Genomic DNA, 144,179 nt, shown 5'->3' on the forward strand with positions numbered 1-144,179 from the left:
CACACAAGAAGTAAAAAAGGATTTATAAAAAATGGTATTAAGAAGGAAGAAATAAGTGACAGAAATATTTAGTGAGAAAGCATTGACTATGAAATAATTCCAAGATAGAATAGCGAAAAAAAATTGGTCAGAAGACAGGAAGGAAAAAATGATAGACATATGAATTAGTACTGGAAGAAAGGAAAAGAATAACAAATAATGAATAGGAAATTGGCACATTGTCATTTTTGATCGTTTTTGAAGATAAAAATAGCAATCTTTAATTAAATGACACTAAAAAAATCAGAATTATCTCTATTTGTTGAACCAGATAAAAAAAATGCAGTTGGGAGATACAAGAAAAGTAACTGTTTAAAAGGCAATGTAAATGTGTAAACCATTGTAATACTGAGTCAGGCAGCCATTATTTAGTTTAAACCCAATGAAATATATCAGTTTATGCATACTGAACGAGGTACCCGTCTATAAAATTTCAGAGGTGGTAGTGTGGACCAAACAAGAGAAAATGTCTAGAAATCATTTTCTCTAAAATGCATACCTTAAGAACTGTGAGCGCTTTCACCTTCGAGACCGTAAAAACCATGTTTTCTTTTCGAGAGTTTTGCTTTCCATATTGTAGGAAGAGGTAATATGGACCAAAAAAAGGAAAAAAAGTATTCAGCAAACATGGGCTCTAAAATGAATACGCTGAGAACTCATCTTTCAGAGGAAAAGCTGTATTTCACGGTAGCGAAGATGAACAAGTACTCATAGCTCATAAGGTACGCATTTTGGAGACGATGTCTACTAGACATTTGTTTCTTGTTTCAGTCCATATTATTATCTCTGAAATTTTGTCGCTGAAGTTCTGGTTCTCCCTGTACAATAAAGTCGTTTCAGCTTTCTTTTACTATGTTAACGCACTTCTAGGCTGCTGTAGACTGCTTAACAAAATATCAGATGAAATTCTTGTGTTAACTGAATCACTTTAGGCGAGTTTGCATGACGTTATCCACGCTTGCATCGAACTTAGTTAAGGAAATATAGTTGACTTCTAAGAAATGTACTCTTGAGTCAGAAGCGTTTTTTACTAACTCAAAAAATCACATCAGAGCAATAAAAATACATTTTAATAGACATAAGAGAGAACACCTAGCTGGTCACTGTGTTGATACTGTGGAGCAGCCTCGTATTTTTTCTATCCCTTTCTCATTTAGGCAGTATTAGACCATACATAAGAAACTGAAGTCGTTGAAAATAAAATAGTCGTCCGTTACGACAGTTAACTTATCAAGAAGTTTTGGAGGTCTTTTAACTACCGTAACAATCATGTCAAGTGTGTGCATAATTCTTCCATTTCTTTAAGTATCCCTTTATACATTTCCTGTTTTTCTCTTTTCTTTCTTATTCCATCTAGTGGACTTTGCGGCTAATTTGTTTCTGTAATATTTGTTAGCTAATTGTGATTTTTGAATGATAATCGTCTTTTTGTTTACTTATTGATTCATACACTATGGCAGTAGGTGTAACTGTGTTGTTCAAACTCTCTACTCAGACTAGCTAAGCTCCCTTTCTGAAATTATTGCTACAGATAACTTCACACTGTGAGTTCAGCTACTTGTGCTATTAGTGTTATTGCAAATTTTGGTGATAAGAATCTCAGTAAATTAGTTTACGATGCCTACTTTCGTTCACTGCTCTCGTATGGCATCATATTCTGAGGTAATTCATCGTTGAGTAGAAAAGTATTCATTGCTCAAAAACGTGTAATCAGAATAATTGCTGGAGCCCACCCACGGTCATCCTGAAGACATCTATTTAAGGATCTAGGGATCCTCACAGTAACCTCACAGTATATATATTCACTTATGAAATTTGTTGTTAATAATCGAACCCAGTTCAAAAGTAATAGCAGTGTGCATAGCTGTAACACCAGGAGAAAGGATGATCTTCACTATGCAGGGTTAAATCTGACTTTGGCACAGAAAGGGGTAAATTATGCTGATTGGCTGAATTTTTAGATATAAATTAAGGGGAAAAAACCAACTTAAACATTAGTGTCATGCAATATTTTGTGTAATGTAATATCTTGTACAGGCATCTTTTATTAACCTGACTCGTTCCACATCATTACGAAGTGTCGTATTCATGATCTATGGAACAAGTATTAATCTAATCTAATCTAATCTAGTGGGAAAGACTGTTCCAGTAATTTGAGAGGTACATAATAAAAATAATTTTTTCGATGCGTATCAACTATGTAATAAGTGTGCTAACTCATAGAAAACATACCTAAAGCAGGGATTAACTGAACTGGGAAGAAGAGAGACAGGGCAGAGAAAGTTCTGCTGAAGTGATAGTGAAAGAAAAAGCTATGACGATAGCAGGGAAAAAAGAAAGGAAGGAATTTGTATAATTAAAACTGTGAGATCTCTTTTTTCGATATTTTTTACTTAATGTTTCATACCAATTAAGAGTGTCATGCTTCGGCTTTGGTAATTGTTTCATAATGTGACAGTTGTACCGGTTTTAATTTAGATTTATTTGTTGCATCTGTTGCAGGCTAGTATGTATGCGCTTCTTAATTTTTGTAATTTCTTATTATGTTATTATTCCGATTTATCCCTGCAGTTCAACTACTATGTGTTGCTTAAAACACTGATCATTTCCCTTTCCCAAGTGTTCGCTACATCTGTTTGGAGGAAGTTAATTTTTACATCCTTCTAGGAGGAGACATCCTCAAGCGAATGCCTCGAACTATTTTTGAGAAGCCTCGAGGCGTTTCGAATGCCGGTACCGCCACATTCCTGACGCCCTTACTCAAAATAGCTCCCTAAGGCGATCTCCACTGTTTACCACGTCATAGAGCACCAAACACAAATGTAATGTAATGTATTATATTTTACGAACGCTCTCGGAATAAATGTTTGGGAATTCCTGCAACGCTGCGAGATGAGAATAGATCGCAATACCGGGGGGCGCGACCACATCACACCCGAATTACTCGCGCATAATCGCCCGAGACTGTTTGAGGCCTCTTTGAGAACGGCGCGGCGTGGCGCGAGGTATCGAGTGCCTTGTATATTTATTTTGCCCACCCGTCGCCGGGTTTCAGCCGGCGAGTCCGCGGCTGTTTTCAAGTCAGGGGTCGCTCGTGGCATTTGCAGCTCTGCTGGAGGGTGCCGTGTGGCCGCAGGGTGACATGATATAGCGCCGCCGTCGTCGTTTCCAAGAGGTGTCCCGACTGCCAACGAGAGCAAAAGATTATTCCGGATGGGAGAAGATTTTAAAAATTTTCCATTTTTTATTTACCTTATTCGCTTAGTTTGGGAGTGTATCAAGCCCCAAAAATACAACAGTACTGTATATACACAAACTAGCTCAGTGTTCTCTGACTCGCTTGTGCAGACTGTACGGTCTACACAGATTTTTTTAATCAAATTTTTATGTTGCTTTCAAACTGCAAAATCTCCTAAAAGTTTCACGCTAAATAAGGCTGTAGAAGAGTGGTCTTTTCGCAGTGTAGTTCTGGCCAAAAAGCGAGCCAGTGGTCTTAGTTAATCCTGCCTTTTAACTACTTGTGGCGATATTTCCGTAGAAACTTTCATCCCCTAACACAAATTTCTTTAGAAATAAAATACCAGTTTTCATAGAATTAGCTTTAAAATATTATACTAATTTTCAATAATGATTTATTAAAAAAAATTTAGCCACCATTACAGCCTCATAGGGTTTAAATTTTGAAAAATGCTGCAACACGTATTTATTTATTTCTTACCGAGACACCATACACCAATTTTCATAGTTCTAGCTTCAAAATTGCCGAAATAGCGACATATTTTCAAAGAAACCTTTGATTCCTTAGTTCACCCCCTTAGAGATGGAATTTCGAAAAATCCCTTTTTAAACGATACCATCATTGTGAGATCAACGCGCTTTCCACATTTCAAGTTTCTATCATTAACAGTTTGGGCTAGAAGATGATGAGACAGTCAGTCAGGACATGTCCTTATATATACGGAGATTTTATAGTGTCTCAAAGGACTGATAACCACCCATGCTACATATCAATAGAAAAGTAGATTACTCTAAACGCAAATATTTTATATTAGACTTTGCTGTGACTTTTATGAATATCATCCGAAACCACTATTTTACTGTTGTTAGTCCCAGTTTATTTTATTTTATATCCAATACGTGTTTCAGTGGTTAAAATCAGTCATCAGGCGGTTTTGTTGCAGTAGAGGGGTATGTGATACTGTATGTTAGACAAGCACGACAGAAAAAGGAACCTGTGACCACTGAGACAGTGCCACAAGTTAATCCAAAAGTGTACACACAACACATACATGTTTTAGTAATTCACATTAATTTACCTGATGATGGAAGTTTAAATCTCGAAACGTGTGGTGGAAATAAGTTTCACGAACATCAGATGAATCCACTACTTTACCGTTGTCAATCCCAATTTCTTTTAGTTCCATGACGCTTTTCCGAGGTTTAAACCCCTATCATCAGTTGGATTTATGACAGTAATTACGTATGTGGTGTTGTATGTGTTGCAAACAAAACAGAAAAAGCAGCCTGCATACAAGTTACTCCAAAGCTGTACATACAACACATATGTGTCTTATTAATTCACATCTATTCGCCTGATGCTGGAGGTTCAAATCTGTGAAAAGTGTAGTGGAAATTATCTAAATTAACATGTGGAAGGTGATAAAGAACTTGTAGTTTCAACTGATAGCTGACACCTAAAATGCAAACTTTTTTTAGCAAAGTATATCTTTTTTTACTGTTAATATAAATGTGCATAATGCCTTTTTGATTTAACGGTCTGTAGTGACACATTCTTGTGACTAAATCCAGCGTATCTTAGGAGTAGGGAAAAACAGAATATTCACTAAAGATATTTTCATTCATACACCAATAATTTTGGCCTGACATTGTACATAAAAAATCCGAGCCCCGCCCCCCCCTCCCCCCCCCCCCCCCACAAAAAAAAGACTGACTGCGAATATCCTGTTGGAGATCAACATGAAGAACATTCAAAAAATGCCGGAGAAAGACGATATAACTTTAAAACACGATTGATCAACTTTGATGCTATTTATAAGACTGCAGGTGCTTTCACGTTAGTGAACTTACTGAATTATTTCATTCCATATATTCTTTAATGTTAACTGACATGATTAAACTTGAATATAATGTATTTTAAGAGATAGTGGTTTAGGTTATTTGGGTGAAGTGTAACCTACGAAGAGCACTTACAACTTTCGAAACATCCCTTAAATTTGCCAACAGAACAGTTTGACACGCTGTTGTGTACTCATGCCAAATGTACTGCACAATTCCCAACTCTATGATGCGCTGTCGTACCCCTTACAGAGTTTGGGAATAACTTTAAATTCCGTGCTTGCCTCCCCTCCTCCCCCCTCTAGACAAATGATAAATTACTGCCGTGGCTTAGTTGTACAGCATTGGGAGGAGAATGTACTTGGGAGAATTACTGACTGATGTCGCGCAGTGTATAACAGCCGTGTTTATTTTATGCTGGGAATTGGTGACGGAATAGATGGGCCAAGGTGTTATAGCGATTCCTGTCAACAGCCCAAAAGTGCTGCATGTGTAAGCGACTGTAAAAAATGTTGTGGAGTATAATTCGGCAAAGATTCGCTACCACCTTCACCGCAGAACAGTGCCGAAACTGCTTCCACGTCAAGCAGACGGTATAATTTCCCGTGAACAGCCTGAAAACTAAACAATTCCACCTTTTATAGCGATTGGTGACGCCACAGTAATTCCCGTCGCGTTCCACAACGCTAAGTCTGCAGTTTAGTGGGATCACAGATATTCGTTTTCAGAAAACTGTGGGAACTCTGTAATGAATAAAAGGTCTTCTCCAGATTCCAGAAAGAGGCAAATGTCTCTCTAGCACCCCGTCCCCCTCTATGCCTTTGCGACCGTTATATTAGTCAGCTTAGTCAGCTAGGTTTTCCATGAGTTGTCTGTACTACACGTGGTATGGGTCAGATGCAAATCAGTTTATAGCTACTATATTAATTTGTTTTTAACTACGGCTGCATACTGATCAATCGAAGTTTTGCAGTGTTGGTGAATTTATCGAACGAAAAAATTTTCGCCATTGGATTTATGTATTTATTGCAAATCCCACAGCTGCTAATTCCGGTGGTTGATGCTGAAACACAGCGACTGTCAACGTGGGGGAAAGATGTAAAATAGATGTGAGCTTATGTGATTCTTGTCAATGTACAACAGATGTAAATGAATCTCTAGGAACTGGTTTCATGGTGTGTACATATGTCCGGATCGAACATCATACTGCTGTAATCGTGCAAAAGTTGACATCTGCTGTGAATTAGCATCTGAGCCGCTTGATAACGGCTTGCGGACGCACTGCACATGTGGGATTTACGACATGGCACTAAGGAAATTTAAAGACCACTATACAGAGAGCAAAAAATATTTGTTAGCGTACCAGACGTAAGTAAGTAATACTTCCTTTCTACACAAGCCACAAATATAAACCCTGCTGTGGTCGGGAAAGAGTTGCCATAACAACTTTTTCCACTTGCTTGCAATTCTAGTCTCACCTCGTGACAGGCGTTTTAGCTCGTTTAAGGTATCAAAATTCTGTTGACAGAATTGTCCATCTCTTCTTGAACTAAAGTAAGTTTTGATGTTGAATAATAAAGGCCTATTTTGTCTAGTATTCTAATTATTGATACCGTAATAGCTTCTGGATTGGAATTCGATGTTTATAGCACGTTTATAACGGAATACGTTTATTGTGATGGCGTAGATAAAGTGCTAAACATCTTATAAGGTTCTTCGCTCCATGATCATGGGTGTGCCACATTTATTAATCTTACTGGCCGCTTATACGTAATGTCAACATTCTCCCTGATACACAGGTTCTGGCAGAATATGACTGTACAGGATCTTGTTGATCGAAAATATTTAAAATAATGTATAACTTTGTGTCTCTCGAAAACTTGTAACGACACAATGCTCAAAAATGTGTGGAATGGATAGGGTAAGATGCTTCAAAATGTGGTTATTCCACTTTGCATCAAAGAATTTTAAAGGCTGTGCCTTAGTATTTAACTTTTTCTCTGTAATAAACCTATCTCTCGTATTCTTTAACTAATCTACGCATCTTTTTTCCACTACCTTTCAATAACTACCCACTAAATATTGAAAACTAACGGCTCATTAAGCTATCAAGACTGTCTCTATGCACCCAAGTGCTTTAATAGGGGAACTGTATATAACAGAGAAAAAAATAATAAAATGAAAATCATCCTAAAAATCCAGAAAAATCTTGAAAATACTTTTCACTTAGAAACTATAAGGAAAATACGGGGTACGAAGCTGCTTCCTAAGCCAGACGTAAGATAGACCAGATTAAGAAGATAAAAATTAGAATCATGTAAAGTAGATCGAGATAATATGGAAGAAAAAGCAAATGTTATTCAGTAAGCATACAATATGCTTTGTCAGAGATACAGAATAAATAGGAATTGGTTGCAACTGACAAAGAAAGACATTCAGATGATGCTCTTACGTGATCAGAAATTTGCTTAGAGATTCATTATTCAAAACCACAAACTTTCAAAACAAAATCCGGTGAAAGGACAATGGTGGTTAGCAGCTCTCTGTCACAAAAACATTTCGCAATGGTAGAAACTAGTTTGGTGAATTGAAATTAAAAGTAAATGAGACAAAATTCATTGTATATATGGCTTTTCTTACGACATCAGACGAAGCAGCAAATGGTGTTAAGGTTCACCTAAACCGTGGGAATCGTGAGTGTGGATAACTGCTTCTATTTCAAAAATATGAAAACATGCGAAACGTATTTCGATATTTTACTTTTAGGAAAGTGAAATATTATATTTACTGCAAATTTTAATTAACTAATTTTGCAATAAGACAGTGAGCTGTATGTTTAAATACACTAACGTGTATTTTTGTATTTTAAAATAATACTAGTTTCAGAACATTCACATTCGTTTTCGGTTATTATTAAAAGCTTTAAGGCACAAACAACTGAATGTAGGCATAAATTACGAGGAAATGATCTACAATGGGGAAAATTTTCTCACCGCTCTGTAAGCGCTATTCTCATCAACTACTAGAACTTATTCACGGTTGCTTTTACTGAAACGGATAATACTAAATCCCCGTATAGGAAGCACTATACATTCTTTTAGTACTTTCCTGAAAAATTCTTTTGACAGAAATAAAACTATCGTGGTGGAAGCGTCTTGTTGGTTAAACGATGATGAGTTAATAAAAGCAAATAGTTCTGTAATTGCATGCGAAATACCGTATTTGTAGTTAACCTAATAGCCATAACCTTCTTGTCATTTCCATAGAATTATGGAACAAACTCCCGTGAGGCAGGCACAAGTTGTCATTTTTAGGAAATTTAAAAAACATTGCGTTTGTTAGAGGAGAAGGGCCATTTATTGTTTCCTCACATGCGATGTCATATTGTACTTGCAGTTTCCCTTTCAGACATTTGTTTCTCACTTTCTCTCCTGTCTCAGACACCATCATACCTTTTGTTAATCATTCCGCATTAAGGTCCCTAATTGTTTTATGGTAATAGCAGTTACTACAATATTGCGTGCATTAGTTCTCGACGTAGAATTTGTCTTTAGGAAAGGACTTACCATATTATGTCTAATTAGAAAAGGCAAAGTTTATTTCTGTCGTTTCATTGAAAATAGTTTTGCATAGATATTCATGTGGTGTAATGAATTAGAGAGTACAAATTGACACAGATGCCTCATGAAAGTCAGCCTCTTCCTTATTAACCGTAATTTCATCCTTTTGGCATTTATAGTTGTTAAAGTAAGTGAAATTACTGGTTAAACTTGAGTAATATTTACATAAGTCATCTTCCTCCCGAAGAAAGCACAAGGATGAACGGATATTAGTTAATGAAAGTGGCGTTGCTGTCAGAGTAATAATAAGAGACGTTACTCGTTGTTCGGCAGTACTTTTAACACACTGTAAGTTCCTTTAATTACTAACGCATATTTATTTAAATATTTCTCCAAAATTTCCTCGCTCACCTAATAAATGGAATAGGGCTTAGTAATGGATCTGTTTTAAGGGAATTACCACTATCACTTTTGATGCAGTTTGATGAGGTTTTAGCAGCACGTAGACGTAAATACTTTTTTCATTAAATTATTACTATCGTAGTAACGTAACATTTGTAATTGTTTGTATTTTATGAAGGTCAAAAAATACATAATCGGAATTATTTTTATTACTTGTAAGACTATCTTACGCTGATGTGAAGAAGCAATGACGATTACAGATAATAACGATAGTTTGAGAAAGATTCTGGGAAACCAACTGGGGAAATAAGAAGGTAATAGTAGACGTATCCATGTAGCAGCTATCGAGGTATTATAATTTTCTGTGTTACGAGAAGCTAAAATGTCTACTGATAGTATTTTACACTGAAATATGAGATTTTGCTTTTTGTTTGAATCTTTCTTCGTAATTATAGTCAGGTTTAACTCTTTCTTCAACACTGCTGTGTATAATAATCGATTGTACAACAGTCAATGTGATTATCTTTAAATCATCACGTATATGTTAAACTGTAAATATCACTACGCCACTGTTAACATTCCCATTATATTCTTTTTGATTATTTATATAACGATGTTCAAATTCCCAATACCAAACTAAAGTTTTCTTTGTCATTTTGGAGTACGTTTATGAAATTTTTGTCAGGAAATGTGACAATCGCATAACGGGTAGGAGCAGTCTTAGACGATTTATTTCAGTAAAGCCTCTATATTTGGCTTCAGAATGAATGTTGATGCACTTTTCTATTGCTTTTACTATGAATCTGTATTCTGAGTGATTAAAAAGGAAATGTAATTGTATCTGTGTTCAGGGACACGACTAAAAAGTAACAATGCATGCAATACTGACACTCCGTTTCAGCATTTGTTACGGAAAAATCTGAAAAGAGGTACTAAAAGATTAATTCATTGGAAGTGATTATTTTTTGTATTGAGCATGGAGGAAACCAACTTTTATCTGTCGGGAATATTTACACCATCCAGTACCCAGAGTTCTGCTGTACTGGAAAACATTTATGAACTTCAAGCTGTCCTCAATAGGGAAAAAGGTAAATAATACTAACGTGTGCCAAAGAAATTAATATTAACTGGATGATAATTAAAGTATTGTTATTAGCTAACAATACAATTGCATTGCACTTCCCTTGAAATTTTCTTGATTTGCGTGATGAAATGCTTCACAATGGTAACTGCTTATTGAGAAATCATCAGAACGTAAACGATATAGTAGTCCATATATGCTATTCTATATGTCAGAAGACGCTGTTTCACAATTTGGGATTAAAGTGGGTCAGTGGAATCTGTTGATGAGGAATGCAACTGATCTGTAATTACCATACTATTGAAAAATGTGTGTCAACAAAGGGATTTACCCAGTATTGCTACCAGCTACTTTATGACTAGTATTGAAGGACCATATCATTGAGATAAATTTGCTGATTAGTTGTATATATCTACAGCAATAGTTTGCTTGAAGCAAAATGATAGTCATTCGGTGTTATGGGAGCCCATCCTAATAGTAAAATGCAGGGCATGAGGCAAATTTACCATAACAACTCCGGTAATGAAAACATCACAACAAAATAATGAAGTTTCATCATTACCTGCCGAGTAAGCTTTTTAAACGCGTATATTATCTTCAGACAATTACAACTTTGAAAATGAGCTGGTATAAAAATAATTTAGCCGTATTACATTTTGAACTTCAGATTTTCTGTCCGTATAAGATAGGAAGACGTACCCTCAGAGGAAAAGAAAATTTAGAGACACTGGAAGCGGTATGAAAATTTTATTTATTTAGTCATCAGTTTAAAAGCGAAAGACAAAACAAATGAGATGCAGAGCAAACAAGACGACAAATAACTGAATTTAGCGTCTAATGAAATGTGAGGATGAGAGACGATCATTGCAAATAGGATGGGTATGGCGAGAGACAAAAGGGCAGAAGTAGCGAACAAACTGCTAGGTAGCAATAGGATATTACACACAACGACGGCCGTTTCAAACGGAGGGCGAGCACACGAATGGTTATTCGGTGTCGTTATTATTGACGACTCTGCCGTCAATGCTTTCCAGTGTCCTCCACAAGTATTACTCGGATGTGTAGTAGTATTGTTCGGGACGCCGAGAACTGATAACCGCAAGAAAGATGGGGGTGTCACGATTTAATCTGTCATCAACTTGTGGTCATTAACGCATGGAACAACTGCAGCACTGAAAAAGAACGCGGAAGGAGCAGGCTGTGGGCTGAGGAACAACCAGTCACGTCAGGAGATTCAGGAAACTCACAGAAAGCTTAATAAAAGTTTTGACTAAAGATATTTTTTTCTCTCTTTCTTCAGATGATATCATTGGTGTTAGTGTTAGATATAGATTTCCAAGCGCTTTGGAAGTAGAGAAAGATTGTTGTCGCAATGTCTTGGTTCACGAGACCATTGACCTGAGAATTGTCCAGGAGACTGACAGTTATATCGTTTTTCAAGTTAGGTCAATGTATGGAGACAGACCGTGATTCGGAATCCACGTTAAATTGTAGGTCCCCCTGTGACTGGCTGGGTAAAATCATTTGAAACGTCAGACAAAGGCAACGGCATACCACCTCTAACAGGACCATGCCTAGTAAAGCACTGTGTTGGTCAAAACATTCTATAGATTGTTGGCTGCATTACGTACGCTAGATTTATATAAGACAGTACAAATTAGCGGATCTGTGGTGATCCATGAGTCCAGCCAAGGCGCCTTCTAAAGGGGCCTTTATAGATCGATATCATATAGAACTAAAAATAATAAATAGAGCTGAAGGAAAAGTGAGGAAAAAAATTCTTGAGCAGTTGACGTTTCTGTACCTTTCACCGCCATGGAAGAAAAATAATGCTAGAGGAATTTGGACTCTCATTCTCATTAGTACACATCCTATGTTCATGTCAGGAACGCCTTTGTCTCGCAAATGCGGCCAAGTGTGAACTATAGAGTTGTTCTAACAGAACAGTGCCTGCTTGTATAATATTGTTGACGATGGCATGGGAAGTAACAGCTGACAAGTGGGAAGAAAGAAAAGTTATTTCTTGACGTCGCCAGGATGGGGTTCAAGGAAGGGGTAAGGGCCCAGCCAAATTTTGCTAAGTGAATCATACTTACAGATGGAAAAACGTTTAAGGGAGATATGGATGAAGATACGCTACCTTACATTGTCTATTTTCAAGCTGTAACTTGAGGAAGACAGGCTTCTCCATTAGTGAGAAACACAGCTTGCCTTATACAAACACGTCGTTCTGCAAAAAAAAAAAAATGGTTCAAATGGCTCTGAGCACTATGGGACTTAACATCTGTGGTCATCAGTCCCCTAGAACTTAGTACTACTAACCTAAGGACATCACACACATCCATGCCCGAGGCAGGATTCGAACCTGGGGCCGTAGCAGTCGCGCGGTTCCGGACTGCGCGCCTAGAACCGCTAGACCACCGCGGCCGGCGTCGTTTTGCCAAAAAACAGATGCAAGCTAACATGTTGGTTCTGACTTTCAAGATTTCGGAAAGGCGTTGGACACTGTGCCCTATCGTCGACTACTAACCAATATTCTGTCATATGGAGTAGCTTCCAAAATATGTGACTTGCATGAGTAATATTTATTGAAAGTGACTTTGGATGTTCCCAGCGGATGCAGAATAGAGTCTCTAAGGTTCTGAGTGAACATAAACGATTTGTCAGGTAGGATCAACAGCACTGGAAGACCGTTCGCTGGTGAAGCTGTTTTCTACGGGAAAGTATCGTGGTTGGATTATTGTAATGCATTACATAAAGATTTGGATCAATTCTGCATTCGGTTTAATGAATTACAGCGCTATTTTAATGTGGGTAATGAAGAGAAAGAACCTCATTGTATCTGACTGCAAGATTAATGGTGAACTTCTTCAGCGTGTTACGTTGTTGGCTAACAGGATTTAGAGACAGTACTAAGAAGCGTTATGAAATGGGACCTTCTCATCAAATCACTGTTAGGAAAAGAGAATGAAAGAATTATATTTTTTGGAACGGATACAGAAAAATGTGATGCATATGTAAAGGAAACTGCGTACAAGACGCTAGTGGTACCAGCTACAGGGTATGGTTCCAATGTTTAAAATCCTTACTACGTATGCACGACGATAGAAAATCAATCATCTACACGTGCTGATAGGATGGTAACAGGCTGGTATGGCCCATACGAAAGTGTGACAGAAATACTCGGGGAATATAAAAGTGAACCACTGGAAGAAATGTAACGTACTTCTGGCAAAAACCCGTTGGGTTAGTAAGCTTCTAGACAGTAACACAAAATGACCGTTCGACTAAATACCTATCCAGTACTATTACAAATTACTTAAATTCGAACTATCACATAGAAATTATGGGGAAAGCTACCCAAATACTGCATTTCATTACAAAATGCAACAAATGTACTGAAGATACCATATGCTCTAAGCTTGTCCGCTCTCTTATGTGTTACTGCTGGACCGTATGGCATCCTTGCCAGATGGGATTGATGGATCACATCGAATAAGCTCAAAGAAGCGCAGCCCGTTTTGTATTATCGCGAAATAGGGTTATCGGTAGGCGAAAGGGGTATCAATCATCAAAACAAAATTTATATTGTCCTGAGATATTTTAACGAAATTTCAGTCAACAACTTTCTTCTCCGAATACGAAGGTATTTTGGTGACTCTCACCTACTTAGGAATAAATAACCATCGTGATAAGTAAAATGAGAGCTCGCATGAAACGATTTAGCTGATCATATATCCGACGTGCTATTCGAGAGTGGTACGGTCGGAAAAAAAGTCTGAAAGTGGTTGTACAAACTCTCTACCAAGTACTTAAATGTGAGAAGAAGGGTACTCTGTACATGGAGTGGACAAAAATATGGAATCATCAGAAACACAGCATAATACCATGCCTAATATGGTTTAGAAAATCCGTTGGCATTCAATACAGCGCCCAATTGTCTCTGAACGGATAAATACCGGTCCTGTATGGTCTCCAAAGGTGTCTTACACTCTTCTTTCTGTACAATAGAGGCAAGTTCAGATAACGATGACGGACGTCGACAGCTATCGCAGATCTTTCCTCCAAAGCAGACCACAAATTCTCAATATTACTAAGATCTGGAGACTGTGGTGGCCTGGACAGATGCGACAGTTGATCCTCGTGCTCCTGGAAGACGCTAGCTCCGTGAACAGCGCTCCTCTCATCTTGGAGCACAGCATCATAATTGGCGGGCAAACATTCTGTCGTGGGATAAACCTGATCAGCCAAACTGGTCGCATAATCATGGCTAGTAATGCGAGCTTGCAGAATAATCAAGGGGCTCATGGCTGCCCAAAGCGTCACCGAACCCTCCCTTGCCATGTTTTACTCCTGGGACGCAAACACGTCCAGACGTTGGAAACAATGTGAAACAAGACTCATCCGAACAAACAGCTTTCTTCCATTGTTCCAGAGTCTAGGTTACTTGGCCTCGGCCCCACGTTTCCTTTGCGGCAATCTGAATTACAGTCGAGTGATTTCAGAATTCTAGCTCGCCCTCAGTTCACTGTTTATGGAGCTCCCTTCCTCTTCTTTTGGTGCCGACAGGCTTCGCGAGTGAGACGTTCAGTTCTGTAGTGATTTTTGCAGCTTTCGTCCCCTGTTCTTCGTCCAGACGTTGGAAACAATGTGAAACAAGACTCATCCGAACAAACAGCTTTCTTCCATTGTTCCAGAGTCTAGGTTACTTGGCCTCGGCCCCACGTTTCCTTTGCGGCAATCTGAATTACAGTCGAGTGGTTTCAGAATTCTAGCTCACCCTCAGTTCACTGTTAATGGAGCTCCCTTCCTCTACTTTTGGTGCCGACAGGCTTCGCGAGTGAGACATTCAGTTCTGTAGTGATTTTTGCAGCTTTCGTCCCCTGTTCTTCGTCATAATTCTCTTCAAAGACCACTGTCACAATCACTCAACACACTTTCGTGCGCGTTGTAATTTAGCGAATTATGTTTTTATGCTTTCCCCGTTTGCAGCAAAAATTTCGTTACGGTGCCTCTCGCACCACCAAACATTTCGCTTGCCTTGGTTACGGAAGCAACCGCCATACGAACAAAGAAACACCGTCCGACCGCTGTGTCATCCTCAGTCCTTAAGCGTCACCGGCTGCGGATACGGAGGGGCACGTGGTCAGCACGCCGCTTTTCCAGCCGGCGGTTTCCGAGAGCGGTACCCTCCCTATGAGCACCAAGAATTTGCTCACGTCAGAAGTCACATAGCTCCGACACGATGCATTCATAACTATATAGAACACCGTTCTGACGACAAGCGACACTTGTTGTGTATTGAGGACATTGAACACGTGCCGTTGATGGTCAAATACAACAGCGCAACCTGGAGGCTCAGCTAGCGTCTGCAATTAAGTTCAAGTATGCGTTTCTCGCGGTGTTTCCGTACTTTAGTCCAATCCGTCTCTATGTAAATTTTTCCCTCGCCTAATACGCGAATGGTATATTAAATAAATTCGATATATATTTGGACGAAGTACCCTCAGGCAAGCACTGTACAGATACTTGCGGTGTATGTATGTAGATTTAAAAGGATAACAACCTCCAATACCTAAATGACAACAGTGCACGTTCAGTATATATGTCACGCACTTTGGTCACAGCATCTCGCACCAGATCTACTGGTTGTTTGGAATGTCCTGAAGAGGGTTCCTGTGGAGATTTCCAGCTGCACGCTAGAGCCATCGCCGTACGGTTGCGAACGTCGCGCTCCCACGCGTGGGGACGCAGGCGCGTGTCCGCCTGTCGGGCCACGCAGTTGGTGCGTGCGTGCGCGCTTGGCTGTCGGACAGGGCAGGGCAGAGGCACCCTCGACGTGGGGGCTGCACGCATTAGCGGCCCTAATGGGCGCTCGCCGTCCCCGGCGGCCTATCCGTCAGCCAGCGCCGCCGCCCGCCTCAGGTGAGGACTTCGTTCGCCCCCCGCGCGCGACAGCAGATTGCGGCCAGCCGAGGGATTCCCAGGGATCCACGGGGCGTGCTGATCGGCGCACAGCCGTCGCTGGGTCTACATCTGCATCGATACTCCGCTCGACACATTACAGTGTGGGCCGCAGGATACTTCTGTTACCTCTAACGTGCTTCCCCCCTTCCCTCCCACCCACCCCCCCACTCCACCGCTTCATTCACCCCACCCCCACCCTCCTGATTCCATTCGAAAAAACGTCGTGCATGGCCAATGCAAGAACATTTTTCAACACAAGTGAAATAACATTTGAAGCTACCATCCCCCTACAGTCCTTCAGCATTAGTTTCCTTCCTCTGGGCTCTTGTTTTTTCCCTCGTAGTAAGTTTCCTTAAGGAAACGTAAAGGCACCATTACCAATTGGTAATGGAAGGAAGACTGAAGAAGAATCACCAATAGAATTTCTCCATCTAGAAAAAGCAAGATATTCGAAATTCTGAGAAAAGTGGGAGTAAGCTACAAGGGAAGAGGAGTGACACACAACATGGACAAGAACGAATAGGGAGTAATAAGACCGTGAGACAACGAAGTGCTCGGATTAAAAAGAGTGTGATACAGGGATGCATTGTTTCGCCTCTACTGTTCAATGTATACGTCTATTAAGCAAACACAGAAATAAAGGTGGGTTCAAGACTGTGATTAAGCTTCAGGATGAAAGGAGATAAATGATAAGATTCGCTAATAACATTGCTATCTGAAGGTATTTGTGTGGAGTTTAGCTATGTATGGAAGTGAAACATGGACGATAAATAGTTTTTACAAGAAGAGAATAGAAGCTTTCGAAATGTGGTGCTACAGAAGAATGCTGAAGATTAGATCGGTACATCACATAACTAATGAGGAGGTGTTGAATAGAATTGGGGAGAAGAGGAGTTTGTGGCACAACTTGACAAGAAGAAGGGATCTGTTGGTAGGATATGTTCTGAGGCATCAAGTGATCACCAACTTAGCATTGGAGGGCAGCGTGGAGGGTAAAAATCGTATAGGGAGACCAAGAGATGAATACACTAAGCAGTTTCAGAAGGATGTGGGTTGCAGTAAGTACTGGGAGATGAAGAAGCTTGCACAGGATAGAGTAGCATGGAGAGCTGCATCAAACCAGTCTCAGGACTGAAGACCACAACAACAACAACATCGTCAGGGATATCGAAGAAGAATTACGGGATGTGGTGAATGGAACGAGCAGTCTAATGAGTACAAGATATGGACTGAGAGTAAGCCGCAAGAAAACAAACGTAATGAGAAATAGCAGAAGTGAGAGCAGTGAGAAACTCGACATCAAAATTGATTGTCACGAAATAGACGAAGTTAACGAATTATGTTACCTGGATGAAAACTAACCCATGACCGGCGGAGAAGGAGGACATCAGTAGCAGGAAAAGGGAGCATTCCTGGCCAAGACAAGTCTCCTGGTATCAAACAAAGGTCTTAACTTCAGGAAGAAAATTTTTAGAATGTACGTTTTGAGCACAGAATTTTATGGTAGCGAATCATAGACAGTAGTAACACCAGAACAGAAGGGAATCGAAACGATTCAAATGTGGTGGTATAGAAGAATTTTAAAAACCAAGTGGACTGATTATACAGGGAAAGAAGATGTACTCCACGTAATCGGCGAAGAAAGAAAAATATGGAAAACACAAGAAGAAGGGCATGATGATAGGACTTGTCTTAATGCATCATGGAGTAGACTCTGTAGTGCTAGGAAGAACTGCAGAGAGTAAACACTGTAGGACTTTTGGGGAAGACAGATATCGTAACACATCAAGCCAACAGTTGATGACATGTAGGGTGCAAGTGCTACTCTGAAATGAAGAGCTTGGCGCAGTAGAGGAACTAGTGAAAAGAGATGCCCCTTGGTACACATTTCAGGCTTGCGCCTCTACCCAGCCATCTAATACAAGTTTAATATATTTTCTTATTCCATTTCGAAATAATAGCATACTCTTTATGCGTGTTGTTTCTTTTTTTCTGAAATTACAGAAAATTACTATGGGGAATTAAGGTCTTTCCAAACGTGAAAACTTGTTCCTATGTACGACATTGTCACGTAGCTATGAACAAGTACTCTACTGAAATTTAAAACCAGTTGCAATCTAGTAAACCTTGTCAATATTGTAATTAATCGTGTATCATTGCCATTTTTACTCTATTATAATTCATTGAAGCCACTGCTGATCTCACAGAAGAATGATCCAGCTGTACTTTGCACTAGTATGACCGGTACGTTTATATGGTTATGAAACATGGGCGTTATCAGCAACAACTGAAGAAGCAACCTGTGGCTTCAAGAGAATCTACTTCGAAAAACCTGTGGGCCAGTCTACTGTATTACGGAAGGGAAATGAGAACGAAGAGCTAAAAGGACCTGTACCAGCGGTTTGGAAAGCCACACATTAGCCTAATATTAAGGCATAAGAGGCTACAATGGTTTGGCTACATCTTTCCAGCTGATAGTTCCCTCCCATATCGAGTCCTCGGACATGCATGCAGATAAATACGATTTTGAAGTGCCTGTCTTATTTCGAATTAAGATGCAAAGTTCCTTCGGACATATATGCCAACACCACGCAAACGTCTTACAAGTAAAAGGTTTTCCCTGTACAGGAATATACATAACGGATGTACGAGTACGGGATAAAGGTACTTGGCTGATGACATATGGAAGAGTGGGTCCAGCCGTGAGTCGAGCAGAGTAGCCAAATGGCTGCTCGCGCCATAGGATTAGCTGTCCTCTGTCATAAAGAACTGAGTTAATGGATAAACAATGACCTTCAACAGGCGTCATGGGAAGTCCACCCCGAACAGAAAAAAATGGTCGCTCGCGATAAGCGGGAGAACCGAGTTCGAGTCCCGGTGCGGCACAAATTTTCACTGTCGTCATTTCATTATATAACTGAAGGTATTCCATATTTGCAATTTCCAATACATTTCATGTCTTTCATAACGGTCGTACTCGTCGCAGTTGCTGTTCGTTTGGACATGCATGCGCGTCCGAATGAACTTTGCACCGTATTCGGAATAACACAAGTACTGCAGTATCATATCTATAGTAGACATCTCCTCTGTCGCTACTGACTGATTTACTTGTACTGTACATTTTGCTTTTGTGATGTGTTCCGTTATAATTTTCTAAAGTGTGTAGTTTTTCTTCCTTTTCTTTACTGCTGTAGGACTTAAAGGGCCGTTAATGCAATAAATGATGACGATGATGATGACCACAATCCAATAACCTGTAAGTCAAATCAAATTAAGCAAGCCAACCGGGGTTGCCTAGCGGTTCAGTCTCGAACCGTGCGACCACTACGGTCGCAGGTTCGAATCCAGCGTCGGGCATGGATGTCTGTGATGTCCTTAGGTTGGTTAGGTTTAAGTAGTTCTAAGTTCTAGGGGACTGATGACCTTAGAAGTTAAGTCGCATAGTGCTCAGAGCCATTTGAACCATTTGAAATTAAGCAGAAACATTATCAAAACCCAGGTACGAGTTAAATACGATTTTGAAATAAAAGCCATTGTAAACTACAACAAGTTTCCATTATCAAGACAGGTAAAATACGACATTAAAGAAACTCAGTTAATTTGTAATTGTCGTATGTTCCATGGTAAAAGACCTTCTTCTCTTTAAGGATACAAGATGTTGGAAGACCTACGAAGAATGGCTTAACTGTCTGCATGTTATATAAGTAGTTCTAAAACATACAGCATTTTTCCCACCATAAAATACCGTACCTGAAGAAATAACAATATATTCCAAATTTCTTTCATTTATTATACATATTTGCAAATACTCCGCAAAGCACAACTTCAAATATAACAACAACAAAAACTCTAGAAAATGGCGGAAATTACCTATGGCGGTCTCTGGAACTCTTTACTTCATGTCATTCTAAAATCAGTCAGCAGACCGAGTAGCAACACAAAATAAATCGCGTGTTCCCAGGTATGCAGTCCTCTATTTACAACACTCTCTGCTACTACACCAACGTTCCCTAGTGTCAAAAATAAATTTCTGAATATTATTCCAGTGCTAAATATTAAAAGATGGGAAACTGCTTATTTCTGTTTCACGTAATTCCTGATTTCTTTAAAAGCCTTGGCGAAAGAAACAAAATCTATCTGGACATATTGTATTGTTGTAAGATCAGCAAAAAGTGCTGTTTTCTTTAAAATAAGCGGAAAGCATGAAAATATTAACTTTTTAATATTTAGTTGGGTTAAGTAATGAAACTTTTAATTCTTTAATTTTAAAATTATTTCATTTTCTGTTGGAGAAAGTGGATAAGAAAGTCATCTAATTTTAAACTGATGTCTTTGACATAAGGCACTGTTTAATTGCATAAGTTACATCTGAAGAAGACTGAGCAGTAACTAGTCGAATGTTATAAATTTTGCCGTGAAGTTGTTGAAAATTTGCAAACATTGTGAAAATTTTCATTTAAACAACTGAAAGGGGTATCACTTATTTGTTTATGAAACGAAAGAGAGATATTCCATTAATAAAGTCTTATCAAATTCCTACAGTTGTTCAGTATATGTACTGGCCAGTATTTTCTTGCAAAAGAACCTTGCATTGAATTTTTCTAGCTAAATCTTTCAAAATACAGTCCGAAAGTATTAACTTAAAGGTATCGCTTTCAGTAGCTACAGCTGACAGTCAACAAAATCCTTCGTGAGAAAGTGTTGACCTAAACAATATCTTTACTGAGTTGAGTTTTCAAAAACTCTTTCTACCACATGCAATGTGCAGTAGCAGTACTGTACTTCTTGTTAAGGTTGGCCTTGGGTGAAATTTGATGGCAGGTGGATAATCGAATTGCTCACATTTCAAGTACATTTATGTTAATTGGGACAACATTTGACACTAAACTCACTGGCGGGTCGTACGCACACATTTACAGTGATGCTCGTTTGCGGACGAGTGTTTACTGGAACATTTTTGCTTCTACTATCATATACTTTCAACCGTGTCAGTTTTCTCTGTTAATTATGATACACCCTCTAAGAAATTTTTGCACTTGCCCATCTCTGGCACCTTTCTCAAGTTGGCGCTACAACTGCCCGCTTGTGTCTCTTGGACCTTAAAACCACTCTGGGGGCGTGGCAACGACGATTACCGGCAAACCTTATTAAGTCTGTCTCGTCTCTTGTCGTGGTCAAACCGCGAGAGGCATGTGGGAACAGATAAATATGTTGTCCTACTTTTCACGGGACGTGAGCTTACTCTCTCGGAATTTCAGTTCTAAACCTGTCCGTGATACACAGCTCCTCACTTGCAAGTCCTGCACTGAGGTTTTTCGAGTACCTCTGCAAAGCTCTAGCGTCGACAAAAACGAGCTCATGACAAAACGCTCTCTGTCTCTTTCTCTCTCTCTCTCTCTCTCTCTCTCTCTCTCTATCTCTATCTCTCTCTTCTATTAACTCAGCCTGATTGGTGTCCCAGATTTGTGAGCAATACTCAAGAATCCAAAACAAGTGTTTTCTAAATGACTCTCTACGTGGAATTATTTACATTTTCGAAGGATTCTATCAATGAATCTCAGCTGGTCATTTGCTCTTCCCCGTTATTTGTTTTGTGTATCCATTTCGTTTTAAATCGATCCGCGTGGTTGCTCTTATCTATTTTAAGGTGGTAACTGTTTCGCCAATAGTGCAACCGAGTAGTAGGGATCTCTTCCCTTATTTATCCGCGTTACGTCATATTTACGTTACCGTGCAACAGTTGTCGATCCTCCGAAGTTCTTCCTGCATTTCGTTATAGTCTACTGCCGATGCAGGTGTCGTAGAAAGTAGAATAGTCCATGAATAGATTGACGGAGTTTCTCGTACGTTATCCACTAGAACAGCGGTAGTGAACATTCCTGCATTCTTGGTGAGCGGTATGTAGGAAGCATTTTAAAAATTTTTTCATTAGGTTTTCATAAAATTTGGACATTAAGTATTTTGTAAATAACTATTATTTCATGCTTTAACGTGCAGTAACTCTGCTTTATAATTTTCTTAACATTAAAGTACCCTCCCATTTTATAAATCACCATTACTGTTGAAGCAATGGGCGGTAATAACATTTTACTACTAAGGGAGACACAAAAATGGGCGGTACTACCCCATGAACTAGAACATTAATATAAATTGTAGACTCTAACGGCCATATAATACTCCTTTGAGGTACTCCTGAGGTTATCTTTACACCTGTCAATTTTGATTTGTTAAGAGTGACCTGATATGGAGTCCTGAATGGGAGTCCTGAATATCACAAATGTAACCTGATACTCGGTAAGTTCGCATTTTTCTCTCTAAGTTACTGTGTGGTTACGCAGTAAATGCCTTCCTGACATCAAGCAATAATGCATCAATCTGGGCTCCGATGTCACGGCGATGTGGATCTTAAGGACGAACACAACGAACTGAGTTTCACAAGATATCTGTTTACGGAATCCATATTGCCTTTTATGAAAGAAGTTTTCTTTCTCCTGAAACGTCGTAATACGTGAGCATAAAGCGTGTCCCATAATACTTCAAAAGACTGACGTCGAGATGTAGGCCTATAATTATGTACATCAGTCTTACGACCCTTCTTGAGATGCGGAATGACCTGCACTTTCTTCCAATCGGTAGGCACCTACCGTAATCTACTGGTAGAAGGGAAATAAGATCATTCCCATATTCTTTGCAGAATCTCACCATTACCTCATACAGTCTAGATACATTTCCACTGGCGAAAGATTTCAGTTGATTTTCTACTTCGTTCTCAGTTAAAGCCATATCTGCCATTTTGGCGTTCACACGAGGAGTGACAGGAGAGATCGCATTACGATCTCACGCGGTCAAACAGCATCGAGAAAAAATATACTGCTTGTTGCTGGCCAATTGTGCATACTATGAGATCTCAGAAAGAGACATTACAAGCCTGGATGATTACTGGTACTAAATTACTACAGAAATTACGAAATCAGTACCGGATTTACTCACAGGCCACGTAGTCCCGAACCTATGGCGCCTAGAGGAAAGGAAGTGCTACGAGATCACCGCTTGTATTTTCGGTACATTTGGTCACAAAATGGAGAAGGAAAAGTACGTAATTTGTAAACACGAAAGGCAACACAGCAGACAGCAGAGCTGTCGCTGAAGCAGCGTTTGATTCAGTGTTGAATTCAGTTGCAGAGCAATTTTCTATGCCCTTGGATCCAATCACAACATACTTGTGATCTCTTCGTTTGCTGTACAAGTTGGCATTATTGTGTTTCTCATTTATCGTATCCGCGCGTGTTAGCAGTTATTATTTTTCAAAAAATAGACCATCCAACACGAAGAGCTGATTGAAGAAATTAAGTACATCAAAATATAGGAAACAGGATTAAGGTTGGTGATGTAATTTATGATTTTTTCCCCTCGTTGTTTGCACAGTGTGTAGTCGGAAAGCTTGATTTTGCTTTCGTTTTTCACTGTTCAGGTTTCTAAAAGCCGAAAGCAGCGCGATGGGTGAAAACGAAACGAAGATTTTTCGGCAACAATTTCATTTAGCAACGAGAGAAAAACCTGTTGACTTAAAAATTTACAGCTTTTTCCTTGAAGTAAAGCATGCCATGTACAGCTCCTGAAGATAATTGTGCGTTAATAGAAAGTACCATCCTACTAAACAGACTGTAAAACTGGGGCTGTTACTTCAGCCTCCTACACTTTTACTGTCACAGAAAGTCTGGCACTGAATGTGCAAAGCAGGACAAGACATCTAAGTACAGTGTGCTACCACAGTCAACAGGCCTTTATGTAGAGATGGTACAGAAAACGTAATCTGAAAATGTCTTCCATTGCTCGAGTTTCTAAGATGCAGCTTTTGAAACAAAGGATGATAATACTCCATGAGATAGTACATGAATGGGTTACTTTTGGTGTTGTATTGTCAGTTTCCATTTAACATGGACGATGAAAATTTCCACAGCAACGTCTCAACGTATCTTCACTCTTGAAGACATATGATAAGTGCTAATCGGAACTATATTCTCCCTTCACGTAAGGACAAGGATTCAGAATGCGGATGAGAAATTTCTCTTTTTTTACGTTGTTTGCATGCAGACCCCTCCTTCAACAAACAGCATAAACTGTAACAGAATTAAGAAATCTCAGATGGCCAACGTGGGAAACGCCGCTTGTCTCAAGCAACTGTACAACGATAACCGTTGAAAAGTACAATTGCTTCCTTAAGAATGTTCCAGATATCCTTTAGAATGATCCAGATACTCAACTATTAATATCAGTCTGTTTCCTCTTGAAAACCGCACCAAGTGTTGATACAGACAGTTCTGTGGATAAATACTCAGTTTCATGGATCGTGATTTGTAAGTCTATGACTGACACTGAGGCTTAAGAGGTTAACAGAATGTCCTCAAATAAACGTTGTTAATCTCCGAGATACCATAACATGAACAATATAACGAGGTTGTGCAAACTGATTCCTTATGTACAGTTTCCAATGCTTCATGCATAATTATTAGGAGTGTTGTGAATATAGCAATGCCCCAGAATCTGTGGTAACGTTTAATGAAAACAAACAGAAGCATCACCCTGAAGCGTTATTCCTGACCGTTTTTTAAAATGCCATTTGCAGATTTCACTAGCACTCCATAGCTTAATATTAACTTACATTTTAATCCGTTAATGAAGGGTCTTGTTAGCATAGAGGAAGACATCAAAAGTGATTTAACACCACTGAGGTCTTTTTTAAGTTGCCAGTAGCCTTGATTCTAGTTGCTCATTCCGTTTAACCCTGTAGGAAAATTCTTACTAGCGGTACATTCACAAAAGAAGCTTCGGTTAAGGAAAAGTGTGCTGGAACACTTTGTAAATTACGCTGGACAATCGGCGGATTAGTTCTGTGCACTATAAGCACATTTTAGTAACTGTGTCGTAATATCTTCTATAGGCAAATAATAAATTGAACAATGTGATTTTTCATACTTTTCCTATGTGTAAATATTTGTACATTTTGCAGGATACACAAATTCGTTTCTCGTCCTGTTCTGTTTATTGTGATATTTTACATATTCACTACTGAAATGCATTTTATAATTTATTTGACGCAGCAGAACAGCTTATTTGGAATTTTGCTGAAGAAGCGTAGAGAGTCTCTTCTGCAGAGAATTAAGCGAGCCTTCTAAAAGGATAAGAAATTTTGACATTTTTGAGCTCGGACTCTCCTTGCTTCTAGTGATTTAGCTTCTGTTAATGAATAAGAGTCCTAATTATCGTTACACAAAGTTAAAATTCAATCATGCACTACAATGACAAACTTCCATCTGCCGTTTTCTGTGTCCCTTAACCAAAACACAACAACCACAATCACACTGTTTTGGTTAAGTGCAATGTGCTTTTACGACCTTATCTGTGAAAGTACGTGTTATATTTACGTGTGCATCACGACACCTCACCATGATGCTGAGAATAAAAGGGCTTGCCACATGAAAACATGACAAGCTACCTGTAATAAATAATACACAAGTGGTCCTGAAAAATCATGCACACCAAGTGTAAAGATTAAATAAAACGGAAACCCACTGATGATGGAACAGTGATGCTGAAACATGTTTGGGAACTTGGATGAAACGGTGTTTTGCATAACTGGCGGACCTTACATCCGACAATTTTAACTGGAAACACGGTAAACACAAGGAGCTGCAAATCCAAATGATGAATACAGGAGGAAGGCTATTGTAAGTGTATTTATCCGAACCACATGCAGTTCTCGTAGTCAACACAGCTCGAACTGAAGTCGCTTCCTCATCGTTTTGATTACTTCATAATGATTGTCTAAGGCCGCATCGGGCTAACCGTGAAGCGTCTTCCATAACAAAGTAGAATACCGATTCAGTAATGGATTCTGGATCAAACTGACCCACTACTTTTTCGATAAAGAGCGCAATGTTGAACACGCACGTGTCCCTGATAAGAAATACATTATTCCACATCCGGTTTCCAAAAAGAAGCTTTGTTCTTCACGATCGGTAAAGGCGAGAAACGAATGTCGCGTCACTCTCAAAATAGTGACTTTCCTGTTGGCTTACGCTTGAGTGTTAATATCCAACTAAATAACCAACTGTCTTTAATTTTTGTTTAAAACCATAAAATAAAAATTTTGCAGAAGTCAGACACTAGCCTTATGTCGGGAAGTATAAAATACGTTCTTTCAGTACACTTTCTATACAGCAATTGCCAGCGTTGTGCAAAGATGCGTCACGGTAGAGTATCATTAACAGGAATATAGATCAGGCAGCAAAACGAAAATTACAGAGTTTCAGAGTTACAGTGACAGTAGTATACAAAGAACACTCAGAAAAATGGCACGCGGATGCATGGTAATTTTACTGTGTTTCGAAAATCGTAATTCGATTTCTCATTTCTGGATCCCTTCAGACCACATTAGTGTTCTTTGACATAATATGTAACGCAAAAGATTGAAGTTGATAGCAAAATGGAGAAGTCGCTAAGCAATACCTTATCCGTTTACGAACGTCAAAGCAAGTGAATTAAATTTTAAGACAAATATCTATTGACCTGTTTATCGTCCTAATAGGTTTTCCTTATTTCGTTGCATCCATAGTGCTTATACTTGTTAAACTGGTATTTTACAATGAATGGACACGTTTTTCATCGAGGACCGTGTAAATAACATACGTAAATTTTTTACTGGGATAATGTAAACTACTAAAAGTGAAAACATTCTCACATCACGTTTCTAGAGTGTTGCCGTGGACTCGAAGGTTCTTGCATATCAACTGGAGCCTTCATGCTGAAGCTGTGACTTCGAAACGTATATTGGCTGAGTAAAAACGCTATTTAAAAGGCAGTAGGTGGATTACTTTATGATATTGTTCAGTTTCTTAGTACCTGAAAGAAAAAAGAAATTAGAGTCACCGGTCCCATGTGTTATTCTGTCCAGTTTATTGTTCTCCCCACTACGTGTTTCTGAAGGTTATGCATTAACCATGAGGTGGATTTATGTCAGTTTTTGGCTCATGTATGTATGAGCTTGGTTGATTGTGGCACTGACGCTCAGTGGTCACAAGCTGTTTTTTTTCCAGCTTTTTTACATCATGTATCAACAGAATTACGTAAATATAGCGTATAAGTAGTAGAAAATGTGTCAAAGGTAAACACGACTGGAAAAGAACTTTTGATCTCGAGACCACAACGCCAAGGGCTTCCCGAACGTCGTGTATACAAATGCTCTTTGACTTCACCACTGACATAAAGCAGCCTTATTATTGAGGTATAATCTTCCGACATGCGTAACGGAAACGACAATAAGTGTGATTGACCACAGTAATTTCTTTTTTTCAGTTTATATTCATAATGATCAAGCTCAAATCTAACTGAAAATTTTCGCATACAAGTTATTCTGTATCCTTTTTTTTTCTTATGAGGCAGGAAGCGCAACATTATATTGTATGGAAGTATCTTGCTACTCCTTTTTCCCTAAGGAATTCATACGTAGTGAATGAGATTCCCATCAGTTTTTAAATGACACAAAATATCTGAATCACATAAAGAACTGAGTTTTTCCGAACACAGTCGAACTTGAATGTTGGTGGCAGAAAATTTAACGTCACTAGGCTTGCAACTATGCTTGCAACATGAGCTGCTCGTTTCACAGTACACAATAATTGTTGATTAAAAATAGTCGTAGTTAGGAGGTGCCAAGAGGTGCTGATAAATAAACCTTCATTAGGTACTGGTTTCTATCTTCTGATCGTTTTCACTTTTAATAAAAATATTGACAGCAGCCTGTATGGCAACACACTTAACAGCCGAGTCAGGTAAAATAAAAACCGTCCTATGTGACTATCTTAATCAGATTCCTATCCTTCAGAGAGGTACCTCATTTCCCACAGTCTATGTAGCAGCATTGTTTATTGCGAAGTCATTTTATGCTGCAGTAAATACGTTGCCATACAGGCTATTGTAAATATGATATCTGAAGATTATCGGGTGACTTCTATCAGCAGTTAACAGCCTTTAGTTTATCAGCAGCTCTTGACGGATCTGAAATATGATTTCTTTTCAAACATCTACGACCTGTGAGGCACAAACTAGAAAAAATATAACTTTTGAGCTAGAAATTGAAGTTCAATAGTAGCTGAATTTTGTTATCGACGATCCGTTGCATATATGTGGCTCAGCCTGCAACTCTTGCGTGACGTGGTCGTATAGCCGAAGGGTTTAATTTGGTTATTTTGTACACGTAATCTCGTTATCCATTTAAACGTCAAACATCACTCGCGCAAAGGTTTTTAAAGTACGACTCAGTCATATAATATTGCATTACTCAGTCAATAGGGAACCTTTCGTTGTACCTGAGTCCGGAGTACTGCCTATGTCATTGCGGTGTGCACCGACCACGTACGATACGATTTATCGATCGATACCGCTCTGTGCGCATATTGCAATTATCTCAATTACGTGCCGTGTATTATTAGACGGGAGTAAATTATTAGCTGTATTAGGAACGCCGCGGAAGAGCCGTCACGTGTGTAATCTCTTTCATTATTATGTGGCAGAGTTACCACCGGGAAGGTAACGCCACGTATTCACCAGATGTTCGTACGGCCAACATCTGCTTCGTGTCGTGAGCTGAATGCCTGTACTTCCAGCACTACGCCTTGCTGAATGTTGTATTCACTTCTGAGGTTTCTTTTCTGGATTTTAATTGTGCCGTCAAACCCACAACATTTTCTTTGGTTAGAAGGGCAGCTGAGAAAAACGTCTGGGAAGGGACAACTCGAAGTTGCTAAACACAGTATTATTTCATAATCTCCAAGAGCGGCTGATGTAAACATTTATGCACCGTCAATATCGACTGACAGAGCATCTTCAGATAGTAATATAAAATTATTTACTTCAGCCTGTATGGCATCGTTCTTACTGTAGTGTGAAAAGTAAAATAAAAAATTATATTACGCCCATGAAACCACCGTCAGCAGGAAAATACATTAATAGAGTCACTACTGATGGCAGTTTCAGCGACGTAGGATGCTTTTCTACATTATTTTTGGCTCTTCCATAAGTACAATACCATACAGGCTTGTGTCAATGGTCTCCCGTTATCTTATGACAATCAGGTTACTGAAAATGGTAGTGAATGAAAGTTTATTTCATGAGCAAGTCTTTGTGGCTCGTAAATATGACTTTTTACTGGTATTTACAAGCCTTGGGGCATCGCCTGCACAAAACATGTTAAATGAACTATCAAAATCGTTATTTTGGTCTAGGCTCACAGATGTGCCAGGAAATATCCAAGTTAAATGGGATGTTTTTCTGAAATGCGGTGAACTCTTTTTACACTCTTGCAATATTTTTATATGAGAAAGTGCGGAACACTGATCAGAAAACGTGGAACTTTCATTTAAATAGTGATCGTGGAGTCCTGCTGAAAATGACAAACAAAAGGTCATAGAAAAATTTGAAACAGCTGTCGTTCAAAGGTTGTTTTGGACCAAACTTGCAACGTCACAATTGCTTCGCGGCGTCTAAAAATATTCTCGTGAATAAAGGAAAAACTATGTGTAAACTTATTATGATATTAGAGGAAAGATTCATATTTTATCTGACTGAAGGGAAGGACGTTCTCTGTCGTTCACTGGCTGTTTCAAAGCCCATGACAACTACTTCGGGAAAAGAAATTTGCTTAAGTTCTAATGATACGGCAGTTTGGTTGGACAGTGTATTCTAAGATAAAAAAAATATCTATTACTACAGAAACTTAGAAATGCGAGGAGGAACAAATATCATCGATAAAATAAAGTTACCAGAGAAAATTATGTATAAGGGGAGCAGATAAAATATCTTACCTTTCGGTGGGAATCCTGCATATAATTTATAAATGTGAATTATCAAATAGTGCTGTACCTGATGAAGACTTTACATTAACGTGTAATACAACCAGAAATAAATTTAATAGTACAAGACAATGATTTCAACGAAGGGACAAAAAGCTTTCGATGACAAAGCCAAGCAATACAGCCTTTATTATTAGCTTAAGAATCTTTGTAAAATCGTAGTAATTACAGTTTTATACGGTTTCTTGCAGAACCAACTATCTTCTCATGTCATAGCATTTTCATTAAACCACTGCTAGCGCCTTTACAACAATAGTATCACTTTTGCGCAGACATTTGCACCCTAGGCGAGATTGCAATCAAATATGACTCAATGACGAACGTGTTAAAATAAGACCAACTTGAGAATCTGCAAATATTTCTATTTTATGCCATTTTATGACGTAGGTTTGCGAAATAGTACTATTAGACCGCAGTTTATCTCTCTTCCAATTAAAAATTTAAGTTGACGGAATGCGGAGAGATTTTTACGATGTTATGAATGTCAACGGATTCGGTTGAACGATAGTGTTGAAACATGGCTCCTTTAGCTGGGACCGGAAGTAAGAGGACGTCCGAGTGCCGCTTATACCTACTTGCTAACGTACCATGACAATTTACTGTCTACCGTAAATATCATCCTCTTTTAGTGATACTGAATATATTATGGACTAATGAGAAGCGGTCTCCTTTTACGAATAAATATTTGTTTTTCTTTTACATCAAATTATATTTCAATAGTTGTCGGGAAACACAACATAATTATTCTCTTGCGCTAAAACAACCATTTAAAACTAAGGCGAAAAGTTATTTGAAACATAAACGTTTGCGTATAATCAAAAGTCTACGTTGCTAAGTTATTCCGTAGATCCAAAACGAAACAAAAGTAACAAGTTAGATATTTTTGGGAAAGGTGGTGGGTTTTAAGAATTTATTTGCTGTCTGTTACTGAGATGATTTGCTCATTCGTGTATGATTATCAGCTCTTTGTGGAGAGGTGTTAAGAAGAACATACAAATAAGAAGATTCGCATAATAATGCAGATTAGCAGACAAATGACCACAGCATTATGAAGATTCCAGCATTTGGCAATCGGAATAAAATACTGATGGAATAATTTGTCACTTATGGCTATATTTGTACGGTTAGAGATTTTGAACAACGTCTGTGATGGATGAAACAAGCCATTGGATTTTAGTAATAGAAATAAATTTCTGAGCACCATTTTAAAGATATTTCACCAATTTACAACTTTTCTGTTAGTTGTAGATTACGTAGGTCAAGCGCGCCTGCTGAGTAAAAATGCATCACTACGTAGATTTGTGACTGTTATTATTACTCTGATGTTATCTGTAACTTGTTCTGTTTCTTAGCTCCATTCATCTTCGTACCTGTAGTGCACTTAAAATATCTGCAGAATTGACCAGATGGGTCCTAGAAACGAGTTGTCGGACTTTTTTAATTGGGATTTTGCTACATATTTGGCGGCTTTTTTGGTGCATCTGTCAATAATATTTCTGGAGATTTTTAGTACAATCTTCAACAAGTCAAAAAAGTTTGTACCATTCGACCTGTCGTCTTCTTTGTCTCTGTGGATTCTCGCCTTAGCGCACTGTAATATGATTCACACATTTTTGAGCCGTGTTCCAGTATAGGACATGAAATTGTATTGCAAGCAATCTTCTCCCTAGACGAACTGCGGCTGGTAACCTACCTTTTTCATTCGCTTTATGTATAACTGAGTGTAGGTAATCATTCCATTCCACATGGGTATTGTTCTTCTCCAGCGTTTATATTAAATGAGATATAAACTATGAATTTTAAATCGTGTTATCTTGTGATAGTTTTCTTTTACGTGTCTTGAAATACAATATGTAGTTTAATGGCTAGTTTGTAAATGCACATCAATTTATCAAGATCTCATTACATGTTGTTGTAATTTTGGAGTGGATACCTCTTTGCTTTTTTAGACAAATTTGTCATCTGTGAAAGATCTGAACTTTCAACAATTAGCATCTGATAACATGATTTGTACCAGTCTTATCACAGTTCTCTGGGGTACACTTCTGTGTCTGTGGATTACTAATCATCTAGTATAATGTTTCGTGTTCCACCAGGAGAAACGATTCAGTGCTATTGCGGTTCCCACAAGATGTCCCTGTTGATTCTAAAAAATAAGTGGCAGCAGGACACCGAATCTGTGTAGACAGTTCTATACATCGCTCCTACGTTTTCATAATCCATTCGCAAGGAAACGTAATTTTGCTCATGTCATTATATTTTAGAGACAGAATAGGTTTTGGAGTTCCGGTAGAGAGAGAGAGAGAGATGGTTATACAGTGTGAACACGAGCTTCACCGATGAAATTTCGGAAGTTCGTCTGGGATTCAATAACTATTTAGCTGCACGGGACCTTTGGTCTCTGATGGCTCGCTACAGAGTAATAACACTTTGTTCTATTTATCTCGATCTCATGGTAACCGTAGTGCAGTGAAAATATTTACAAAATAGTGCAAATGTTGACGGCATGCACTCTGCGTCTTGGTTGGAAAAAAGTTTGTTCAATTCACTCGCTTTATTTGTTGTTGACCACAACAATTTGCACATTTCTCTTCATCTTCAAGCTTGTATTCAGTACAACTCAGTTATGTCTCGGCTTTGCTGTACCGGCGGTGTTAGATGCACGTTAACAACGACGCACTACAGGACGTATCTGTATGGTTTACTGGTGAAGAGATGACCGATACTAACCTCGTGTGTAGATTCACTGAATAAGATGCAAGAGTGGCGCCACGATGCAATGCTGAGCTGATCCCACAGCACTGGCTTTTGCACCTGAAGGTTTTTGTCTTACCTTTTGTTTTGTGTTGCACGATTTTGTGATTGAATAATTCAGAATTTTCCTCTATTGTCCAGGTATTTTCACAGAAGCGGAGGTAAGCAGGGTAACAAACTGTATAAATCGCAGCAAACTTCGCAATGAGCCAAGATTTTTTTTGTTTATTCCAGTTGTTATCCACGATATTTTCCTTCAGATAATTAATTTATGCCTGTTATTGTTTGTAGTCGAGTCTCGAAGACATTGACGAAAACCGACATTAATCACCTGACGTAAAACACCGTGGTCCGTAACTAATACGAATAAAAATTCATAATTACAGTAATAGTCTGTAACGAGCCACGGGAGACCAAGGGTGCCTTTAAACAGAATAATTAGAAAATATCTCTGTACGAACTATGACATGTTGTCAATGGTTTTCGCGTTCACCACGTATAATTGAGTTATCTTACAGAATAACGCTGAAAAATTTCGTATAGTAGTGAATAATATGAAAACACTTTTTGATAACTGACGCCAAGACGTAAGCGTTTCCTAAGATTTGACCTCTTGGTAGCCCCGCCGTGAGACTATTAAGGACAGTCGTCTCTCGTCGGCGGTGTGAGCCGGGCAGTCTAGGGGAACCCCCCGCACTCGGGGACTCCCCCAACTTCTTAGGAGGCACGCCTTCCCTGACGGAAGCCGCGTCCGGCAGCTGTCTTCCTAATTGAATGAGGATCGCGCGAGGTGCCGCAAAGTGGCGCGGCGTGCGCTCTGCGTCCTGAGTCCCGCCCCCAGCTACCGCGTGGAGCGGCCAATTTTTTCCCCCGACATGCGCAAAAAAGTTTCCTGGAGGGCGCGGATTGGCGGGGGTGTTCGGGGGCGGACGCGGCGACCGCGTGTTGCCTCGGGGACGCGCGGCGCCACGCTGCCCCAGGAGGACTTCACCCCTTTCTGCGCTCGTCTTTCCCTTAACCCTTCACAATAACGAGTTCTTCGAAAGCCACGCCGCCAAATTACGAATATATGTCACTTTTAATATTCAGCTCACAAGTCACACTGTAGTTGTAACTGTTAGGCACTGCGCTGCGCTCGTTTTGTGAATTGTTTCGCGTGAAATCATTACAGTACGTCAGATGAATACTAACCTTCTTCGCTTGTATCAAAGTTAATGGCTGTCCTGTTAATGTCACCCTTTGGGGAAGTACTGACTGTTAAGCTAACTTGTACTTAGTAATAACTATGTCAGCAAAGGTAATAAACACGCATTCTTACTGTTACGGTACGTGATTTTGGTGACTCAAGATGTGTCCTTATTCACTGTTACAGTGCGTGATTTTAGTGAAACTGGACGTGTCTTTATTTTAACTGGTTAATTCGAAACATTGGTAGTTTCGACATTAGTTATCACTTGCATAACTTGCACGAAAGGAAATACTGACTATGCAGGTGACTTGTACATAATACTCATTATGTCACGTTGAAATAACAAATATTAGTTGGTTACAGACCTCGATTTTGGTGGGGCTGGATGTATCAGTGTTTACACTGTTTATTTCGCAACTCCAGCAGCTTATCTATTGGGCATCACTTGCATAAAATCTTCCACATTTTTGCATTTATAGAAATTTTGACGGGAAATATGCACAGACGTGCGTAACGTTATAAACAACAAGTAAACTAATGGCGTTTGTGATGCAGTCTTGGCTCTGCAAAAGCCAGCACCTCGCCAGAGAATGATTAGTGCAAATCTTAAAATAATAGTCGTCAGGTTAACGTTGCTTTGAAGATCATTTTCGTTTAAACGTTGCATTTTCAATGTCAGCTTCATCCTTCCCAGGCCACTTGTATTAAGCTGGTCTAATATTATACAGGATATTAAAAACAAAGACGGGAAGGTAAGTTTAGGGTGACGGACCACACTACTTCTGATTTTTGACAATTTCTGTACGTATTAAACAAATAAAAACGACCAGATTTAAGAGTTTTTCAATGCACTTACACCATCGTAGAGCGGCGTAAGGCCGTTTAAGTAGTCTGGATTGCCGGGATGTGGAGAAAGCACCAATAAATATGCTTCGTTGTAAACGAATAATATATGATACCACTTTGTGGTGAGCTCGATGCCGAGCAGTGCATTAAACCTGTAACGTATTGCCACCGCGTCATTGAGTACGTGAGGATGTTTGTCTGCTCTGACGAGCGAGTGAAACAAAGCAAATCATTCGTGGCAGTAGGTAGAGGGTAGTACCAGGAAGAGAACTACGCATTAGTATAAAATGCAACAGACGTCACTGAGAAATGTGATGTAGGCACTGAACAAGAATTGAGGATGTTGCGGAGTTATGAAGTCACACAGAACTGAAATCTCCAACGAGATGAACGAAAGTCAGTGGTGCTACGGAAGTGTGGAACGTGGGCAGAGACTCACCCCTGCCACTGCGGCCGACGAAGCGCAGGTCGTTGAACTTGGCCACCTGGTTCTTCATGACGGCGGTGCAGTTGCGCAGCTCGGCGCAGTAGTTCTCGTCGTTGCCGGCGCGCACCGTCACCAGGGTGCCGTCCAGGACGTCGCCGAGCGCCACCACCTTGAAGGCGACGGGCAGCGTCTTGTTGGAGCGCCAGTGCGGCGGCAGCACGGTGCACACGAAGTGTGGGCTCCCCGTTCGCACCAGCTCGCCCGGGTGCTCCGACAGGAAGTCGCCGAGCGTCCTCTCCGCCAGAATGTCGGACGTCATCTTGGTGTAGGTGTCGGCGAGGCCGCCGTCCGCCGGCGAGGACGAAGACGCCGCCGCACCGCCGCCGCCGGTCGCCGAAGACGCCGTTCCTCCACCCCCGACGCCGCCACCGCCGGCGTTGCCGGAGGCCGCTGCGGAGGGCGCCGTCGCCGCCGTCAGGTGCATCGGGTCGACGACGCTGATGCTGGGTCTCCTGCCGTAGACGCCGCCCCCGACGCCACCGGTCGCGCCGCCGCCGCATGAGGACGCCTCGACTAGCCCCTTGCAGTCGCCGGCGCCGCCTCCCGCCTTGGTGCCCCATATGGTCACGTCCGACGCGATCTCGGCGGCGGCGGCGCCGAAGTTGGAGGAGGGCGCCTGCCCCCCTCCGGGTAAGCACGGCAGCAGCACTTTTGCGGCGAGAGAGCGCGAGTGGCGAGGAAAGTCGCGCAGCGTGCCAGCCGAGCGCCTCTACGGGCGCCAACGCGTCCGGCCCGCCTGTCACATCCTCAGCAGCTGACACGCCGCAGGGTCCACACGCCGCCACTACAGCAAACCGTCGGGACTCCCTCCTCGCGCAGATGGAGCGAAAAACCGAAAAAGAGAGACAGAGACAGCCGGCGGCGGTAACAACAACCACAACAAAATAAAACAACTGTTGCTAGGCACTGCACGCAATCGAACAAGTTGCTCGGGAATGGACGAATCACTCGCGCCCCACACACGCACACCCACTCTTTTTTTTTTTACGTCCTCCCCTCCCTCAGGCCGTGGCCGTCAGTCGTCAGATTGTTTATGAATGAGGGAGCGGGTCGCGCTCGGTTCTCGCGCTCGCCGCCGGCGTCTTGTTATCAATGAGGCAGGCGGCCGACTGACTGGCCGCCCCGGCTTGACCGCCTGCACTCAATGGAGTTTGAGGTGCGCCTCAACACGCCGAGGAGGGGCACGCGACGCCGAGCCGCTGCTCCCCCGTCTGCACTACTGCCACCGCCGCCACCGCCGCCGACAAACAACAAAACACAAAACAAACGCCTCTTCTCGCACGCACAATCGCATGCATGTTTCCGAGCTTGGGCGTGCGTTAACTGTAGTGTAATACGGTAGGAGGGGGCGCGTCCGCCGCCACCACCGCCACCGCCCCTGGCCTTCCCCGCCGCCTCTCCCGCCCCGCCCCCCTCTCTCCACCGCTCTCCCACCGCCGGCGGGGCGGGGGGCGGGCTCGCCGCTCGCCGGGGGTAAACGACGCAGGCTCCAAACTAACGTGGACACACATCCGAGGGGAGGGGGGGAGCGGCCCGGCCGCATTATCTGTGTACCACGGCACCGCCGGCCCGAGCGCGCCCGAGCGCCGCCGACGCCAGCCGAGCGGGGGCAGTGCCGGCACCGGGGGCGGCGGCGCGCGCCGGCTGCCGTCGCTGCGGCCACGCGGCTGATTACCAGTCGGACTCGCCTGCACATGGGCGGCTGCAGACCTCACGACCGCTGCGCAGCGCTGGCTGCATAACAGCCAGGCGCCTCGTTTCAAACATTCTGCGTGCCCCTCTACGGCTGTTCTCTTCCATCTGACCTGTTCGCATCACTGGTCGGTCGCCAGACCACGTGTCAGACACGAGGACTGTGTACGATGTGTCTAGCGTTCGTTAAGATCGGATACTACCTGTGAATGGTTTGGTTACTCATTATCATCAGTAGGCCTACAAGTAGTGTCTCACAATTTTGTTAGTCTCCGCAATCCTGCAGTATTTGTGCAAGGACGATATTTTCCTACTGGAGTGTTAACAAAGGTATTTATTCACCACGATCGGCCTGTTATGATATTTGCCATTGATAACTCTCTATGAAGTGCCTTGTTTAATCTACGCACATGTGGTACTTGGTGCAATTCATATGACCGGCCTGAAAATGACGTGAATGCAACGTCGAAACTCGTTGCACAGTGAAACAACACCAAAGTGTTGTTTTTCTCTATAAAGAGTCTCATTACATGTTTCTTTTTAAAGGGCATCGTTCTCGTGCCAAGCATGTTTATACATTCCACTGGTGTAAAAAGGCAGGAGTCTTCATCATTTACATTCCTTAACATAAATGACAAAGAGTTCTCGCTACATATACGCACGGAATATACAAACAAGGTTGACACGAGGAGAGTGTCGTCTTAAAAAGAACAGTTCCGCAAAACCGGGCATAGTGCGTTTTCACTCTAAACCGGCAAACAGACGGAAATCGCGACTGTAGTGAATAAATACATTTGATAACACTCCAAACGTTTCCCAGTCTCATCATCAAGGTTTCAGTTGTTAAGTGACGGATTGGGTATCGTATGTCATAGTTGACAATGAGGCCTCGAGGGATGAGGTCGGCAGCCTGATTCGAAACGGCTTTTATTTCTTTCCTTCTCTCGTCATCGGACCTTTCCTTTGCGAAATGTGATAGTTGTGTGTTAAGTGTATGTGTTGCGTGCAGGTGGTTTTGATGGGATTGAGTTGTGTAGTGTCGTATTTGTGTTGAGTGATAAGAGAAGGAAGAGGGGCGTACCTTACTTCTATTGACCAGCACCGCGGGGGCCGCCGAAATTGTCCTCCCAATCCGACGAATGTATCACTTTCAACAGCGTCACGTGCCCGTACTCCATGAGACACTAACGAGAAATAAAGAGTTTAATCCAGGACACTAGCGTAAGGACTGACGCTAGCACCCCTATCCTCCTATCCCTTTTTCGGCCAAAGACCAGCGGTGAAAATTTCTTCTACTATCTTAATTCGAATCGGATTGCCTCCGTGTCGAGCGCCACTGGAAAACAGTGTATCAGAGACCTCTGTTATGAAGGCCGGTACTTCTTTAATGAAGAAGTTCACTGCCATGCCCAAACGATAGGAAGTCGTGTCAATGTGAGTTCAAGTGCATTGTTAATTGCCATTTGCCAATTTATGGTGGAATATATATAGAATTACGAAGAAATGTATGTAGATTTAAAATTTTGTTCATGGCTGGAGCAGCAATTGTCGGATGAAATCTTCTTGAAGGAATAATAAACAACCGATCAGTTGCAAAATGAATGATTTATTTAAACCACTTGACCATGATTTCAACGTAATAAAATCGCTTTATTCAGAAAGAAATAGTGACAACTGGGTTCTGAAGAAGACGTTTTTGTAAACTTTGAAACCACTCTCAAGGGGTTTAAATAAACCTTCCACTTTGTAATTTTCTGGCTGCTTATTATTTCTTCGAGAAGAATGTGCCGATTTTACTAAAACCTGTTAGTAGGTATACTGTCAGTTTTCACGAAATCTACGTGTGTTCTTCTGCCCATCAATATTTACTCCACCACAGTCTCGCAAATGACAGTTAAGATCGTACTACAATTGCAACCAATACGCGCCTCTGGCGTAGTGTCGTCGCAGTGAAGTTTTTTACATAACTGAAACCCTGATGATCAAGCTATGACTTCGGAATGCTTATTGGTGTAGTAAAAACACAATTGAAGAAACATTAGCCGATTTTTGTTATTAAGTTTTCCGTTTATGGCAGCGTCTCGATTTTGACAAGAATAGCAACTGTTGCTACCATCAAATATTTACTCCATCCTCAAACAGCCCGTAGACCGTCACAATTATTATTCGGTCTTGTCGAATGTTCATTAATGTTGGACGTGTGTGGTTTAGCTTGAGAGCATGTGTAGTAACAACGACTAAATCAAAATCATATGAAATATATTGCATTACCTGAGAACCATTTACCACCTGTGGAGTTTAATGCGCACTTTGTACTCACTTCTTGAAATTTAAATAAATAGAATGTGTGTGTGTGTGTGAGTGAGTGTACACTATTTATGCGAATATAATCTTTCAGTGCACTACTCATAGCATGATATATTCCATAACTTCGAGAAGAGGCTGCACTTGCAAACTTAAGAGCTGGCTTGATGGAACTGCATCTCCCATTACAATATTTTATAATTTGATAATAGGCCCTACCCCACTATCTACACCTAAAAAGTTCGGAGAATAATTTATGACGTTCACCCCCAAATCTCTGAACAAGATTTCGTCAGTGAATTTTAAAAACATCTTATAGCAATTTGTTATTCACCTTTTTTTTATTGCTTGGAAGCAGAACAATTGTAATAGCTGCAGCGTCTTGATGGTCCAACGTTTCCAACCATATTAAATATTTCACAATGTTATTGCACATGTTTGCTGAGCAGTCTAGAGAGATCTTCAGTAATACTGCTCAATATTATCGTGCATTTATATTGACCTGGCAAGGCCCTTTCCAGTCACACAGATGGTATCATTGCCCGTTGCAACTAATTACCAAGTGATCGTCAGGTAATACCAACAATTACATCACAGATATGTTCGCTTTCCGGCCCTGTTCAATTCAGGAATTGCTGTTGTTATTGTTGTGGTCCTCTGCAGAGTTGTTTAAAGTAGCTCTCCACGCTAAACTTTTCTGTGCAGGTCTCTTCATCTCAGTGTACCACTGCTTCCTACATGCATGTGAAACTGCTGAATGTAGTTACTGACGAGGTACCTGTCACGTACTCACATCATTTGATTTTCACCTGGTAATAATAAGTCCAAACGGGTAATGAATGATACAACCTCGTTTGACCAGACGTTGAAACACGTAGTAAAAAATATTTACAAGACACGCGCTATGTATCCCTGAGGCCGTGTGTTTATAGTCTGTGTTAATTAGTTCGTGTCTGTCGCTGATAATATGCTGCGGTAATATTTTGAGATTTTGTATCGCTTAGTATTCTTTCATCTTGAAAATTATATTACCATTACCTGTACCTCTTGCAAGAATTTCACCCCTCCTTTCTGCAGAAAATGAAGCAAATGTTGGCGATGTGGTACATAAATAATACTTATACTACCGTAGTATTATTGATGAACTTACTTTTTCTATTCTTGAGAGAAAGTATTATAATAGTATTAAACTATCATCAGCTACTAGATTTCGTTATTTTTAATTATTTTCGTTTCCCTACGTAAGTTACTGCTCTTGAGAACTATGTTCAACTTTTTGGTAATACGTTAGTTTCCACCGGCCAATTATCGAAGCAAGGAAATTACCAGTTTTACAAGAAACAATGGAACATGGAATTAAGTAGGAGAATAACTGTAGATGTCACGACTACTCTCTTTAACTCCGCTATTTGCCGGAATCAAGAAAAACGCATTATTAAATGAAACGAGTTTTCAATGTTACCAAGTATTTTAACCATTTAGAGGCACGTTTTAATTAATACAATTCAGGGAGTTTTCTTATTACTCAATCACTCAATTGCCGGCCGAGGTGGCCGAGCGGTTCTAGACGCTACAGTCTGGAACCGCGCGACCGCTACGGTCAAAGGGTCGAATCCTCCCTCGGGCATGAATGTGTGTGATGTCCTTCGGTTAGTTAGGTTTAAGTAGTTCTGAGTTCTAGGCGACTGATGACCTTAGAAGTTAGGTCCCATAGTGCTCAGAGCCATTTGAACCATTTGAACCAATCACTCAATTCAGAATTGCTGACCTTCTTGATTCAGATCTGCCCTAGTATTTTGTGACGTATTTTTCGTATTTCTAATTAACTGTTTTCCGTGATCCCGTTGTGCACCATAATGTGGTCTCATCTGTTAGGAGGAATTTAGATTACAGCAGTTGAACATCTCAGTCATCCATAGATGGTCATAATTATTTTGCATGCCTGCGCTGCTGTACATTGTTTTATTAGCGGCCGCTGGGATCGAAACCAACTCTGCATAGGGAATTTTGGAGAACACATATTGCACATTTAAGTTCACAATATGGTATTTCTAAGCTACTACATTAACCTTTTTATTATACAGATGCAGCAAATTAGTTGTATGTCTCCACGTTATTTGACATTCTACCTCCTAAATTTCCAGTATGTATCTACACCACATTTGTCATAGCAGTAAACTGATACAGTTTGTTATGTAATCAGTTTGTACACTCTGTTGCTTATGCCAAAAATTCAGTTATCTTGAAATACCTGTAATTTATCTAATTATTCATCGCTTGCAAATATATTTATAAAATTTCCTCCTGTGTGTAGTAGATTGAGTGAATAACCATCTCACTGCAGAGTGGGAACACATTCTCCACAGTATTTTTAAATTCTCCACTAAAGAGATTTGCAATGTTGTACAGTACTCCCCACTGAAACATCAAGTCACAGAAGGTCACGTGATACAATAAATATGATAATCTCACTTTGAAATACTTTTACGCTGTAATATACGAACGATCACTACAAATCATCACAAAGTAAGAGAGAAATTTAATACGCTATATATGTATTTGTCTTGATCAGAATATAAAGAAACGTTTAGATAATCGGTATCAGCTATTGAGCAACCATCTTCAGATCTACGTAAAGGAAACAGAAACGTTGATTAGTAAGCGAAATGTAATTGGAAAAAGCCAATTCTGTAAGAAAAGCCATCCAGTTTCATCGGGTACGACTATCAATAGAGTTTTGATTTAATCAGTCGTACTCGTTGCAAATCGCCGGTTGGTACGAACATTTGGATTGAGCACCTTTCCGTCAGTAGTCATTGTCTCATGCTCAAGCGCTTTCGGTCACGCGCCTTTGTGCGACGTAAGTGGATTCATTGTTCATGCTTCGCGTGAATGGATCATATGCAGTCGAGTCGCACCAAACATGTATGTAAAGTTGTAGATGCTGATAAAATATGAGTCTGGAAGTTTTCCATAAATTTTTAGGGTAACAGTTAGTTGTTAATCGGTTAATTCCCGTGTAATTACAAACTAAAAACCAGTGGACACACCAGTGACGTCAATCTTAGTAACATCGATTGACGAGTTCTGTAATTATCTGAAGAATTATGAAGGCTACCGTAAACTAGTGCTGCGTGATACTTTAATCTCGATAAACAATAAAGCAATAGCAAACTTTAGTGTGAAATGAGAAGTAAATTTAGCTGCTATTACGAACATAGCTGGATCTAAGCATTATTAGAAAATGTGTTAAGAACTAAGTATACGATGTAAATGGTATGAAATGTTATTATTTCAGAGCAACCTTTCTCGTTTCAAACTGAAGAAATTTCCGTTTTAGGTAACACGGTCAGGATTTATACGAAGCATGTTCTCTCTGTTAACCATCGCTTACCAATGCTCGATATAGAGGAAGGGAGGATAAATGTTTTCTAGTAGCTTGGTTTCATTAGGATTTTAAGGGGGGGATGTTCATGAACTTGACCAAAAACATTAACTTCCAACATGTTTTTTATTTATAAGTAGAACTCAAATTTTCCATGCTGCATCGCATCCGAAGTGACTGAAATATAATCAGATGTGTGACGCTACCTTTCTGCCACGCACGCATTTTGAAGCAACACGTGAGTATCAGCTCGGTCATCAATGATTCCGTGGATTACATTCACAAGGAGAGGCTTCCTAATAGTATCCTGGATGTTGTTAAGCTCACTTACAGTTTTCTGGCCGTTACTGAACTTCTAAGAAAGTATGTTCATGGCAAAACCCAGAATCCAAGAGAGCCTCTAAATGCATTCGTATGCAAACATGTCCTAAAACCACACCTGCTACAATTGTCAGAACTGGAACTTATGAAGTAGTTCTTGTGTTAAATGAGGGGAACATTGTGAGGTGGAAGGTATTAGAGAGAATAGACTTTAAAAACGAAATTTCACTTAAGATATCATGAAACAGTAGGTTTACTGATCTGTCTGCAGCTGAAAAGTTAATTAAAAACCTGTTAAAAGAAGGAAGGGAAAAAACAAGAAACCAGAAGAGAAATCTTGAGAGGGATTTGGGGCCTTCTGGAAAAAAAAAAGAAAAACGTTAGGTTGAACTTCTCAGAATCTATTACGGATAGTATTACGAAAAGTTGTAAACTACTTTTATCAATCCAATAAATATTGTCTCAAGGATAAATTTTGAAAAAGTGAATGCAAGCTGTGATATGAGTAAAGTGCTTACAATTTTCCATGAATTTTGTATTATATTTACAGAATTATAATCAAAAATATAAAATTCCCATGAGAGAAGCTTACTATATGCAAAGAGATTAAACAGAGAAAATTGTGTAAAAATCTCATCAATTGTTTCTGAGAAAAGGGTAAGTACGGTATATTATTTTTTGAAAATAAAACTTTTAAATTATATAAAAATATTACATTTATGTAGTCCAAAGAACTTAACAGTAACTGTGGTACAAAATATCACGGTCGAATCTTCAAAATTATGTACCTGGTGCATCTTTTAAATAGTGTTTTAATTAGAACGTAAGCTACACTTTCTCATATTGTACTTACTTTGTGAGTATGGAACCCAAAGCAGTTCGGAAACTCTTGCTGTAGTGGCCCACCTGGACTTTCGGCGGTCTGTCTTGTGACGGCTGTTTGAACGTCGGTCATATTTTGAACACATTTAATATCCGCTTTTTGAGGAGTATCCTTATTGATTATGACCCACAGTGTGATTTTTGATACCAGCTGCATTACTGTTTGAATTAATAGCCTTTTTTTAACGCAGTTTGTTACATCTTGAGCTTTCACCAATGTCTTTTCCCTTATTGATAACCGTTTACATTTAGTTTTCGTATACGGTAATTCAAAAACCGAAACCAGTCATCCAAATGCTTCTTTATACCACAATCAGGTCAAAATAATTTATAGTAGACCGTTCAGAATAACACAAAGAGATATGTTTCAAGTAGCAATATTTAAAACACTTTTATTTCAGTTTTTTAGTGCAAACTAAAGTTCAGGTCGAAAGTATTTGGCTTTATTTTTGAAGAGCAATTTGTCGTCAGTCAGAAATAGTCACAGTATTTTAGGAGGTAGTGCCTTAGAGTTCACTCAACGAAATGCGACTTTTTTGCTGGGTTCGATGACGAAAAAATTCGCTTTCTATGTTTCCATCGGGAGACATTTGCATGCGGGGTCCTGATCAGTACGCTCCAAACCTGTCACCCAACCAGGTATGATCGTTTCCCTCAAAAGGAAAAGATTCGTTGCACATCAAGACGAATTTATGGTGAAACTTTATAGATTGAATGTCTCGTTAATTGACAATGTTTAGTATTACTAATGCTGTATTTATGTTGCCAAGATGGACGTCGCGTCTGTACAAGACTTATGTAAATCCTCAATTGTTTTATGTTCACGATACAAATAAAGTGTAATTTCGTACGGATGGAAGAGACGGAATTTATTAAGACAGAGAACGTATTTCCCTTTATACAATTTGCTAAATTTCGTAATGGAGACATCGCCGGAAATCATTCCTACAAAAAAAAATCACGCCAGATGTTTCTGTGATATTTGTCGTTCAGAACCGTTGACAAAAATAAAACAAAACGAAAAAAGACAGAACTTTACAGATTGCTGAAAGCGTTTCGCAGGCGTCTTTAGAACGCCGCTGTGGAGGCGCGTCGGCCGGCACAACCATTTCGACGAGGGCGGCAACTGCCTTTGTTCGGCCGTATTCAGCGCCCCCGCTCCACGGCGAGATCTCGCTCTCATTCAGACGGCACCTCCGCACTTGCTGTGCCGCCAAAGAGCTTATTACCGAGGCTTTGTTATAGCAGCTTACGCCTGCTCGGCAGCGGGCACGCCGACAACAAATTAGACCAAAAGACGGCGGGCGCCCGACCTCTCACGCAGCTGCGAGCTCTAAGGCCGTGTAATCTCGGCTGTTTGGTTCTCTGATTAATCAGGAAAGGCGCGCCGTCATAAAGGGACATGTGTCGCCTGGTTCGCTCACGAAACTGCGCGTCCTGCGCCCCTATCGAGCAGCCGGGGATCTAGAGCTTCGAAGCAAGTGTTATGCGGTGCTCGATTTCTAGTGCAGTAGTACTTTCTCATCTTGGATCACTTTAGCAATGGTTTTGGACATGTCAAAGTGTTAAATTTTAAGAATAAAAGATAACATTATTCACTTATTCTGAGAAGCCAAGCCGGCCGGTGTGGCCGTGCGGTTTTAGGCGCTTCAGTCGGGAACCGCGTGACCGCTACGGTCGCAGGTTCGAATCCTGCCTCGGGCCTGCATGTGTGTGATGTCCTTAGGTTAGTTAGGTTTACGTAGTTCTAAGTTCTAGGGGACTGATGAGCACAGATGTTAAGTCCCATAGTGCTCAGAGCCATTTGAACCATTTTTTGAGAAGGCAAAATATTATGACCTACTTAGGGGCGAGTTGGTCCACCTTTGGATCGCGGTACAAAAACAATATTGCGTGGCGTAGTTGAGATATATGGCACCAAAGGTCTTCCTGTAAATTAAGAGTCGTTGGTTTTTCGCAAAAAGTTGACACGCGCTGGCGTCTTACATGTGTTCCATCGCGGGTCAGATGAGGCGAATTGGATGGCCAAGACATCAACGTAAGTTACTATCCAGCCGGCTGCATCAGGATTCTGCTGTGACATAAAGGTGTCCTTCCGGAATATGGCATTGCTCTTGGAGATGACATCAAGTAGTGATGTCCACATAGTCGAACAGCTGTCATAAGCCAACCAATAATGTTTACTTAGCCGAATAGTTGTCATTGTGGCCTCGGATATTAGACCTTCAGTATTAATCGAGGCCACAATGACAACTATTCGACTACGTAAACATTATTGGTTGACATATGACAGCTGTTCGACTATGTGGACATCACTACTTGGTGTTGGATTATATTGGCATTACTATTGATGTCTTCTGCAAGAACGATGCCATATTCCGGTAGGACAACTTTATGTCACAGCAGAATCCTGACGCAGCCGGTTGTCATCAAAAGTACACGGAAGTGGATCAGCACGCTTCCCGTCTGACCCAGCTTCTCAACTTACCACACTCTACTGATGTAGTGACCCTGCCAATTATCATTATTAGTCGCGACGTTGCGCCGATTCCCGCAATATTTCGAGCGTGGTGTGAATCTGTGCAATGAAAGGATAATCGACCAGCCTTACATACACTCCTGGAAATTGAAATAAGAACACCGTGAATTCATTGTCCCAGGAAGGGGAAACTTTATTGACACATTCCTGGGGTCAGATAAATCACATGATCACACTGACAGAACCACAGGCACATAGACACAGGCAACAGAGCATGCACAATGTCGGCACTAGTACATCTACATCTACATCTACATCTATACTCCGCGAGCCACCTTACGGTGTGTGGCGGAGGGTACTTATTGTACCACTATCTGATCCCCCCTTCCCTGTTCCATTCACGAATTGTGCGTGGGAAGAACGACTGCTTGTAAGTCTCCGTATTTGCTTTAATTTCTCGGATCTTTTCGTTGTGATCATTACGCGAGATATATGTGGGCGGTAGTAATATGTTGCCCATCTCTTCCCGGAATGTGCTCTCTCGTAATTTCGATAATAAACGCCTTTCTTGAAGTGTCCGCCACTGGAGCTTGTTCAGCATCTCCGTAACGCTCTCGCGCTGACTAAATGTCCCCATGACGAATCGCGCTGCTTTTCGCTAGATCATGTCTATCTCTTCTATTAATCCAACCTGGTAAGGGTCCCATACTGATGAGCAATACTCAAGAATCGGACGAACAAGCGTTTTGTAAGCTACTTCTTTCGTCGATGAGTCACATTTTCTTAGAATTCTTCCTATGAATCTCAACCTGGCGCCTGCTTTTCCCACTATTTGTTTTATGTGATCATTCCACTTCAGATCGCTCCGGATAGTAACTCCTAAGTATTTTACGGTCGTTACCGCTTCCAATGATTTACCACCTATTGCATAATCGTACTGGAATGGATTTCTGCCCCTATGTATGCGCATTATATTACATTTATCTACGTTTAGGGAAAGCTGCCAGCTGTCGCACCATGCATTAATCCTCTGCAGGTCCTCCTGGAGTACGTACGAGTCTTCTGATGTTGCTACTTTCTTGTAGACAACCGTGTCATCTGCAAATAGCCTCACGGAGCTACCGATGTTGTCAACTAAGTCATTTATGTATATTGTAAACAATAAAGGTCCTATCACGCTTCCCTGCGGTACTCCCGAAATTACTTCTACATCTGCAGATTTTGAACCGTTAAGAATGACATGTTGTGTTCTTTCTTCTAGGAAATCCTGAATCCAATCACAAACCTGGTCCGATATTCCGTAAGCTCGTATTTTTTTCACTAAACGTAAGTGCGGAACCGTATCAAATGCCTTCCTGAAGTCCAGGAATACGGCATCAATCTGCTCGCCAGTGTCTACGGCACTGTGAATTTCTTGGGCAAATAGGGCGAGCTGAGTTTCACATGATCTCTGTTTGCGGAATCCATGTTGGTTATGATGAAGGAGATTTGTATTATCTAAGAACGTCATAATACGAGAACACAAAAAATGTTCCATTATTCTACAACAGATTGACGTAAGCGAAATAGGCCTATAATTATTCGCATCTGATTTATGACCCTTCTTGAAAATGGGAACGACCTGCGCTTTCTTCCAGTCGCTAGGTACTTTACGTTCTTCCAGCGATCTACGATAAATTGCTGATAGAAAGGGGGCAAGTTCTTTAGCATAATCACTGTAGAATCTTAAGGGTATCTCGTCTGGTCCGGATGCTTTTCCGCTACTAAGTGATAGCAGTTGTTTTTCAATTCCGATATCGTTTATTTCAATATTTTCCATTTTGGCGTCCGTGCGACGGCTGAAGTCAGGGACCGTGTTACGATTTTCCGCAGTGAAACAGTTTCGGAACACTGAATTCAGTATTTTTGCCTTTCTTCGGTCGTCCTCTGTTTCGGTGCCATCGTGGTCAACGAGTGACTGAATAGGGGATTTAGATCCGCTTACCGATTTTACATATGACCAAAACTTTTTAGGGTTCTTGTTTAGATTGTTTGCCAATGTTTTATGTTCGAATTCGTTGAATGCTTCTCTCATTGCTCTCTTTACGCTCTTTTTCGCTTCGTTCAGCTTTTCCTTATCAGCTATGATTCGACTACTCTTAAACCTATGAAGAAGCTTTGTTTGTTTCCGTAGTACCTTTCGTACATGATTGTTATACCACGGTGGATCTTTCCCCTCGCTTTGGACCTTAGTCGGTACGAACTTATCTAAGGCGTACTGGACGATGTTTCTGAATTTTTTCCATTTTTGTTCCACATCCTCTTCCTCAGAAATGAACGTTTGATGGTGGTCACTCAGATATTCTGCGATTTGTGCCCTATCACTCTTGTTAAGCAAATATATTTTCCTTCCTTTCTTGGCATTTCTTATTACACTTGTAGTCATTGATGCAACCACTGACTTATGATCACTGATACCCTCTTCTACATTCACGGAGTCGAAAAGTTCCGGTCTATTTGTTGCTATGAGGTCTAAAACGTTAGCTTCACGAGTTGGTTCTCTAACTATCTGCTCGAAGTAATTCTCGGACAAGGCAGTCAGGATAATGTCACAAGAGTCTCTGTCCCTGGCTCCAGTTCTGATTGTGTGACTATCCCATTCTATACCTGGTAGATTGAAGTCTCCCCCTATTACAATAGTATGATCACGAAACTTCTTCACGACGTTCTGCAGGTTCTCTCTGAGGCGCTCAACTACTACGGTTGCTGATGCAGGTGGTCTATAGAAGCATCCGACTATCATATCTGACCCACCTTTGATACTTAACTTAACCCAGATTATTTCACATCCGCATTCGCTAATAACTTCACTGGATATTATTGAATTCTTTACTGCTATAAATACTCCTCCACCATTGGCGTTTATCCTATCCTTGCGGTATATATTCCATTCGGTGTCTAGGATTTCGTTACTGTTCACTTCCGGTTTTAACCAACTTTCCGTTCCTAATACTATATGCGCACTATTTCCTTCAATAAGAGATACTAATTCAGGAACCTTGCCCTGGATACTCCTGCAGTTTACCAATATTACGTTAACTTTTCCTGTTTTTGGTCTCTGAGGACGGACGTTCTTTATCAACGATGATAATGTCCTCTCTGGTAAGCCGTCAGGTATTTTATCGTTTCGCCCAAGGGGGGGTCCCTCTAACCTAAAAAACCCCCGTGTGCACGCCACACGTACTCTGCTACCCTAGTAGCTGCTTCCGGTGTGTAGTGCACGCCTGACCTGTCTAGGGGGGCCCTACAGTTCTCCACCCAATAACGGAGGTCGATGAATTTGCAACCATTATAGTCGCAGAGTCGTCTGAGCCTCTGGTTTAGACCCTCCACACGGCTCCAAACCAGAGGACCCCGATCGACTCTGGGCACTATGCTGCAGATATTAAGCTCAGCTTGCACTCAGCGTGCGATGCTGGTTGTCTTCACCAAATCAGCCAGCCGCCGGAAGGAACCAAGGATGGCCTCAGAACCCAAGCGGCAGGCGTCATTCGTTCCGACATGTGCTACTATCTGCAGCCGGTCACACCCAGTGCGTTCAATAGCTGCCGGAAGGGCCTCCTCCACATTACGGACGAGACCCCCCGGCAAGCACACCGAGTGCACACTGGCATTCTTCCCCGACCTACCCGCTATTTTCCTGAGGGGCTCCATAACCCGCCTAACGTTGGAGCTCCCTATAACTAATAGGCCCGCCCTCTGCGACTGTCGGGACCTTGCCGGAGAATCGGCCACTGGCCCAACAGGCGAGGCATCCTATGGTGGCTCGGAAACGATGTCATCACCACTAGGAAGCACCCCGTACCTGTTGGAAAGGGGTAAGGCAGCTGCCACGCGGCCAGATCCCACCTTTGCCTTTCGGCCAGGCACGCGCGAGCCCACCACTGTCCGCCATTCACCCTGGAGTGATGGCTGACCGGTAAGATGCTCACTGCCGGAAGACGCAGCGACATCAGGGGTTCCATGTGATTCCAAGGCCACCGAAGTAGGCATAGGTCTCACCACAGTTGCCCCAACGCCACTACGAGCCGACGCCTGCGCCTCGAGCTCGATGAGCCTAACAGACAAAGCCTCCACCTGCCCCCGAAGAGTGGCCAATTCTCCTTGCGTCCGCTCACAACAACCACAGTCCCTACACATGACTATGTTTACCCTACTCTATACGGTGACAAATTCCCAAGATAATCTTCTGATGAGCTACTCTGATAATCAAGAAACACTCACTGAAATACGAGACGCGAAAACTACGCTAGGTTTTCCCAGAAAAACTATTTAAAAGCTAAGCGCAGCAAATAAGTACAAAAACGCTTTATACAAACAGTACTCGCTGCTGCTGGTGCTCTCGCTCTGGCTGTCACAAGACAACTGCTGATTCAAGTGACTAGTGGCTAACGGTCGCGAAACAAACAAAAGACGGTTTTAGCGCGCTTTCTGTTCTAAACGATCAAGAAAACACTAAGAAATCTAACACGAAAACTACGTAAAGTTTTATCAAGAACTGTTAGTTACTATGCAGAGCAGATAAACACAAATAGAATCCCTTCCTTAGTGGATGGTCGTAAACAAAATGCTAAATAAACGCTTTATACAAACAGTACTCGCTGCTGCTGGTGCTCTCGCTCTGGCTGTCACAAGACAACTGCTGATTCAAGTGACTAGTGGCTAACGGCCGCAAAACAAACAAAAGACGGTTTTAGGGCGCTTTCTGTTCTAAACGATCAAGAAAACACTAAGAAATCTAACACGAAAACTACGTAAAGTTTTATCAAGAACTGTTAGTTACTATGCAGAGCAGATAAACACAAATAGAATCCCTTCCTTAGTGGAAGGTCGTAAACAAAATGCAAAATAAACGCTTTATACAAACAGTACTCGCTGCTGCTGGTGCTCTCGCTCTGGCTGTCACACCTTTCGCAGCAATGCAGGCTGCTATTCTCCCATGGAGACGATCGTAGAGATGCTGGATGTAGTCCTGTGGAACGGATTGCCATGCCATTTCCACCTGGCGCCTCAGTTGGACCAGCGTTCGTGCTGGACGTGCAGACCGCGTGAGACGACGCTTCATCCAGTCCCAAACATGCTCAATGGGGGACAGATCCGGAGATCTTGCTGGCCAGGGTAGTGTACTTACACCTTCTAGAGCACGTTGGGTGGCACGGGATACATGCGGACGTGCATTGTCCCGTTGGAACAGCAAGTTCCCTTGCCGGTCTAGGAATGGTAGAACGATGGGTTCGATGACGGTTTGGATGTACCGTGCACTATTCAGTGTCTCCTCGACGATCACCAGTGGTGTACGGCCAGTGTAGGAGATTGCTCCCCACACCATGATGCCGGGTGTTGGCCCTGTGTGCCTCGGTCGTATGCAGTCCTGATTGTGGCGCTCACCTGCACGGCGCCAAACACGCATACGACCATCACTGGCACCAAGGCAGAAGCGACTCTCATCGCTGAAGACGACACGTCTCCATTCGTCCCTCCATTCACGCCTGTCGCGACACCACTGGAGGCGGGCTGCACGATGTTGGGGCGTGAGCGGAAGACGGCCTAACGGTGTGCGGGACCGTAGCCCAGCTTCATGGAGACGGTTGCGAATGGTCCTCGCCGATACCCCAGGAGCAACAGTGTCCCTAATTTGCTGGGATGTGGCGGTGCGGTCCCCTACGGCACTGCGTAGGATCCTACGGTCTTGGCGTGCATCCGTGCGTCGCTGCGGTCCGGTCCCAGGTCGACGGGCACGTGCACCTTCCGCCGACCACTGGCGACAACATCGATGTACTGTGGAGACCTCACGCCCCACGTGTTGAGCAATTCGGCGGTACGTCCACCCGGCCTCCCGCATGCCCACTATACGCCCTCGCTCAAAGTCCGTCAACTGCACATACGGTTCACGTCCACGCTGTCGCGGCATGCTACCAGTGTTAAAGACTGCGATGGAGCTCCGTATGCCACGGCAAACTGGCTGACACTGACGGCGGCGGTGCACAAACGCTGCGCAGCTAGCGCCATTCGACGGCCAACACCGCGGTTCCTGATGTGTCCGCTGTGCCGTGCGTGTGATCATTGCTTGTACAGCCCTCTCGCAGTGTCCGGAGCAAGTATGGTGGGTCTGACTACCGGTGTCAATGTGTTCTTTTTTCCGTTTCCAGGAGTGTATATAATGAATGATTGTGAATCGTGCCAAGGCATAGCTCACATCCCTTTATCACCGCCGCCAGGCAGCGCACACACGACAGGTTAATGCTGGAGCGGCCATCTAGGTATCATGTCGTAGCAGAACGACGCCACCGTCGGGGGACTCTGTTTAATGTTCTTACGACCGATGATGGACGGCGTTTTGATATCCAACTGGATATCAGGTCTGCCCTCCATGCACATTATGTTATGCTGTACTCTGAACGACGTCACCACCCTGACAACATTATGGCGGTCTCCTGACTCTCCTTTGGCTCAGTTTCCATGCATGCGACGATGGTTCTGCTTCTCCCTTGGCTCGGTTTCCGGGCATGTGACGATGGGTCTGCTTGCTAACACCACAGAGGACGATGTCCATGATACTACCCAGGAGGGCTATACGGACGAACAGGTCGCCTGTCCCTGACGGCTTCCGACTGGAGTTTTATCGGACATTTCGTCCCCTTCTGGCGCCAATGTGGACGAAAATTTCTCAGGACCTCATGTCACCGAGCGAGGTGGCGCAGTGGTTAGACACTGGACTCGCATTCGGGAAGACGACGGTTCAATCCCGCGTCCGGCTATCATGATTTAGGTTTTCCGTGATTTCCCTAAATCACTCCAGGCAAATGCCGGGATGGTTCCTTTGAAAGGGCACGGCCGACTTCCTTCCCCATCCTTCCCTTATCCGATGAGACCGATGACCTCGCTCTCTGGTCTCCTTTCCCAAAAACAAGCCAACCCAACAACAACCTTATGTCACCTTTCGTGCCAGACGGATTCCTCAATGGTTTTCTGATATCTTTAAGCCTCGGGGTACCTCACGGACATGCGATTGCCGACCTTGAAGTTACTCAGCAGCGACATAAAGATCTTTACCCGGCAGCTCGGTACTTGGTTTCCCCCGATCAAACTTTATTGGGAAGTGCCAATAACATCCGCACTGCCTTCTGTCGCTATAGGGACATAATCGCTCTTACTCACGCTCGTCATATGCCTCGACTTTTAGCAGCTCTTGACTTCAGCCTGGCGATCCGTCACGTAGATCACGACTACCTGAGAGGGCTGCCCCGCAATATGGGATACCCTGAGACAACCGTCGACGTCTTAATGCATCTCCTTCGTGGTGTTACGTCTCGTGTACTCCACAATGGCCGTCTCACTCTCATCTCAGTCTGTCGATCAGTGCCTCAAGGCTGCCCGGTCTCTGCACTGTTGTATGCGTTCGCCGTGGAAACGTAGCTGTGCGGTCTCCGTCAGTGCCTCTCTGGGATGTCTCTCGGTGACCATGTATTCTGCTGCACTGCTTATGTAGACGATCTCGTCATCGCTCTTCGTAGGACTCTGAGGTCAGGATGTCACTGGCACGGGTCACAACCTTTGGTGAGGCTTCCAGTAGCTGCCTTTACGTCCACAAGGGACACAATATGTAAGTGTATATTCGGCGTCACGCACCCCTCACGTGGTACACACTTCCTGTTCCGCCATCCATGGCCCGCCGCATGCTCACTGAACTGGGTTCATTTGTTTGCCACTGCTTGCTCCTCAAGCTAAGGTACGAGACCCTCACCCTTCCGCGGTGCAGGAGTGGCTTAGATGTGTATCATGTGCCTGACTGAATGAGAACTCTTTTCTTTGGCTCTCACATGGCGTCACGACGCCGTTGTCCTATGTGCCTTAACAGCCTACTGCTGGAGGCCCTACACTCCATTCTCTATCAGCACCTATCCCACTTTCGGACGTCCCGCCCCCCTTCTTTTACTTCCACCACTTTTTCCTCGACCTGAACTACGATAATGCTAGGGCACTTGCAATCCACGAAGACAATCTATGGCTTTCTTCAGCAGCACAGGTTGCCAAATGTTGTTGAGGGGAAGCATCCCCGCGTCGATGAGCTTGCCGTTTGGCGATCGGTGTGCGCTCCTTATCTTGACACTGACGTCGAGTTTGCTTGGTACCTCACAGTCAATGGGAAGGAAGTATGTCTTCAACATTTCACGGCCCTGTCAGCAGCTGTATGTATATTAATTTTAATTTTAATAATCAACAGTCTCAGTGGCACCGTTTACCTAGAATTTACCTAGGTTTCAGTCGGGATAACCCAACCTTCGTCAGAATAACAGTAACTACCGTTGCAGTACAGCACTCGTGGCTGCCGCATCGAGGTCGCGAAGTGGGGCCGAGGCAGTTCCCGATAAGTTTTACATTCTCACGATAATTTACAGATTTTTAGTTTTAGCTTGACGATGTCCACTATGGACAGACGGTAGTTACTGTTATTCTGAAGAAGGTTGGGTTATCCCGACTGAAACCTAGGTAAATTCTAGGTGAACCGTGCAACTGAGGCGGTTAATTATTAAAATTAAAATTAAGAAAGGAAGTATCCCGGTCACGCCTTCATAGGATACAACTCGCAGACCGTTTTGGGTCGCCTGTGATGTTTTGGACACAGACGAGCATCGCCTGGTGTGGGGATCGGCATGAGTTGTTTGGTTATTTGTGCAACAGATGTTGTCCCGAATTACTTGTACGACTCTTCATCATATACCTACTCAAGTGCTCGTCTTTCCAGAGGTGGGATGCTTCCCGCAAGCGAAGACGAACTCTGTGAAGTGGATTTGTGGACATACAGCACACCACTTGTTTGCCGATGGCGAGAAAAATATCCTTGGTTTTTGGCGGTTCCTTAACGAACGCCATTGTGCAGCCGCCAGCAATCCAAAATACAGACAATTTTCCTCCAACTTGCTTTGTAGTGTCTTCCTTAACCCACCCCAGGACTGAGGTGTTCCTGTCATGAGGAGTTGATCCCTGCTTCTTCCACACTTAGAACTGATATATTCTCTGGTCATCGGAATGGTCTTCTCGGAAAAACTGTACGTCGATAGTCTCAATGAGTGTGAGTCTTGCTGCGCCCTGCTCTTCGCGACGCAGGTTTTTCTGCTGTTCTCCGTGGCATTAATGTTTATTTAAGACAAGGGCAGTAACTAAATAAACTATTGGTGTTCATTGTACCTCTACGTTCCCTACGCTTTCCTTGGTTCCTGGAGGGAGGGAACGGGACATGGTGGTCAGGCCTCGGGTTACGACCCCTGCCCAATTTGCTCCCACCTCTCCCTCTAGGCGCCAGGAAGGATCCTATGAATTGGAAAAAACGTGGTCAAAGCATCTGCCTAGTCAGCAGGAGATAATGACATTAATTCCTTTGTCTTTTGATTCATGATGGCTGGAAGGTGACCGAAAGAACAGGCATCACATATGTAATTGACTAAATCATTGGGTCCAAGTGAGAACAGTACTTTGATGAGGAAGGCTCAGGCAGTCAGTTGTTGGCTGCTACGTACAGTCTCTAAATAACTGTGAAATGGAGGGCAGATTGTACTTCTCACTGTACCAGTTTCTCCCGCGGCATTCACGTTTGGAGCGTCGGAACAATGATTGCTCTAACACCCCTGCTCGAGTTGTAATTATTCAGCTGGAGCAATAGATACAAAGTTGTAGTATATTCTTGGATTCCTCACTCAAAAAAGGTTGTTGAAACTTTGTAAGTAGGTTTTCGCAATTTAGTTTGTTTCTCTTCAGTCTTTTCAGCATCTCCGTGACATTCTACCCTAGGTCAAACAAACAGCGTTCGGACTGGTCTTCTGTAGATACGTTCAACATAATATGTTAGTCCTACTTGGTACGGGAGAAACACAAATGATGAATGCTCTAAGATGGGTCCCACAAATGTTTTATGAGAAATTTCCTTTGTAGACAGTTTTCGTTACCCTAGCATCCTAACAAGCCTGCAACGTGCTTTACCTACGATTGAAATATTTGTATTACCTTAAAACCTTTTAATGATCTGGATGGATATCTGTGTAGTTTTTTCATACAATACTTCGTTATTGATAACTGCATCGTCTGCAAAATTTATGAGGTTACTATTTACATTATCTGTGAGGTCATTGGTATGCAATATGAAGAGCACGCTGCCACACCTGAAGTTACTTCTGCATCTGTCGCTGACTCATAGTCCAAGATAAAATCCTACGTCCTCCCAAACGAGAAATCCAATCCAACTTTCTCTTGATACTCCATACTATCATACCATGCTGATTGCATGGAGGAGGTCATTCCGTTTTTTGTATCCCGCCTGAAAGGCGGCCCGTGGGTCTGCTCCTGTAAACTAAAGGGTAGGCAGAATGTAGGAAGTGAGTAGGACCAGGAAAAGGTGAAATTCTTCGGTACTGCGTTTGAATTTAAATCATCTTTGCTTTAGGAAGAATATGAATACATAATAACGTCAATACCTAACTTTGCACTGAGGAGCACGTAGGTGCGAAGCTGGATGTATCCAAGCTCATAAAAGTTACACAGCAAAAATCTGTAGTAGCTCGCCCAGTATGAAATAGAAACAATGTTGCTTGGTCGTATACTCGGGTTCAAATGGACTGAATCTGGAGCGGCGCTCATAAAGCTGCACAGTGCCGGCTAGAGGGCTCTGTCGTCGGTGTCGGTGTTGCAGTGCCAACTTAAGATATTTTACCTATGCCATGGCATCGTAGCTATCGACACCACACAGTTCGAAATATCTCATTATCTTTGTGGTGAAAATAGGTTCTAGGGGTGTGCAACCGACTAATGTATGTCATATTACTTTGTAGTTTTGTGAATCACTTGTGCTTTCGTTGCACCCTGAAGCGTCGTTAAAATTTAACGATTTCAATTCTTTCTCGATGCCTCTGACAGACATCTTTGAAGTGGTGAGAGAATTAATTTATGACTAGACTCCCAGTTTCTCATTTCTAAAGGAACGTTTGTAAATGGGTTCGGCGTTTCCGCTTTTGCTTTGATATCTTCTCTTTCGTATGCTGTCATCCATTAGTGTCTGGACATAAACTTCAGTGGCATTAACAGATTTTCTGTATCACCAGAACTTCTTTGGCTTTTTTAAGCAACATTTCGATAAAATTATGCTGCTGTAGTCATTGAAAACTTCCCGCACGGCCCTTTAGACTGCCAAACACGTGTCATTCAGCATCTCGCCATCTACCGTGTGATCAGAAAGTCAGTATATATTTGAAAACTGAATAAATCACGGAATAATGTAGATAGAGAGGAACAAATTGAAACACATGCTTGCAGTGACATGGGGTTTTATTAGAACCAAAAAAATACAAACATTCAAAAAATGTCCGACAGATGGCGATTCATCTGATCAGAATAGCAATAATTAGCATAACAAAGTAAGAGAAAGCAAAGATGACGTTCTTTACAGGAAATGCTCAATATGTCCACCATCATTCCTCAACAATAGCTGTAGTCGAGGAATAATGTTGTGAACAGCACTGTAAAGCATCTCCGGAGTTAAGGTGAGGCATTGGCGTCGGATGTTGTTTCTCAGCATCCCTAGAGATGTCGGTCGACCACGATACACTTGCGACTTCAGGTAACCCGAAAGTCAATAACGGCACGGACTGAGGTCTGGGGACCTGGGAGGCCAATCATGACGAAAGTGGCGGCTGAGCACACGATCATCACCAAACGACACGCGCAAGAGATCTTTCACGCATTTAGCAATATGGTTTTTTTTGTTCTAGTAAAACCCCATGTCATTCCAAGCATGTGTATCAATTTTTACCTCTCTACATTATTCCGTGGATTATTAAGTTTTAAAATTCATACTGACTTTTTGATCACCCGGTATTATACGGTAGTCACTGTTATTTAGATGTATTTTTACAGTGGCGCGTACCATGCAGGTTCTTTTATAGTATGAACCGTTCCTCTAGGTACACATCGATCCAGTGCATGTTAAGAGCAACCCCAGCCTTTGCCTGAAGCAATTTAGGAACACGACGCGAAACTTAAATTATAATTGCTGGATAGAGAATGGGAGGACCATCCTCCTTAATACAACGGCAGTATATTAAAAACAGTGAACACCACTGTTTTACAAACAAGTTATTTAACAACGTGATAATCTAGAACTACTCTGTTTGTTAATTTGTCAATAGCAGTCGCCGCACACACACACACACACAGACACACACACACACACACACACACACACACACACACACACACACACACACACACACACACACACACACACACACATACAAACAGTACTCACACTTCATATTTAATGTAACATTACACAAACTATTAGCTGACGTCAGAAGCAAGTGCCTGTTAGCTTGCATCAGAAACTGAGTTAGCTTCCCTCCACAACGAAACAGGTGTCGAACTCAGAAAGAAAAACGAAATGTTCGTATTATTCACTGTAGAGCTTCGGCGTAGGCTTTTTCTGAAAAAAGGGAAACAAACGTTATGTTGGAAAGTATGACGTGAACTTACAGAGATGATTATTATTATTATTATTATTATTATTATTATTATTATTATTATTTACTTGTGTTGCATTTTTTTACCATACCCCTACCCTGTGTATCCTACCTAATCCTTCAGTGTATAAAATGTGTTGCTCAAAATGTACTTATTAGAGGCCTTTTAAAATAAATGTGTTTTAATAACCACTTTAATCTGATTTCGCAATTTATTGTACCCTTTTATCGTTGCAGGTATCACAAAGAAGCCAACGGGCATCACAACATTAAATATACATTGAAGTGACAAAAGTCAAATACCGCCTTGTGGTGCAGCAGCTGAACGTAGCGTAGACTGACATATCGTTGGAAGTCTCCTGCTGAAATATTGAGCCTTACTGGGTCTAAAGACATCCATAATTGGGAAAATGTTGCCGGTGCAGGACTTTGTTCACGAACTGACCTCTCTATTGTCCCATAAAAGTTGGATGGGTGGCCAAATCATTCTCTCTAACTGTCCAGAATATCCTTCAAACCAATCTCGAACAACTGTGGTGCGCTGACATGGCGCCATCGTAATCCATAAAAATTCCGTCGTTGCCTGCGAACATGAAGTCCATGAATCGCTGCAAGTAGGCGACCATAAGCATTTCCAGTTAATAATCGGTTCAGTTGAACCAGAAGACCCAGTTCATTCCATGTCAACATGGTCCACATGATTATGGAGCCACTACCAGCGTGCGCAGTGCGTTGTTGACAAGTTGGGCCCGTAGCTTCATGGAGTCTGCGCCACACTCGAACCCTACCATCAGCTCTTACCAACTGAGAGATGGACTCATCTGACCAGACCACTTTTTTCCAATCGTCTGGGGTCCAGCCGATATGGTCGCGAGCCTAGAAGACGCGCTGCAGGCTATGTCGTGCTGTTAGCAAAGGCACTCGCTTCGGTTGTCTGCTGCCACATCCCATCAACGTCAGATTTCATCGCACTGTCCTAACGGGTACGTCCGTCGTGCGTCCCACATTGATTTCTGCGGTCATTTCACGCAGTTTTGTTTGTCTGTTAGCATTGAAACCTCTACGCAAACGCCGCTGGTCACGGTCGTTAAATAACAACCGTCGCCCACTGCATTGTACGTGGTGAGACGTAATGCCTTATGGATCTCCGGATATTGAATTTTCGAAACAGAATGTCCCATGCGTCTAGCTCCAACTACCATTCCGCGTTCAAAGTTTCACATGAATCACCCGAGTGAAAATGACAGCTCCCACAACGCATTGCCCTTATACACCTTGTATATGCGATAGTACCGGCATTTTTGTATGTGCATATCATTATCCCTTGACTTTTGTCACCTCGGTGTGTATAAACAGAAACATTTTCTGCTGGGTGTAAGAGAGTGAATAGCTAAAGCTGAAACTAGTCATAGTACGTGATAACAGTAGCTGAAACTTTCTGGTGAACACGGATCTGCAACGAGCCGTTTGCGTGATAATTTAGAACTTGTAGCTACGAGCCGCCGCTAATTTCACTGAGAATTGTTGTTCCAGTTAGTGCCAATTTATTTAAGTCCCCACGTAATTAGTCTCAGATTTCACCCAGGGACTGCGTTTGAGGTACCAGATTGGGCACTGGCACATGTTACTGCTGCTCTAGGACGACATCTGATGCGTTAGTCTGGTACAAGATGGATAGATCAAACAGAGGTTCTCCCTTGACCTCCTGTCGCACTTGCCCACAATCCTACAGGATTTCTCTGTCTGATGTCATCTCAGATGTAAAGTACTCGGCTTGAGACGTTTAAAGATTTGGAGCAGTGAAAAATAGATTTCTTACTGTTTATGAGGTGATCTGCGGTGTTTGTAAATGTCCGTAAATAACTGAGGTGACGGGGCAGCACTGAACACAAACTCGATGTTGACGAATGGAACAGCATGTTTAATAGGTACGAGAGTGAACTAGATTGTACCGTGTGACGTATCGAAGTAGTACTCTATTGTTAAGGTAGACAGTTGGTGAAATTTGATCCCATTTACAAGGGGAGTTAATTGACAAGTTTACATTTCAAATCCATTTGTACTAAAGGGAGCAATATTTCCTACTAACAAGGAACCTCTTGAGTGCGAGATCGCAAAAGGCCAATAATGTTTACCTTATTCGGCGCCCCACAAAAATGGTTCAAATGGCTCTGAGCACTATGGGACTTAACTTCTGTGGTCATCAGTCCCCTAGAACTTAGAACTACTTAAACCTAACTAACCTAAGGACATCACACACATCCATGCCCGAGGCAGGATTCGAACCTGCAACCGGCGCCCCACATATTCTCTACCATGCAACCACAATGTTGGCTGCTAATGTAAAAGGGGAGCAGGAATGGATGTATACAATGATGAGCACAGCACGAAGCTACTGATCGCAGTTGACTTAGGCAACGAGTAACCCACAACAGTGCTAAGGTGTTAGAGGTGTTGATACAAAGCAGGGCAATGGTAACGATAAACAAAGCAAACATTGCATCATATCTATAACAACAGTTTCCGAAGTTGTCAGTTTGTGAAATTTCTGTGGTTCCTTTCTGACGGAGTGAAAAAGAGGTGGCATATGAAATATTAGCGTTTCTGCAAGATTGGTCAATTGAACATGTGATGTCTTATACTATCGACTGAGTGGACAATGTACATGAGTAGTACAGTGATGACGATGTGTGCTTAACAAGTGAAAGTGATACTGAAACGGATGTCGAGCCACGAATTTCATTATCCATGTCGTACAGGGAGCCACAAATCCCGTCTCCATTGAAACGTAGTAGAGGACAATCGTAGTCTATAGAGGAGATGCTAAACATTACTAGACAGAAGCGCCAAAGAAACTCGAATAGGCATACGTATTCAAGTACAGGGATATGCAAACAGGCAGAATACGACGCTACGGCCGGAAACGCCTATTTAACACAAGTGTCTGGCATAGATGTTAGATTGGTTACTGCTGCTAGATGGCAGGTTATCAAGATTTATGTGAGTTTGAGCGTGGTGCTATACTCGGTGCACGAGCGATGGGACAGAGCATCTAAGAAGTACCGATGAAGTGGGGATTTTATCGTACGACAATTTCACGAGTGTACTGTGAGTATCAGGAATCCGGTAAAACATCAGATCTTCGACATCGCTGCGGCCGGAAAAACATCCTGCAGAAACGGGACCAACGACGACTGGTGAGGATCGTCCAACGTGACAGAAGTGCAACCATTCGGCAAATTGCGGCAGATTTCAATGCTGGGCCATCAACAAGTGTCAGCGTCCGAACCATTCAACTAAACATCATCGGCATGGGCTTTCGGAGCCGAAGGCCCACTCGTGTACCCTTGGTGACTGCACGACGCAAAGCTTTACGCCTCGCCTGGGCCCGTCAACACTGACATTGGAGTGTTGATGACTGAAAACATATTGCCTGGTCGGACGAGTGTCGTTTCAGATTGTATCGAGCGGATGGACGTGTACGCGTATGGAGACAACCTCATGAATCCATGGACTGTCCAATCTGGTGGAGTCTCTTTGTGGTGTGTGTGCAGTTGGAGTGATATGGGCCTCTGATATGTCTAGATTTGACTCTGACAGGTGACACGTACGTAAGCATTCTGTCTGATCACTTGCATCCATTCACGTCCATTGCCCATTCCGACGGACTTGAGCAATTCCAGCAGGTCAATGCGACACCCCACACGTCCAGAATTGCTACAGAGTGGCTCCACGAACACTCTTCTGAGCTTAAACACTTCCGCTGGCCACCAAACGCCCCAGACATGAACATTGCTGAGCATGTCTGGGATGCCTTGCAACGTGCTGTTCAGAATTGATCTCCACTTCCTCGTACTGTTATGGATTGATGGACAACCCTGTAGGATTGATAGCATCAATTCCCTCCATTACTTCTTCATACATTAGTCGCACCCATGTCAGGTTATGTTGCGGCACTTCTGAGTGCTCCCGGGGGACCAACATGATATCAGGCAGGTGTATCAGTTTCTTTGGCTCTTCAGTGTAGGTGCATGGAAGGTCACCCGAAGCATAGCAGAAAATAAGTTATGAACGGATTTCAATAAGTCCGCAGCAATATGACCGTATAATGGAAGCAGTGGATGAGTGCATAACTTCACATTGCTACAGAACGGGAAGACGTAAGATACAGAAATTTCAAAGACAGCGTCAACTTGACGATACACGCCAGACTGCGTAACCGGTCCAGAAATTTGTAGATCATGTAAACAAACTTATCCCATCGTTCCGTGAGACATCTAGACTGCTGAAAGACGCTTTGGTTACACATTCTGTACTGAACAGCCAAGATCCCGTAACCTTCTGTATATAGATGGACATACAGAGGAAGATATTTGTTTCTGACACCGACCAGTCAGGATTTGAAGAGGAACTGCATATGAAAGGAACGCTGGAAATTAGAGGTATCAAGACAGTTGTATCAAGATCAACAAACATCAATGCTCAACGCGTTTGACTACAGTTATGCCGACTGTTAATCTGGATTGTAAATTGGCTGGAAAGTTATTTATTGTGATACGAGAAGTTGGAGAAGCTCTGCTCCACACGATTCACTCTCGTGGTGCTTGCTCTTGCAAGGACATTACGGAATATTTAGCTCACAGCAAGGCAGAGTTGGATAATGGGCTTAAGAGAACTACAACTATGGTATGAGCACTGCTTTCGGCCAATAGAGGGTCAAAATAAGCTGCTTTTGTTTGATTCCTGGTCTATGCATAAAAATCATACTCCTTTAGAGCAACTGAAAAGTGGGCGTCACTCCTTTAGAACAACTGGAAAGTGTGTGTCACTGCAGTTTATGCCATCTGGAACCATTGGGCGAATTGACCCTCTAGATTTTTTTTCTCGTGACTATAGAACTTAATATCGCACAGTCTGCAGACTACAGACTGTAGTGCTCCTGCATTATTTTCATAATGTATTACAAAAACTTAAACTCATTACATCTTAAACCTTTTTAGAGGTACAAATACAAAAACATTTCAGTTACTGTACTGTACATTTTTCTTTTTTTGGTACAACACACATGCTATACATAGTGCAATACACGTTCACTATAAAACAAAGATATGTAGGAACTAAAAGCGAAATAAATATGAAAAACTTTAAAAATAGGTAAACAGCAAATAACATGATTTATTTAAACATGCATTAAATATTACTGTAAGTACTCTTAAAAGTTCACGCATTACGATATTGTTGTACTTTTAAAAACTACGTACCTTAACTTTCATTAAAGACAGCATCTTCCGTCTGCCATTTCACTTGTATTTGTCGTACTGTAAATACAGTCCAGGCACTGGCTTAGAGCTTAAACTTCATCATCACAGATTGCGGGACTATGCAAGAAATCACTTATAATTCTTTTCTTAGAAGAGAGATACACCTAAGCTTTCCCAATGTGCGTTTAGATCATTTTCTTGTGACATGTCACTTGTGCCACTTGTACTCTCCGCCCCTCAATTGTAGGCTTATGTATGCAGAGTACAGATGAAGATGTAAACGTAGGTAATTCCGGGGTGCGAAACTCTGAAACACAATACCGAAATATTTGTTACTATTGACTATGTGTCCGACTGAACATACTCAATTTCCTGCGTTAACTTTCAATTGTCTGCACTTGTGCAATATCCGCTCGGAAGGCCTTAACAAGCGTACCAGCGCACCACAAATAGCTGGAAGCACCAAAGAAGTACACTGCAGGGGGTGGAGGAAACTATGGAAACGCCACAAACACATCACATTACTGTGCCTCGTACCGCGTAAGAAACTCGTCTGCATGGGAAACAGCTTCCTGTTGTCTCTGAATGGATAATGCATATTTTGCATGGTCTTTAAGGGCATCTTACACCATTCTCCCTGCAAAATAGTGGCACGTTCAGGTAAGGATGATGGAAGTGGATAGTAATCAAGCAACCTTCGCTACAAAATAGATCTGGCGACTGTGATGGCTACAGTAGATGCGTCAGTTCATCCTCTTGCTCACAAAACCAATGCTGGGCGATGCGAATTGCGTGAACAGGGTCACTGTCGTCTTGGAAAACAGCATCGCCACTGAGGAGCAAGCATTATACCGTGGGATGAACCTGATCAGCCGAGATGGACACAATATAATGTGTGTGAAATCCTATGGGACTCAACTGTTAAGGTCATCAGTCCCTAAGCTTACACACTACTTAACCTAAATTATCCTAAGAACAAACACACACACACCCATGCCCGAGGGAGGACTCGAACCTCCACCGGGACCAGCCGCACAGTCCATGACTGCAGCGCCATAGACCGCTCGGCTAATCCCGCGCGGCGGACACATAATACTTGACAGTAATGCGACCTTGCAGAGTAACCATTCTACCCTCGTAATACTACAATATGGCAGCCCCAATAGTTACTAATAACTCCCGTGTTTCACTCGTGGGACGCTAAATCGGTTAGAAGAGGGAGTGTGGAACTAGAATCATCCCACGGAATTACTTTCTTCCATGTTCGATAGTCCATGTGTTTTAATCGATACTATGTTTCTCGAAAGACTAAACATTTCGGCTACCTTGGTTACGGAAGCACGCACAACACGAGCAACAACGGATCACCATTTGAATTATATCCTTGTAAAGAGAAGGCTCTCAGGTTATTACTAAAAGTAATTTTAGGTTTCTCTACAGTACCCTGTTCCTCGAAGAATGTTTTCGGAGGCCTTTCCATACCGAGATGAATTCAATATCCATACACCTTTACTTTATGCACTCCACCGATAGCTGAGTGGTCAGCGCGACAGAATGTCAGTTCTAAGGGCCCAGCTTCGAATCCCGGCTGGGTCGGAGATTTTCTCTGCTCAGGGACTGGGTGTTGCGTTGTCATATTCATCATCATTCCATCCCCATCGACGTGCAAGTCGCCGCAGTGGTGTCAAATCGAAAGATTTGCACCCGGCGAACGGTCTACCCGACGGGAGGCCCTAGTCACACGACATTTACGCTACTGGATAATAAAATTGCTACACCAAGAAGGAATGCAGATGATAAACGGGTATTCATTGGACAAATATATTATACTTGAACTGACATGTGATTACATTTTCACGTAATTTGGGTGCATAGATCCTGAGAAATCAGTACCCAGAAGAACCACCTCTGGCCGTATAATGGCCTTGACACGCCTGGGCATTGAGTCAAACAGAGCTTGGATGGCGTGTACAGGTACAGCTGATCATGCAGCTTCAACACCATACCACAGTTCATCAAAAGTAGTAACTGGCGTAATGTGACGAGCCAGTTGCTCGCCCACCATTGACCAGACGTTTTCATTTGGTGAGAGATCTGGAGAATGTGCTGGCAAGGGCAGCAGTCGAACATTTTCTGTATCCAGAAAGGCCCGTACAGGACCTGCAACATGCGGTCGTGCATTATCCTGCTGAAGTGTAGGGTTTCGCAGAGATCGAATGAAGGGTAGAGCCACGGGTCGTAACACATATGAAACGTGACGTCCACTGTTCAAAGTGTCGTCAATGTGAACAAGAGGTGACCGAGACGTGTAACCAATGGCACCCCATACCATCACGCCGAGTGATGCACCAGTATGGCGATGACGAATACCACGAATACACGCCTCCAATGTGCGTTCACCGCGATGTCGCCAACACGGATGCGACAATCATGATGCTGTAAACAGGACTTGGATTCATCCGAAAAAATGACGTTTTGCCATTCGTGCAGCCAGGTTCGTCGTTGAGTACATCGTCGCAGGCGCTCCTGTCGGATGCAGCGTCAATGGTAACCGCAGCCATGGTCTCCGAGCTGATAGTCCATGATGCTGCAAACGTCGTCTAACTGTTCGTGCAGATGGTTGTTGTCTTGCAAACGTCCCCATCTGTTGACTCAGGGATCGAGACGTGGCTGCACGATCCGTTACAGCCATAGCCATGCGGATAAGATGCCTGTCATCTCGACTGCTAGTGATACGAGGCCGCTTTGATCCAGCATGGCGTTCCGTATTACCCTCCTGAAACCACCAATTCCATTCTCTGCTAACAGTCATTGGATCTCGACCAACGCGAACAGCAATGTCTCGATACGATAAACCGCAATCGCGATAGGCTACAATCCGACCTTTATCAAAGTCGGAAACGTGATGGTACGCATTTCTCTTCATTACACGAGGCATCACAACAACGTTTCACAAGGCAACGCCGTCAAAAACTGCTATTTGTGTATGAGAAATTGGTTGGTAACTTTCCTCATGTCAGCAAGTTGTAGGTGTCGCCACCGGCGCCAACCTTGTGTGAATGCTCTGTAAAGCTAATCATTTGCATACCAGAGCATCCTCTTCCTGACGGTTAAATTTCGCGTCTGTAGCACGTCATCTTCGTGGTGTAGCAATTTTAATGGCCAGTAGTGTACATTTTACCTTTACTTTATTACAAGGGGCGATCAGAAGGTTTCCGTTTCAGGACGTTTTGCAGCGTATACGCAACGGAGCGGGACACTGATGCGGGTATATAGGCGCCGATGTATGGGCGAGGTACTAGTGTGGCATTCGTGTCTTTCCGATGTGCGTGGGAGAAACTCGTAAACGTGAACTATGGCGACTCCGTTACCAAAGGCGTCCATACAGGACCAACGTGCTATTATTCTTTCCATGGCTCCCGAAGGACAAACACCGACAGTCCTTCATCGGAGAATGAAGAAGGGTAGCATGTCTGTCGAAAGCCACCGTGCTGGAACGGTGCGTCAAGTTCCGTGCTAGCTACATGATAACGCGCGTCCCCATGTCGCAAATGTCGAACTGCTGAAGTTACGCCAACTCAAGTGGGAGAAACTCAAGCTCACGTCCTGTATTCCTGATCTCTCCCCAGGCGAACATCACGCATTCCGTCCCTTTAAAAAGGACCCGAAGGGTCGATCATTTATTTCTGACGACGACGTGCAGCGGGCGTTTACAGATTTCTTGACGCAGCAGAACAAGGTGTTTTAAGAAACGGCTATCTTAAACCTGGTGCGTCGACTGAATGCTCATGCGATGTAGCCCTGTTGGCGCACCGATTTGGACTGTACGACCTTCGATGGGAACTTTTTGATTACTGCTTATTGTTATAACATTTTCATATGTATTTCTAACAAAATTGTAGTTCATTGTTATGTCAGTAGTATAAGAACATAGGAAAATTTAAAGCATAGCTATTAAGGGGAGGTTTACTATCTGTGGCCCGAAAAAAGCATGTTTTTTGAGAATTTTTTTCTCGGGGTGTGTTGTAGATATCAATGTAAAATTTGGTCAAAATATTTATTGACATTTTCTCTTCAAACTGAAATTCTTTCGACCGGAAATGTCGAAGAGCAAAGGCGGAAGTGCCGTCGGAACAAAACAACATTTCGATGTAGACCTCCACGAGCGGTATGTGACAGGTCAGCCGGCTCGTCTGAAATCAAAATTGAGTTGATGTTAGCGAAGTATATAAGATTCTATAGGAGTTGTACTTCGCTTAAGTTATTTGGACCACAGGATACAAAATGGCGGCCATTTGAATAAAATGGGGTTTTTTCATCGATTTTTCGACTTCGTCGGTCAAGTAAAAATATTTATAGTTGATGAATTTCGAATAAAAGTGGTACAACTCCTAGACAATTAGTTAGCTTCGTGGGAAACAAAGAATCATGCCAATCGCTTCAGTATATTTGAAGTTACCAACCCTCCCGTTAAAAAAAAAAAAAAAAAAAGAAAACGTTATTTCGAGAAAAACACGTTTGAAGTTTTGACTTCATATAAATGCATTATTATGCAACGTACGTTCAATCTGGTATCCCGGGTCCATAAGCTAGTCCTTCCTCTACCTCATAGAGAGCGTTCTGCTCGATCTGGGCCATCCTGCGCTGCTCCAGAGCCGCTCGTACGGCCGGTGACAAGCGGGTTTCAGTCGCTTGGATCCGGTGGTCGTCCGAATGCTTGGCGAACCGCCTCGAATAGAGTCCCAGGGTGACGTCCATCGTTGTCGTGGTCTTCCGAATTGCTGAATACCCTTCGTCGAACCTGCTCACTGCCAGGAAAGTCGCTATCTCCACAGTCTTCGCACCAGAATGCGAATACCTGGGGTAACTTCCAAACACACGCTTTCAAACTTTCATTTGAATTTTGTGTGTTTCCTCCCAAGCACCGGTACAATAACTCGTCCTCCGAATGAAGAAACCTGGTGCGTGAAAATGGCCGATTTGAGGCAGGTGCATTTTTTTGTTCAACCGCGAATGACAAACACTTCCGTTCTGTATTAGGAAAAACCGTTTTAGGGGTGGATTCTAAACAATTTTATGGATCCAAAATGTAATTTTAAAAAAATCGATTTTTTTAACCAAAGGATAGTACCCCCCCCCCCCCCCCCCCCCTCCGTTTAAAGCGTATTTTTATCATCGTAATCGGAATTAAGGTTAAATTTATTGTCAAATATACTAACCAGCTTCGCCATATGTCCAAATCGCGGCATGGATGAAGCTATACACGTACGGCATACCATTCTACTTGTCGTATCCTGCCCATTCGTGTAGTATAGGCTGCCTAGGAAGCTGTATTCTCAGATAGCTAGACACCAATTCTAATGGACTTTATTACAGTAGGTTAACTTGACAATACTCAACTTTACGTATTCACAAAGAGGTGTCGCAAGCAACTGGCGACATGCAAATAATCAATGTCCTTTGGTACATACAATTTCAATGCAAGCCAAACACAACTGTTCGTAAGTCACTGCTAAAGCGGTTGGACGGCGGCTCGTTTTGTAGTGCGGCCGCAGCTAGGCACAGCGGCGCTTATATTCTCTTCGTATAGGAGCCGCTCCTGGCGTGATGTCGTCCTAGTCAGCGTACTATTGGCTGACGTCTTCTCACAGCCCTCTCTGCTGTAAAGTTCAAGGCCGACGTACTGGCGCTTGATGTTACGCCGGAACATTCCGTCTCACTATTCGACGGCAATGCATCCTCTTTTTCCGACTAATACACGATATCTACGATACGTTTCTTGTCCGTCTCCAACGGCGTGTCCATAGTCTTCGTCTTAAATGCCAACTATGGCAATTAGCAGACCCAACATTTAGAAAATAATAACGGAGTGGACAAAAATATGGAAACACAAAAACACAACACAATACATCACTGTTGCGGTGTATGAAACACGCTAGCATTCAAAACACCTTCCAGACGCTTCGGAATGGATAAATCTACATCTACATCTACATTTATACTCCGCAAGCCACCCAACGGTGTGTGGCGGAGGGCACTTTACGTGCCACTGTCATTACCTCCCTTTTCTGTTCCAGTCGCGTGTGGTTCGCGGGAAGAACGACTGTCTGAAAGCCTACGTGCGCACTCGAATCTCTCAATTTTACATTCGTGATCTCCTCGGGAGGTATAAGTAGGGGGAAGCAAGATATTCGATACCTCATCCAGAAACGCACCCTCTCGAAACCTGGCGAGCAAGCTACACCGCGATTCGGAGCGCCTCTCTTGCAGAGTCTGCCACTCGAGTTTGCTAAACATCTCCGTAACGCAATCATGGTTACCAAACAACCCTGTGACGAAAACGCGCCGCTCTTCTTTGGATCTTCTCTATCTCCTCCGTCAACCCGATCTGGTACGGATCCCACACTGATGAGCAATACTCAAGTATAGGCCGAACGAATGTTTTGTAAGCCAACTCCTTTGTTGATGGACTACATTTTCTAAAGACTGTCCCAATGAATCTCAATCTGGTACCCGCCTTAATTTTATATGGTCATTCCACTTCAAATCGTTCCGCACGCATACTCCCAGATATTTTACAGAAGTAACTGCTACCAGTGTTTGTTCCGCTATCATATAATCATACAATAAAGGATCCTTCTTTCTATGTATTCGCAATACATTACGTTTGTCTATGTTAAGGGTCAGTTGCCACTCTCTGCACCAAGTGCCTATCCGCTGCAGATCTTCCTGCATTTCGCTACAATTTTCTAATGCTGCAACTTCTCTGTATACTACAGCATCAACCGCGAAAAGCCGCATGGAACTTCCGACCCTATCTACTAGGTCATTTATATATATATTGTGAAAAGCAATGGTCCCATAACACTCCCCTGTGGCACGCTAGAGGTTACTTTAACGTCTGTAGACGTCTCTCCATTGAGAACAACATGCTGTGTTCTGTTTGCTAAAAACTCTTCAATCCAGCCACACAGCTGGTCTGATATTCCGTAGCCTCTTACTTTGTTTATCAGGAGACAGTGCGGAACTGTATCGAACGCCTTCCGGAAGTCAAGGAAAATAGCATCTACCTGGGAGCCTGTATCTAATATTTTCTGGGTCTCATGAACAAATAAAACGAGTTGGGTCTCACACGATCGCTGTTTCCGGAATCCATGTTGATTCCTACAGAGTAGATTCTGGGTTTCCAAAAACAACATGATACGCGAGCAAAAAACATGTTCTAAAATTCTACAACAGATCGACGTCAGAGATATAGGTCTATAGTTTTGCGCATCTGCTCGACGATCCTTCTTGAAGACTGGGACTACCTGTGCTCTTTTCCAATCATTTGGAACCTTCCGTTCCTCTATAGACTTGCGGTACACGGCTGTTAGAAGGGGTACATGACTTGTATGGTTTTCCAGGAAACCTTACACCGTTCTTCGTGCAAAATAATGGCACTTTCAGGTAACGATAATGGACATGGATAGTGATCTTACATCCTTCTCTCCAAAGTAAATCCAAAGGTTCACTAATACTGAGATAAGATGACTCTGGTCGCCAGAGGAGAAGCGGAAATTCATCCTTGTGCTCACAAAAGCAAGCCGTGCGAATAAGGACCTTTCTTCTTGAAATACAGCATCACCACTAGGAAACATACATTCTACCGTAGGACGGTACTGATTAGCCAGAATAGTCACACAATCTTCGGCACTAATGAGAACTCGCAGTGTAACCATGTGGCTCGTGGAATACCACGATGTATTATTAACGAACCCCCTCCATGTTTCGCTCTTGTAGAAAGCTGCCTGTCAACACATACTTTTGTCCGTGAGGTGAATTGGCGAATGATATTTTTTCTCTCGCTCCGTATGCGTTATTAAGCTTTGATACGGTTCCTCTTGAAACAATGAAAGCTTCGGTTACCTTGGTTACAGAAGCTCCCACTATACCAACATTAACAATGTTTCCGCATTCGCTTACTTCAAACATGTTATTGTCGTCTTCAGTCCAGACACTGGTTTGATGGAGGTCTCCATGCTTTTCTATCCCGTGCAAGCCTCTTCATCTCCGAATAACTACTGCAACCTACATCCTTCTGAATCTGCTTAGCATATTCCTCACTTGGTCTCCCTCTACGGTTTTCACCCTCCACGCTCCCTCCGGAACTGAACTGGTGATCGGTTGATGACGTGTCCTGTCAACCGATCACTTCTTCTAGTCAAGTCAATTCCTCTTCTCCCCAACTCTGTTCAGTGCCTCCTCATAAGCTACGTGATCTACCCATCTTATATTCAGCATTCTTCTGTAGCACCACATCTCGAAAACTTCTATTCTTTTCCTGTCTAAACTCTTTATCCTCCATGTTTAACTTCCATACATGGCTACAATCCATGTAAATACTTTCACACAAAACTTCCTGACACTTAAATCTATACTCGGTGTTAACAAACTTCTCTTCTTCAGAAATGCTTCCCTTGCCATTGCCAGTCTACATTTTATATCCTCTCTACTTCGATCATTATCAGTTATTTTGCTCCCGAAATAGCAAAACTCTTTTACTGCTTTAAGTGTCTCATTTCCTAATGTAATACCCTCAGCATCGCCTGCTTTAATGCGACTACATTCCATTATCCTCGTTATGCTTTTGTTGATGTTCACCTTATTTCCTCCTTTCAAGAATCGGCAAACGTCAGAGCTTTTACTTCTTCTTCCTGGATTTTAATTTCTACTCCGAATTTTCCTTTTCCTCCCTTTAATGCTTGCTCAATATACAGACGGAACAACATCGGGGATAAGCTATAACCATGTCTCACTCCCTTCCCAATCACTGCTTCCCTTTCACGCCCCTCGACTCTTGTAACAGCCATCTGGTTTCTGTACAAATTATAAATAGCCTTTCGCTTCCTCTGTTTTACCCCTGCCACCCTCAAAATTTGAAAGAGAGTATTCCAGGCAACGTTCTCAAAAGCTTTCTCTAAGTCTACAAATGCTAGAAACGTAGGTTTGCCTATCCTTAATCTATCTTCTAAGATAAGTCGTAGGGTCAGTATTGCCTCACGTGTTCCAACATTTCTACGGAATCCAAATTGATCTTCCCCGAGGTCGGCTTCTACCAGTTTTTCCATTCGTCTCTAAAGTATTCGCGTTAGTATTTTGCAGCTGTGACTTATCAAACTGATAGTTAGGTAATTTTCACATCTGTCAACACCTGCTTTCTTTGAGATTGGCATTATTATATACTTCTTGAAGTCTGAGGGTATTTCGCCTGTCTCATATATCTTGCTTACCAGATGGTAGAGATTTGTCAGGACTGGCTCTCCCAAGGCTCCCAGTAGCTCTAATGGAATGTTGTCTACTCCCGGGGCCCTGTTTCGATTTAGATCTTTCGGTGCTCTGTCAAACTCTTCACGCAGTATCATATCTCCCATTTCATCTTCATCTACGTCCTCTTACATTTCCGTAATATTGTCTTCAAGTATACGCCCTTGTATAGACCCTCTGTATATTCCTCCCACCTTCCTGCTTTCTCTTCTTTGTTTAGAACTGGGTTTCCATCTGAGCCCTTGATATTCATACAAGTGACTCCCTTTTCTCCAAAGGTCTCTTTAATTGTCCTGTAGGCACTATCTGTCTTACTCTCAGTGAGATATGCCTCTACATTCTTACATTTGTCCTCTACCCATCCCTGCTTAGCCATTTTGAACTTCCTGTCGATCTCGTTTTTGAGACGTTTGTATTCCTTTTTGCTTGCTTGATTTACTGCATTTTCTTATTTTCTCCTTTCATCAATTAAATTCAATATATCTTCTGTTACCGAAGGATTTCTGGTAGCCCTCGTCTTTTTACCTACTTCATCCTCTGCTGCCTTCACTATTTCATCCCTCAAAGCTAGCCATTCTTCTTCTACTGTATTTCTTTCCCCCATACCTGTCAATCATTCCCTAATGATCTCCCTGAAACTCCCTACAACTTATGGTTCGGGCAGTTTGTCCAGGTCCCATCTCCTTAAATTCCCATCTTTTTGCATTTTCTTCAGTTTTAATCTACAGTTAATAACCAACAGATTGTGGTCAGAGTCCACATCTGCCCCTGGAAATGTCTTACAATTTAAAACCTGGTTCCTAAATCTCTGCCGGCCGGTGTGGCCGTGCGGCTCTAGGCGCTTCAGTCTGGAACCGCGTGACCGCTACGGTCGCAGGTTCGAATCCTGCCTCGGGCATGGATGTGTGTGATGTCCTTAGGTTCGTTAGGTTTAAGTAATTCTAAGTTCTCGGGGACTGATGACCACAGATGTTAAGTCCCATAGTGCTCAGAGCCATTTGAACCTAAATCTCTGTCTTACCATTATATCATCTTCATCAGGTTGCCTTCCATTCAGAAGGCTGTTGCACGCAGCGACTGTTATATTGACTTGTAAATAATAGATTTCAGCTACCAGTCGTCCTTTTGAAATTTTATTGGCAGATCTACATTTCAGCTAGAAACTGCGATTCTCAATGCCCTATCATTTTTGATCAACGCATGTAACGCCTGTTGATCGGGCTTCATCCACAGTTCATTGAATATGCAATGAGTATTCATTGACAGCACTTGATAAGCCTTAATTTAAACTTCCTCAGTAGATGTCAGCTACGCACTTGTTATATAATTCAACAATTATCTTCTAACGTCTACTCAGGTATTCTTCCAATAGGTAGTACAACACAATGGGGTAATACTATGGAGCGGGATAGTACTATGCATCGCTCTCTCCAGTCTCCCAGATGGTGCTACGTGCGCCACATAGTGCTGCCACACAGCGGAAGATTATATTAGATTATATTAGTAATTGTTCCATAGATCATGAATACGACACTTCGTAATGATGTAGAACGTGTCAGGTTAATAAAAGGTGTCTATACAAGATATTACATTACACAATAAATTACATGACACTTAATATATATATAAATCAGATCCAGAGTTGTGATCGGCTTTTAATAGCACAAGGTTGTCCGTAGTCTCTCATTATTTGATGTCAGCTGCTTTTTCTACAGAATCAGTGGAGCTGAAGTGTAGAAGCAACTCAAATTTGTTAATAGTGACAATATGTAAAGTAACTCTATTTAATTAAACTTCTCTTGAACGATTTTGAGCACCAAACATTAGTATTCAAACATCGTTGTTTTTTGGTTAGCGTTAAAATGTAAACTCATATTGTCATGAGGCAATACCATATTGCCGTTTACCCTGAATGGTATTGCCCCATAAAGGAACTTCGTTTTAGTATTTACGGTGAATCACATTTCTGAAAATCTGTGAAAACTTACAAGTTGGTTTTTTTCACATATGGTGAGAAAAAGAAACTGAACGGCAGACGAAAAACATGGAGGAACATGAAATGAACTGTGAACTCCATGCTGTTACTAAACATGTGAAACCACAGACAAAAGATTCAAGAATGTACCTTTCTCTGCTTTGAAAGGTTAAAAGATGGTACTGCGCTAAAGTGGGCGTAGGCAGGAAGCTTGCATGTTCAAATAAACTGGAAGAAACCGTAGCTAAGTACGTGTTATTGTTAGCAAAGATATTTTATGGAATGTCTTCTGTCCAGTTAAGAAGGTTAAGTGTATACATATGCTGAGGTAAATAACATTCAGAATATTCCAATATCTGGTTGGATGACTGAGGATCTCTTTCCAAAGTGGCTCAAGCATTATGCTAACTTCGCCAAGACATCCAGGAGCCCTACCATTCTTTTGATTTAGGACAGTAACACTAGACATATCTCCCTAGAAGGCAACAGCTTTTCCAAGGACAGAATATTCCAATATCTGGTTGGATGACTGAGGATCTCTTTCCAAAGTGGCTCAAGCATTATGCTAACTTCGCCAAGACATCCAGGAGCCCTACCATTATTTTGATTTAGGACAGTAACACTAGACATATATATAACGCCTCGTTGCTCTCACAAGCTACATTTTTATGTGATCTTTTTCAGCACTTAAAGGCTTCATTTAATCAAATATGCGACAGTTTTGTGAAGTGTGACCCACATCAGAAAATAACACTCGATTACATTTGACCTACTATTGAGCAAAGCCTTCATGAGGTTTGCAAATATAGAAATGGGTGTTCCTGGCTTCAGTAAAAAAGGAATTTTCGATGTACATCCTGTCAAATTTAGCAACGACGAGCTTCGTGTTTTTGCATGAAGAGGAAAATTTCATGCCTGTCAGTTGTTGAGGATGGCGGCGCTAAAAAGGATGAAAATAACGAATAATGCAAGCATTGAAATTTATAGACAGCGAATAATATCCTACACGATGTAGGCGAAGACTTAAAAATTCAGGCTATAGCTGGATTACAGTTGAAAGGTGTATCTCCACTACCAGGCTCTCTCAAATTGAACGCCACACAACAGTATTCCTCAATTTTCACTGTGCCTCCTAACAAAGAGATTTTTAAAATGTTCTGGAGATTAAATAAGCAAAATTGAGAAATAAAGAAGATAAAGAATTATCTGTAGGAAAATCATAGTTACAAGCCAAAGAAAAGAGCAAGTTCAGAACGTCTGCATCTAAGATGCAGACTTTAAGAAATATCATCTATCGAGTCTTCATCAGTTGATCATTTTAACCTACCCTTATCCAGACTCTGCAGTGACGATGAGATGGGTGTAAACGACGCCAAGAATTTCGGAGGGAGTCCCGTCAAAAGATACGGGTACAACTGCTAATAACTAGAGTTCGGATCGATATGCACTTAAAAGCCACGAAATACACGCCAAAACTCCTCGAAATGCGCAGTTAAAATATGCTCTTATTGCCAGTATATGCCTTTAATTATGCAGGTAAAATTCTTTAATTATGCATTTTTCTTAGATAAATTCTTTAAAATATGCATCTCACTTGGGAAAATTAATGAATAACCATAAAATATTTTAAATAATGGATACAATTCAATGAATAAAATGAAATATATCATAGGTACTTACACGATAAGTTTTGTAAATTATAGAAATTAGATTTTGTTTGAACTACCAACATTTTTTTCCATATTCTCTACATGAAAATTTTTCCTGTGGTCAGATAATAACATTCGCAGTCTTGAAAATGATCGTTCAACATCACGATACTACAGGTAAAAATTTACGAACAGCGACATCAGACGACGTGAAATCATCTAGATTCTCGGAGCGTTTCTCTCCTTCCAGTAACTGAACGAGCTTCCAAATCGTAGATCAACCACGATTTCTATGAAGAACTGCATCCAATTTTCTTCTAAGTCTCTCACCGAACGGAGCTGGCCAACTCTTGCTCTGTGTTCTCTGAGTCCTTTGACGAGAGCCATTGCCTTCGTAACTTCTATATTACGAGTCTCAAGTTTCTCGATTAGGTCTGGAAGACCACCCAACTGCGCTCGGATGGAAGATAGACTGTGTAACACGCTGGAATTCTTCAGGGCGATCTTGGCTTTTGGAATGGAAAATTTTTGCTATCTTCAAAGCCCTTTATGACCTGGAACAAGAAAGTAGTAATCTGCTGAACAGAGAAATAAGCTCAATATTGGAATTCTATGTTGTGTTCGTTTTCTTTGCTTATTCAATTTATCAAGAATTACATACGCATCCGTACCTCTTCAACTTTTCTGCGGTTGTCTGCATAATATTTTACAGCTGAAATCCCCGTTCCCCAACTCGTCTAGACTGTTTCAGATGGCAGAGGACAGTCAGGGTGAGCAGTCTTGAAAGCTCTCACTCGACTTGGTGTCTTGATGAAAACCTTCTTGGCCGAAGATATAAGGCTGTTGACCACTGGCAATGTGGCTCTGACTTCTTCAGCGAGTCGATGGATGCCATAAGCTAGACACGTGAGGTGAATAATTTTAGGGTAAAACACCCGGAGACACTCGGCGGCCTTCAGCATATATTCGGCACTATTCGTTACAATGGACAAATTCTTGTTCTCCCCACGTTTCTGATCTTTTCTTCTCAATAGCACGCCTGAAAGAAAATCAAAGGATTTCACAAATTTAGCATATATTTTTATTATTTTATTATTGGCTAGTGGTTCATGGTGTGGGTTCCTGTAGTCATGTCCTAGATCATGAACCACAGGCAACGTATGAGTGGCCAAGTAAGTGGTCCCGACAGTCGGGATACCAGTTACTTTGGAATAAGGCTCGGCATCGCGGACATATTCTGAGGCGTGGTCACCTTTGTGCTCATACGGCAAAGACTACCAAGTCCACCGGTTAGTCCCTCAACCGTTAGGGGTAAAACCCAATGGGACTCGGGGCAAGTAAGACTAGCAACCTGCTTCCCTGGTAGTTTAAATATGATGCTGGCAACAATCAGAGCAAAATGCCTCGGTGCACCGTTCAATCTTTCGACCAACTTTGTTGTATGGGAGCGAAAGCTGGGTGGATTCAAGTTACCTTATCAACAAGTTTGAGGTTACGGATATGAAAGTAGCTAGGATGATTGCAGGTACTACTAGATGGGAACAATGGCAGGAGGGTGTACACAATGAGGAAATCAAAGAAAAACTGTGAATGAACTCTATAGATGTAGCAGTCAGGGCGAACAGGCTTAGATGGTGGGGTCATGTTACACGCATGGGAGAAGCAAGGTTACCCTAGAGACTCATGGGTTCAGCAGTAGAGGGTAGGAGGAGTCGGGGCAGACCAAGGAGAAGGTACCTGGATTCGGTTAAGAATGATTTTGAAGTAATAGGTTTAACATCAGAAGAGGCACCAATGTTGGCACTGAATAGGGGATCGTGGAGGAATTTTATAAGGGGGACTATGCTCCAGACTGAACGCTGAAAGGCATAATCAGTCTTAAATGATGATGCTGATGATTATTGGCTCGGGACGTGATGTGAAAAACTAATTATTGCCTCGGGATATGATGTGAAAAACTGCACTCTTATGTTACCTACAATTTAAAAAAAAAACTATTCAATATTGACGAAACTTACACAATTCTTCCTGCACTGTGCGTGTAAACGAGGCGTGTGTCGTTCGTGCCACTTCTTTACACAGTATGAGGTGTCCTGGTCCAGGCTCGTCAGCAGAGAGTGTTCCAAGTATGACGTGCACCATATACCGACCACAAGAATCAGTGGTTTCGTCATCGGATAGTCAGACTGGAGAATCGCCAATGTCTTTCCTAATATTCTCCAACGTCTGTAATAGAGAAACTACGTAGGAGACATACACACGAAAACAAACTATATCCGTTTTAGCTCCTACCTATATTTTGACTGTTTTCTTATGTATACACATTGACCAAAATAATAGTCTTTTGATTCGCACAAAAAATTATATTCTTTATAAATGATTTCACTTTCTTTTTTTGCAGTAAACCTTTCGAGACAGACTGTCCCCTTCTCAGGTTCTTTCTTCATTTGTCTCCTCCTTTCTCGAAAAACTTCATTCACTTTAAATTTAGTTCTTCTTACGTTCAAGTAACAGTGTTCATTTTACAAAAATAAACATTCAAATATAGTTTTCATTTGTTTAGAGTTTTTTTTTTAACAAAACGACTATTACTTTGGCCCATGTATATACCAAATTATATCCATTGACTTTCACATAGCTACGTTCATAAAAATTATCGAAAAACTTTAACTTTTCATACAATGGGTCCACATAGTTCTAGTGGGGAATACCTCATTTTTTTCGAGAAGGTCCTTAATTCTTCATTCTCCAGCTTATTCAAGGGGACGTTTGCTTTTATTAAAGCCTCGCAAAGATCTTCATTGGACTAATTTTTGTCATCCATATGCTTCGAAATGAGATCAATGGTTGCTGTGAAGTTCTTAACCATGTCTTGGTTACGTTGTTCTGGTGCTGAGATGTCATTTTATGCTGAACCAGTTGAAATTTTTTCTCAACCCTGACCTAAAGCGTTGGAAAACTGAATAAATATCAATAAGTTCGTACAATTGTACAAAAATGTAGGAGAACAGTGTGTTCCCACGAGATGGTCACTCAAAAAAATGAATTAAGACTAGAAATAAGAGTCTAAAAATTGGAACTTCGATCCTCTCACTACATTTAACATTTTTTTAGTTTGCAAGAACACCGAAGATAATTCCTAATTTTATTTTGTTCCTCCCCATTCGTACATAGAAAACATACAGGCAAAATTACAAGTGAACTTAATAATTGATTTAACTTCTTGGAAAAATTATCGAAAAAGAAAAACACAAAATTAAACTTATCTCTTTTTGATATAGTGGGCAGAATATTATTTTGCCGTCCGTTGTGAAAGCACAATCGTTCACGATCCATTTCCGTAAATTATTGGTTTTTGGCCTGGTCATACTCGTAATTTGAAGAAGGCAGCAAAGAGTCGATGTGAACAGCATGTAAACACACGCAAGAATGATTAACATTCAGAAATGCCAACAGTAGCTAGTAGGACATTGTTGCCGCACTGCAGAGATCAGGTGAGGGACCTGAACACGCATTAACTGCAGGCAACAAATACCGAAGCACGTTTCTCCTCCGATAATCCATCGTGCAACAATGAACCACCACAAGTCTTTAGCTTCCTTATCTGAGAGACTACCTAAGTGGAAAAATAAAACTATGTCCCTCCATAAGCTACCCACGCTAACCTGAAATGCTTTTATTCTGATGGCTCGTCCCGTATTATCTCATTTTGGAAATTTATTGGCCTAATATTCTGGGAGGTTCTTGGGTTTTCAGGGAACAAAAAGAATCTCAATATGACCTGTAATTGTCAAAAATATGCATCTTTACGGCCATTTCCTATAAATATGACAATAATATGCTCAAACGCTAAAAATATGCAGATTTATGCATTTTAAATTTGAATTTAAAGCAGCCAAGTACCTCCAAAATATCATAATTCGTAAAGATACAATACCCGCTACCGTAAAAAAATGATATGCAAAATATGTGAAATCCGAACTCTAGCAATAACGATTACATTTTGATAATGTGTGCAGTTAAAAAAAATTATCTGTGGTTTAGATGTGTATTTTATAGAGAATGGGCGTAATGAATATGATCCTGCTGAAAAATATGGTTAATGACTACTGCCGCTTACATTAGGTAACAGCGGAAACTTCAATCCATTTTGTTCGTGTTTTACTTTTCCTAGTAAAAGGATTTATTTTTTTTTGTCTATTTGATGTTTAATAAGTAGCTACATTTTACATTTTGGTATTATAAATAAATTTTGCAGTTATAAATTGTTCAATAGTTTTACTTTTGTCCAGTTTTGGTCGTTTTATATATCACACTGTATTACCCCTCAAATTGCATAGTATTACTCCAGCGCTTGGACCAATATCTTGCAGAGTAGCAGTTTCGTAAAATACGCACATCAAAATAAGTTTTGCATCACCCCGTTTCACAGAACTCCAGAAGATAGACGTTGACTGTGGGTATTGTATCACAGACACAGTCCCTTTGACTGTTCAGAGATGTCACTAAACTCGCCCAAACATGTAAACAACCATGCATGAGCAGCGCCTCTTCGTCGGAGGGGGCCCCGACAGCCGATCAGTTCCGGTTATTCCACCATGCCTAGACGGTCAGTACCGCAGTTCGATTGCGTCCGCATTGTTACTTTCCGCAATCAAGGGCTCTCAGTAAGGGAAGTGTCCAGGCCTCTAGTAGTGAACCAAGGCTATGTAATTCGGTCACGGAGAAGATACAGAGAGACTGGAACTGTCGATGACATTCCTCGCTCAGGCCGCCCAAGGGCTACTACTGCAGCGGATGACCGCTACCTATGGATTATGGCTCGGAGGAACCATGACAGCAACTCCACCATGTTGAATAATAGTTTTCATGAAGGCACATGACGTCGTGTTACGACTCAAACTGTGCGCAGTAGGCTGTATGATGCACAACTTCACTCCCTACGTCCATGGCATGGTCAATCTTTGCAACCATGACACAATGCAGCTCGGTACAGATAGGCCTAACAACATGTCAAATGGACCGCTCAAGATTGGCATCACGTTCTCTTCACCGATGTGTGTCGCATATGCCTTCAACCAGACAATCGTCGGAGATATGTTTGGAGGCAACCCAGTGAGGCTGAACGCCTTAGACACACTGTCCAGCGAGCGCAGCTAGGTGGACGTTCAAAGCTGTTTTTGGGTGACATTATGTGGGGCCGACGTACGCCGCTGGTGGTCATTGAAAGCACCGTAATGGCTGTACGATACGTGAATACTAGCCTCCGACCGATAGTGCAACCATATCGGCAGCATATTGGCGAGGCGTTCGTCTTCATGGACGGCAATTCGCCTCCCATCGTGCACATTTTGCGAATGACTTCCTTGAGGATAACGACATCGCTCGACTAGAGTGGCCAGCATGTTATCCAGACATGAACCCTATCGCACATGCATGAGATAGATTGAAAAGGGCTGTTTATGGACGACGTGACCCACCAACCTCTCTGGGGGATCTACGCCGAATGCCCGTTGAGGAGTGGGAAAAATGGTTCAAATGGCTCTGAACACTATGGGACTTAACTGCTGAGGTCATCAGTCCCCTAGAACTTAGAACTACTTAAACCTAACTAACGTAAGGACATCACACACATGCATACCAGAGGCAGGATTCGAACCTGCGACCGTAGCGGTGTGTAAGCTTAGGGACTGATGACCTTAGCAGTTAAGTCCCATAAGATGTCACTCACATAATAATAATAAACTGGTGAAAGCAGCACTGTATGTCTCCGTGTAAGTTGCAAGGCTTAGTGCTAATATACATACTTAAATCAGTTTTTCTTTTTTCCAGAAGGGCTATATGATTCGGTCATTTCACCTCACATACCGGGAGAAGATTTTATTCTCAGTTCTGAGCGTCTTTCTTGTACAAGTGGCACAGTTGTGTACATATGCATACGTAAATACTTGTGTTTCCTTTTTCTTTCAATATAGAAACATATATACATAGGTTTTACCATTGATTCAAGTAACACGTCCCTGAACCACAAATATGTACAGCATTTAGTCACAATTTTTCCCTCCTTCATCTAGAATCCTGTGTGTCCGGTGACGAAGAATTCACTTAGGGGGTGTTCCTCTTGTGAGATTGTAGCACGATCTGGATCGCAGTACACATGCACATGGTCGTAACACGTCTCTTCTATCCACTTCCTGCACTGGATGCTGCATTTATCCCGCCAGGACTAGGCTAACAGAGGTAAAGTGACTGGGAGTTGCTCTGTCTCCAAAGATGATCAAAGTGTCTTCTTCACCTATATCTTTACAATTCCTATACGTAAGAGCCTCTTTAATCCGTTATAAGATAGAATTTAACCTGCTCTTCCTCCTTGCGTTTTGGAACTCACCAACCTGTTTTTATGACAACTTCATATGTGTGAAGTTAAAAGGACTCCTTTAATATGTTTTCAGCACCGTTGTGAACTTCTTATTCCTTAAGTGAAGTAATAGATTTAATCCACGAGTTCTTACAGCGTCAAAAGTTTCTCTCCATGGGCTTGGTTACTTCTTTGACCGCCCTCTTTTCATACTTTCGTCTTGTGATAATAATCTCTCCCCTGCCTTGAATTCGTTGTGGATCTGAGTGAGATCACAGTATTCCTCATTCTTTTCCTTGCATTCCTTATTAAAACTCCTTGCCATATGGTGCGTCGTCTCCTTAAGAGCTGTTATATAATCTTCGTAGTTTTATCGTGTCTTGAATCGATCCAGTTGTAGAATCCTGGGAATACAGAACACTCTCGGGAAAGCAGCTCGAATGGGATTAAACTAGTAGAAGAATGCGGCGTCGTGCTATATACAAAAAGAGGAAATTTTACTCATTCATCCTAGCCTTCCTGCTTCATTCCCAAATAAAAACGTATATACTCTGTTACGTTAGATGCAGTCTTTTGAGTGCTCCATTCGTTTTCGGATGGAAAGCACAAGACTAAATCTTCTCCGTCTTCAGTAAACGACAAACTCTCATTAGGATGTCACTTGCGAAGTTTGTTCCTTGGTCACTCAATAATACTGATGTTTTTCGGTACTCGCGTATTGTGTCGGCGTCCTGCAGTGCTGTAGGGTCAGCTGCAACGACGTGTTTTTTTTTTTTTTTTTTTTTTTTTTTTTTTTTTTTTTCCAGGACATCCTGTAACATTGGGATGTATTTATTCCCTTTCTCCGTTATCTGAAGCGAACCGAACAAGTCGACATCAGAGCAAGTGAATATCTGGTTACGTATCTCAGTCAGCAAGAACTCGATTTTCTTCTGTACTAATCACTGGTCGCTTTTCGTCTTGTTCTTCCTTTCTAATGACTGCAGCTGGGTCTTCTGGTAAGCGTCACAATTTATCTGCTACTGTGTTTTGAAATCTCTTTTTGTATATAATCTCAAAATCGTATCACGCCTATTTGATTCTGAATTTCCTTAATCTTGATGAAGGATCGCTTGTATGCACCAACCTGTTTCCAAGTGATGGTTATCGGAATACACGAGAAATTTTCTTCCATACGCGTAAGTCCATACATGCACGGTCGATAGTGATTCAGTGCCCACACTGTGGATAGGAGCACTCTCTGTTATACTGTATCCTCTCTTGGCGCAGCTCAGCGTTCTGTATGCAAAAGCTACTAGAAAATCCTGTCCCGATTCTCCATGACTCACAGCAAGGCAGGAATCGATTCCTTACTGGAATCTGTTGTGATTATGAACACCGTCGTGCAATCAACATAGTGTAAGATCAGAGGTCTAACTATTATTTTTATTTAAATCGTGGAACGCTGCTTCCTGCTGTGTCGACCACTCATAGTCTGCTCCCTTTTTCAGTAATTCTTACAACGACTTCAATATCCAACCGAAGTCCCTGATATAATGTCGGTAAAATGACATGGTCGCTAAAAAGCTCTTTAACTGCTTTTAGTACTATGTCTTGGATGTTATTTTATCGTGCTTACCTGCTGCGGATTGGGTTTTAACCAATCTGTTGTAACTATCTACCGTAAATAAGTTAGTTCTTTCCGCAGGAACTTACACTTGTCAACTTGCAGTTTCAAATTATGCAGTCGGAACCTATTACACGCTTCTCCCAGTCTGGCATTATGTTCTTCCAACATAGGTGTGAACTCAGCCACAACATCTAAATATACGAACCTCTTTTCTACAAATCCAGTTAATACTGTGTTCATCAGTCTCTGAAAAGTGTTTCCACTAGCCATTTTTCTCGTTGGTCACCTCTTGTAATGCTCTTCTGGAGTAGGGAACGCTGTTTTCTCCCTACCATCCTCATTCAACACTATCTGATGGTAGTCCTTCGCTCACTCTAATGAAGTGTAGTATTTGGCTTTTCCTAAGGTATCTAAAATCTCATCAATTTCGGGTAGTGGAAATACACTGCTAATATAGTTTAGCTTCTGACAGTCTATGACCGTCCTCAACTTTCACTTCCCTGAGGCATCCATCTTCTTTGGGATCATAAATAACGGGAAATTCCAACTATCTGTGCTCGATGTAATGATATATTCCTTCAACATTGTATCCATAACGTTTCAGAGAACTTCCTTTTCCACAGCTCCCTTTTCCGTATTTGGTAGTCAATATGTCCGGATATTTATCTCCTTTACTAGCACATCTGGGTTCAATTTAATTTCACCGTCCCAGGGTATGTTAACCTGTCCCCGGACAAGTGAAATACATTATGATATGCAATTCATAGTTCAGTAATCGTAGTCCTATCTTCTTTGTGATCCACTTGTACTGTTTTCTTCCCTCGCGATTTCGTATGACAGGTATTGCTATTATCTACGCCCTAGAACATGCCAGTATAGCTTGATAATTTCTGCTGGCAAATACAACCTCCCGTTTACAACTGCTGCTTCTCTAGAACTACTTCGGTCAGATCTATGGTTTGCATCTCAATCCTTAAAATCTTTTCCTCTCGTTAGCCTATTCGTATAAAGACTCCCATGCTTTTTTTCTTTCTGTCTGGTGCTCCACTTTCTTCCTTGTTTCCCTTAGACGTGGCAACCTGCTGCTTCTTATTTCGTCTGATTCCTTGCTCCGGCGGTCCAACTTCTCCCTCAGAGACATTTCCGATTCTACTTGTATTCATACAGATGCGTTCGGTGTTGCGATTGCCCTCGTAACCTATTACTCTCCGATTCTCAGTGTCCATTCCATGGGACAATTCTCTCTTCGCGGCTCCATCCCAACCAGCAAAATTTTACGGTTCCGCTCCTGTTCCATCTGTAACACTACTGGTCTGCCCTTGATCTATAGCGCCTTTGTTGCATAATCTATGATTACTTTTAAAGTCTTGCAGAAGCATCAGCCGTACAAAACATCTAACTCGTTCTCTACAGTATGAAACTTGTATTCCGCACACGTATCGTCATCTATTCTCACCGTTAACGTCGCAGGTTCGACCATCGCTGTTACTTATTTAGTGATCACTGTAAGTTTTATTCTTTCATCGGCATTACTGCCCGTCATACGCTTCAGTGCTTATTACTCTAACTTGTGTGGTACTACCTACTAAGAAACTTTGTGGTTCCCGCACTTCCCGCGAGCAGCTTAAATTTGTGAAGTCATTCTTGCCCTTACAGCTTACTGAATACGACAATACGGCAAGCGGCGACTGCATAGTCATGCCGTTCTTTCATTTTCCGGTTTCTGAACCTCGTATTTCCTATTCTAGCACAGTTGGACCAGGTGCCCTAGTTCTTTACAAACGTAACATATACTCGTTCTTGAAATATCACATGACCCTAAAAACCTTTGGAGATGGCATCGATGACACGCCATCTGTTGTTCACTTGCAATTTCCCTGTAATGACCTCTCACAGTTTTTTATCTATTCTCCTCAGCGTTGTCGGCGGATGGTGTAATCGTTTCTCTGCCCCACTACAAGTCCGCTGAACGACGTCTCTTTTCCTGGCATGTGTCTCTGTAGTGCAATTCCTTGCATTATGACCTCCTCTCTTACATTTAAAACAATAATCTCTCAGGTGACTGGATTCAGCAACCTTTTCTTCACAAGAGACGATTGACACTTCTGCTAATACTAGATACACTACTCGGGCTAAGGTTATATCCTGCCCGCTTCCTCTCACGACTGTTTTAATCCTCTCATCGTCGATTCCCCGTGTGAACACTGCTCGCTCCAGCTTCCCAATCAGAGTTTCGCTCCCTGGACTGTATGACTTGCAAATCACTCACTAGACGGTTTCTCGAAATTGTTCCATCTTGGTTCCTGAACATGTTGTATATTACCTGCCTTTCCCTACACTTGACTACTGTTTTTCCCAGAATTTTGAACATCTTGTAACATTTTACATTGTCGAACGCCTTTTGCACATCGACAAATCCTACAAATATGTGTTGATTTTTCTTCAGCTATGCTTCCATTATCAACTGTAACATCAGAACTGCCCACCTAGTGCTTTCTCCTTTTCTAAAGGCAACTGATCGTCATCTAACAGATCCTCAATTTTATTTTCCACTCTCCTGTATATTGTCCTTTTCAGATACTTGGGTGCATGGGCTTGTAAGCTGATCGTGTGATAATTCTGTCGGCTCGTGCTATCTACGGAATTTCGTAGATGGTATTACCCCGAAAGATATTGCCCAGTCTCATACATTCTAGACACCTACGTGAACAGTCGTTTTGTTGCCATTTTCCCCAATGGTTTTAGAAATTCTAATGGAATATCAATCCCTTCTGTCCTATTTGATCTTAAGTTGCCCAAAGCTCTTTCAAATTCTGAATTCTTCCCTGTCGACTCTCGTTTCTGCTGCTCGTCATCAGATAAGTCCTCCCTTTCGCAGAGGCCATCAGCGTACTCTTTCCACCTATCTGCTTCCTCTCTCTCTCTCTCTCTCTCTCTCTCTCTCTCTCTCTCTCTCTCCGCTACATTAAACAGTGGAACTCCCATTGCATTCGTAATGTTATAACTCTTGTTTTCCAGTGAAGGTTTTTCTGAGTTGTCTGTATAGTGCGTCAGTCCTTTCGACAATCATTTCTTTTTTGACTTCTTCATATTTTTCATGAGAACATGCTACCTGCACTTCCTATTTATTTCGTCCCTAAGTGACTTGTATTTCTGTATTCTTGAATTTCCCTGAATGTTTTTGTACTTCCTTCTTCCCTCGATCAACTGAAGTACTTCTGTTAACCACGGATTCTTTGTAGTTAACTTCCCTGTGTCTGTGTTTTGCTTTCCAACTTTCGTTCAAATGGTTCAAATGGCTCTCAGCACTATGGGACTTAACTTCTATGGTCATCAGTCCCCTAGAACTTAGAACTACTTAAACCTAACTAACGTAAGGACATCACACACATCCATGCCCGAAGCAGGATTCGAACCTGCGACTGTAGTGGGTCGCGGTTCGGGACTGTAGCGCCTAGAACCGCTCGGCCACCCCGGCCGACCCAACTTCCATGACTGCTCTTTTTAGAGATGTCAATTTCTCTTCAACTGAGCTGCCTACCGAGCTATTCATTATCGCAGTACATCTATAGCCTCAGAGAACTTCAAGCATACCTCTTCATTCCTTAGTACATATGTATGCCTCTCCTTGTGCTCTGATTCTTCCTCACTAGTCCCTTAAACTTTAGCCTACTGTTTATTATTACTTAATTGTTGTCTGAGTCTATATCTGCTCGTGGGTACACATTACAGTCCAATATCTAATTTAAGAATCTCTGCCTGACCGTGATGTAATCTTACTGGAATCTTCCCTTATCTCCTAGGCTTGCAGATCTCAATTAGTCTTTCTCCTGTCTCACTCCCACTACCAAGCCCATATTCTCCTACAGATCTTCTTTCTACACCTTCCCTTACAACCTCATTCCTGCCTACCATTACTATTAGATTTCAATTTCCTTTTGAGTACTTGATTACTGTTTCGATGTCGTCATACACTTTCTCTTTGTCTTCAACTACTGCTTACGACGTCGGCATGTATACCAGAACTACTGTTGTCAGTCATGGTTTGCCATCGATTCTGATGAGAACAATTTTATCAGTGAACTGTTCAGAGTAACTAAATCCCTGCTCTACTTCCCTATTCATAACTAATGCTACTTCCGTTACACCATTTTGTGCTGCAGTTGATATACCTCGTCTGACTAGAAATTCTAGTCTTCTTTTCCATTTCACTTCGCTTGCACACACTATTTTCTAGCTTCTCTACCATGTTCCAACTTCTGACATTCCATGCCCCGAATCATAGAACTTTCTTCGGTCTTTTTCTCCTGATTACCTCCCGCCCTCCCCCCCCCCTCCCCCCCCCCCCTCCCCCACACACACACACTCCTATAGCAGTCCCCTCTAGGAGGTCTGAATTGGTGATTTGTCCAGAATCTTTTGCCAATTAAGAGATCATCATTACTTTTAAGAGGCCATATGACATATGGACAAACATTGGGTTCTTTTTTAATACACTGTTTTCCCCTTGCCTTCTGCGTCCTCATGCAGCTGATCTTCGTTGGTTAATCGACCTTTTAGTGGCAGTTTCTCACCCCAGTGACGAGAGAAACCTCTGTCCGCTCTTCCACCGTCATTGACATGGCCGTTGACAGAACAAGGATGACTTCATCATTTGGATTTGCAACTCCTTGTGTTGACCGTGTCTGCAGTTAAAATTGCAGGATTTGAGGTCTGCCAGTTATTCAAAACACCCGTTTTTTCTCAGTACCCAAACATGTTTCAGCACCACTGTGCCATCATCAGTGGGTTTCAGGAAACACAGTTGTGCTGAAACATGTTTGGGGTACTGAGAAAAAACGGTATTTTGCATAACTGGCGGACCTCACATCTTACAAAGGATGACTTCTTGTGCCGGAAGACTTCGGCCGCCATTGCTGACCACTTTTATGCAAAATTTTAGCAGTGGCGAGGTTGGAACTTATGACCCAGGACGTTTTGATTACTAGTAAAAGATGCTATCTATATACGACATTCATACAGGTCATTGTGAATTTGCACTTGGTGCATATTGGACTACATACCGCCATGCATGAAATGTAGCTACACTTATGAATTTTTCTTTATATTTGGATGGGGGACATCATCAGTCTGGACAAAATGGATTGTAATTAGCATGTTCACTTCCGATCGCACACTTGCGAGAATAAAATAGTATTAACATCCCTCATACCTTGTAAAACCATGCGGAACTAGATTTGGGGAAATTACAGCACTGAAAGAAGAGAGTGAGTATTTTGCCATACTGTTAACGTATGGAACTTTCTTATCCATGGCGATATAGCAGAAGCTATGGTTTTTAGTTTTTTCAAACCAGTACTGTAACGAAATTTCTTCTCCTATGTTACAGTAAGGCGACACAGTGAGGTTTCTCGTAAGCTATTGCTATTGCTGGTCGCCAACTGCTTGTTTAATAAGACATTCTGTTACAGGAATCTGTCGCTATAACTAATGAAAGGTGAGTCTGTGCTAATTACACGGTCTTTTGGCAAAAGAAACAAAATCGAACCGGTGAGCAAGAGAAATGCAGCCGCTACTCATTACAGATTATTGTCTTTCAAATGATAAAAGATAAACGTTTTTTAGACAAAACTGAATCACCAATTGAGCTGCAGTTTTGGGCGGAATCCTGTAACCCATCATATTTTCAACAGTGAACAGTTGGGCTGAAACACACCAATGGATTCTCTTTCGGTTCTTCATTTGAGAAATGTGAGAATAATTAGCAGCAAATAGTGTACCGTCTATTGTTCCTGTTCAAAATTCAGAGTTAATTGGTGAACGTCTTTACCGTAATCATATTTTAATGTGTTGAATATAAGTTACACATATTTATAATATACTTTAACTTTAATGAGTTGTCTCAAGCGGTTCATAAAGCAATGGCTACCATGTTTTCATATCCTCGTTAACCACATATAACTTTTTTCATTGGAGCGATTGTAGTGGCGTGGGAATTGGGAAAATGAGCGAGACTCATCTTCTGCAGGCTATGCAGTAGAGATAGAAAGATTGTGGAACAGGAGGGGAAAATTGCTGCCCTTCAGGCTAAGTTAGATGAGGCTAGGCGATAACTGGGCAGGTTAAGGGGGAGTGGGGTAAACATGGGTTGGAAGTGGCAACAGGCATAAGGAACACGCCAAGAAATACTTCTGACAGCGATGTTATTAATGTACAAAATAGGTTTGACCTGTTGCCTCAGTCAGAAACTGATGAGCCTCTCACAGAAGTAGATGTAGACAGGTCTCAACAAGCTTTCAGCAGTAAATTGAATAAGAATGTAGGGAAGTCTTGTTGCTAGGTAGTTCACATGCTAGCGGTGTGGGCCAACTTCTGCAGGATGAATTAGGGTCAGAATACCAGGTCACAAGTTTTTTCAAACCTAGTGCTGGACTGGGGCAGGTTACAGAGGATTTAGGTTCACTATGTAGAGGCTTTACTAAGAAAGGTACCGTGGTTATTGTGGGTGGGCCAGGCAACAGTACTGACAGAGATCTGGGGTACAGCATAGAGTGTGACCTGGCAAAGATTGCATCAACATCGAGTCATACCAGTGTTGGGTTTATGTCGGTTCTGGAGCGCCACGACCAACCTCATTTGAGCTCTTCTGCCAGGAGAGTTAATTTGGAGTTGGAACGGCTACTGGGAGCTGGTGCAGGGTCACACATTGGTGTGGTTCCTGTTGATTCACTCTGTAGGTGGGACTATACTAGACATGGCCTACACCTCAACATGAAAGGGAAGGGTAAACTGGCTGGGCTGATAACAGAAAATCTAAAGGCGGAAGGAACTACATCTCATGGTGGAAACTCTTTTTTAGTGTAAATCAATGTCCAGTGGGAAACTCAGCCAGGCAAGTACTAAAGATGTTAAAAAAGTTCAAGATACTCACAAAAGGTGAAAAATAATGTTAGTATATTTCATCAAAATATTTGGGGCCTGAAGAATAAAATTCATGAGCTTCTGCTTTGTTTAGAAGATATAGAAACTGAGAATGTAATAGATAGAAAGATTGTGGAACAGGAGGGGAAAATTGCTGCCCTTCAGGCTAAGTTAGATGAGGCTAGGCGATAACTGGGCAGGTTAAGGGGGAGTGGGGTAAACAGGGGTTGGAAGTGGCAACAGGCGTCACATTGTCACTGATATGCAAAAGGTTAGCATCAATGGGTACAAATTAGCTGCACATGTAAGTAGAGATAATATGATGAGAGGAGGAGTTGCCGTACATGTCAAAAGCTTCCACTGTGTAAAAAATTTAGAAACTAAAAAATTTTGTGTAGAGCAACATATGGAAGCATGTGCCACTGAACGTAAACTAAATGATGGCACTTTCATAATTGTAACAGTGTGTAGGTCCCCCTCAGGGAATTTCCAGCTATTTCTAGAAAATTTTGACGCTTTGTTGTGCTATCTGTCAGACAGGGGGAAACAAATTATCATTTGTGGGGATTTCAATGTTGATTCCATGAAAGATTGTAATAGGATGAATGACCTTGTAGTATTACTCAGTTCTTTCAATTTGAGCTCCATCATTGATTTTCCCATTCGGATAACAAAGAACAACAGTACATTGATAGATAACTTTTTTATAGACCAAGATAAGTTTCAGGACATAAATGCTTATCCTGTTGAGAATGATCTTTCAGATCACGATGCACAGCTAGTTACAGTACATGACATAGCTCCATGCACTATATCAAATCAGACTTTCAAAGCAGTGCTTTCAATTAACAATATAAATATTGCAAACTTTAGGGCAAGCCTACAGCAGCTAGACTGGGATGAAGTGTATAAGGAACCCGATGCAAACTTTAAATATAACTTATTTCACGATACATTTGTAAGGGTATTTGAAAATTGTTTTCCCAAGAAAATAGTTAAACATAATTCCAAGAAAAGATATAAAAAACCTTGGCTAGCCAAAGGAATAAGAATATCTTGCAAATGTAAAAGAGAACTGTAACAGCAAGAGGGAGTACTGACCCCGAAATTGTTCAGTATTATAAAAACTATTGTGTGGTACTAAGAAAAGTTATTAAAAAGTCCAGAAGCATGTGTATCATGTCAGAGATCAGTAACTCTGATAAAAAATTCAGGTAATTTCGAATATTATTGAAAGGAAAACAGGGCAACCGAGAGCACAGGAAGACTTTAGTGCCATAAAACTGAATGACAAGGGGGGGGGGGGGGCAGTGTACAAATGATTTAATTCATAGTTAACTGGTAGAATGCAGAACGTTGAAATAAGTGGTTCATGTAATGTTAAAACAACAACTGATTCATCAAACTGGGGGGCTATCAAGTATGGGGTCCCACAGGGTTTGGTCTTAGGTTCTTTACTGTCCTTGATATACATTAATGACTTACCATTCCACATTGATGAAGATGCAAAGTTAGTTCTTTTTGCTGATGATACAAGTATAGTAATAACATCCAAAAACCAAGAATCAAGTGATGTAATGGTAAATGATGTTTTTCACAAAATTATTAAGTGGTTCTCAGCAAACGGACTCTCTTTAAATTTTGATAGAACACAGTATATACAGTTCCGTAAAGTAAATGGCACAACTCCAGTAATAAATATAGCCCTTGAACAGAAGTCTGTAACTAAGGTAGAATTTTCAAAATTTTTAGGTGTGTCCATTGATGAGAGGTTAAACTGGAAGCAACACATTGATGGTCCGCTGAAACGTCTGAGTTCAGCTACGTATGCTATTAGGGTTATTGCAAATTTTGGTGATAAGAATATCAGTAAATTAGCTTACTATGCCTACTTTCATTCACTGCTTTCGTATGGCATCATATTCTGGGTAATTCATCGTTGAGTAGAAAAGTATTCATTGCTCAAAAACGTGTAATCAGAATAATTGCTGGAGCCCACCCATGGTCATCCTGCAGACATCTATTTAAGGATCTAGGGATCCTCACAGTAACCTCACAGTATATTTATTCACTTATGAAATTTGCTGTTAATAATCGAACCCAGTTCAAAAGTAATAGCAGTGTGCATAGCTATAACACCAGGAGAAAGGATGATCTTCACTATGCAGGGTTAAATCTGACTTTGGCACAGAAAGGGGTAAATTACGCTGCCACAAAAGTCTGTGATCACCTACCAAACAGCATCAAAAGCCGGACAGATAGCCAACTAAACTTTAAAATAAATTAAAAGAATTTCTAGATGACAACTCCTTCTACTCATTGGCTGAATTTTTAGATATAAATTAAGGGGAAAAAAAGTTAAACATTAGTGTCATGCAATATTTTGTGTAATGTAATATCTTGTACAGACATCTTTTATTAACCTGACACGTTCCACATCATTACGAAGTGTCGTATTCATGATGTATGGAACAAGTATTAATCTAATCTAATCTAATCTAAAGAGGCATAAGATTTGTGATTTGTAACAGAGCAGTTCTGCATTTTTTGCTGCAGTCTAGAACTGACCCAATAGAACTCTTCATAACTCTGAAGCTGTGGGCACACTGAGGACTTGCAGAATCTTGCAACTATTCGTAAAAGCGAGTATCACTGATAAATGAAGAGCTATCTGTAGTAAAACGGTTCACTACCACACTCTGTTAAGGAATAGAAACGGAAAGATGAAATTCTGTTCGCTGTAATTTTTCATATGTCAAAGATAACTGAAGTGTAGAAAGGAAATCGTTGGTAAGTTTAATTTTTTACAATTTACAGTAACATAAAAGAAGAAATTTCATGTTTTTCGTACTAGCTAATTCTGTTTTGAGTAGCTGTTAATGTCTCTTGAAAAAATACGGCACTGGTTTTAAAGAAAAGAAAGGAAAGTTCCATACGTTAACCATGTGGCAAAACACACTGCTCGTTGCATGCTATCATTTGCTCAGATCTCGTTTTGATATTTCGAACGGTTTACAAGAAACTGGGGATGTAAATGAATATTTCATTCTCGCGTGAGTGCGATTAGAAGTGAACGCCCTCAGTAACATCCATTTCGTCGAGACTCTCCAAAATTTAAAGAAATTTCTAAACGTTAGCTACATTTTATACACAACACTATATTGCCTGACATCTACCAAACGCATATTCATAGTGATACGTGTTACAAACCGGACACAATGGGAAGGACCAGGCCTCTTTGCTTTTTTCTTTTATGACTCTTTTATTACAAAGGTTTATATCAATTTAGCTCAAACACGTAGCTAGTGATCGAATGACGACACAGACACTACAACAATTTTCGGTAACAAATAAATAGCGTGAATTTGTACTCACAGTAACCAACTAATAAACAGCCATGCCATTGAATAAGTAGTAGGCCATTTGGAACGAATTAGCAACACCCCGCAGCTAGGGAAGTTAATAACAACAGTCTTTAAATGTCTTGCTCCCCATTAAATAAACAAACTTGCAGTAATTAAATGAATAACAAATCAAACACACTACGCTCCACTGTAACTCTTCAGTGGAAGCCAAGCCAAAATGAAGATTCCATTAACTGACTAGCACTGAAGTCACACTAAAGCTCATCTCTGTGACACACATGGGGAAAACTTATACAAGACAATATTTTGAAGGGAGCACATCAGTAGTTTTACTGCAGTAATGCAGCTAACTCGTGCCACTGAAAATTGAGGTTCTAGACCGGGGCACAAGGTGGTATACAATGAGGTTGCCTTAGTGCTATACTGCGCTCCAAAATATTAATTCAATTGGCCAATCCTAAATTAAGTACACATAAACCAGCGTTAATTAACGAGGAGTGACACCAGGTCGCTCGAAGGGATGACAACATTTAATTGAAAAGACAAGTGCCGTAGGCGGCAGTAACATGAAACACCTTCTCCGAGTTTTAACCAGGAGTCACTTCCCGCTATACAAGTAAACATTTAACCAAGTGCAAGGAAGGAACCCCAAAGAGAAAATCCAAATAAAACCCCCAAAAGATTATAAAGGACAAGGAACCCCAACTATTTAAATTAAAAGAATTGGCTCTCCCCAAAGGTAGCGTAAACGCGAAGGCCACAGTTAAGAGGCCATCATAATTGATTACAAAGGGTCTTATACATTTGCTCCTTTTCCTTAAAGAAACACAAGGCTGCTTAACTTCTGCTGGACGTCCGGTATGGCTCGTTTAGGATCCACCAGGCAGCAACCCAAGCTAGGCGGTCGCAAGGCACGGCGAGTAAACTCAGGAGAGCAGACAGGCAGGCAGCCAACACATATCCTCCATGCTGAACCGACATGACCGCGTACAACCAACTCCACATATACGTGGTTGCTTCCCACCTCGTACCTCGCGGCGTCTCAGCAGGTAGCCCGAGCAAACGTCAACTGCCACGGAATGCGGAACACAACAAGGCAAGCAAAGATAAGAAACATCGAAGGATCGATAATGGACATCCAAGAGACTGGCGCGCCAGTAACGAGCGCCACGACTCACATAGCGATTCATATTTTTCATTGCAACGTATTCGCGTTTCGTGATTGTATGTTAAATATCACAATAACTTTGACCATTAACGAAATGAAGGCCATTTCACCATTAAGCTGACACATAAGGCAGAAAAGTAACACGGAAATTGTTTCACCTAATATAGCGTAAATGTTAACTACATTTTATACACAGCAATATATGGCCTCGTATGTACCAAACTTACATTTACATCGATTCCTATTTTTCATTGCAACGTTTTTGAACTCCGTGCTTATATCTGAAACATCACAATAACTGTGTCCACGACATGAAGGCCGCTTCACTATGAAGCTGACACATAAATCAAATGCATGCATGTCTGAAGGAACAAACCCTGCGGCGACTACAGCCATTACAAAATGCTTGAAGTGTATTCAAAGTTGCCAGTTGCGAATATGGACAACCATCAGCCGTATAATGGAAAGACGACTGTGCAAATTGGTGCCAACCGAACTTGAACCCGGATTTCCCGCTTATCGCAAGTGACCCCTTACCATGGGGTATTCAGTTACACAGCTGATGACTGTTCATATTCGCAGCTGCGAATAAATTTGTTGTATTCTCTTTAGGTGGTGGTGGCTCATGATCCTTTAATAGAAGGTTTCATGCAACGAGGAGTGTCCGTAGCAAACAAGCTATAGTTTCTCACCATATTCAGCGCCTAATAGCGTCAAGAGTAGCCAGGGCCATTATCTGCTAGAGACTGCAATATGTCACCTCTGTATTGAATGTCCAGTTGAAGCGTAATCTCTCAAGTCTCGGCTGAAGTCCTTTCGTCATGATCCACAGAAAATGTTCTCTGCACTTTTTTCTGAACGGAAGTGCTGTCTCCACTATATCCCAAGCTGAAGTGTGTTCTCCACTCTACACGTCTCTTCTCTATTGGTTGACAGAATTCACGTCTCCCAGTGAAAAAGTCTCTGCGAAATCATAACCAATGATGTTTTTGCTGGCAACACAACTACCTCAGCTCCTAGTCAGAGCTTTTCCACGTTAACTAGTTGATACACACTAGTGTCCACAGTTCATAAAACTATTTTGAGTTACTCTCCCATGCCTCATATATGATTTATACTCATCTAATACGCTTGTCTCCACATCCACGTTTCTCGGAAACTGGCGTCTTGACTTCTCATACTCCATTTTGTTGGATTCACCAATGAGAAGATCTCCTAAAACTTTTTAGGCCAGATGTTATTCACCTCACAAAAAACGGCGTCGGGAGGTCCGCTCATCGCTTTACAAAGAAAAAGAATCCTTGTTCACAATGCAGGTCTGTCGCTTCCCACGGAACGCCGAGATCTTTATCGGTCAATGACTTCCCCCGACCCAGGTTCCTCAGAAGGCGACTCGTTGCCACAGAACAATGTTCTTTAGATATGTGTTTTGCTTGGATGGTACTGCTTGTAAGAACTGACACTCTGTGCAAGTGTACGTGTTCGTCGCGCTATATTATATGATGTCTGCGTATACAGCGTTAGACGCCATACCACCCAGGATGCATTATGCGAAAAACTGCAGGAACGTGACCCACACAGGTCAGTACTAACAATGCTCAGGTCGCCGTCGTTACGTGCCCTGAGCGGTCAGCTGGTTTCATTGCTTCGTGTTTATCTCTGAATAGCAACCTGTGCCTCTGAGGGTGGTCGGTCCGAACACCAAGTCAGTGGCAGGGGCCACTGGACCCAGCTTGGCTCATCACGTACCAAAACTACAGTGAATATTACATGCAAAATAGCCACTGGAAAAGGGAGGAATTATTACAAAATATACATCTTAATCCTGGCAGGCAAACAGTAATCATTAACTGTTTATTAGTTGACAGGAGAAAAAAATCAGATTGTAATAACTTTAAATTAACTATGAGTAACACATGAGACCTGCCAGTTCAGCAATGGAATGGTGCGTATCACTATTCCAAAATGAAAACTAAAGCACGTCTCTGGAACGTAGCGAATTATATGCACTAGGTAACCAGTGCGAACAGAAGTTAACGTAAAAGACTGCCACTTGGTCACACTGTGGAGCACTACGGATAACTTCAGGACAGGAAGAACAAAGGACACTTCACAGGATTTCTAGTAGTAACTTTGCTGTACTGTTTTCTTTCTGTACTTGTAATGAAGACACCGAGAAGAAACGTTTTAAGTCTTCCTAATATTACATTTGACCAAAAACAAAGAATGATTTAATCAAGAGTGAACTGACTGTGAATCCACTAACAATATTTATTAGTGTAAAAATAGCAAAAAACCGACTGTTCGCGAGAGGCAGGATGTCTACATTCGGGCTGCCATACTAGCACGAAGTTTCTGTTAATTGCCATAATTATTTTATTTTTTAATTTCACGTAACATTTTTTTTTTTACATTTTTGCTCTGTACCCATATAATCGTTATAATCGCTGCAAATGTCTACTGCCCTTAGAGTAGATAGTAACATTCATTTTTTCCCCATTGATTTAAATCAGTAGCCACCGGAAGCTAAAGTCTTTAATTCCATTGAGTCTTAATTCGTAGTGGTTGCGGCATCAAAATGATATCTGTTCTTTCGTAGATGTCTGAAAGAACGGACACCACATAATTACTTAACTTCCTTCATTTATAGTTTGTAACTTAGCTCTCCAATAAATATCGTAAATAATTCTTGAAACAATGTATACGCACATTCAAATTACTACATTTACATGATTCTATACAAAAGAATAAAAAATATACGTTCATTTCTGCATAATATAATATGAAGACCTAAAGAAATATTATGATATTAAAATGCTAATATTAATGTTACTGGAACAAAATACATCAGTTTTAAGGATTTCCACGTACATTTTCTTCATTGGGCTAAAAATTCCATAAATAACCCTTAACATCCACAATAATATTTCAAGGTAGTTAATTAGCAATCAATCATTGTCGATTACATCTAAACACTTGTATGTGATCGCTTTCTATCATGATGTCAACTCTTGTCATTCTAGACGTCGATTTTGGTGGCACAGCTTGAAGTAATTATCTTTGAGAACCAAATTCTTGGTTTATCCTAGGTCAGTTTACTGAATAATACGCTACAGCTCTCATTAGACCTTCTCAAAACATTGGGAAACTCAGAACTGGAAGACAAGTCAGGCAACAAAAATTATTCCCATGAGTCCCACAGAATGCCTTCAGAGCTCCAAATTTGAAAAGAAGAAGGATGCTATGCAACATTCCTTAACCACCTTCGTTTTGTTGACGACTTTATACTGTTCGCTTTCGCACAGATAAAAATATACAATTAATGGAGAAATTTAAGAGAAGCGCCTACGTAGCCCTTTTCCATAAATTTTGTAATTGTTATTATTATTATTGTTGCTATAATTGTTATTGTTATACGACCTACGTTTCGGGTTGTAGGCCAGTTTTCTAGTGCACAGTTGATCCCGAAGGTGACAATCAAGCAAAGGTACCCTATCGATTCTGGGCTTAAACTATGAGGTATACCCCTGTTGATAATTTTGAGAGTTACGGTTGTATTCTGCAACATTCGTTAGGACAGCATTTACAGTAACTGCAAATAACAGGCAGTGGAGTAGATCTATGTGCACAGGAATCTGGCCCTTATTTGTTTGTGAGTGAGGGCATTCACTTTTTTCTCCTATGTATTGGTTGTAACATTGTCTCGAAATAATGAATAATTGAATTGAGACTCCTCTTTCAATAGCAAATTGGCTTTTTTTAATTTCTTATTGGGTGAGCATAGGACCCCTTCCCTCTGTGTGCAGAAATTCTGCAGCAATTACGTATACACGGCTTTGTTTTAAGCAATGTTCGGCAAGAGATGAAAATGGACAAGTTTCCGTCTGCCCATTTTGTCAATTTGATTACTATCATCATGAGTGTGTATGTTTCTGGGTCGATATTTTATTAAGTAGCCTTCAATCTTTAATTTTCATCCAGAAGTGCAGAGTAATCTGTACGAATAGATTATGGTTAAGTCTGATGATGTGCATCAGTTATGACGATGTCTTTACATAGCAATCTGCGGGAACAGTTGGTATGAATAACTTAGAAAACATCTCTGTGTATTCAGTTCTGTAGACTAGCTCATGTCTCTGACGTTCAGTAGAATGAGATGGAACGACAAATATGTGTCCACACAGGTGTTGTAATTAAAAATGTTCTTGTGACTGACGATAATTAACATATATCTGAATTTGTAGTCATAGTGAAGGGCTTCATAGCAGCTGACGGTTTACAACATGATTTTTGACAATGAAGGAATGTTGTGGCATCTCTTGTTCCCCTTCTTTATAAACATTGGTATTAGGCGATATTCCAGTAAGCTATTGGGGCTAGACATAGCTTGTCAAGAGTACTGTGGATCACACGTATCATCATAAAGCTCTGTCCACCTGTCATAGCTTCAGGGCCTGCAGGATGCAACTCTATGATGTAAAGGGAAAGACATATCCAATACCATATGCACATATAATGTTCGGTTTCCTGTGACAATTCACCGCTGTACTACGTAGCTTAATTGGAAGAGTCTAACTGATTAACAGTTTATATAGTGTAACTACCTGATACAGTCGGTGTGGAGAGAGCGGTCTGTAAAATTGAATGCTACAGACTTTTTATACAAGCCTTTATTTGCGAAGACTCAAATGTAGGAAACAGTGATTACTAGTTTCAACCCGCTTAAGCAGTCATCTTCAGATCAGAAGACAAACATACAGTTCCCACATCAACAGAGTAGTTAAGCTAACATTTCTTTAAGTACGCTAACACTGAAATGACTAAGTGTCCTACCCATTCTCGTGATGGGATACACCGCATGTTTATACCCTGATCTGAATATGACTGTTTAAGATGTGGAAACCAGTATTCAGTGTTTTCTGCATTACAATGTTCTCAAATAAAAGTTTTAATAAAAAATCTACAGTATTCAAATATACATTTCATATATAATAATTGGGTGGGGTCAGCGTACTCTAAAAGAACTGAAAAATGTTGCTTTACTGAAAGTGCCATGACATACTCAGTTCTTATACGTGACTGTTAAGGTGTTTTGTGTAGCAATGTAAATGTAAAGTTAATGAAAGGCAAGAAGTTCTCCCAAAAACTATTTTATTTTAAATACGTGCTGAGTACCAGGTGGTTCCCGGCTATATATTTATTTCAGTTCTTTTAGTCGGTCTCCTCCTTACCCTTCTCTCTGTCCATCAACTCCTCCTCCTCTCTGTCTATCTTCTTCTCTGGCCCCTCTTTGTCCACCTCCACCAGCCCCCACTCTCTGTCCCCCTGCTCATCTTTGTGTCCACCTGCTATTCTCCCTCTCTCTGACAATCTGCTCCTTCCCCTTCTGTCCATCTCCTCCTCCCCATCCATGTACGTCTCCTCCTGTCCCCTCCCTCTCCTCCTCACCCTCTGTACATTATTGCTTAGAAGTGCGAAGTAATGCACCAGATTAGAGTCTACAAGATATTATGTATGGAGAGATTTTCAGAGATTTTTAAAACTGAGGATAATTTACAACTACATCAATAAACTGACAGATGATCATTATTAACTAATTCAGAAGGCAGAAAAAGCCTGAGAAGCCCCAGATCGATGAATCATAACGAACAACAGTGGATGTCTATGGTGCACATTATGATACAGTTGAATCAAAATAGTAATTACTGTATTTTAGTTTTTTCTATTTTTAATATTATCTGTATGTCATTTTAAGTTTAGTTGAATCTTTTTCATCATGTGTTTAAAAATATCTTTATTTTAAAACTTTTCTTTATTTCATTGCAGTCAGCTGCTCTTCAACTCTTAAAGCAAACATCTACAAGATCATTTTAAGGTGGATTGGTTACGATTTGTTTGGATATGTATGCTGTGAAGTAGCGAGAATTCTTTAGACATGCTTGATGAACCACTTAAAGCTGATTTTTAATGTTAACTTGAAATCTTATGGCTAATGCTGTTGTTCCAGACAGAGCACAAAACAACTTTCTCAATGGTATCCAAGTACTTCTGCACATGAAATAAATATTTCATATACCAGAATATTCGTTAATCAGTGCCATTAAGTAATAAAATTTGCCACATGTTTTATTTAGTAAGAAATGTTTTGAAACAAAATATCTGTAAGCAAGATGTGTCACTCAAGTGCGGAGAATCCTCTGTTATTTTTTAAACAGGAAATGTAACAACTTCACCAGTCAATTTTTTTCATATCTTGTCGAAAATGTTCAATAATTTTTGCCCACTCAACGGAGTTGTTACATGAATAAAGAGAACAAGAATCTTTGAATAAAACTAGTCAGCACACTCAAAACACTGTGCTGTGCGAAGTATGATATAAGGCCACTGAAATAACATGTCTAACATTAAGAATAGAGTTCTTCCGATGAAGACACGCACAACTTCTGCGAGAACAGATTTACTGATCTTCATGCAATGGGAAAGAAATACACAAACATTTAATGTTAAGCACTGTTAAATACACAAAGCCCAGTTAATATTCGTGGAACTTTCAGCGATACGAAGAAAAAAGTCGAGGTGCTTGTTGATGTCGGGATAGAACAGGCTAACACATGTTAGAAGAAATAAACATGTGAAATATTGTCTCACCAAAGCTATCATTAAATTCACATTCTAATAGTTACCAGCGTAAACAGTGAATCTAATAACTCAATATTTAGTACACTACTAGCCATTAAAACTGCTACGCCACGAAGATGACGTGTTACAGACGCGAAATTTAACCAACAGGAAGAAGATGCTGTGATATGCAAATGATTAGCTTTTCAGAGCATTCACAAAAGGTTGGCGCCGGTGGCGACACCAAAAACGTGCTGACATGAGGAATGTTTCCAACCGATTTCTCATACACAAACAGCAGTTGACCGGCGTTGTCTGGTGAAACGTTGTTGTGATGCCCCGTGTAAGGAGAAGAAATGCGTACCATCAGGTTTCCGACTCTGATAAAGGTCGGATTGTAGCCTATCGCGATTGCGGTTTATCGTATCGTGACATTGCTACTCGCTTTGGTCGAGATCCAATGACTGTTAGCAGAATATGGAGTTGGTGGGTGCAAGAGGATAATACGGAACGCCGTGCTGGATCCCAACGGCCTCGTACCACTAGCAGTCGAGATGACAGGCATGACTGTAACGGATCGTGCAGCCACATCTCGATCCCTGAGTCAACAGATTGGGACGTTTGCAAGACAACAACCATCTGCATGAACAGTTGGACGACGTTTGCAGCAGCATGGATTATCAGCTCGGAGACCGTGGCTGCGGTTACCCTTGACGCTGCATCACAGACAGGAGCGCATGCGATGGTGTACTCAACAACTAACCTGGGTGCACAAATGGCAAAACGTCGATTTTTCGGATGAATCCAAGTTCTGTATACAGCATCATGATGGTTTCATCTGTGTTTGGCGACATCGTGGTGAACGCGCATTGAAAGCGTGTATTCGTCATGGCCATACTGGCGTATCTTCCGGCATTATGGTATGGGGTGCCATCGGTTACACGTCTCGGTCATCTCTTGTTCACATTGGCGGCACTTTGAACAGTGGCCTTTACATTTCAGATGTGTTACGACCCGTACCTGTACCCTTCATTCGATCTCTGTGAAACCCTACTTTTCAACAGGATAATGCGATACCGCATGTTGCAGGTCCTGTTGGGGCCTTTCTGGATACAGAAAATGTTCGACTGCTGCTCTGGCCAGCACACTCTCCAGATCTCTCACCAATTGAAAACATTTGGTCAATGGTGGCCGAGCAACTGGCTCGTCACAATACGCCAGTATGAACTGTGGTATCGTGTTGAATCTGCATGGGCAGCTGTACCTGTACACGGCATCCAAGCTCTGTTTGAGTCAATGCCCAGGCGTGTCAAGGCCGTTATTATGGCCAGAGGTCGTTGTTCTGGGTACTTATTTCTCAGGATCTATGCACCTAAATTGCGTGAAAATGTAATCATATGTCAGTTCTAGTATAATATATTTGTCCAATTAATACCTGTTTATCATCTGCATGTCTTCTTGGTGTAGCAGTTTTAATAGCCAGTAGTGTAGTTACAGTGTAGTGTAGTCTGTATTTTGTCGGCAAAATATTTACTGTGGTCTTTTGAAAGATCAGGATTTCACGTGTGTCCGCGAGATATGCTGTATGGACTTTCTTAACCGGTGTTCCGTTTTATGCAGTTTGACAGCTTTGAAAGCACATTTTTTGAACTGCTGCATTATTTGAGCTGGATAAGATCAGCGCTTTGTGCATATATTGGCAGCTAAGACACAACATATAAAAATGTGTAAGTAGCCAGGTTAAATAAAAGGAAAGACCCATTATTGTACGTTTACAAGATAATAAAGCAGTAACTGGTAACAGTCACATCAACTAAATACCTATGAGTATTCGTGCAGGGGGTCATAAAACTACTCTTACGTGGGACAGATGCCAGAGTGAGATTAATGCAAGAGACCCAGACTGTGCACGCAGTAGTATGGGAATGAAGACTAACATATATGAGCTAGTAGATATGGGATGGAGGAGTAGCTGCCACGTACGTGAAACTTGAATATAAAACCGAAAACAATCATGTGACCTCTTTGGCGTACATCTAAATCTATAAACACGTGCTTTAGAAATGTCATTGAAAACATGTCTGCTACAATTTTAATCGTGTAAAATCGTTCCGATCTTTGGGAGGAATCTAGATTCATTGTCGAGTTACCTGTTAGACAATAACAGTTAATGACATGAGGCCATTTGAATATCCATTTCTTAAAATGTACTGACATAAAACAGCTTTAGAAATGTTATTGAACTTCTACAGTGTTCTACAGGCCGGGCTATTGGGGGAGAAAAAGTTCTATTGCAGCTGTATGGGAGACACCCAGCCCCGGGGTAGCCGCGCCGTCTGAAGCCCATTGCCCCTGGTCTCGCGACTTCCACCGTCGGAGGTTCAAGTCCTCCCTCGATCATGGGTGTGTGTGTTGTCCTTAGCGAAGTTTGTATGAGTTAGATTAAGTAGTGCATAAGCCTAGGAACAGATGACCTCAGCAAATTTGGGCCTGTAGCAACATACCAACATCACCACCACCACCAAGGAGACAAGCAGGCAGGTGCTGAGGTGCTGATACGTAATTTCACAAGGAAGTCTTCTTGTACACTAGAAGGCGGCCCGATCGAGCCACCCTATCTTGTTGACGTTTCAGAAAGGCCATGCAATTACGAACCGGCCTGTGGGGTATTTCCACACCATTAAGACGGGATGGTGTTAATCTGTCCCCGCCTGGAAGCAATTTATCATCACCACAGGTGTGATATTAATGACTATAGATACCCTCAAATTATAGTACAGTTATGCACAATCTGGCAGCACCCTCCACGACATCGAGTCCATGCAAGTTTCCATCGCATTATGGGTCAGCTAGCAGCCGACGTCGGTCTAGGCAGCCATCTGCACCAGAACAGTTCACCTTTCTAACTCCATACCTGTGATTTCATAACGACACGCCAGACGACCCATCCGCAGTCTTCATGACAGCAACTAAATTCCTGTCTTGGAGGGCAATGGTTCGCATGTTCGGCACTAGGTGCCACCATCCATCCATATTAGGGCAAGCTTCTAACCCAGTAGCAGAAGACGCCTACGAGAATTCATCGGTCCTTCGCGTCGGTGGCACTGCTAACTCAGGACCACACTGTGTTAACTCAGACACTTTCCGCTGAGTGGAGTAAACAGTGTCAGAAAAGCAGGATGCGAGCATCAAACAGCCATTCCGCTGACGTGACCTTCCGACGTCGACGGTATCAGTGGTAGACAACGCGCCTGCAGAGGATGTATCTGTGACCATCGCAGCATTACAACATTGTAGCTCAAGACTAAATAAAGAGTGTTGTAGCTTGCAGCAGAGTTTTCTTAGGCGCCGCTGGCCAGCATCAATTAACTCCACTGCCTCTAAAACCTGCCACTGCATCACATGGTTCAAATGGCTCTGAGCGCTATGGGATTTAACTTCTGACGTCATCAGTCCCCTAGAACTTAGAACCACTTAAACCTAACTAAGGACATCACACATATCCATGCCGGAGGCAGGATTCGAACCTGCGACCGTTTCATGTGTTGAGGACATTTTTATTATTAAATTATGATGTAATTACCCACGACTCCAACCACATTTTGTTATCTAATGTGCAAATTTTCAATGATAGATCGATAAAAATCAACTGGTTTTTGAGCAAAATATCTGGAGATAACATTATGGGCATTTTAGAATGTTTTACCGGCTAGAAAATGTTGCAACGATCGGACTAAATGCCAGTCCAATGGCGCAATACCAGGCAAGATTGGTGGATGAGGCAATAAGTCCCACCCAAATTCATTAAATTTTTCGATTGTTTGTTTTGCGCAGGGCGGTCTTGCATTACCATGCTGGAGAATAATGTCTTTTCCGTTGACATTTGCTGGGTCCTTTTCAATTATAGATTGATTTACACGATCCAGTTGTTCATGATAAAAGTCTGCATTTACAGTTTGTCAGGGTTTCAGCACTTCAAAATGAGTGACACTGCGAATACTCCACCAAATACACAAAAGCACCTTTCTGGGTTGTAAAGCTCTGTCAAATGTACCAAGTGGCGAGTCATTCAGAGAGGGTCACTGCTTTCTGCGTTTTTGACTGTCATAGGGGACCCATTGTTATCTCCAGTGATTAAACGATCAAAAAACGCTTCTGTACTGTACTGCTGAAGCCAATATGCTTTGATTTGTTGGCTAGCTTTTTTTGTCTTTACCAGGTGATCTTGGATGGTCGAACAAGGCTTTTTAAGAGTGTCTCCCAGTTATTAGATTGCCTGACGTGGATTTGCTTCCACTTCTGTCCTTAACATGTCATTGTCTGAAGTTGTAGGTCTTCATGATCGATACGAGGTGGAAAGGTCAAAATTATCGCATATGCATTTAGAAAACTGACTTTGGCATTTACAAACGTCTAATGTACTTGGATAAACATTGCAGATGTTTTTGGTAGCAATAATAGCGTTAGAACTCTTGCGAAACTCAGAAAGCTCAAATGATTCTTCTGGTAATTAGCTAGCAATTTCATTACAAATTGAAAAAACACAATAGGATTTAATCATTGACAACAAGAAAGAGAAAGTATCAAGGTAAACGGGTCCCGGCTTCCCATTCTGCGGTGAACGACCGTCGCAGGTAGCAAGAGAACTGCACCGGAAATGACCCCGCAGAAGTTCTTAGATGTTGGCGCGTCAGGTACATATAGTCTGTGGCCGCGACCTCGGCACCAGTCCACCATCCGCAATGAAGGGTGAGACTTTGACAACGCCAGCCACTCGTGCTGGCGAAACGCCAGAAAAATCATCAGACGAACGTCAGCTGAAGAACCTGAGACAGAAGCCAGCAGGCAGTTTATCAACAAGTGGCCACGAAAGCCTTAACAATTTTGATTTAGTTATTGATGAATTAATAAATCACTCTAACCTTAAAATGTCTTTGGCATGACTTTGAAGTTCACAATGTACTGATAAACGAGAAATGAATATAGGCGTCCACAGTAACGACATTACTTTCTCGTTCTCCTAATGTTATGAAACGTGCAACAAATCAACTACACTGAATTTGTGCTTACGGGGACCAGTCATTTTAAACTATTACATACTGCATTTTGAAGCTCATTAGTGTGAGAATCAATTAGTCTCATTCTTCTCATATTATGTTTAGTTCGGTTATACTCTCCAGTTATTTGTGGGAGAATATCTAAACATCTGTATATTCCCTGAAGATTAAATCACATCCACATTTATTTTTTTATCATTCTGTTCAAACACTCCACAATACACACTTTCATGTCAGAATATGTTGCCACCGTGAAATATCTACCACAAAATTCGCCTCCATGGTCGGTTTGAAGGTTTTCTGAGCAGCGATTCATCCCTGTCTACAACAGTTGCTCAGACACCTGTTTAACTGCCATCCCAGTCTTTATTTTTGCATATAGGGCTGAGATGAATTTGGGATATGTATCTATAACCATTAAAACATGTTTGAACCCTGTATTTGCTCCTGAATATTCTCTCATATCTACGAGATTTGCTTGCTGTAAGTCATCCAAACCTTGTATTATGATACATCTATGCGGGAAAATTTTGAGAGCCAGTTCGTGGTCTTCTGGGACCACCACCACTGTAATTATCTCCGTAATTATTATTTGTTAGTGGATCTTTCTCGAAGCCTTGAAATTAATGAAATGATTTCATTCATCTGAACTTTATTCCCTGTGGCAGGTGATGCTGTGAGCAGTTGTAGCCGTTCTATTATTTTATTGGGATCATCAAAATACATATACTTCAGATTGGGTAGAGTGTTCATTACTACGGTATGTTGATGATTTTCACTTATGGACCATCTGACAGCAACTGAATAAAACACAATTTTAGTGCCATACGCGTTTCGCCTTTATTTTCTGCAAGGCATCATCAGTGGCCTGTAATATGTACATATGTTAGCTATTTTATTTACATTTTTGTCACTGTGCCTATAGGTTATAAACAGTTCTGGTGGTTGGTATTTCCTATTAAGTAGTAATGTTTTGAACTGTACTTACAGGTTGCGTAGACAGTTTCTTACATATTACGCTCCTGTTGCATTTTTGGTCTTGTTCTTCTTCCTATGAGCGCCAATTTGCTGTTTTTCCGCATTCCACAGCACTATGCACTGAACGCTTCTTTTAATGCAATGTTTTGGTTTCTGTTGCCGACTGTCAAATGTTTTTGCCAAAGATCGAATATTACTGCCAAACTTATGAGTGTAACTATCGAAGTATCTGTGGTCTGTTCGTGTACGCATTTGTGTGTGCGCTTGTGTATGTGTGTGTGTGTGTGTGTGTGTGTGTGTGTGTGTGTGTGTGTGTGTGTGAGTGTTTTTTGGTGTCATATTAATTTAATTTTATTTTATTTTATTGTATTTAATTATTTATTTTTGTTTATGTCCTGTGTATGTGTGTGTGTGTGTTTTTGTGTGATATATATTTTGTCAGACGGTCCATAAGTGAAAATCATCAACATACCGTAGTATTACGCGCAACTGAGGACAGGACCACAAAAGTTGAAGAGTGTTCATTCTTTTACGCTGAACGTCAATGCTTTCACCCATACAGTGTACACTGGCCAACGCAAACCTAAAAATATTTCTCTATTTTCCAATGTTTTGGCTTTTTATTCATACTTTTAGGGTGTTGTTTTGTCTATTTGCATTAGTCTTACATAATATTTCAGCATATTTATGTATCCCTTTTGGCAAAACCTTTTAAAGCTTCAAAGTTTTCAAGATTATTATTTCCACTAAAACAGGTGTTCATTCAAATTCCTTATCCCCAACCTGTATTGCATGCTTGGTTAAACGTATAAGCTGCTTTCCCAACGTATACAATTGATCCCTCCTGATACCATATGTTAAAGCTATTTCGCTAACACTGTGATGGTTCATGCAATCCGTAATAGTGTATTCTTGTTCTTGTTTTTCATCTTTCTCCCCTCCTCTTGTGCCACCATCTGTTGTGAGTGACAGTCGCCTTTTCTTCCTCCTCCACTTCTCTTATGCTTCCATGTGTAGTGTGTGAGAGTCATTTCATACTTTATGTTACTGTCTTAAACATTTCTCAGAAAGGATGATATCGCTTCTAATTTTAGCAGTCGGAATTTCCAAAGAATAGTCTTTTACGCCTCAGTTACCTTACATTTTGTCAGCATGCTGTTGTGTACTAAACTGCAATCGAGATAGAGCACATCTTGTACAGTTTTCCTAAGCTTGTACTATGTTTTGTCCTCATATGTCGAAAGCATGTTCAGTATCCTCAGTTTTGCCTTTACTACACTTATTAGCACCAGAAGCATCTATTTGCTTAGTATTTAGAGGAGGACTTATTTTTGCATCTTATAACATTGTTTAACTTTCATGCACTTTTACACCTACCATTTTCATAGCACCTCCTAACGTCTGCCCTTCCGTAGCATGACATTTGAGAGGTTCGTTAATATTTTCAGTTTTCATAGCACAGGCTTAGAAGGCTTCCGTTTATTGCTTCCATTTTTCTATTAACATGTAAAGGAATGTTTGCTCCTTGTACCATCTCCCCGGATTGAATGTATGATATGCGTGCGAATTGGTCTAAAGTCAAGAATATACTTACACAGTTACGTTCCGGCACATTATTTTTTAAACAGGAGCTCCTGTAAGCTTCAGCCTGAAAGCATAATAGAAGCTATCCTCTATGTTAAAGTGTCCTGTTACCAGACATTTATTCTGTAGATTCTTCGCGCATGTAGGTTCCTCTGTACAGAGTAAGATCATTCCTGCAAAAGATTTCAACACCGGAAAATCAATAGAAGAGCAGCAATCAGAAGCTTGCTGAGCAGCTGAGCTAGACGACTCACATCAGTTTCGCCATAAATGACGAAGTACTTTTGAGATTTAATCGTACCTGACTCTGGCGCATTTGTTACTAGTCAGTATCCATTATACGTTCTTGGAAATGATACTATTTGGGGAGGCCCCCACAAACGCTCCAGTTCAGTAAAACGTCGAGGAATGGTTTGCTAGTAGTCCTACTGGAATTTAGGAAATTGCGTTTCGGGTAAAAGAGCGCGTACGTATACTTGGGCTGACGAGTCCTCTGCGCTTCGGAGAGTAACAAATGTGTCGAGAGCTTTCACGCTCGTTTTAACTCTTTGTCTGAAAAGGCTCATCCCATGGTTTTAATTTTTTTGAGTAACTTGGATTAGATTAAACAGTGTCGAAATAGGTTTCGTACCAAATACAGACAATAAACCGTATAAAGACAAGCATTCAGCCAGGGCAAAACTATATAATGACAAAAAGATGAAATGGACAGGCATAACTTACAGAAATGTGTTCCAGAGAAAGCTTAAATGGTATCATTACCTCAAAAATATCGTCCGAATGAAAGTACTTGCAATCGAAGCTCGTTATTAAATACGTTCCTTTGCCTTAAACAATTTTACTTCATGCTTAATTAAGTTAGATATGAAGATTACAACTTCCATTTCGAAAATTGAATTAAAAATGTAATTAACCTCTTAGGTTTAATATTGCTACTCCGCCATAATATCGCTTACTGACTCAGACGGTATTTTTCCTCACTTGTTCATTTACATATAGATTTTCTTTTCCTTTAATTAATATTGTCTCCTTACTTGCTATCCTTTAGTTTACCTGTCTTAAGACAGGTTTCAGCAGGAGGCTCTCCATCGTGTATTGTTCTGAGCATCTTCCTTCAGGTGTGTGATCGAACTCTGATGTCAACCATCATTCCAATTCTCTTCCTATTTCTTCCTCTCATTCCTCCCACACTTCCCTGTATTATTCTGTGTTTGAAAACAATTCCTACGCAGTATATATCCTAGCCAAGATTTTTTTCCTCTTTCTGGTCACTAATAAAGCTCTATTTTTTACATGACTTTTTTCTTTCGTAAGTGGGTTTGGATACCTTAGTAATTCCTATCTTGAATAATGTAAACTTTTCCATATGGAAGGTACCTTTTATCGGAAACTACTGGGTACAAAAATGTGTTATAAATATTGCTTGTTAGTCACATATTTCTATCCACTTCAGAAGAAGGATTTCTAAAAATGATTAGTTTTAAGATAATTATTTTAGTCAAAAGTACACAAACAAGAAACTGCCTACATTTTTCTTTGTACGTAAGGCTCTAACTTCAATGATATTTACAAAATTGGAAAACCCCTACGTTAAAACACGCACAGTACTTAGACTAGTGTATCCTGTAATTCCCAACAAATTATGGCAAGTGGAAGCTGACAAAAAGTACTCATTGTTCTTAAAAAACACAACTTATGGGCAATAGCCTTTAAAGATGTCAGTCCATTCCAACTCCATAAGGTGGGTTGTCTACATCATCCTCCATCTCCTTTTCCCTGGTCGTCCGCATTGTCTTGCTCTTGTTTCAAGGTCTGTAATAGCTCTCTCTGATGCCTCAACTCCTACTTTATCTAAATTTAACATATGTTTCACTGTGTTTTAAACGACCAACAGTTAGTGATAGCACTTCATACTATCCAACATTTCCTTCATTGTACGTTGTCATTGCATCAAAGGCATCAAAATGTAGTCTACTAATTGTTACAAACATTATCTTTGGAATTCTGGCTAAGATTACGCTGTTAATGGACTCGTGAGGATTCTGGGTTTCTTCAATAGTCTATCATCTTACGAATCTCTGAAAGACCTCCACTATCGCAAGAGTTAGAGCTGGTTTGTGAATACATTCCGCACCGTTTTGCTGTCCACTGTTGTATTAGCATGGAACATGAATGTGTCTGCTGTCAGTTGAAGAGAGGTGAAACAAAGCTGCCCATACAACGTTTCTTATATCTTCTGCACTACTAACATTATATTTACATCCGTGATGAACTAAATTATATACTAACGACAGAAATAGATTCACTGTATACTGAAAGAAATTTCAGCTATACACAAAACAACTAATACTTTCAATTTTACTCATTTAAAACCATGAAAAAAACGTAAACAATGCAAAGAAATGAAGATCAAAAGGTAGTCTTGTGCATACAGAGACATCTGTTGTGCAGCCAATGTGATAATCTCGCTGGTGTGCGAAATAAAGTAGTATACTACCGGGAAGGGGATATGTGGATTAAGATCAATGAAAAGAAACAAGAACTGAAAATTTGAGGATTTCAACTCGTGCAGAGCCCGTTAAGTCTGTCAGTCCATTTCACCTTCAGCGTTTTTCACCGTAGCCACATTTCAAAAGTTTCTCAACATCCTTCTTGTTTCTTTTCAACTGACCACGATACGCTGCTGTCTAACGCTACGCTCCAGACATAACATTTAGCATTTTTTTTTTGGTCTGCTCGACTGGCATTCTTCTAGAAGTTAGTAACTGTTTCACCTTTTTAAACGCTGTCCGTCTCATAGGTATTTTCTTCCCCATTTCTTCTGTACAGTTACCGCTGAGTGTCAATAAACTTTACAGGTACACAAATGAATGTGTTCTATTTCTTTTACGGCAAGGAATTATGTTAACGGGAGCTTCCCTCTTGTTTATTATCATGGCTTTGGTCTTTTCTATTCTTATCTTCACTCCATATTCCTCACGCCTTCTTGCAATACCCTTTATAATCTTCTGTAACTCCTCTTCCAACTCCATCAGCATTGCATGATCATAGGCGTATTTTTTAGTCATTATCCTTTATTCTCGAACTACAATACCTTCTGCATCTCCTATGGCCTTACTAACCAGTTCTAATCTGGATGAATAGCTTCGGAGACGGTGACCATCAGTGCTTACACCCGTTCAAATGCTCATCTCTTCTGTCTGTTCGCTTCCCATACTGCCACTTTTCGATTTGTATACATCTACTATCTTAGCCGTCTATCTATCTAGTCCGTATCAATATCTTTTAAAAACCACAGCAGTATACTCCAGGTGACTTTATCGAAAGCCTTCTCCTAGACGATAAAATAAATATATGCATTCTTGAATGAGATTTTCACGTCGCAGCGGAGTGTGCGCTGATATGAAACTTCCTGGCAGATTAAAACTGTATGCCGACCGAGACTCGAACTCAGGACATTTGCTTTTTGTGGGCAAGTGCTCTACCATCTGAGCGACCCAAGCACGACTCATTTTCCCGGGAAAGGCAAAGGTCCCGAGTTCGAGTCTCGGTCCAGCATACAGTTTTAATCTGCCAGGAAGTTTCATATGCATTCGTGTTCATTTGTATCATTGTTTCTAGAATCATCTTCAGACAACCTATAACATCTCTTGTTCATTTACCCTTCCTGAACTCGAACTAGTCTTCTCCAGTATTTTCGTCGATTTTCTTTTGAGTTATCAATATGACTCTCGTTACAGCCTTTGTAATATGACTGATGAAACTAATTGTCCTATAGTCTCTGCATTCTTCTGTGGTGTACTTTTTAGGGTAAGGTACTAGAGTGGTCTCAAGTAGATCTTGAGGCCAAAATCCTGTGTCATAAATTCTGTGTACTACCTCAGTCAGTCAGGCTACTGATTTTGGGACAAAGACTTCCAGTACCCACCACAACGCAATACTTTCTTTTCCTAGAGTCCCTGAATTGCTTTGACCAATTCACATTTCAGTATCTTAGGACCTCAAACTTCTTTATTCTGCTCCCTTCATCTTCAAAAACCGGTCTGGCGTTACCAGCCTGTGTAGCGGATAACTTTCCCATACAACCCACCTACACTTGAAACTTCCTGCCAGAGTAAAAGTTTATGCCGACCCAAGACTCAAATTCAGGAATTTTGCCTGTGGCGAGCAGGTGCTACAACGACTGAGCTTCCGAAGCACAACTCGGTATATTGTTCCTCATAGCTGTATTTCCTCCACTACCTCATTCTTTACCTTCCACGTTTGACACATGTTCTCCTACGAAACATGCAGGACTAGCGCTCCTGGAAGAGAGGAATTGTGGAGACATGGCTTAGCCACAGCCTGGGGGATGTATCCAGGACGACACTATCACTCTGCAGCGGATTTTGCGCTCGTATAAAACTTTCTGGCAGGAGGCAGGACAGAAGTAAAACTGTGAGGACGAGTCGTGAGCTGTGCATTGGTACTTCAGATTGTAGAGCACTTGCCCACCATAGGCAAAGGTCCCGTGTTCGAGTCTCGATCGGACACACAATTTTAATTTCGTATGACTGCACACACTGCAACAGAGGACGTTCTTTACACTTCATGAAAACGATGACGTTTAAGCTTTTTCAATAACGCTACCTGCATCAGTGTCGCCGATTTTCTAAACTTACGCCGTTGATGTAGCACAGTATTAGTGATAAGCGCTGTAGAAGGTGGTTTCTGGCAGTACACCAAATTCATAATTACTAAGTTACCATTTTAGTGAAGGTCAAAAAGAGGAGATGAAATTAATTTTGGACTGTCTCTAGAGTATTTCCTGTTGTATGGTTGCTATACACAGACTAATACACGTGTAAAACCAGAGGAACCAACAGTTGAAAGAAAATGAAAAACAGCACATAAAAAGAGGGTTGGAGTAATATTTTATGGACACTGAATGTAAGGAAATCAAGACCTGAACGAGCCATGGTTTAACAGGTTCTGAAAAAGACTTAAAGAGCTCGACTAAGGAAAGCGGGATTCCCATTTATTAAAGTTATTGAGATTAAACAAACGATTTATGAGCTGATTTCTGAGTTGTACTCACGGAAAAATGTGGCTTTCTACTCAAAGACATGGAAGAGTGATTAATTACAAAAGAATACTTTCTGTGAAGGTATAGCACACCTAATTTCTTTATATTACTTTTGGCTTCATAAATAATTCCATTCCTACAATTACACATCGGGTATTACGACCGAATAAGAGTGAATATCGGGTTATCGTGGGAAAAATTGAAAAAATTTGTTCCAACTGAATATTCCTTAGTAAATCACTTCAAACTAGATAAGTTGTTTTGATACAAATGAATTTTCTATCTAATTGAATCAATAATTATTTTGGTCTGCATGCGAATAAAATGAAGAAAGGTGCCACGCCGCCTCAGAAAAACAGCGAAGCCAGAGATTGCATTATCAGTTAAGAGAGGCTTAAGGCATAGTTCTTTGGACATCGAACAACGTTATTGTTGTTGTGGTCTTCGGTCCTGAGACTGGATTGATGCAGCTCTCCATGCTACTCTATCCTGTGCAAGCTTCTTCATCTCCCAGTACTTACTGCAACCTACATCCTTCTGAATCTGCTTAGTGTATGCATCTCTTGGTCTCTCTCTACGATTTTTACCCTCCACACTACCCTCAAATGCTAAATTTGTGATCCCTTGATGCCTCAGAACATGTCCTACCAACCGGTGTCTTCTTCTTGTCACGTTCTGCCACAAACTCCTTCCCAATTCTATTCAATACCTCCTCATTAGTTATTTGATCTACCCACCTAATCTTCAGCATTCTTCTGTAGCACCACATTTCGAAAGCTTTTATTCTATTCTTGTCCAAACTATTTATCGTCCATGTTTCGCTTCCAGACATGGCTGCACTCCATACAAATACTTTCAGAAACGACTTCCTGACACTTAAATCTATACTCGATGTTAACAAATTTCTCCTCTTCAGAAACGCTTTCCTTGCCATTACCAGTCTACATTTTATATCCTCTCTACTTCGACCATCAGCAGTTATTTTGCTCCCCAAATAGCAAATCTCCTTTACTACTTTGTCTCATTTCCTAATGTAATTCCCTCAGCATCACCCGACTTAATTCGACTACATTCCATTATCCTCGTTTTGCTTTTGTTGATGTTCATCTTATATCCTCCTTTCAAGACACTGTCCATTCAGTTCAACTGCTCTTCCTAGTCCTTTGCTGTCTCTGACAGAATTCCAATGTCATCGGCGAACCTCAAAATTTTAATTTCTTCTCGATGGAATTTAATAACTACTCCGAATTTTTCTTTTGTTTCTTTTACTGCTTCCTCAATATACGGATTGAATAACATCGGGGAGAGGCAACAACCTTGTCTCGCTCCCTTCCCAACCATTGCTTCCCTTTCATGCCCCTCGACTCTTGTAACTGCCATCTGGTTTCTGTACGAATTGTAAATAGCCTTTCGATCTCTGTATTTTACCCCTGCCACCTTTAGAATTTGGAAGAGAGTATTTCAGTCAATATTGCCAAAAGCTGTCTCTAAGTCTACAAATGCTACAAATGTAGGTTTGCCTTTCCTTAATCATTCTTCTAAGATAAGTCGTGGAGACAGTACTGCCTCGCGTGCTCCTATGTTTCTAAGGAATCCAAACTGATCTTCCCTGAGGTCGGCTGCTACCAGTTTTTCCATTCGTCTGTAAAGAATTCGCGTTAGTATTTTGCAGCTGTGACTTATTAAACATATAGTTTGGTAATTTTCACATCTGTCAACACCTGCTTTCTTTGGGATTGGAATTATTATATTCTTCTTGAAGTCTGAGGGTATTTCGACTGTCTCATACATCTTGCTCACTAGGTGGTAGAGTTTTGTCAGGAATGGCTCTCCCAAGGCCGTCAGTTGTTCTAATGGAATTTTGTCTGCTCCCGGGGCCGTGTTTCGACTTAGGTCTTGACAGCAAAAACAAAATAAAGTCATGTGTTCCCAACAAAAGCCAACATAAAATTCAAATAAATCACTTTGTTATACACCAAAACTAATTTATTTATTTTGAAGCAAAGTGACAGACGAAATTAACTGGACAATATCGTTGTTATGGAGCATAGACCTCATACCTAGCTGTATCTTATAAGATGATATATTTTGGAACCAGTTATAAACTAATTAAAGGGATGCAATATTAAAATTTTAGTTATCAGCAAGTTTCATTTTTTCTAAAGCTTAAGGGTATCCAATGCTGTGTATTTGTTTATATTTATGAGTGCGTTTTGAATGCATTTTTACCATTGAAGATAAGATATGTAGTGGAACAAAATTAATAAGGAACTAAATTAAAGTAAGAAGAATACCGATATGTTGTGTATCGCAAAGATGGCAAAGATAAAATCACACATATGTTTTAGCTGCTGAGTTCGGGTGTTGATGGTAAGGACAGTTTTGGGCGGGTTGGGAAGTTTACATGTTGAGAAGCTAGAACTGCAGTGTTATGTGAATTGACGGCTGGGGGGGGGGGGGGGGGGGGAGTTGCATCGGAACTTTATGTGGAATCAGCGGCGACGAGTAAAAATGTGTCTCGGGCCTTGATTCTAACTCGGGATCTCCTGCTTACTAGGCAGCTGAGTTAGCCACCGGCCAGTGTGGACACGTTGTTTACCGCAGTTGCGTGGACAATCCCGGCACACCTCCCGGCAGACCGACATTCCCACTCAGCGCCACCTCTCCGCAATCCCCATGCATGTCCTCCATGCCCGCTACTTGGAGATACCAGCAGCAGGTTGAACGTAACTGTGCATCCGCACCGAAGGAGGTCCATTCATTGCCCATCGAAGCAAATCAATTATACGAATGCGTGGAGTCTGCCCGAAAGAAGGGATATAGTAGTAGTACTAGTAGTAGCTTTATTCATCTGTAAATCTGTTGTTACAATGATATAGGACATGTCAGTATTTACAAATTTAGATCAATTTAAAATAAGCTAATTCGTATACACATATATTTACAGACTTCTAGTTAGATACAATCATTAGATTTACTCCTGATACCCAATAATTTTTTTACAAATTAATTATTAAATTTAAATAATGTAATGCCACATTGTTCACTCATATCTCACTACCAGTCACTGCGCACACTATATACACATTGTTTCATAACACTTTACTCACTACACACACACACACACACACACACACACACACACACACACACACACACACACTGGTGTTCTCTGGGCCATTTTCTGTACCGCAACTTCCCATTTGCTATCCTGAAAAACGGAGTCAGCATCCCACCATAACGAGTGAGATGTTGAGCTCAAGAAGAGGAAGATGTGTTAGTATTGTACCATGCATAGCTTGGGGATAAGTATTTCTAGAAAGGAAAGAAAAGAAGGGAAAAAAACATAAAGTGAAGGTGTTATGCGGAATGTTGGATATTTTACAATAATAATTATTATTATTTATTTGTATAACATTTTTTATTAAACCCCTACTCTGTTTTAGCTAAGTAATCCTTCAGTTTATAAAATGTATTGCATAACACGTAATTTTTAGCTGCCTTTTTAAATAAGTGTGTTTTTGCAATTTCTTTAATCTCTGTTGGTAATTTATTGTACGGTTTTATTCCTTGGTAAAAAATGCTGTTTTGAGTTTTATGTTTATTTTTTCTTGGTAAACGTAAGTTGAGTCTGTCTCTTGATGGATGGTCATGGACAGAGCTGTTTGTGCAGTAATTATCAATGTCATTTTTGATGTGTACAACTGACTGGTAAATGCATTCACATGGAGCAATTAAACTCCCCAGTGTTCTGAACAGATCTTTACAATGAGCTCGACTAGTATTTTTGGTTATTATTCTTATGGCTCTTTTCTGGAGTTTGAAAATTGTGTTCCTATTTTATGTAATTGTCCCCCAAAATAGAATACCATAGCTAAGAATTGAGTGTACATATGAATCATATGTAACTAAAAGACACTGCAAGTCACACACTGATGATAGGATTCTAAGGGCATAACATGCTGACGAGATTCTGTTTGCAAGTACCTTTGTGTGTTCACACCACTTCAACTGAGAATCAATATTCATTCCTAGAAATTTTGTATTTGTTACACAATCTATAGAGGTGCTATCTACATTTAATTTAACATTGTCATTTTTCCTCTTCAAACTGAAATTAATGGCGTTAGTTTTCTTTATGTTCAATGTCACTTTATTTCTTGTTGACCAAACATAAACTTCCTTGAGAGTTTCATTTGCTTTCTCGGCAAAGAGTTCTCTTGTTTTCTCAGTGACTATAATATTGCTTTGTAAATAATAGATTTCAGCTATCAGTCGTCCTTTTGAAATTTTCTTGACATTCTAGATTTCAGCTAGAAATTAGCCATTCTCAATGCAATATCACTTTTTATCAATGCATGTAATGCCTGTTGGTCAGGCTTCATCCACAGTTCATTGAATAGAATAGATCTAGATTTCAGCTAGAAAGTAGCCATTCTCAATGCATTATCATTTTTGATCAATGCATGTGATGCCTGTTGGTCGGGCTTCATCCACAGTTCATTGAACAGAATAGATCTAGATTTCAGCTAGAAACTAGCCATTCTCAATGCACTATCATTTTTTATCAATGCATGTGATGCTTGTTGGCTGGGCTTCATCCACAGTTCATTGAATAGTATTCAATGAACTGTGGATGAAGCCCGACCAACAGGCATTGCATGGATTGATCAAAAATGATAGTGCATTGAGAATGGCTAGTTTCTAGCTGAAATCTAGATCTGCCAAGAAAGTTTCAAATGGACGACTGATAGCTGAAATCTATTATTTACAAGTCAATATAACAGTCGCTGTGTGCAACAGTCTCTGAATGGAGGGTAACCTGATATAATGTAGCTGTCATCAGTGAAGAGGATTTTTTCACCATGAGTAACACTACTTGCACTACTTGCACGAACTGACCTCTCTGTCATGTCCCATACATGTCTGATGAGATTCATGTCGGGGGATGTGGCTGGCCAAATCATATAATTGCGATGTTAGTGTGAGCAGGTTTGCAAAGATTTTCTTTTTCTATGGGGTTGGAGGGACGGGGTAGTAGGACAGCCGCCAGCCCCTGGCTCTCGATGGGTACGCCCTTAGCTCATAGCAGCAACGAGTGCTCTGAAATGCGAGTTGTCCCGCTCGGACACGTGGCGGGACGGTGAGTCAGGCGCGGTGCCTAGCAACCGGTTGGCAGGCGAGGGGCGTCCGCGGCTAAGTGTGCTGACGCCTGCGCCGCGCCGACTACAGTTACTTTAATTACAGGCCGCCCTCGCTCGCAGTGGGGTCCAATAATGGAAAGGGGTAACTAGGTGGCTGTTCGCCTCGCGAGAGCTGTCGGGAGAGGCCTGTCGAGGGGTGGGGGCGGATCGCGCGGGGAGGGCCGAGAAGTACGGATCGCAGCATCTTTGCGAGAGCTAGCAACTGTACTTCCCCCCCCCCCCCCCCCTCCCCCTCACTCCCACCATTCCCCATCCCACACTCCCTTCTCTGTCATGCGCTCCCACCACCGACAGCATCGCCCCTAACTTAACCGTGTTCGTGTCGGACATCTCTCTGCTCCCTCCCATATTACTTATTTGTGGGAGCAGTTCCAGGAACGGGAATACGAACCAGCAGATTTCGTACCTTCTCCCTCGCGTCGCTCTTCCTTGCTCGGCCCCTCCTGAGTTTGCTGCTGGCACACACGCGACTCTGTCCGTGCTTCTGTTCTGCGAATAATCGTTAGCTCATTGGAGTACCGCTACAGCGCTAGCAAGTAAAGCAGAACCCTCAACGTATAACGTTACCACTAAATCTGAGTGAAAAATGAACTGTCTTCACGTCAGAGGACAGCCTCCGTCTTCTTTTCCTTTTCAGCCTCCTCACTCTGATGCTGATCTCCTGATGCTTTCATATTTTCTGTCAACTTTAATTCCATTTGTGAATTCCTATCCCTATTGTCCTCTTTCTTCTCTTTCCTCAACATTCCATCATCAGTGTAGTGAATTGGGATGAATGGCGAAGTAAGTGGCTAACGGTGTAATTCCTCTTAGTTCTGTATGTTGTGAGTGAACTCTTTACACTGAGATGACAAAAGGCATCGTATACTTCCTAATATCGTCTCGGGACTCCTTTCGTCGCGCGTAGTGCAGCAACTCGACGCGACAGGGACTCAACAAGTCGTTGGAAGTCCCCTACAGGAATAGTGAGTCAAGCTGCCTCTGCAGCCATCCGTAATTGCGAAAGTGTTGCCTGTGAAGTGTTTTGTGCACGAACTGACCTGTCTATTACGTCCCCACCGCTGTATTGTGCTTCGGCGCTCATGTTTCCGGACCGTCCGTCTTGGACCAACACACCTGTGCGGGATTTTCCATCCACGGCCAGAGTTACGCCTACCGTTTCATTTCCGCTGGTGTTCCAACCTCTGCTAGTATAGGCAATAATTCATTACGCCGTTTTGATAATAAAGACAATCCATCACCTTTCATGCAATAAGTGTTAACAACTATTTGCAAGGTGTATGTGACACTGTCAATTTTCTTTAAATATTCATATATACGATCTACAACCTCCCAAATGATGCCTAATTCCAGTTGTAAATCACGGAAAAGTATGAAGATTAGTGCTTGTAAGGTGCGAAATTATAGTCACCTTACAATTTTGTGTGGAAGGAAGATAGGTAGAACATAAAACACAAACGCTAAGACAGTCATAGGAAAAAAAAGCTTGTAGTGAAATTCTGTTCACTTAAGATTGGTCAGTGTTGTAAAATTACCTTCATGGCTGAAGCACCATGTTCCTAAATGGAATTTGTGTGTAAGACTTAAGTACTTTAAGCTATTTTCGCCTCACTGTGGTAGGCTTTAATCACTGGGCCCTAAGGAATTTGTGCAGTTACTAAGTGTAGTTCTTGTTTTCATCTGTTGGCTCTCAGATCTAATTGTCCGTTTATACGCTCGCTTCAGCTGCTTAGTGTTTTAAATTATTTTGACTTCATCGCGGTAGGCGTTTATGACTGTTCATTAAGCTATTTGTGCTGTTGATAAGTATAGTTACTAGATTGATCATTTGATTTCCTTGACCTGCAGTTGTCTGCTAACGAGCAATTCTATATCGCAGTTGCTAACTTTACTGCACTTGCTAACTAATCTAATTTATTTCGGTAACGTGTTTTTTGTCCTCCACCGTGTGATCGTTGTTGTCTTCTTCAATTGTCATCTTGAACGCATGGTGATGTGATGAACCTTGGCTTTACTGCCTTATTCATTAGTTTTCAGTTTTCACATTATTACATTGTGCATTTTATCACTGTTTGTTCAAGTGTAAGACTTAAAGAACTACACTTAGTAACTGCACAAATTCCTTAGGGCCCAGTGATTAAAGCCTACCATAGTGAGGCCAAAATAACTTAAAGTACTTAAGTCTTACACACACTGCTGTTCAAGTGTACTTTATTTTGTGGTCCTAGTAACATACTACTCCCGAACGTGCTCCCTACTGTTTCCCATCGAATATAACTCTCACACCCTGTCAAACGATTATTACCACGAAAACCTTTTTGTATTGACAGTGGCATCATTCTTTGAATTCGTAAGGTAAAGTTCTTATTGGAAAGTACTGTGCATTATGGGATGGTTTCTATATTTTGTGCCAAATTCGAGATTTTTCAGTGTCATCGGCAATATTCCCGTCTAATGTTGCACAGAACTGGCTTTGTAATGTATCCCCACAAGATATTACAATGTCACTCCTCTAAAAGAAGGTTGTATACATGGAAGAATCCTGGAGATATTAAAAGGTATCAGATAGATTATATAATGGTAAGACCGAGATTTAGGAACCAGGTTTTAAATTGTAACACATTTCCAGGGGCAGATGTGGACTCTGACCACAATCTATTGGTTATGAACTGTAGATTAAAACTGAAGAAACTGCAAAAAGGTGGGAAATTAAGGAGATGGGACCTGGATAAACTGACTAAACCAGAGGTTGTACAGAGTTTCAAGGAGAGCGTAAGGGTACAATTGACAGGAATGGCGGATAGAAATACAGTAGAAGACGAATGGGTAGCTCAGACGGATGAAGTAGTGAAGGCGGCAGAGGATCAAGTAGGTAAAAAGACGAGGGCTAGTAGAAATCCTTGGGTAACAGAAGAAAAATTGAATTAAATTGATGAAAGGAGAAAATATGAAAATGCAGTAAATGAAGCAGGCAAAAAGGAATACAAACGTCTCAAAAATGAGATCGACAGGAAGTGCAAAATGGCTAAGCAGGCATGGCTAGAGGACAAATGTGAGGATGTAGAGTCTTATCTCACTAGGTGTAAGATAGATACAGCCTACAGGAAAATTAACGAGACATTTGGAGAAAACAGAGCCACTTGTATGAATATCAAGGGTTCAGATGGAAACCCAGTTCTAAGCAAAGAGGGGAATGCAGAAAGGTGGAAGGAGTATATAGAGGATCTATACAAGGGCAATGTACTTGAGGTCAATATTATGGAAATGGAAGAGGATGTAGATGAAGATGAAATGGGAGATGCGATACTGCGTGAAGAGTTTGACAGAGCACTGAAAGACCTGAGTCGAAACAAGGCCCCGGGAGTAGACAACATTCCATTAGAACTACTGACGGCCTTGGGAGAGCCAGTCCTGACAAAACTCTACTACCTGGTGAGCAAGATGTACGAGACAGGCGAAATACCCTCAGACTTCAAGAAGAATATAGTAATTCCAATCCCAAAGATAGCAGGTGTTGACAGATGTGAAAATTACCGAAGTATCAGTTTAATAAGTCACAGCTGCAAAATACTAACGCGAATTATTTACAGACGAATGGAAAAACTGGTAGAAGTCGACCTCGGGGAAGATCAGTTTGGATTCCGTAGAAATGTTGGAACACGTGAGGCAATACTGACCTTACGACTTACCTTAGAAGGAAGATTAAGGAAAGGCAAACCTACGTTTCTAGGATTTGTAGAGTTAGAGAAAGCTTTTGACAATGTTGAGTGGAATACTCTCTTTCAAATTCTGAATGTGGCAGGGGTAAAATACAGGAAGCGAAAGGCTATTTACAATTTGTACGGAAACCAGTTGGCAGTTATAAGAGTCGAGGGGCATGAAAGGGAAGCAGAGGTTGGGAAGGGAGTGAGACAGGGTTGTAACCTCTCCCCGATGTTATTCAATCTGTATATTGAGCAAGCAGTAAAGGAAACAAAAGAAAAATTTGGAGTAGGTATTAAAATCCATGGAGAAGAAATAAAAACTTTGAGGTTCGCCGATGACATTGTAATTCTGTCAGAGACAGCAAAGGACTTGAAAGAGCAGTTGAACGAAATGGACAGTGTCTTGAAAGGAAAATATAAGATGAACATCAACAAAAGGAAAACGAGGATAATGGAATGCAGTCGAATTAAGTCGGGTGATGCTGAGGGAATTAGATTAGGAAATGAGACACTTAAAGTAGTACAGGAGTTTTGCTATTTGGGGAGCAAAATAACTGATGATGGGCGAAATAGAGAAGATATATAATGTAGACTGGCAATGGCAAGTAAAGCGTTTCTGAAGAAGAGAAATTTGCTAACATCGAGTATAGATGTAAGTGTCAGGAAGTCGTTTCTGAAAGTATTTGTATGGGGTGTAGCAATGTATGGAAGTGAAACATGGACAATAAATTGTTTGGACAAGACGAGAACAGAAGCTTTCGAAATGTGGTGCTACAGAAGAATGTTGAAGATTGGGTGGGTAGATCACGTTACTAATGAGGTGGTATTGAATAGGATTGGGGAGAAGAGAAGTTTGTGGCACAACTTGACTAGAAGAAGGGATCGGTTGGTAGGACATGTCCTGAGGCATCAAAGGATCACAAATTTAGCATTGGAGGGCAGTGTGGAGGGTAAAATCGTAGAGGGAGACCAAGAGATGAATACATTAAGCTGATTCAGAAGGATGTAGGTTGCAGTAGGTACTGGGAGATGAAGGAGCTTGCACAGGATAGATTAGCATGGAGAGCTGCATCAAACCAGTCTCAGGACTGAAGACCACAACAACGACAACAACAACAACTCCTATTTTCAAGAACTTGTAGCAATTTCATACATTTTCGTATTACAATGCAAACGATAAAGTGCTTTGACTTGACTCATGGACGCCGACCATTTTGGCATAGAGTGAGATTTTCATTCGGGAGCGGAGTGTGCGCTGATATGAAACTTCCTGGCAGATTGAAACAGTGTTCCGCACCGAGTCTCGAACTCGGGACCTTCGACTTTCTCGGACAAGTGCTCTACCAACTGAAATACCGAAGCACGACTCACGTCTCGTCCTCATGGCTTTACTTCTGCCAGTACCTCGCCTCCTACTTCCAAGATTCACAGAAGGTCTCCTGCGAACCTTGAAGAACTAGCACCCCTGGAAGAAACGATATTGCGGAGACATGGCTTGGTCACAACCTGGGAATGTTTCCAGAATGAGATTTTCACTCTGCAGCAGAAGTAAAGCTGTCAGGACGGGGTGTGAGTCGTGTTTGGGTAGCTCAGTTGATGGAGCATTTGCCTGCGATATGCAAAGGTCCCGAATTCGTGTCTCGATCCTGAACACATTTTTAATCTGCCAGGAAGTTTCATTTTGGCATGTTTAAACAAATAAAACACAGATGTATACATCTCCCATTCCTATCTTGCTACTCACATTTACGAAGATGATAAATATTTGAAAACTACACATCATGCGAGCAATACAGTTTTAAATTCAGGCCTAGTCTTCTAGTTCTGACAGTCAGCAGAAAATTGGTTAAACACAATCTAGCAGCAAAAAGAAAATAAGCACCTTAGCTCAAAATATAAAATCAGAGGATGGACCACAAATACTGGCTACACCCGAAAGTAATCGTATCCAGCGACTTTTACATCAGTTAAGAATCGAATTACTGATCTTTAGCAATTGCCTCAGCATATAGTCCACAACATGGGTTCTCTGAGTCGACTCGAACTCTCCAACAGTGGAGTAGTTGACAGTTCTATTCCAGCCAGGGTGATTTCACCAGTAACTATCGACAAACCAGGCCCCTGTCTTTCATTTATGTTCTACACAACAGAGCACTCACCCCTCTCAGATAAACCTGGACCACCAACCAATCCAATCGTTCACGCTGCTACCAGCAAGTCATTTCTTACTGAACATGTCCCTATATCGCCGTTCATTGCTGCATACGCACCCAGTTGCGGGCTGGCGTCTGGTATCGTAGGTACTCTGTGTCTTAGTGACAATGTCGCTCAGCAAGATGCATTGGCCTGTTCTGCTTCAGAGGAAACCATTCAGTTAGCAAGATCCGGGCAATCACAGAGGGTGGGATTATTGGTAGTTGGGAGCTGCAATGTTAGGCGCGTTATGAGGTCCCTTAGAGACATGACAGCCAGGTAAGGGAAGAAAGCCAATGTGCACTCCGTGTGCATACTGGGTGGAGTCACTCTAGACGTGAAACGGGGTCTTCCGGATGCCATGAAGAGCACAGGGGACAATGAACTGCGTGTGGTGGCACACGTCAGAACAAGTGATGTGTGTCGCTTTGGACTGGAAGAGGTTTTCCCCGGTTTCGAGCGGCTAACAAAAGTGGTAAGGGCAGCCAGTATTGCTCAAATGCTCAAACGTGTGTGAAATCTTACGGGACTTAACTGCTAAGGTCATCAGTCCCTAAGTTTACAAACTTCTTAACCTAAATTATCCTAAGGACAAACACACACACCCATGCCCGAGGGAGGACTCGAACCTCCGCCGGGATCAGCAGCACAGTCCGTGACTGCAGCGCTAAGACCGCTCGGCTAATCCCGCGCGGCCCAGTATTGCTTGCGGGATGAAAGTAGAGTACACGATTTGCAGCATACTCGACAGAATCGATTGCAGACTTCTGGTACAGAGCTGAGTGGAGGGTCTGAATCAGAGACAGACTGTTTTGCGACCGTGTAGGCTGCAGATTCCTCGACTTGCGTCATAGGGTGGTTGGGTTTCGGGTTCCGCTGTATAGAACAGGAGTCCACTACACGCAGGAGGCGGGTACACGGGTAGCAAGGGCTGTGTGACGTGTACTGGGCAGTTTTTTAGGTTGAAGGGTCTGGGAAAAACACAAAAAGGTCTTCAGTCACAAAGGAAGTAGGCTGAACACTGGAAGAATGTAGATACGGGAACTATCGGAATAAACGTTGTAAACTGTCGTGCTGTGTTGGGAAAGTACCAGAGCTCCAAGCGCTAATAGAAAGCACTGATGCTCAAATCGTTATAGGCACTGAAAGCTGTCTAAGCCGGAGATAAGTTTAACAGAAATCTTTGCGAAGAACCTAACGGTGCTAGGTGCAATGCAGTTGGCTGTGGTGTGTTTGTTGCTGTCAGAAGTAGTTTAGCTTGTCGCGAAATTGAAGTAGATAGTTTCTGTGTGTTAGTATGGGCAGAGGTCATTCTTGGCAACCGGAGTAAAACAATAACTGGATGCTTTTACCGATCTCCCAATTCCGGTGATACAGTTGCTGAAAGGTTTTAAAAAACAAGTAACCGACTCATGCGATTATATTTGGTGGTTACTTTAATTTTCCCTCGATATGTTGGTGAAAATACATGTTTCATTCCGGAGGTACTCATGAAACATCATCCGAAATAGTGCTAAACGCATTATCTGAAAATTATTACGAGTAGTTATTTCATGAGCCCACGCGAGTAGTTAACGGTTGCGGAAACACACGTGGCCTCTTAGCAACAGTTAATCCTGAGCTAATAACGAGCACCAAATCGGATACATGGATTAGTGAATACAGGGTTGTCGTAGCGAGACTGAATAGTGTAACCCCCAAGTGCTCCAAAAATAAACGAATAAGCAGATAAAAATTCACTTGGCACCCTCCTGTGAGACAATCTCTACTTATTCCAAAGTAACAGTGTATGTGAAGACCAGAAATGTCCTGAACTCAAGGAAATAGTATTGACAGCAGCTGAGAGATTTATACCAAATAAATTAACAACGATGGAGCTGTTCCTCCTTAGTACACAAAACGCGTCAGAACACTGTAGCAGAAACAACGAAAATAACATGCATAATTGAAAAGGAAGCAAAATTTCCAAGATTGGCGATCTTTTATAGAAGCTCGACATTTAACGCGGACTTCAATGCGTGATGCTTATAGTTGTTTCTACAAAGAAACTTTATCTCGAATCCTGGCAGTAAATCCAAAGAGGTCCTGGTCGTCTGTGAAGTATTCTAGTGGCAAGACACAATCAATGCCTTCTCTGCGCGGTAGCAACGGAAATATCATCGATGTCAGTGCTGCTAAAGCAGAGTTACTAAACACAGCCTTCCGAAATTCCTTCACCAAAGAAGACGAAGTATATTCCAGACTTCGAATTACGAAAAGCTGGCAACATAAGTAACATAGAAGTAGATATCCTCGGAGTTGTGAAGCAACGTAAATCACTTAACAAAAGTCTTCCTGTCTAGTTGTATACCAGGTTCCTTAAGAGCATGCTGATACAATAGCTCCATTCAAACATTATGAATTAGCTCGAAGAGAACTGTCTATTGACACACAGTCAACATCGCTCTTGTGTAAAACTACTAGCTCTTTACTCACACGAAGTACTGAATGCTATAGAGAAGCGATTTGAAATTGATTCAGTATTTCTAGATTTTCAGAAGTCTTTTGACATTGTACCACACAAGCGACTGGTAGTGAAATTGTGTGGTTAGGAAATATCGTGTTAGTTGAAACTTCCTGGCAGATTAAGACTGTGTGCCGGACCGAGACTCGAACTCGTCTCAGTTATTTGATTGGATTCGAGGTTTCCTGTCAGAGATGTCACAGGTCGTAGTGACGGACAGAAGGTCATCGAGTAAAACAGAAGTGATTTCTGGCGTTCCCCTAGGTAGTGTTACAAGCTCCTTCCCGTCCTTTATCTATATAAACAATTTACGAGACTATCTGAGCGGCCTTCCAAGGTTATTTGCAGCTGACGCTGTCGTTTATCGACTAGTAAAGTGATTAGAAGAGCAAAACAAATTGCAAAAGACTTAGGAAAGATAACCATATGATGCGAAAATTGGCAATTGACCCTAAATAACGAAAAATATGAGCTCATCGACATGTGTGCTAAAAGGAATTCGTTCAACTTCGGTTCCACGATAAATCAGCCAAATCTAAAAGCCGTAAGTTAAACTAAATACCTAGGAATTACAATTACCAACATCTTAAATTGGAAGGAACATATAGAAAATATTGTGGGGAAGGCTACCCAAGGACTTCGTTTTACTAGCAGGACACTTAGAAAATGTAACAGATCTATTACAGAAACTGCCTACACTATGCGTGTCCGTCCTCTTTTAGAATACTGCTGCGCGGTGTGGAATTCTCACCAGATAGGATTGACGGAGCACGTCGAGAAAGTATGTTTTGTATCATCTCCGAATAGGGGAGAGAGAGTCACTGAAATGATACTGGGTTTCGGGTGGAGGTAATTAAAACAAAGGCATTTTTCGTTGCGGCGGAATCTTCTCATGAAATTATCGAGAACTATTGTGAAGGTAGTTCGATGAACCCTCTTCCAGGCACTTAAATGTGATTTGCAGAGTATCCATGTAGCTGCAGATGTAGTAACGGAACAGAGACATACACAGGAAAGGATACTCGATTACTAAAGGCGAAGGACGCCGCCTCCGCCCAGCACAACGTATGTAAAAACTTCCAGGGCCGTTTGATGAGCACGCAAGATGCTAATTTCATCGCGCTCGGGCATGACTATGCAAGAATGTAACATATCAATTCCACTAATGATGGCCATAGAAATTAGTGCATAATGTTCACAGACTCTCACGACTTTCTGTCACTGGCACATAGTTGACCTGACATGAGGTCATAAGCAGTGAGATGTGTGAAAAACTGTCACACCATGCGTGAAATTTTAATTTACTACTTTTTTTATTAGTAATTCTATTTGCAACACATTTTTTTCAGGCAGTACCTCCACATACCACTGGATGTGCCTGCAAAATTTTATTATTCTACAACACATGGGTCAGGAGATATGTCATCATTGGCCCATCATTGTATCACAAGACTGATGGGCTTCAAACGTTCAGTACAAAGTTTCAAATGAAAAACACGTTTAGCCATCTTAGTTTTCAATGTAATGTATTTATACGACCACTTTCAGCGTTTCACTACACCATCTACAGACCCCTCAGCAACGTGTGGGTGACTGGATCCTCCCACACACTGGTCAGGGTGCCTGAAAAATCACACAGTACGCCGTAACTGGTCGCATAAATAAGTTACATTCAAAATATAGACCGCTGAAGGTGTTTTTAACGTCACATGTTTCATCACAGTCAGTGAGCTGTGTGAAACGAAATTCTTTAGAGATACACGGAAAATATGTATAACTTATGAATGAAATACATTAAATTACTATACGTGACGTGCTGTGCAGACAAAGTCATGGCTAAATAGCTCCTTCTAAATACCTGGATCTATTTCAACCACACTTGACACCCATATGAATTACAATCGGGAAAAAAAATACTGTGGGGTTAATGTGGAGTGAGAAGGGAAAGTAGGAGATGCACAGACAGAGAGGGTGAAGGGGGAGATTTACTAAGAAAGTGGGAGGAGGAAATGGAAAGAGAAAAGACAGTACAGAAAAAGGGAAAGAAGAGAAGGCAGAATAGACAGTTAAAAGACAGAGGAAGAGTTTCCGACAGAGAATAAGGGGGAGGGGCTGAATTGTGTGAGAGGGTAGGAGAAGGTAGGTAGGAAGGAAAGAGGAGGATATGGACAGAAAGAGGTTGGGAAGCAGCTTTACACAGAGAGGGGGGGGGATTAAATATACAGAGGTAGGAGGTAGGAGGAGATCAGAGGGAAGAAAGGCTCGTGGAGATGAAGAGGGGGAAGGAGAGGGACATAGGAAAATATGCGGAAGATACAAAGAGAAAGAAGGGAAAGAGGTTTAAATGGGCAGGATAAGATGGGCGGAATGGAAGAAAGCACATGTATACAGAGGGGAGGAGCAGCTGGAATAAGGAGGAGATGGAGAGGGGATGAGGAAAGAATGGAGGAAGAGGAGGAGGAGGAGGAGGAGGAGGAGGAGATGGAGAGAGAGAGAGAGATGAGGATATGGACAGAGAAGGGCAGGAGGAAATTAACAGAGAAATGTGAGGAGGCAATGGTCAGAGAGAAGGGGAGGAGGAGATGTATAGAGAGAGGGAGAGGAATAGATGGGCAGATAGAGGGAGAGGAGGATATATACAGAGAAGGGGAAGAGGTGGAGTTGCACAGAGAAAGGAAAGAGCAGGAAATGGAGGAAGAGAGAGGGGAAAGGAGGACAGAGAGAGAGAGGGAAGAGCAGCAGATAACTGACAGAGGTGGAGGAGGAGATTTACAGGGAAAAGGGTGATGGTGATAAAGAGACAGGGGAAGAGGTGATGAGCAGGGAAAGGGAGAAGGAGTATATGAATAGAGAGAGATGTGTGAGGATGAGATGGACTTGGTGAAGAGGATACAGAGGGAGGGAGGAGATGGATTTAGATGTGTAGGATGAGATGGACAGAGGGGGAAGGGGCAGATGGATAGAAGGGGAGAAGCAGATAAAACAACATAGAAGTGAAGCTAATGGACAGAGAGAAGATCTGGAGGAGATGGGCAGAGAGTAGGGATATGAGGGGGTGCACAGAGAAAGAGGGGAGTAGGAGGTCAATTGATGGAGAGAATGAAGCCGATGGATAGAAACAGAGGGAAGGAGGCGATGGACTAATAGAAGACTGGAGTGAATACATACCCAGACAATGCCAGGTACGCAGCTACTACTCTGTACAAAAGCTGAAATATAGCCAGAAATAGAAAAACTTATGTGCTGGGCAGTGGACCTGCAGATGTAGGAGGCATACACTGGGAGAGGATATATACGATCAACCATATATACTACTCTGTCTAATAATACGATCAACCATATATACTACTCTGTCTAATAAAAAGAATAAAGTGTAGTATACAGAAAAACCTTGAGTCAGTTTACAAAATAACTGCATGGGATTTTGCCTATTGTCTCGCATCTATGAGCCCATGGGAAAAGACAGTCCACGATCACCGACGTTTTCATAGACGTATCGAAGACGTGCGGAAAACTTGGTTTCTTTTACTGGATACTTTCATTGAAGTTATATGTTGAAGATATTTCATGAAAAACATATTTTAAAGGTATTGTCAAAACAATGATGTATTAATTACAGCAACATGTTCCACTAATACTGAACTTCAGAAGCAGTAATGGTTGCTAGGTCTAAGGGCCCAAGTGCACTGCCATCTCAACTGCTTGTGACTATGAGAGTCATTGACAACATTCACATGTGCAAATTTTTTTTTCCTTGAAATGATGTGTTATTTTTTCCATGGAGGCACACTGCTGTTTTTGGTAATATCTTTACATTAGTATCTGACAGGTAAACTCATCAAAAATATTCCCTGCCAAGAAACAGAAGTCCTACATGGCATCAAAATATTACAGTCATGAAAACCTTTCCCTGTTACAGTGGAACTGTTCTTTTATTCTGTAAATTACAATTCTTATTGGAAAGTACCATGTGTTACAAGGTACATTCTACGTTTTGTGCCAATTTCGAGACATATGTGTGTCACCAGCAACACTCTCGTCTTATGTAGTATAGCAACATGCTATGAGCAATCATTCTATTTTGAAGTAAATCTCACATGTTTCCAGAATTCAGAACAAGTGATAAAACTCTTTGATCAATGGTCTTAGCCATCAAGTAATGATTCTGTAGCAAGGGGGAAATTGGAGTACACTTCCATATGGGGCCTTATTTCTCATATCTTCGAGATTCTTATATGAGATGTGCAATGTTCTACCGCGTGTCACAACTTTTCTTTCTGTAGAATGGTGCATTAATGTTTTGCGAAGAGAACATCATTAACCCAGACATTCAGTGGCCAGCTACCTCTTGGTACACAGCTGTAACAGGTGTATCAGTTCATGCAGTACAGTAACGCACTACTCGGGTTTAAACCTGAGGTGCAGTTAAGGCCTTACGTTTGTGTCTGTGTAAACGTCTGTTAAGTGGAGTCCTATGGTGGAATATACTGCCTGCCTTAACACGTCCGAGATAGGGGGAAGAGGGGGCAGGAGGGTGTAGAGCATGAGCAGCAGTCGCAGTACTTCAGGAAATCCATTACATAGGAAAATATGATGACATACAGTTCTAAAGTATGTCATGTAGCACAATGTGGTGAGATGCACTAGTACTGTAGGCGACTGATGAACATTTATCTGCTTTCCAAGCTACAGGTACAGAAACACAAGTGCAGGCACTGCTTGATGACACATGAAGCTGTGCTAGCTGATGGGTTGGAACGCCACCAGGAGAGCACTTAGTTGTGACATCAGGTGAAGTACGGTGCTGTGTGGAGCCACATCTCAAATTCTGTTGACACACGAGCATCACCTGCAAAATTTGTGGGAGTCAGTGGGAGCAGCACAAGATTTGCGTTTAAGCAACTACAGTACAAGAGCATATCTGGTCGGTTCTTATCCCACTATGCACACACCTGACAATGACAAACGTTTGACAACAACACACGCTGCACAATTGAGCTGTACATCTATATACTTATGCCAAGTGCTCTACTCGGGCATCTAGCGGGGTTCCCATAGTTTTAAATGTAGAATATCTTGCCATTTTAAACACAGGGCAAGTGCATTGTTTGCATTTACCCGCCATTTTAAACTTAGGAGAAGTGAGCTCTTGGTAACCAGGGTGGTTTAAATTGTTTAAATTGTGGCATGAGAGGGATGGGGGAATCTCTTAAACTTATGACAGGTGGGATACCTAAATTTTAAACATAGGGTGAGTGAGTTGCAACATCATAAGAGTGCAACAGAACTGTCACAGCCCCACTACATACATATGTTGTTGTTGTTGTTGTTGTGGTCTTCCGTCCTGAGACAGGTTTGATGCAGCTCTCCATGCTACTCTATCCCGTGCAAGTTTCTTCATCTCCCAGTACCTACTGCAGCCTACATCCTTCTGAATCTGCTTAGCGCATTCATCTCTTGGTCCCCCTCTACGATTTTTACCCTCCATGCTGCCCTCCAGTACCAAATTGGCGATCCGTTGATGCCTCAGAACATGTCCTACCAACCGATCCATTCTTGTAGTCAAGTTGTGCCACAAACTTTCCCCAATCCTATTCAACACCTCCTCATTAGTTATGTGATCTACCCACCTAATATTCAGCATTCTTCTGGAGCATCACATTTCGAAAGCTTCTATTCTCTTCTTGTCTAAACTATTTATCATCCATGTTCCACTTCCATTCATGGCTACACTCTATACAAATACTTTCAGAAACGTCTTCCTGACACTTAAATCTATACTCGATGTTAACAAATTTCTCTTCTTCAGAAACGCTTTCCTTGCCATTGCCACTCTACATTTTATATCCTCTCTCCTCCGACCATCATCAGTTATTTTGCTCACCAAATAGCAAAACTCCTTAACTACTTTAAGCGTCTCATTTCCTAATCTAATTCCCTCAGCATCACCTGACTTAATTCGACTACATTCCATTATCCTCGTTTTGCTTTTGTTGATGTTCATCTTATACCCTCCTTTCAAGACACTGTCAATTCAGTTCAACTGCTCTTCCAAGTCGTTTGCTGTCTCTGACAGAATTACAAAGTCATCGGCGAACCTCAAAGTTTTTATTTCTTCTCCATGGGTTTTAATACCTACCCCGAACTTTTCTTTTGTTTGCTTTACTGCGTGCTCAATATACATTTTGAGTAGCATCGGGGACAGGCTACATCCCTGTCTCACTCTCTTCCCAACCACTGCTTCCCCTTCATCTGCCATCTGCTTTCTGTACAAATTGTAAATAGCCTTTCGATCCCTGTATTTTACCCCTGCCACCTTTAGAATTTGAAAGAGAGTATTCCAGTCAACATTGTCAAGAGCTTTCTCTAAGTCTACAAATGCTAGAAACGTAGGTTTGTCTTTCCTTAATCTTCCTTTTAAGATAGGTCGTAGGGTCAGTATTGCCTCACGTGTTCCAACATTTCTACGGAATCCAAACTGATCTTCCCCGAGGTCGACTTCTACCAGTTTTTCCATTCGTCTGCAAATAATTCGCGTTAGTGCTTTGCAGCTGTGACTTATTAAACTGATACTTCGGTAATTTTCACATCTGTCAACACCTGCTTTCTTTGGGATTGGAATTACTATATTCTTCTTGAAGTCTGAGGGTATTTCGCCTGTCTCATACATCTTGCTCACCAGAAGGTAGAGTTTTGTCAGGACTGGCTCTCCCAAGGCCATCAGTAGTTCTAATGGAATGTTGTCTACTCCCGGGGCCTTGTTGCGGCTCAGGTCTTTCAGTGCTCTGTCAAACTCTTCACGCAGTATCATATCTCCCATTTCATCTTCACCTACATCCTCTTCCATTTCCATAATATCGTCCTCAAGAACATCGCCCTTGTATAGACCCCCCTCTATATACTCCTTCCACCTTTCTGCTTTCCCCTCTTTGCTTAGAACTGGGTTTCCATCTGAGCTTTTGATATTCATACAGACGGCTCTCTTTTCTCCAAAGGTCTCTTTAATTTTCATGTAGGCAGTATCTATCTTACCCCTAGTGAGATAAGCCTCTACATCCTTACAATTTTCCTCTAGCCATCCCGGCTTAGCGATTTTGCACTTCCTGTCGATCTCGTGTTTCAGACGTTTGTATTCCTTTTTGCCTGCTTCATTTACTGTATTTTTATATTTTCTCCTTTCATCAATTAAATTCAATATTTCTTCTGTCACCCAAGGATATCTACTAGCCCTCGTCTTTTTACCTACTTGATCCTCTGCTGCTTTCGCTACTTCATCCCTCAAAGCTACCCATTCCTCTTCTACTGTATTTCTTTCCCCCATTCCTGTCATTTGTTCCCTTATGCTCTCCCTGAAACTCTGTACAACCTCTGGTTCTTTCAGTTTATCCAGGTCCCATCTCCTTAAATTCCCACCATTTGCAGTATCTTCAGTTTTAATCTGCAGTTCATAACCAATAGATCGTCGTCAGAGTCCACATCTGCCCCTGTAAATGTCTTACAATTTAAAACCTGGTTCCTAAATCTCTGTCTTACCATTATATACTCTATCTATTACCTTTTAGTATCTCCAGCGGTCTTCCAGGTATACAACCTTCTTTCATGATTCTTGAACCAAGTGTTAGGTATGATTAAGTTATGCTCTGCGCAAAATTCTACGAGGCGGCTTCCTCTTTCATTTCTTAGCCCCAATCCATATTCACCTACTATGTTTCCTTCTCTCCCTTTTCCTCCTCTCGAATTACAGCCACCCATGACTATTAAATTTTCGTCTCCATTCACTACCTGAATATTTTCTTTTATTTCATCATACATTTCATCAATTTCTACGTCATCTGCAGAGCTAGTTGGCATATAAACTTGTACTACTGTAGTAGGCGTGGGCTTCGTGTCTATCTTGGCCACAATAATGGGTTCACTATGCTGTTTGTAGTAGCTTACCCGTACTCCTATTTTTTTTATTCATTATTAAACCTACTCCTGCATTACCCCTATTTGATTTTGTATTTATAACCGTGTATTCACCTGACCAAAAGTCTTGTTACTCCTGCCACCGAACTTCACGAATTCCCACTATATCTAACTTTAACCCATCCATTTCCCTTTTCAAATTTTCTAACCTACCTGCCCGATTAAGGGATCTGACATTCCACGCTCCGATCCGTAGAACGCCAGTTTTCTTTCTCCTGATAACAACGTCCTCTTGAGTAGTCCCGCCCGGAGATCCGAATGGTGGAATATTTTACCTCCGCTATATTTTACCCAAAATGACGCCATCATCATTTAATCATACAGTAAAGCAGCATGCCCTCGGGAAAAATTACGGCTGTTGTTTCCCCTTGCTTTCAGCCGTTCGCAGTACCACAACAGCAAGTCCGTTTTGGTTAGTGTTACAGGGCCAGATCAGTCAATCATCCAGACTGTTGCCCCTGCAACAATCGCAAATCACAGTTGGTGTGTGTCCTGGACATTGACCAGTGTGACCTAATGAATGGCATCCTGCGACCTGTAGCATTTTTTCAGCAAGACAATGCACGACCACATTTTGCTACACGAACACGTGCCTTCTTGGTGTGTTTTGCCCTGGCCCCCAGATTACAGGCTTGTCGCCATGTTCAGATGTATTTGAATTCCTAAGGGACCAAATTGCTGAAGTCATCGGTCCCTAGACTTACACACTACTTAAACTAACTTATGCTGAGAAAAACACACACATCCATGTCCGAGGGAGGACTCGAACCTCCGGCGGGAGTGGACACGCAATCCGTAATATGGCGCCTCAAACCGCGTGGCCACTCATTGCGGGGTGAATTTTAGTATCTACAATTTTCTTTACGAGAAAATGTTGAATGTCCTGGCGATTTTTGCAATATGCAGAACTATAAGCCATCAGTTAACTTTTCGATGTCGTAAAATAAATGTTAGCTTGTGCAGCATTTATTTATGGCCCCGAAACAGAAGAACGACTAGCGATCTAGACATCAGTCATACGAAGCAATGTTTTGGTCTGAAAATTATCACAAGAAGAAAGATTATGAGAGACAGAACCGCTTCTAGTCATCAAACTCAGTTAGAAAACAATGGTAAAGAACAAGTTGGTTGTGTTGAGAAATTGCTTAGTAAAGTTTCAATAAAATCTAATATATAAGAAATTTCAAGTACATCCTGCGTAATTCTTCTATTCAGATGAGTAACTGTTTTCAGATATTTAGTGAGTAACGACATACGTTTATTCCATACAGAGTTTTATCCCTAAAAGAACGTCAGCGGGTACTTACCTTTGTTTGTTTGTAAACTGAATGGATGGGTTAGCATCGACTTACCACTATTTACTTGCTGGGCGAGGAAACGAAACATTTCTGTGAAACTTTACGAAAATACTATTTTAAAAGTCCGAAAAGTTCCAGTTTCTGATACTAAGATTTCTATTACCAATTTCTGCAACAATGAAGCATAACAGCCTCAAATGTTAATCTGCGATTCAGCACAATATAAAATTAATGTTATTGTCGCCTTACTTCAGCACGTAAACAATGCGAAGAATGGCCTTAATGTTCCTGCCCTCACACTGTCACGTAAGCAATGGCAAGGCACGCAACTTTATTTACTTGCTTAAATAATTATTAAGGTTTATATGATTAGCAAAACACTTTTGAATCACATTTGCGTTCAGAATCATATTCAAGACTTTTATCTGAGTCGTAGTTGTCCACATCATTCTGCGATTTCTACGAATTTTCGCTGAAAACCATTTTTCTGGTACCCTGCATACGATACTACTACGGGCAACCATGTTTTTTTGCACTTACCACTGTTTACATGCACATATTCTGACATAATTGCCAGCATTGTGAATCTGAAATTAGAGACAGAGCTTCTATCAAGTACTATAAAGAAAACACATCACCTAATATGTTTTATATGCAATAACTCTTCTCATCAACTATCCCTCCCCATTGTTTACAGTCGAAGTTTTCAGTTGTCTGTAATTGTATTGAATGTGAAACTGTAGCTGACGACCTTCTTCGAAAACCTGCCAGATTCATGAAAGTGACCTACAGTATCTTTGGCACCAGATACTCTGATTGTTCAATCGAAAAACACAAACCGATCAACCGAGAGCTACAATATGAGATGTTTGTTCCTTGTATATCAGACGTTGTACCTGACCTTCCCAAAGGAATTTATACCGATAGGTGTTATCGACCATCTGAAGACCATACTTTCGGCAGTTTACGACACCGAGAGAATTTGCGACACCTGGAGAAGAGAAAATACTTTCCGTACTTCTAGGACTTCGTATGCTACTGGAAAGAACTTAGCTGGTGTGTTTCCAAAGGTCATGAAGTGTGAGTTCTTCAAAAAATTCAATCTTTGAATATTAGGTTGGTGACTTAATAGATGCCGGTTAATCGAACATTTATTCAGTAGGTAAGTATCACGCTTGCTATCTTCAGTACGCACAAAAAGGTTTAAGTTTTAAACTTGTTTGTGAACTTAGTGAAGTGACACAACGAGTTAAATCGAGTTAAATGAAATAGAGCCCATCTTCTGATAATGTATTCGCCGGTATTTAATATTACAGCCGTCGTGTGATAACGAACACGCCCCATTCGGCGTTTTATTGATGCGGGTGGACTTGGTAATGTCCATTGTAGTATAATTTATTCACAGGCCTCAGAGCGTCAGTTGTTACAGCCAGCGCTAATACGTTAGGATTCCCCATCACTCATTGTGGCCTTTGTGTAATATGAATCCAGCCGCTATTTCTGTCACACTACCTATGAAATGTTTGTCTTTCTACCTAAAAAGAGAATCACATGATTTGTGACATTCAGAATACTAAAAAGTGCTGCCATTCATAAATAAGGAGTGCGAATTGTTCCAGCATTAGCTGAACTAAAATAATTTTGAGGACGGATAGGATGTGTGGTCGATAACATTAATATGCGGTAGTGCGATGATATTAAGAGCTAGGAGCTAGGAGTGATGTAAATTATCCGATTAAAAATATATAGAGACCTACACTATGTGATCAAAAGTATCCGGATACCCCCAAAAACATACGTTTTTCATATTAGGTGCATTGTGCTGCCACCTACTGCCAGGTACTCCATATCAGCGACCTTACTAGTCGTTAGACATCGTGAGAGAGCAGAATGGGGCGTTCTGCGGACCTCACGGACTTCGAACGTGGTCAGGTGATTGGGTGTCACTTGTGTCATACGTCTGTAGCGAGATTTCCACGCTCCTAAACATCCCTAGGTCCACTGTTTCCGATGTGATAATGAGTGGAAACGTGAAGGGACACGTACAGCACAAAAGGGTACAGGGCTACCTCGTCTGTTGACTGACAGAGACAGCCGACAGTTGAAGAGGGTCGTAATGTGTAATAGACAGACATCTGTCCAGATCATCACACAGGAATTCCAGATTGCATCAGGATCCACTGCAAGTACTATGATAGTGAGGCGGGAGGTGAGAAAACGTGGATTTCATGGTCTAGCGGCTGCTCGTAAGCCACACATCACGCCGGTAAATGCCAAACGACGCCTCGCCTGGTGTAAGAAGAGTAAATCTTGGACGATTGTTCAATGTAAAAACTCTGTGCTGAGTGACGAATCACGGTACACAATGTGAAGATCCGATGGCATGGTGTGGGTATGGCGAAAGCCCGCTCAACGTCATCTGCCAGCGTGTGTAGCGCCAACAGTAAAATTCGGGGGCGGTGGTGTTACGGTGTGGTCGTGTTTTTCATGGAGGGGGCTTTCACCCCTTTTTGTTTCGCGTGTCACTATCACAGCACAGTCCTACATTGATGTTTTAAGCATCTTCTTGCAATTCGGGAATAGGGATTGCATCTTTCAACACGAACGAGCAGCTGTTCATAATGCACGACCTGTGGGGGAGTGCTTTGCTTACACGACAATAACATCCCTTTAATGGATTCTCCTGCACAGAGTCCTCACCTGAATACTATAGGACACCTTTGATGTTTTGGAACACAGACTTCGTGCCAGGTCTCACTGACCGACATCGATACCTCTTCTCAGTGCAGTACTCCGTGAATGGGCTGCCATTCGCCAAGAAACCTTCCAGGACCTGATTGAACGTATGCCTGCGAGAGGAGGCCCTATGGAGGGCACCACGAACCTGTAAATCATTTTCAGCCGGGTATCCGGATACTTTTGATCACGTAGTGTATTAGTGGACATTAATATGAGGTGTGGCCACGGTTCACGTTTATGACGACTTGAACTTTGCTGTGGAAATCTTCAACTAAGTGTCTGAATGACTTTGGATGGATGTCAGCCCATTCGTCTTTAAGAGGAGAAACCAGGTTAAGTTAGTGATGGTGGACACTGTGGAATTAAGCGTTGTCGTTCCGTTGGTTTCAGGTCGACACTATGGGCAGCCCACCCCATTTCATAAATGTTATTGTCCACTAACCGTTGCCTCTTAGATGCTGCCTTACAACGGAGTGAATTCTAAGGCTGATACAATGAAACATCGCCTCCCAACTGTTCCTCTGCTGTACCCAGAATACAGCGCTGTAAGATGTGTTCACATCTTCTTAGCCTCTCGGGGTAGCCGCGTGGCCTTAGCCGTCTTGTCACGGTCCGCGCGGCTCCCCCCGTAGGTGGTTCGAATCCTCCCTCGGGCATGGATGTTTGTGTCGTCCATAGCGTATGTTAGTTTAAGTTAGATTAAGTAGTGCGTAAGCTTAGGGAGCGGTGACCAAAACAGTTTGGTCCCGTAAGATCTTACCACAAATTTACAAATTTACAGCCTCTCGCATTTAGCGTTTCCTTGTGCGCAGTAAGAAGGTCACACGCTTACCTCGAAGAACATCCCCGTACCGTATTACCAGCATCCCAGTGCTGGCGCTACACATGACGACAGCAACATTCTCCAAACAGTCGTCAAACTTAAACACTTCCTTCGGATTGCCCCGGAATATAGTTCCATTCATCACTCCAAATCGCTGTTTACAGTCATCCAGCATCCAGAGGCTTCGCGCTTAGCACGACCTCACACACTCACCGCAGAAATGTGTGGGCTATGGGGAGTTTCCTGACCACCGCATTCTATTTTTTTAACTCCTTACTCCTACACTTGGGAAAGCTGAGACAGGATGAGGGCACTATGAGTAGAGGATGGAGGAATACGGAGCAGTTTCTGCTGTATAAACTGCTCCCTGACGACGTCATCGACGCACACACACGATATCATATAACACCAAGAGAGGACCTAGCCACACAACACAATGCTACAACACTGCAACTGTCACCTGTCCTTTTGCGCAAGAAAACTCAGAGCCCAAATAAACTCCTGGAGCAGATGATATATACCCGGAAACTCTGAAAAACCTAGCACACAGATCACCCCTTTCCTAATAAAGTTACTGAACGATGTCAAGGCTGGGCAGGGTACCTACAATACATAAAACCTCCAAAGCAGTCACTGTTAAGAAATCAGCACACAGGAATGTTCAAATCCAAAGGCTTATAGGCCACTATGCCCAATAAACACCCTAGCAAAAATTCGGGAGAAGCTACGGTGCACGCGCTTGCAAACCCACAGAGTTCTCAAACCGGTTCGGTTTCGAGACCCGCAAATCCGTAAATGATGCCCTCAACCATGCCCTACACTCAGTTAACACTACAACAAAGAAATACGCCAGAGCGGTAATCATTGAGATTGCCGCAGTATTCGATAACCTCTGGTGGCCCGGAATGTTTCAAAAGTATCTGGAGGTACCACAATCACTGTAAAACAGTTTCCTAGACTACTGTAAAGGCCGAATAGTCGAAATGGCACAAGGAAAGCTGGAAAGTAATTAAAAGAATTACTAAAGGCTGTCCTCAAGAGTTGATCTGCGGCGCCATCTTCTGGGACGTAACAACTCAACCGCTCCTACTATTTCTAGATGTGACTGACAGGTCAGACGGAATTGTCACCTAAGCAGATAAGCTGTTAGTTGTTGTCAGTGCAAACAACATAGCCCAGCTAGAAGAGAAATCCAGTGGAACAGTACAAACAATCACACAATGCTGTCACAACAACAAACTCAGGATAACCGAAAACAAAGCAACATGTGCATTACAGAAAGGATTACTCCAAAGGAATCCTCCTCTTAAAACTTGGGAAGCAGACATCAAACGTGTACGTGCTATGCGCTATCTCCGTGTACACATAGATGAGAAATTGAATTTCCACGAAGACATAAGCTAACAACGGACAAAACAGAAAAAATTCTACATAAACCGGTGAGGCTAAATTCAAACCGCTACTGACGTACAACCGTGCTCTCTTCGAATCAGTATTCAAATTCGCAGATAGCGTGTGGGCACATAGACTGAACCTGGTCACCAACAAAGCATCAGTCAGACGTGTCCTACTTAGGCTATCAGGAGTCTTCGGTACCATCTCAGTGGATGCTCGGAGTATGCCTCATAGACATCACGATCCAACACAGAGCTGCAAGGTACTGGTTAAAGACTTGGAGACTAGATAAGGTACACACAATAACTGGTGTACCGAAACTGACGTTTCGACACCTGAAAAGTTGGCGTTCGGATACATGGCAAGATGGGCGGGATATTAGTGATAAGCTCCGTAGAATGTACGAATTCCTTCCTGAGATAAGGGAGCAGTACGGCACATTTCATAACTGGACACGGACCTTATCCCACGCACTAAAACCGCGTGAGTATGAGACAGACACCTACATCCACTTGTGGG

This window comes from Schistocerca serialis, chromosome 2 (genome assembly GCF_023864345.2).
Source record: "Schistocerca serialis cubense isolate TAMUIC-IGC-003099 chromosome 2, iqSchSeri2.2, whole genome shotgun sequence".
Taxonomy (NCBI): Eukaryota; Metazoa; Arthropoda; class Insecta; order Orthoptera; family Acrididae; genus Schistocerca; species Schistocerca serialis.